Source organism: Eptesicus fuscus, chromosome 15, assembly GCF_027574615.1.
Source record: "Eptesicus fuscus isolate TK198812 chromosome 15, DD_ASM_mEF_20220401, whole genome shotgun sequence".
Lineage (NCBI taxonomy): Eukaryota > Metazoa > Chordata > Mammalia > Chiroptera > Vespertilionidae > Eptesicus > Eptesicus fuscus.
In genome coordinates, this window is record NC_072487.1 from 30274443 (window position 1) to 30418621 (window position 144179).

Genomic DNA, 144179 nt, shown 5'->3' on the forward strand with positions numbered 1-144179 from the left:
TAAATACTTAAAAATGTTTATAAAGTATTTCTTCTCTACAACTAAAAACTGAAACATGAAAAACGTTTTAAAAAGAAAATCTAGTTAACATCCTTGTTTTTAAAAACAAACAAGATGGCCCTTGCTGGTTTGGCTCAGTGAATAGAGCATCGTCCTACAGACTGAAGCATCCCATTCCAGTCAGGGGCACATGCCAGGGACTACGGACTTGATCCGCAGTAGGGTGCATGCAGGAGGCAGCCAATCAATGATTCTCTTTCATTGATGTTTCCATCTCTCTCTCCCTCTCCCTTCCTCTCTGAAATCAATAGAAAATAATAATAATAAAATAAATAAAAACAAACAAAATGTTTTAGACCTTTAAAATTCTACCTTTCAGAACTTAAGTTTTTAATACAAAAATCTGAAATCAAGCACATCATCATACTTTTGACTTGAAAAGTAGCAAAAACGAAGATCTTTAATTGCACTGTATTTACAGATCTTTAAGAGTCTTTACAAATTAAATAAAAATTATATTCAACTTTCATCAAAATATCTACTAGAAATCTTTTAAAATTTTAAATGATTTTTTCATTCGGTAACCACGAAAATATTTTAAAGATCATGTAAAAAGAATTTCTCCTCTTTCCTTCCTTCCAACCAAAAGAATCTCAAACTTTACATGTGAAACATTTTTTCTTAGAGAATTTTTACTTTAAAACTAGCTCCAAAAAATAATCAGAAAAATTATTAAAAGTCTAAGTTTAAAAAATAGCACATACCACTGAAACAAGAGTAAGAAATTATTTTCTTTTTAACCCAAATACTAAGTATTTTAAACTTTTTATAAATAACAATAAATGCCACCTCATATTATGTACGGTGTCTAAAATGGAGTAGCACTAAAACAAATGACGAAGACAACAAACAACCAATTATACTTCACTGAAAATATGTATACTCTCACTTTTCTTAGAGGAATATTATGAATTTTCCACTGGCATTCTGGAATAAAATAACAAGCATACCTTTTTTTTTTCTTTTTTTCTTTTTTTCTTTTTTTTACCAATTTCCTCTCATTTCTCCTTTGAATATAAGACTTTCTAAATTTTCTAAGAGAAAATTTCTTCTGTGACTACAAGAGATTTCTGAAATCCCTAAAATACAGTCTTTAAAAAAAATCCCTAGCCCACACTATGAATCTTAATAGGTGTATACATTTAAAAAACAATGTATCATATGGCTTACACTTAAATTTAATGCATAATGATAGGTCCCAAGGATTAAAGAATCATATTGGCAGCCAATAGCTCAAGGGATGACAATATTCCTGCATTCGTAATCTCAAAATTTTAAAAGAAAACTATTTACCAGTCTTAGAAAAATTTAGAGATCTATTTAAAAAAACACACAACATACTCATCACAAATAAATACAAAGGAGACAAATAAGAAAATAGATTGTGTTACAGCTTTGTAAACTTGTTTCATTTCAAAATGTATTCTTTATAGTCAAGGAAATTCCTATACAAATAAAACTAAACATTTGTTCCCTTTTCTTTGAAAAATATTTACAGTACATAGAATGATAAGCAAAAAGTGTACACCTGCTTATATTGCTGGCCAGTGATATAGATGAACAAGAACACAAAAGTGCTTATTCAATTATTTGAGCATCTTAATGTGTATAGTGAAGTTATTATAGATCAACTATGGAAAAATTAGAAAACACCATTAATGAACCAGCCCTTGTGTAAAAGATCACACAAGATGCCAAGGTATTATACATTCACTGTGGTAAAAACTGTACATATGTATCCTGTGCTTCTTTAACGTTGTAAAATTTATATTATAATTTTTTCATCTCTCAAAATTCTGAGTTAAAAAACATCTATTTTTTTTCTTTTGCCAAAGAAAAGTGATGTTAATTGCCTAATAAGTTCATGAAATTTTTTACAAAATTCTTTACTCAGAACTTTTCATTAATTTTTTTTACTGGTGTCCCCATAAAGAAAAACACACTATACTTTGAAAGTTTTGAGCAGATATTTCCACATCTTTGTGGCTAGCAACATGATATACATAACAATGATATATGTAGTAATAGTCCACAGCAATGTGAAATACAAAACTTTGTTCTCTAACTTTAGTTTGGTCTCAGAGTGAAGTTCATTTCGTTCATCCAGCTATGTTGTCCCTTATTTGATCAACGCGAAGAGCTAGGTGTCTGAAAGAGGGGCGTTGATTTACATTATTATTCCAGCATTCTGTCATGATCACATAGATCTGTAAAAGAGAAAATAAACCAGAATTACAATGAAAACAAAGTGCTATTTTTTAATTGGCAGAACACATGAATTCAGAACTCCCACTTAATTCTTTCATATAGATATCTGTGCCCAAATCCATAGTTATATGATTATGCTATTTATTTAAAAGCTCATTAATTAAATTTGATGAAGTGACATGAAGTCCTTGTTCTAAAAGAGCAAGAAATTGTATGATTACTGTGGATAAAAAATAAAATAAATAAATTTGTGACCTCATCTGGGCATCCATCTGGTCTTGGTAATCTTCCATTATTCTTCAAGAGTTCTATCAAATGAAACACAATCATCTGTCCTTGTTTGTCGTTGCCAATCATACGCATGAATTCCTGAAACATAAACCCACATTTCAGTGAGATTTTTTGGGTACATTTAATTTAAAGCAGAAATCTTTCTCAACTTCTTCCAATAAATGGGAACAATTCTGTATATGTATGCTTTCTTATATGCTTGAAACATTTTAAAAACAGACTATTTTGCCCGGTTGGTGTGACTCAGTGGTTGAGCATCAAACCCAGGAACCAAGAGGTTGCTGGTTTGATTCCTGGTCAGGGCACATGCCTGGGTTGCAGCTGTGGTCCCCAGTGGGGGCATGCAGGAGGCAACTGATTGATAATGTTCCTCTCTCATCGGTGTTTCTACCTCTCTATCCCTCTCCCTTCCTCTCTAAAAAAAAAAAAAAAAAAAAAAAAAAAAAAAAAAAAAATCAATGAAAAATATTTTAAAAAGTCAAACTATTTTAAAACTTCCTTTTCAGGAATACTTTACATAGGATTGTTATATGTGGAACCTCTATAATGCCATTTCTATAAATGTAATATACTCAACACAAATTCCCTGAGAAGGGCCCAAAACAAGTCAACTAAAACCATATTCACATTTTTTTTTGGTGGCTATTGTTATAACATGTCACATTACATTACATTTCAGCTAAAATAAAAAGGTGAATGTAAAAGAGGGCATAATAAAAAGAAAGTGCAGAATAAACGTTTAAGTAAAAGTACATGGAGAGAAAAATATGTTCAAGTGTTAAAAATTCATAATAATCTGACTTGTAAGCTAGGAAAATATTTACAACACATCCTTTATTGAAATATAGAGAGCTCTTATAAACTGGTAAGAAAAATTACCAAAATAAAAATGGGCAAAGCACATAAGGAGACAATGTACACACATATATACACCAAATACCCAATAAGTATGTGTTCAGTCACAGTAATAGGAGAAACGCAATTTCAGATCAAATAGATGCAACTTCTCTCCTACCAATTTGGCAAAGCTGCATAAAAACATAATAGTGGATACTGTCAAATGATGAAATGCACATACCCTGTGCACTGCTATTTAGAGTGTAATCTGATACAGCTTTTCTGGAAAGCATTTTGAAATACTCAGAACCTTTAAAAGAGTTCATATCCTTTCATTTATTATTAAACTTTTATTCTAAGGTGACAACCAGAGAGAAACAAATATTTATGTATAAGGATGTTCACTATGTTCATTGAGGTGTTACTTAAAAGACTGAAAACAGAAAATAATTGTTTAGAAATTATATCCTTATTATGAAATGCTATCCAAAAGTTAGAAGCCATATTTTCAGTAGTTACTAATATAGGAAAATATCCATGCTCTAATACTTAATTTAAAAAAAAAACAAGATAGCAAGCTGTATAGTATAACCTTTATTTTATAAAAAATTATTTTAATACAGTTTCACTTTTACATATAAAATTAAAAGAAGCCAGGAAGAAAACATACCACAGTACTAAAATAGTTACCTCTGAGTAGTTGAATTGGAGAGGATTTTTTTCATACTTTTCTATATTAAAGAAAATTCTACAATGATCAGGAAAAAATTATTTAAAAGGCTTACTTTAACTTTTGCAATAATTCCTAGAATGAATGAGTTTATTGGATGTATTAAGAATAATATTAAGAGAATATAGTAAATAGTACTCTATCCCTCTTTTTTTTTAATTCAAGTTAATTTAATGAGTAAGTTTAGGGTTATTTTGTTGGATGTTGTATTACAAATAAGCAAGAAAAGACTAGATAAGCTTTAAGCTTACTATTATTGTTTGGAAAAAGCTTTTCTCATATTAAAAAAAAAGTTGAAAATAAATAAAAACACACTGACCGCTGGTGGACTTTTACTCTTCTCAATATAGGTGAAAAGTTCATACAGAACCACTCCAAAGCTCCAAACATCTGAGGCCACAGAAAACTTGCTCTCTGTCAGTGATTCTGGAGCATACCTGTGAAATAGGAAAGCATTTAAAAGGCGGTTACTTGATGTGCCAACTCTTGTTTGTACCTGCAAACCAATTGGATTAAAAAAAAAAAAAAAGCCAGATGTATAGGAAAGAGTTACCACAGCAGGCTTGAGGCTGTCATCCTAAAAAAGGCCTGCTTGCCATGTTGACACTTGACTGGTACCCGGAACTTAGATTACAGGAGTGTTTCCACAATTCCCTAAATGATAAGAGTGGCTCACTGTGCCTAAAATGTTTCTGCCAACTACATGGTTTGTGCCAAAAGCCCATTTTCCCTCTAGGAGTCTGAACTGGTGGTACATACCAGGCAGAGGGTGCTCTCGGGTCCAGTCCCAATACAAACCTTGGACACTGTGTTGTCACAACTTATTGCTGGGAAAAGGAAGTGTGTCCCATATGACTTTACTGAGAGAGTACCCTTGGAAGATTGTGCTTGGTTTCCTCCAGTTTTGCCCCAGACTCCTTTTCCTTTGCTGATTTGCTCTGTGTTGTTCCCTGTATAGAATCATAGCTACAAGTATGGCTGTATGCTGAGTGCTACGAATCCTCCTAGTGAATATCAAACCTGTGAGTGGTCCAAACCTCCAAATACACAAAGATAACTCAAAACTAAAAAAAAAAACAAAAAAACTTTTTTGCCTCTATAGGAAACACCAGGGTTAATTGCAAAGTACCATAGAGAGAAAAAGTTGCTTCTAAACTGGAGCAAGACTTGAAACTATCCTATATAATAAAAGGCTAATATGCAAATTGTCCCTCTGGGCGGGAGTTTGACCGACCAGGAATTAGATGTGTACTGACCACCAGGGGACAGTGTGGAACATGGCGGGCATTGGTGACGTGGTGCTGGCTGTGGCGGCAGTGGTGGTGCTGCCAGCCCCGATGGGCCCTGATGAGAGTGGGACTGTGGCGGGATGATGGAGCAGTTAAGTGGGCTGCACCAGACCAAGGTGGGTGTGAAGGGAGGCCCCGGCCAGCACCTGCTAGGGACCCTCTCCATGCACAAATTTCATGCACTGGGCCTCTAGTTAACATATAAAAGAAAGAAGCTGCTCATCTCAAGGAAGTGATTTTTGTGAAGGAGCACAGAAAACAGAAAGTCCAGGAAGAAATGGTGCTACTATCTACTCAAGTATTAACACTAACCAAAGAGAATTTGGGCTAATGGACTGTGAATATCCTGGTTACATTGCTAAGTTTATCCCTGACAGAGATCTGTTTAAGATTGATGAGGATTATCCCAAGAAAACAGAAACACCAATCAGAAAGGATATATGCACCCCTATGTTCACAGCAGCACAATTTACCATAGCTAAGATTTGGAAACAGCCTAAATGCCCATCAGCAGATGTGTGGATTAGAAAACTGTGGTACATCTACACAATGGAATACTACGCTACTGCAAAAAAGGAATTCTTACCGTTTGCAACAGCATGGACGGAACTGGAGAGCATTATGCTAAGTGACATAAGCCAGTCAGTGAAAGATAAATACCACATGATCTCACTCATTTGTGGAATATAAAGAACATTATAAACTATTGAACAAAAATAGATAGAGGCAAAGAAGCATCGAACAGACTGTCAAATTACAGCGGGAAGGCAGGGGAGGGTTGGGGGAGTAAGAGATCAACCGAAGGACTTGTGTGCATGCATATAAGCAAATCAATAGACACAAGACACTGGGGGGGGGGGTGCGGTGGTGAGGGCAAGTGCCAGGGGGTAGGGAGACTGGGAGGAGGTCAATGGAGGGTGGGGGGTGGGGGTGGGAGGGAAGAGACATATGTACTACTAATTGTAATACCTTAAACAATAAAATTTTAAAAAAAGATTAAAAATATGAATTACAAAAATTTAATCTCTCCTTAAAAATATACTCACTTCCACAAATCCTTCTCTGACTACTCAAGGTTTTCATGACTCAATGCTACTGAATTTCTATACTTGTAGTCTATGCCACACAGTTAACCATGCAATGCTATTTTCATTTTATATTTAGTTTTTTAAAACACATTACATCTTTAGTTATATTTTTAAATAAATGTTAGCTTTAGCCCACAAATGGAACATAACATCCCTACTCCCCCAACCATTGTAAAATATTCTCATCCTTTGATTTTCCTGAAAGCACTCCTGTAATCACCTCCTCACTCCTCCCTCCCCCAATCTCTAAGGCTGTTTCTCTCTCCCATCACTAATGTAAGAATAAATACAAATCAAAAAGAAAAAATATAATTTTCCTTGTTGAAAATGAGGAAAATGACTCTTCCCCCTCTTTTCTTAAAGCATTTACTTTAGAAAACTTACCACTGTAAATTCTTTCTCTCTTTCAAATGTATGTAAATATTTTTTAAAGCTTTTGCTCAAAAGCCTCTTGCCAGCTTTATGCTATGTTTTTCTCCAGAACCTGGGAACCATCTCTTTGTAATATAATCATCAAGGAAGTTAGCACCACTACTTCTCAGTTTTTTTTAAGACGGTAGGAACCTGACTTCAGCAGGTGCCTCCTTCCAAGTTACAAAATTATCTCTTGTCATAAGTAATGACTTTATTTTTCCTTTGATAAAGCCAATTAGCTAACACATGGTGACTTCAATTACCCAGAGAATTTAGGATGAACCACGTGTGACCAATGTGATGTTAACTCCTCTCACTTGAGGACTAGTTACTGGTTTATCATGAGAAAACGTATGTAATGGGTTGAATTTGCTTGGCCATAAGAAAGAATAAGATTTCTTTCTCTCTTTGTAATCTATAAGCAGATTACTTTTGATGCGCAATACCTTCTGGAGTAATGCTTATTCAGTAATAAAACTGTTTTCTTTCTATCTTCTCCCTGCTCACCTTAATACAATGTAGCCTCACCTTAATACAATGTACCCTCTATACCAGTTCTCCAACCATTTGGTCAAAGGCCCCTATACACTCTTAAAAATTACTGAAAAAAAATTACTATAAAAAGAATGCTTCTGTGAGAAGAGTAGCATTGTTTTACATTTTTAAAGTTTCTTTACTGTTTAGTTTAATAGAGAGTATAAGAGTATAACCTATGGAAAATTCCACTATCTACTCATGAAAAAAGGAGAATGGAAAAGGCAAATAACATCTTAGTATTAGTATTAAAATAAGTTTTGTTAACAGACTCCCTAGAGGTCCCCATATTTTGAGAACTGATGTTCTGCACCAAAAGTAGAGGTGGAGGGGGGAAAAAAAGTAAATTCAAATTCCTAAAATATGACTCCCACAATGTTACTCCCTGGATAAAGCCTCTAAATCTTTCACCTACACAATGTTTACTAAATAAAGGCTGAACTCATTAACATGTTGTACAGTGCTCAATATCATTCTAGCCCCAATTGCTCCCTGTTTGCTCTGCAATTATGCCACTCACTTACAAGCCCTGATCCTCTTGCTCTTGTCCTCCTCTTACGATAAACTTAAAAAAAATTAACTAATACTTTCTTTTCTTTCTATTAAAGTATAGTGACATATAATATTATATGAGTTTCAGATGTACAACATAGTTATTCAACATTTACATATGTTATGAGGTGATCACAGTGATAAATCTAGTAACCATCGTTCTCCATACAAAGTTATGATACCCCTAACTATCTTCCTTGTGCTGTACATTATACCCCTGTGACTTCATTTATAACTGAAAGCTTGTACTGCTTATTCCCTTTTACCATTTTCATCCAACTCCCTAGGACACCTCCAACACCTCTAGGGTATCATGCTAAGTGAAATAAGTCAGACAGAAAAGGACAAATACCCTATGATTTCACTTGATATAATATGTGGAATCTAAAAAACCTTGACCTTGAACAAGCTATTTACCCTGTCTAGAATTCAGTTCCTTCATGCTTAAAATGAGAAAATAATACATATTCTCCAGGGATTCTTAGGAGGATTAAATGAGATAATCCATGACATGCATTTAAGCCCAATGTAAATACATGAGAAATTTTTGCTACTATTATCCTATATAATAAAAGGCTAATATGCAAATTGTCCCCTTGACTTGGAGTTCAACCGGGAGTTTGACCAGGGGGCAGGGCCAGCCTGCCAACTGCCCCCCAGCCGGCCCCGCCTCCAATCGCCTCCTCCACCCCAATCAGGGCGGGCCAGCTGGACCCCACCCATGCATGTATTCATGCACCAGGCCTCTAGTAAATATATAAATGACAAACTATTAATAATGGTAAAAATAAAGTTTGAAGTTTATGCTCTAAAATTTCATTTTACTGTACTAAAATATACTCACCAGAATATAGGACTTTCACCAGGTTCTTTCACTTTGTAGTATTCTTTGTCTTGTGGCAAGACTTTTGTTAACCCAAAATCTCCAATTTTAACTCTGTTTTCATTCTCTACCAATATATTCCTTGTTGCCAGATCCCTGTGGATATACCTTTTTGTACCAAGATATTCCATACCCTATGGATAAAAATAACATTTTTTCTTTCAGCCAGTTTTGTAAACATAAACAATTTCAGTGGTCTTGCCTGTTTATACTCCCTTAATTATCTAAGATAAACTAGAGAATTTCTTAACAATTACCTAAACATGTTCACTTCATCTACAACAAATAGCCAGAATATTAGGTACCTTGCATATTTGTGATGTATATTGCAAAAGTTTCTTATGATCTATTCGTTCTTTATGCTTTTGGAGATAGTCTCGTAAACTTCCATATGGTAAATATTCCATAATTAATCTTAGATTACGCCGGCCTTTTAAAACACAAATGGGAACATAATGTAAACTTTGCCATATTTTACTGGTGAAATATTAAAAAACAACCATACATAAATGACTTAAAGATATATAAAATCTGAGTCTAAGATGAAAGAATTTGATTGTAAATTAAAGGTGAAATAGTAAAGAACACAGGCTTTTTGAATCAAAATAGTTGTTTTAGTCTTCTGTAACCCTGTATGCAAATCAAAATAAGCTGAGAAAACTTCCTTTCTCCTCATTTTGTACTGAACAAAAAGCATCTAATTTAAATATTATATTTTTAAAGAAAATATGAGCAAAGACAATTTCTTTCTTTGAAAATGATATTCCCTTAATAAGCATAAGCAAGGGTGATAACAACCATTTTCAGTGAAGAGGATGATTAACCGACTAGCCAGAGACTTCCTGTAGTTACAGTTCACCATCACCAAGCAGTCTTCAGTCTTCTCTCTCTGGGCACTGTTATATTATAAGTCCACATGTTGAGACAGGGTGCTTCTATTACCCAGGATGCCAACAACATAGCTTAAGTTCAAAATAGGTTTCGATGGGCAACATACCAGCACTGTAGCACACTCCCTTGTACTTTACAATGTTGTCATGCTGCAGGGATTTAAGGATTTCAATTTCCCTTTCAAAGTCTCTGAGGTGCTCTTCAGTACTGTGCTGGAGCTTTTTCACAGCCACCACCTCCCCAGTGTTGTCTTGTAGAGGGTCATACCGGCACATCTCGACACTCCCAAAATTACCCTGAACAATACAGCACATTAGGATAGACATCTCAAGTTTTCCACACAAACACTAACAAATTCTAATTACATGAGCAATTCCAACAGCCAGAATTAACACACATCCCTAAGCATAGATTGGGTAACTTTCAGGACAAAAAAGAAAATAGTAATTCCACAAGTGGGTAGTAAATATATATAATTTCTTCAAAAGGAATTAAAAGCTGAAATATAAACAACTTCCAAAAAGCTTTTAGACACAAATCCTGAATATTAATTATTAAGATAATCCAAGGGACATGCTATCTATCACTAACTTCCAGGAAGAACTTAGCTTTTTCACAATACACCCTTTGGTATCACTGACTGTCAGTGAGCTGGATGGAGTAATGGCCTATTATGGACTGAATGTGTATGTCTCCCCAAAATTCATAAGATAAAGCCCTAACCCCCCAATGAATGTATTTGGAGACTGGGCCTGTGAAGAGACGATAAAGGATAAATAGGGTCATAAGGGTGAGGCCTTAATCTGATAGAGCTGGTGCCTTTATAAGAAGAAGAGCCCTGACCAGTGTGGCTCAGTGCTTAGAGTGTCGGCCCAAGCACCAAAGGGGAGAGGGTTCAATTCCTGGTCAACGCCACGTACCTGGGTTGCAGGTTCGATCCCCAGCCCCAATGAGGGCACGTACGGGAGGCAACCAGTCGATGTATCTCTCACATCGATGTTTGTCTCTCTTTCTCCTCCTCCCTCATTCCTTTTCACTCTCTCTAAAAATCAATGGAAAAAATCTCAGGTGAGGATTAACCAAAAAAAGAAGAGGAAGAGACACTAAAGCTCTCTGTCAACAAGGTGGCCAAATGAGTACCAGTAAGAGAGCCTCACCAGCAACCAAACCCTGTCAGAACCTTGATTTCAGACTTTCCAGCCTCTGGAACTATCAGAAATAAATATTTGATGGTAAAGCCACTAAGTCTATGGTATTTTATTATGTCAGCCTGAGCAGATTAGTACATAGTCTGTATTATTTGCTCAAGAAAGTAAATTTTTAGCCTATGGGGATGTTCCCACTTCTTTTTTTTTTTTTAGGGTGAGTCATTAAAGAAACCTCATCTCTTTTTATTTAAGATTTATTATCTATACAGAGTTGATATATAACATTTACAATTAAATTTTGGGTATTAATCAAAGTAATATATTTTGGATATTATTGCATTCTTAAAGAACAGAACAACATAGTGTTGAGCTAAAGTTTCGAATCGACTATTTTCAGTTATATTTTTGAAGTCAATTTTTAAAAAAAACTTTGACCACATATAAGCTCAAAGTTAAATCTCTAATTACACAGGCCACACAGCAGTGATGAAATGTCACTACTGAGATTAGGTTATAAAAAGACCATGGTTTCCACATTGGGTGTCTGCCCTCAGCTGCCATGTTGTGAGAGGCCTTGTAAGTGAACACAGTCCAGTCAACATCTAGACTCTGAACAATCAGATTATTTCTTCCTCCGATGACTAAAAAAGGAAGTGAGTAGAAAGGCTTAATTTAGCCCTGGTTGGTGTGGCTCAGTTGGTTGGAGCATCCTGTACATCAAAAGGTTACAGGTCCAATTCCCAGTCAGCACACATACCTAGGTTGCACGTTCATTGTTATGGTGCGTATGAGAGGTAACCAATAGATGTTTGTCTCTCACATCAATATTTCTCTCTCTCTCTCTTCCTTTCTCTAAAATCAATAAACATATCCTCAGTTGAGGATTTAAAAGAAGAAGAAAGGCTTAATTGTCCCTTTCTCTATTTAATAAATAAAACACCCTCTACCAAGAAACAGTCCCATGGCCAAATCAATTGGGGAAATGTTACCTAATTTTTGAAGATGTTCAATGCATATTACATATTAAAGATTCTGAAAAGTTCTTTTTAAAGACAGTTGTTTAACACAGCACTTCTCCAACATCTGACAACTAAATTTTTTCTACAAATACTCCTTAAAAGTTTTATGAAATGTGAACTTTAGAGAATCTTTAAAGCCTTTTATTCCTAAATAAAATGTTCTATGGTTATAATCTAACTATTTAAAAAACTTCTTTCATCTTACCTTGCCAAGTTGCTGCAGAAATTTCAAGTGTCTCTCTTCAAACTGAGTAGGGTCTCGGTCTTCAAAAGCACCAGAAAACCCTAGGGCACCTATCCTCATATTTGGTAACATGTCATTCTCTGTTAATAATTCATAATCTGCAGAAATAAAGAATATTATACCATAAGCTGGCAAATAAATTCTTTGGGTTAATATATATTCAAGCTGACCAAAATAATTAGAATGAGTTAGAAATACTAAACACAGGTTAATGTTAATAGTTTAGATTATATTAATGGAGCCTTTACTTATTACCCACAATCTGACAGGCTTTCAAGAAAGATTTTTACAAATGATAATTACTTTATAAAATAGGCAGTTTTTATATTTGTAAAGAATATATTCTGATCTTGTTGTGATATTAGTGAGTAATACTAGAAAAGGAAATACCTGTAGGTCAGACACATGCATATTTAGCTACATATTTTAAAGGAGTGGACAAAATCAAATCTACTCCATGTTTAGAAAATGAATTATAAAATGTATGAAAACTAGTTTTTAAAAACAAATAATGGTTTTTTAAAAACTCAATTAAGACAAACTTTTATAATATACTACTCATCAAGTGGCAGACTAAAACTGGGTAAGTGAAGGAGAAAAAGCCTTTTTTTTAAATGTAAAAATTGCTCAATTAAGGAGTCTAGAATGTGTCTAAAGTAGGAAAGTCATATGGCCATATGAGATTCTAAAAGACATCAAAGAACTTATTTGGGAGGGTTACAAAATTAGTAAAGATTTGTTAAATACAACCAAAATAGAAAGACAGCTGGAGAATCATTAAGATTGTTCCATCAATACATACCTGGAGTAAACAAACTATTAAGATCTCGTATGATGGCTCTGAAAGAAGGTCTAAAATCTGGTTCATAATCCATACAATTATTAATAAGATTTGCTAATTCTGTCCACTTTGGTGCAGGAAGCTGGTGTCTATCTTCATAAAACTGTAGCTTCTATAATTAAAGAACCACACGTTGAGAATTGTGTAATACCTTATCAACCCCTTCTTTTTAACATTAGATGGGCTAAAAAATATAAAATCATGTGAAAGAGAATCATCAAGGATCACAAAATTAATCCAACCCCACAGTCTATATAAACTTACTCTTTGAGAATCCAAAGCACTCAGAGGCTTATCTCCTCCACTGCAGATTTCCCACAAAGTGGTACCAAAACTCCATTTGTCTGTTGCCAAGTTTAAGTTTTTAGGATTTTCAATACATTCAGGTGGTACCCATGGTATTCTCTCCTGAAGAACTTTTAAGTGATAGGAACATAATATGGTTAAATAGTTCTCACAAGTAAGTAATTCTTTTATATGCAAATAATTTTCAAACTGATTTGAATAATCATCTAATTTAAGATTTCATTTTTAACAAAGACAACACTGAGATCCATAAAGACTAAATAATTTGCCCCAAATCACACAATTTGTTATTAGCACTAAGAGAATTAGAATCCTGTACAATAAATCCTGGATCAACTAAACTTTTTTCCATTAAATCACCAATTTTAAGCCCATGTGCCGCAAGAATTTTTAAAACATGTAATACCTGACTACTTAGTCAGGGACAATGACCTCTTTTCCTTAAACTGTCAAATAAAAAATTACAACAGCCAACACAACAACAGACATCCAGTGTGAATGCATCAAAGTTATACTTTTTTTTTGTAAGATCAGCAAAAAAATATATATTTTTTGGTGTGCCACAGAATTTTAGTAATTAGTTTGTGTGCCATAAGACAAAAAAGGTTGAAAATTGATGCATTGTCATAGTGTCTCTCTACACATTCCTATTAATTTTGCCTTCAAAAAAACATTTTTCCCATACAATTTATCTTAAAATTGTCTCTTGATATTTTTTGTGTTTTTTTACAATGTTTAAGTAGTAAAGGTAAAGTGAGCATCATTCTAATCTGTTTTAAATAGCAGTGGTAGTTCTATTTTGTGGATGAAAAAATAAGGAGCAATAGGCAGATGAATGACTAAATTTTACGAAGATATACAGGTACAGAATCAATATATGTGGGTTCTGTTCAGATCATGAAATATCCTCAAAAAACAGTATTCAGAAAAGAGCACTTTAACTTCACCTTCTGGTATTCTGGGGTAGATAGATAGATAGATAGATAGATAGATAGATAGATAGATATAAAAATGAAGGATAATCTGTTGCCTTTTTTGGTATATTCAAAGAGTACATGTGCCTTCCTCCTTCACCATATGAACACATTTTCTCTTTCTTCACCTCCCATTCCAGAGGGTAAAATTTCACTGAGTACCAGGTCTAAGATTCTATAACATTTTCTGCCTTATAATCGTTCTTCACTGTTAGATAAGCCATCAAGTTTAAGTACTATTGGTTCAGGATACCATAAATCAATGCACAAAAGTTGGTCAACTTTGATTCTAAATTTAGAACATTCAATTGGAGAAATTAGGTAAGATAATGAAATACAGTTACATTATTTGGACCAAAATAACTCCTCTCAACTATTAGACTGAAATTTCCATTTTAACTAAATGTGTTAAGTAGGTTACAAACATAAAAGAAAGGTTTTTTGGTGTGTGTGTGTGAGAGAGAGTTTTTAAAAAAGCTTTTAAAAGTCAGGATTAGCTGAATTAAACTAAATAAGAACTCAAACTACATAAACATATCTTCTCAAATTTTTATTTAGTGTCTAAGGAAAGAAAAATTTAGAAAATTTACTTGTGGCTCAAAGAATGATAGAACATTTCACTTCAAAAATGGATAAAATCTGCACTTCCATACATAATTAGGAATTAAAACTGGTGTTTAAAAATTGTGTATAAAATAGTAAAGGAAACAAACGTCATTTGACAAAGGTATGAGAAGTACACATCTAAAGCACATCCCAGTATTTAGAGGAATGCAGTAGATGACAAAGGAAGGACTTATTAATTAATACCAAAGAGACAGAGGGTAAAACTGGCTAAGTACTCTAAAAAATGCCAATTTAGATACATTGCACAACATCAAAATAAACTCCAGTTCAAAGAGCAGAACATGTAAACAAAAAACAAAATATTTAGAAAACACATTTAGGTAAATATTTGACCTGTGGATTGGAAAGAATTTTCAAAGTATAAAATCAATGGAAGAAATTATAAAAAACTATCAATAAAATTTCATATTTAAACAATTTTAAGGTTAAAAAATTAAAAGGTAAATCAGGATTGTAAAGAATTCAACCAAAATGAGAAAGGTTAACCAAATTGTTTCATGAAGAATACACACAGATCAAAAAAAGTTCACTAAGACCCACAGAGAAAAATGAACAAAAGATGTGAAGAAACAGTGCAGTAAAAAACAAATACATGCCCACTGGTGTGGCTAAGTGGTTGAGCAATGACCTATGAACCAAGAGGTCATGGTTTGATTCCCAGTCAGAGTATATGATTGGGTTGCAGGCTCGAACCCCACTGTGGGGTGTGCAGAAGGCAGCCGATCAATAGTTCTCTCTCATCATTGATGTTTCTATCTCTCTCTCCCTCTGCCTCCATTCTGAAATAAATAAAAATATATTTTAAAAATTAAAATAAATGAAACGATTAGAAATATACAATAAATTTATGAAAAATTCTTTAGTGTCATGAATACTCACAGAACAACAAAGCAAAACAATGAGGTGTGATTTTAATATATTAAGTTAAGAGCTCTCCAATGCTTGAAAGCCCTCTGAGGTCACTGAGTACCACTTTTTCAGAGAGCTCCCTGATGACTTGTATTGAGAGCCTTAAAAATGTTCCCATCCCTTGATCCAATAATTGCACTGTAGTGATCTACTCTAAGGAAATATTCAGAAATATAGCTAAGATTTTCACATATTATCATAGTCTCTAAATAAATAAATGTAAAAATAAATAAATAAAAATGAATAAAATCTGACCTTTCATACATAATTAGGGATTAACACTTTTTAAAAATTATCTTTATCAGCCCTAGTCGGTTTGGCTCAGTGGATAGAGCAGTGGCCCAAGGACTGAAGGGTCACAGGTTTGATTCCAGTCAAGGGTACATATTTAGGTTGCAGGCTCAATCCCTGGCCCAGTTGGGGCACATTCGGGAGGCAACCAATCAATGTGTCTCTCTCACATTGATGTTTATCTCTGTCTCCCTCCTTTCCACTCTCTCTAAAAGTTAACGGAAAAATATCCTGGGTGAGGATTAACAACAACAACAAAATAATTATCTTTATCTGATGTATCATTCACAAATACATTCTTCCATATAGTGAACACCCTTTTCATTTTGTTGATTATTTCTTTTGCTGTGCAAAAGCTTTTTATTTTTATATAGTCCCATTTGTTTATTTTCTCTTTTGTTTCCCTTGCCCTAGAACAGTGGTCGGCAAACTCATTAGTCAACAGAGCGGCAAACCGAGGCTCGAGAGCCGCATGTGGCTTGTGGGCCGCAGTTTGCCGACCACTGCCCTAGGAGATGTATCAGCAAACATATTGCTAGGAGGGATGTGTGAAATTTTGCTGCCTGTGGGTTTCTTCTAGGATTTTTATGGTCTCACAACTTAAAGTCTTTTATCCATTTTGAGTTAACTATTTTTTAAAAAAATATTTTTATTGATTTCAGAGAGGAAGTGAGAGGGAGAGAGAGTAGAAACATCAATGATGAGAATCATTGATCAGTTGCCTCCTGCACGCCCCCTACTGGGGATCAAGCCCACAACCCAGGCATGTGCCCTTGACCAGAATTGAACCTGGGACCCTTTAGTCCGAAGGTCGATGCTCTATCCACTGAACCAAACAGGCTAGGGCTTGAGTTTATTCTTGTGTATGGTGTAAGCTGGTGGTGTAGTTTCATTTTTTTTGCATGTACCTGTCCAATTTTCTCAATACCATTTATTGAAGAGACTGTCTTGACTCCATTGTATGCTCTTGCTTCCTTTGTCAAATATTAAAAGTAATGACTTGGGTTGATTTGTGGGGGTCTCTGTTGTGTTCCATTGATCTATAGGCCTGTTCTAGTGCCAGTACCAGGCAGTTTTGAGAACAGTGGCTTTGTAGTATAACTTGATATCTGGTACTGTGATCCCTCCAACTTTGTTCTTCTTTCTGAAGATGGCTGTGGTTATTCAGGGTCTTTTTGGCTCCACATAAATTTTTGGAGTATTTTTTCTAGATCTGTGTAATATGCTATTGGTATTTTAAAAGAGATTGCATTAAATCTATAAATTGATTTGGGTAGTATGGACATTTTATACCTGGAGAGTATTAAGCTAAGCAAAATAAGTAAGTCAGAGAAAGACAAGTATCACATAATCTCACTCATATGTGGAATCTAAAGAACAAAATAAAATGATGAATAAAATAGATCCAGAGGTATAGAAGTATATAACAGACTGTCGAATCACAAAGGGAAGGCAGGGGTGGGGTTGGGTGAGGGCTAGAAGGGATCAGTGGGGGGAAAAGGGGAAAATCTGTAATACTTTCAACAATAAAGTATTTTTTAAAATGTTATCTTATAGTCCTGTGAACCCTGAGAAAGAAGATGCCTACTAAGAAGGGCTCCCTGATAGCTAACTGGGCTCAAATTTAAAAACAAAAACAACAACAACAAAAACCCAGGGCCTAGCAGCCATTTCTGTACAAGGGCCTCTCATGCAAACTGCACTTTAGAAAGAAGTCTACACTATACTACTAGCCTCTGCACTGAACTGCTTGCTGCGATGTGTTTCTGCCATTTGAGTTAGTCCTTATAAAGGAGTTCCTAAAATCGTATTTCAACCAACAAGACTAAAATTTTCCCCATCCAACTGGAGCTGTGCAGCTGCAACCAATCAGAGGGCTCTATTCTGACCAATAAGGAAGTATTAAGGACAGTGCTTTTTGGACCAATCAAACTGTGTAGATTTGGAGTATTCATTTGCATCAGGACAGACCAATCAAGGACCAGGATCTGGAACTTCTGTCTATATAAGCCAGCTCCCCTCTGGCTCTAGAAGGCACTTTCTATTTCCTCCAAATACTGAGAACTGCATTTCCCTGGCTTCTCAGCAGAGACCATACAGCAGACCAGTGCAGGCCAGAGCAGACTGGCACAGAACAGAGCTGACCGAAGCACGGCACAGCAGACTAGCACAGTGCCAAGCAGACTGGCACAGAGCAGAGCTGGCTAGCCAGAGAGGGGCCTGGCCCCAGAGTTGCCTCACAGCCTGCTGTATTCACAGCAGTGCTATATCACAATTAAGCAGTTTCACACTAATAAAATTTCCTTTTTCACCATACCCCAAATGGGGATTCCTGCTGGCATTGAATTAGCACTAAAACCGAGTAACATGCTTATAAGGACAAATGGACAGAGACTTTAATATAGATTGCTAAAAGTGGTAGATACATTTTATTATTAATCAAGGACATGCTAATAAAATGGTTTAAGAAAAATTAACATGTTGTTTACGCAACCCTCCAAATAAAGCTTAATAAAATTATAAAATATATAATCCCTATAGAACTTACTGTCCTTTGGCAAAACTGTAACACTAATGCCAGGATCACTAAGCTTGATGAAAGGAGGATTTCCTGTCTTCCTGTCTTCTTCTCTAATAAGTAGAATGTTTTTGGCACACACATTCCCATGAATAAGGTTTTTTTCTTCCTATTAGAGTAAAATATAAATACATTCAAATACCAATCCACAAATATATGAACATTTAATATGTCTTAAGCACCAAATGGATTTTAAAAAAATAAGACTATTAATTAATAAACATTAATTTGGAGGTATGCTTTGAGATAATAAAAGGAAATTTTATGACAACACTGTGCTTCCTGTTTTACATTTTAAATGACACAATAATCTATGCCCAGAATAAAAGAAATACATTAAAACTACCCAATGCCACTTCACTTTCTAAAGTTGAGATTTTAAGTAGTACCTATTTTTAGGCAGTAGCTGAGAGAAATACTCTTTATTTTCAGCAGCAGAATATAGGTGTGCTCTGAGGGGTCTAATCCCTAGCTGGCCCTCTGGTATTCTGCTTCTCCAGAAATATTGCTTTCTTATTGGACATAATTTCTAAATGCCCACAAACATTACAACAAGGTATATTCTAAGGAGTTTTCTGCTATTCAGAGTTAGCACATTTCTGCATAATTTTTTGTTAAATTCTTTAAACACAAGTGACATAAGCCTTAGATTGTGTGTCATCAATTCTAAGAGAATGGTGAAATGACAGAACTATTTACATTAAAAGTGACTTTACATAAACAAATATATGCCTAAAATAATACCTTTCATAAAACAAACAGATTATTTTAAATAACTCAGCATCCATTTACAGATTTATTTCTACATTGCTTCACTAAATAAAATAAATTCCTGATGAAGAATATACTACCCTGGCTGGGTGGCTCAGTTGGTTGGAGCGTTATCCCATACACCAAAAGGTTGCAGGTTTGAGCCTCAGTTAGGCATGTATGGGAGGCAGCCAATCAATGTTTTTTCTTACATCGATGTTTTTCTCTCTTCCTCTCTCTCTCTAAAACCAATAAAATATATCCTTGGGTGATGGGTTTTTTTAAAGAATATACTAATTACTTACTAGAAAATGCATGGCCCATGCCAATTGTTTAGCCACTTCAAGTTTCCATAATATATTTATAGAATTTTTATTCTTTTTCAAATATGTATCTAGTGATCCAAATTTCACAAACTCCTGAACCAGAATATCTGCATTAAAATATAATAATGATAAGGCTCAAGTACACATACAATACAAAATATATATAATTTGAAACTTGTATAAATATATTATAGTTACCTGTGGGTATTATAGGAAAAGAGATTAAACTACATACAATTCACTAATTTAAAAAGCTAATCAGCTACATAGCATTCAGAGGGGGGGGGATTTAGTTTATTCACAACAGCAAGAGGTAGGAATCTAAATTTTTTATATGTAAAATATTATACATAATATGCATTACACATAGTAATAAATAATACACAGTAAAATATATTATATGTACATAATACATGCATTATATATGCACATAAACATTTTTATAATTATATACATTTTACACACTCCCACACATATAAAATATTACTTCAGCACACCTCTATGTGTCATCACTGAATTATGGCTGCTTTTTAAAAACAAATAAAAATGTCTCACATTATTAATTTTTCTTCCACGAAACTATTTAGACACTCAAAACTTCCTGAATTCTTCTTCCACACACAAAAATTAATAATAATGTCTATTCTATTGGAAGTATAAAGGATCATTTGAGTTTGAACTGCATCCATTCTTTAATTTATGCTGTAAAAAAATTGTTTTGCATTGCTTTATGTTTAAAACTATTTTTTAAAAATACTATTAAGATATATTTTTCCAGACAAGCAAGTATTTGCTCTTAAAAAAAGTGCTAACTGCCATTATGAAACAGTAAAAATTACCAAACCTGTTAGTATTGACTTAGTTCCTAAAGCCAAGACAGTTTCTACATAAACGCAGGTTATTTAATAATTAACTGGGTTTAGAGATTATTTACATTCTACTAGTAATAATTTGTAATAGAGTAAGCTTAAGTTCTTGATTTCAAATTTGAACTTATTGATATTTTGTTTTTATCAAGCATAGTGTTGTTTTCAAAATTAAATAATGGAAAATTAAGATACAAAATAAAACCCACAAAAATTCAAGTAAAAAAATTGTTAACATGGCATAATGATATATATTTTTGAAGAAATTCTCATAGACTTCACATTGTTATCCATGTTAGCTCATGGCCCGGTAAGTTATTAAGTGGCTAAACTTCATACATGCCTATATTTCATATATTTGCTTTAAAAAGCATACTGTAGATCTAATCTCAAATTGTAATGCTGCTTGATTTAATATTAAAATGACTTAGTTTTCATTTGGTATGTAATAACTGTTATTGACAAAAGTTGCCTTTGGACCTTGCTGAGTAACAGAAACAAATTAAAGTTTTGCTGCCCATAGTTAATTTGGAGAACAATCCACATACCAATATTTAAAAATTGACCAGTGTTATCCCAATAAATTTAATTTTAGAAAAATGACTACAGGTAAACTTGTCAGGGAAAATATCCAGAAAAAGATCTAGTAGCTGCAATGTTGCAATGAACAAGAGCTTAATAAACCTTTTCTTTGTGACATTTAAGACTTATTATTTTTCATAGATACCACATATTATCATATGTCCCCTTATTTTATGTTATATAAGAAAAAAAACCATTAAGTTGACATGCCATCGATTATATCACAGCTTCTTAATTTTAGATTTTTTTTTAAATGAGAAGAGTACATCACAGAAACAATGAACTAAATATAAAAGCAAGTGTAAAAATTGGAATTATATGCTCTAAGTATATTCTCCCCAAGTGAAAAATTATGAGAAACTTCAATAAATAAGAGAGATAAATACAGAACCAATCTAGTTGGTGGTAAGTGGGTAGAATTCTCCACTACTGCACTTAGATTTATAGTCATTTTATTAACTCCTCTGAAATACCCGAGGAACTTCCAGAAAACAGATTTGAAAGCTATTGCCTTTGAAAATATTATCAATTTTCAAATATATGAAGCAATGTTATATGAGTGTGGATGCCTATCTAATCCACATTACTAATCAAAAATGGGAATTACATAAAAAGTTTCTGAATGTAAACCTTGTGACTTTTTATGAACAGTCTAAATTTAGACATAGAATATATCTAATATCAACATCTAATCATTTCGGTCAGTTTCATTCAAAATCAGTCTAGGCCTGGCCAGTGTGGCTCAGTTGGTTGGGCATCGTGCTGTACACTGAAAGGTTGCCGGTTCAATTCCCAGTCAGGGTTCATGCCCAAGTGTCAGGCTCGATCCCCAGCAGGGCATGTGCAGGAGGTAGCTGATCGATGTTGCGCTCTCACATCGATGTTTCTCCCTCTCTCTCCCTTAACCTCTCTCTAAAAATCAATGAACTATTTTTTAAAAATTGATCTATAATTTATATGCTTTATCTTTATAATTCCAAATAAATGGTACATAAATGTCCAGTTACTCCATTATTATGTTAAATCAGCCATAATCTACAGGGGTGGGCAAAACTAGGAATACAGTTGTTCATATGGAAAAATAATACAATAATTAACAAATAATATACAAGGAAGAATAAACTTCATTTAGAGAACTCACAACTGTAAACCTACTTTTGCCAACCATGTATATTATGGTAAAAGATTAGTAAACATTGTTTATTACAATACTCTACTGTTTAACATAAGCCAAATTAACACTTTTCTGCATTTTAATTCCATTCATTAGTTTCCTTTTTTAGAAGGCCTAATTGAACAGTTCTACAATGTTTTGGTTTCAATAATATTTACTATTTAACTATGGTTTATACTGATACATAACTATTATCCTGAAAATGAATTTTCTATATAAAAAAAAATGGATGTACTAAGAAAGGCATAACATTAACATAAAGAAACAAAGATTTACTTACTCTCCTCTCCACAGACACATACTCCATAATTTAAAACCAGATGCTTGTGAGAAAGCTGGCTCATCATGCTTGCTGCTTCAAAGAAAGACTAAGGGGGAAAAAACCACACAAAAAAATGCAAAATAATTATTGTTTGTGCCTATAAGCATTCACAGTTCAGAAAGATATTCTTTGGCGTAGAGAAATGCACTTTCTCCTCTTCTCTGCAGAACTACATACATAAGGCTACCAAGTGCTTTGGTCCCCTTATATGGTCTTGCAATGCCATCAATCTTAATACTAGAGTTCACCCTGAAGAAACCCCTCAATACGGCTGGAATAGAAGATAGCAATGAAAAAGAGCAATAGTGACACAAGACAGCATGAATGATGGAAGATAAACAGGCCTAGACTAATGACACCTAGAGTAGAAGACAGAGGTTCAAACAGAAGTAGACACCAGAGATAGTGATATGAGATCGAAGTAAATGGATGGGAGCTTCAAATAATACTTAGTAAGGAATTGGAGAGTACACCTAGAACTAATATAATGTATGGCAACTGTAATTGCAAATTTAAAATGATTTAAATTTAAAATAAAAAAATTATCTCTGCATATAAAATATCATGACAATTATGTTGAGAGGTTGGCATGGTATGAACATCACTCTAACTCAACTAAACTTGGACTAGAACTTCTGGCTATTGCTGTTGAGAATCACATTCACCAACACTGCGGTGTTCTGGATTAGAACAACTCCTTGACTTACATGTTTCACATCCTCTTCTTACTAACATCCTTTAAGATATTTTAAGCATCACAAATGTTTGGTGATGTCTTGCTATGCTAAGAACTCAGGCAAATGGCAGATGAGTTTCTGTGGGCTTGTAACTCTGTAATCCGTATTTCAACTAGAATGTTTCTTAGTACAAACTTTTCTTAAAAATTGATTTTTAGATGGAGAAGAAAAGAGAGAAAGAAACATCAATATGAGAGCAAAGCTTCAATCAGTCTCCTGCACACCTTCCACTGGGGATCAAGCCCGCAAAAGTGGTATGTGCCCCAACCAGGAACCAAACCAGCAACCCTTCGGTGCACAGGACAATGTCCAACCAACTGAGCCACACGGACCAAAGCTAAACTCTCTCTCATTTTATTTTTAAGTAGATTAAATTATGAAAGAAATCTGTGGAACCCAAAAAGCTCTGGGAACCAAGTCTGAAAACCACTGCCTTAGTATATACAGAGATGTAATAATACCCTTAACACAATGCCAAAAGTAATTAGTTTTAAAATCTATACTAATAAAAGGATAATATGCTAATTAGAGCAGATGTCTTCTGGACAAAGCCACAGTAGCTGCCCGAGGCTCAGGCAAGCCATGGATGGCGGCTACCACCGCCAGGGCTGGCCCGAGGCTCAGGCAGGCCTCGGATGGCAGCAGCTGCTGCGAGGGCCCAAGCCTCAGGCAACGAGGGGCAGGCCAAGGCTCAGGCAGCTGTGACGCCCCGCAGTGGCAGCAGCAGAGGTGTGATGGAGGTGTCACCTTCCCCTGATTAGCTGGTTGCCTCCTGCAGAGGGAGGCCAGACTGCGACTTAGGGAGCAGGCCTAAGCCGTCAGTAGGACATCCCCTGAGGGCTCCTGGACTGTGAAAGGGGCTGAGAGACTCCACCTCCCCAGTGCACAAATTTTCATGTATTGGGCCTCTAATGTTATTATAAAAATCCTATATAATAAAACCCTAATAAGCAAATCAACCAAAAGGCAAATGACTGGTCGCTCTGATGCACACTGACCACCAGGGGGCAGATGCTCAACGCAGGAGCTGCCCCCTGGTGGTTAGTGCACTCCCACAGGGGAATCGCTGCTCAGCCAGAAGCTGGGCTCATAGCTGGTGAGCGCAGCGGTGGGGTGCCAGGAGCCTCTCCCACCTCTGCAGCATCACTAAGGAGCCCTCGGGGGATGTCCAACTGCTGGGAAGTGGCCTAACCCGGCAGTCGGACATCCTCCGAGGGGTCCCAGACTGCGAGAGGGCGCAGGCCAGGCTGAGGAACCTCCTCCCACCCCTACAGTGCACGAATGTCATGCACCGGGCCTCTAGTATTCTATAATTTTCTATAGCCACACTAGAAGGCATCCTCAGAAAGGTCCTTGATATAAAAGTTACAAGCATGATGTGTTGTGTGCATATTAAGACCACATCTTTAAATATCATAAACTATATAAACTACATAAAGAGCATACACACCTCTGAATAGTTTCTATGTGCTTTATCCAGAACTTTTAAAAGAACTTCTGTTTCATGCAGTTGACCATAATCTCCTACTTCTCTTCTTACACCTTTAAAAATTTTTGTAAAAGTGCCTTGGCCAAGACTTTCATTCTTTAAAAGAAAGAAAAGAAAGAAAAAAATGAGTAAAGATGGATAAAGATGTGAAAATTAGGGAATATGTTCAATGACAAAGAGTAAAAAAAAAAAAAAAAAAATCCATGAGCAAATATCTCCCAGATTTAAGACTCTGAATTATTATATTCTGCTTCCTTATACAGTAATAGAAAACAAAACAAAACAAAGGATTAATGAGTAAAGTGTATTTTGGTTCCATCTGTTCTTAAACCCGCTGGATTGGCTATAATTATCACCTATATTTACCTACATTTATTTACATGTGAAATTTTGTTGTTATTGTTGCCTTTCCTAATAGTGCAGTAGAATGGCAGTACAGTATGGTCTGTAGAGGCAGCATATCTGACTTTGTTCCATATTACCTACCACCTTCTAGTTGTTTGCCTCTGAACAGGCAATTTAATCTCTCTCTGTTGCAGCTGTATTTTCCTCATTGGAGGAATAGGAGTAACTATTTTTCCATAGATTGTTATGAGCAATAAGTGAATAAATACATGAAAGCACTTAATATAGTCTATGACACATAGTAAATGCTCAATAATTAGCTATTATTAGTATTTCTTATTCATCCTTCCAGAGTAATTGTTGAAACCCTGAACTCTGAAGCAGGGGTGCCTATGTTCAAACTGAAAGTCTACTATTATTAGTTTTATTACATTAGGTTACCTGGTGACTCTCTGCTTCCCATTATTACCTGAGGATGCATATCTTCACAATTCTTGATAATTATATCTACTGTCTCTTTATGGAATGTGGACATCAGTTGATCATTTTCTTACTCATTCTGCTCAACATGAAAAATTTTCAGATATATTTTCCAATTCACTAATTATCTTTTCAACTAAAGGTAATCTGCTTATTAACCTGTTCATTTTGTATCACTATCAATGAGTGTGATTTTTCATTTCTATATTTTTCTTCTCTAAATATTTTTGTTCTTTTTAAAAAGTGTCTTTCCCCCCATGTTTCCATTGCCTTTTATATCTTTAAAAATTAATTTTATAACCTCTTTCTAAAAGAGATTTATTGGTCTTCTTACTCTTGATTACTCTTGGGCTATTTCCCGTTTAATTTTTTCAATTAAAAGCTCATGCTTGGCCCTAGCCAGTTTGGCCCAGTGCATAGGGTCCTGGGTTTGATTCCAGTGGGGGATGAGGGGCACATACCTCGGTTACAGGCTCCCCCGCTGCCTGTGCTCTGGTCAGGATGCATGCAGGAGGCAACCAAACGATGTGTTTCTCTCTCATGGATATTTCTGCCTTTCCCTCTCTTTTCCACTCTCTCCAAAAATCAATGAAAAAATATCCTCGGGGAGGATTTAAAAAAAAAAAAAAAAAAAAAAAAAAAGCTCATGATTGGAGTTATTTCAGCAGTAGACTTCTGAGTGAGCAAGGTTAAGAATATGTTCTTCCAAAAAGATTTTGTTTCTGCTTCGGCCAAGCACTACAAGGTATTACTAGGGGAGTATCATTTTTTATATTCATTTATTAGCCTAGATCAGGCAGGTGGTATAAAGAAACCCAAACTCAAAAGTCTAAGATTACAAATTCTCAGGAGAGACATTTTTTCCTAAGAGCCCACCTAAAACAACACTTCTCTTCCCCTTTTGCTAGTGAGTGAATTTTTCACAATCCACATATTGTTTTACTGAGAATGTATTTATTTGAAGGTCCTAGCTTTTTTCAGACATGGCCCCATTTTTAACTCTTGCTCTTCTTTAGGCCTTAAGACTTGGCCCTACTTTTAGATCTTAATCTCCTTGATTAGTGAGACTAATCCCAACCTCCATCATTCTATAGCCAAACCATCAGATCTTAAGTACTACTTTATTTTCAGTTTCTTTTTAATCCCTTAAATTTCCCTTACTTTCTCTACAATTTGAGAATTAAGATATAGGTCTTTTGTAGAAGAAGATTTTTAATTTAAGATTTATAAAAAAAATTTGAAAATCCTGTAAAAAATACAATTCCCTTCTTAAAATATTTTTATTAATTTCTCACTCAAGTTTGGTATTACACTTTCACAAGAAATAAAAATATTTAAAGTGCAAAAAAATTTTAATATAGGTTATAATAAAATACTTCCAAATGTCACATGAATATAAGTGGGAAACATTTGTTATTTTAAAAGGACAAGAAAGACCATAATCAGCATCAAATGACTTACAAATATTAAATCTTCATTTCTGATTTTGTGAAACACCATTTGGTTCACATTATTATGTCTCTGTAATGTTGGTGAGGTTGGTACATCAGAAACACTATTTGTTCTAAAGACTAGAAGGTTTGATTTATCTGTAAAAGAAATAATGAAAAACATATATAATCAAAACATGCTGAGGACATAAAGTTCTCCGAAGGGGTAAAATAAAATGTGTTCTAAATATAAGAAATTCTTCATAACTTTGACTGTTCGTTTTTTTTCCATAGAAAATTACTTTAGCAGTTTATTCACTGAACTTTAATGTACCTTAACCAGTTATTTCAAATATTCAAAATTATTCACTTCCATAACTAATATAAATTTTCAGGAATTTTAATAATTTTTAATAATCATTATTTCACGAGATTTCCAATCTTACTATTTTTATTTTAAAAGTATAACAAATTAGAGACACAACCAAGATGGCAGCATAGGTAAACACCTGAACTTGCTGCCGGGCACAACCCCATCAAAACTACAACTAAAAGACAAAATGGATATCATCCAGAACCATGGGAAGGCTGGCTGAGTGGAAATTCTACAACTAGAAGGAAAGAGAAAAGTGCATTGAGTCCGGTAGGAGGTGTGGAGCAAACAGCAATGGCTGACCATCAGCCCTGCCTTGAAGAGGCCCTCGGGTCTTTGTGTCCTGCAGCACCATACAGGAACAATGGTCGCTGCAAGCACCTGTAAAAAATACAATTATAAGTGTCCACCTCAGGGGTGCAGAAGTGAAGTGTGGAGGTACGGAGGCATGCACCAAAGGGGCTGGCAACTGGGTACGCTGTTGTCTTTTTCAATCAGGAGGGAGATACAAGCTCCCGACTGCTCTGAATTCCAGTTCCCGGTGAGACTTTGGGGACCCAGACTCATACGGAGAGAAACTGGACTGTCTGGCATCAGGCCAGAACATGAGGGCGGCTTTCTCTCAGAGGTGCTTGCAGTGACCATTGTTCCTGTATGGTGCTGCAGGACAAAGAGACCCGAGGGCCTCTTCAGGGCAGGGCTGATGGTCAGCCATTGCTGTTTGCTGCGCCCTGGTGATTCCCTGATACCCCACCCCAGCCAATTTACAACCCCACCCAAGCTGTACACAGAGGCTTTTGCATATGAATGGCCTGGCCTTTTGCAATCTAAAACCTAACAAACTGCAGCTGGGTCAGAGAGCCCCAGAGCTTCCAAAAAAAGGGCCAAGACTGGACAGCAGCTTGCATTGCTTCACAGCTGGGCCTCATCTGGGCACCTCCAAACCCCAAACAAAGAGAAGGAATCTGCAGATCTCTTTGTAGCTCCTGCTGGGTGGCCTCAGGCAGTGGCTGACTCTTCACCTCTTTGGAGATCCAAGAGCCAGTGTATCCAGTGGTCAGAGTGAGACCATCCAGATTACAACGCTACACATCCATTAAGAGACACACTCAGGGGGCAGACTCAGTGAGTGCCAAAGACCCACTGAAGCAAGTCTTGCCCCATAAGGGTGTCTCCAGCACAGAAGTTCTCCCATTGTAGACACAGCTGATCCTCACAGCCAATTGGCCTGGAGGTCAATTCCTCCCAGTGATACCAACAGCAATCAAGGCTTAACTACAGCAAGACTGTGTACACAGCCCACAAAGGGCTGCACCAAGAGTGTCCACCTCAGGTAATTAGGGAGGCTGAGCCACTGGGCCCTATAGGACACCTAGCACACAAAGCTATGCTATCAACACAGGGAAGCAGCCAAAATGCAGAGACAAAGAAACAGGTCACAAATGAAAGAAATGGAGGAAAGCAAATGACTGGATATAGAGTTCAAAACCACGGTTATAAGGTTACTCAAGAATCTTCTAGAAACCTCTGAGAAATTTAGTGAGACCCTCAAGGATATGAAAAAGGACCACTCAGAAATTAAGCATACACTGACTGAAATAAAGAATAATATACAGAGATCCAACAGCAGACTAAAGGATCCCAAGAATCAAGTCAAAGATTTGAAATATGAAGAATCAAAAAACACCCAACTGGAAAAGCAAAAAGAAAAAGGAATCCAAAAATATGAAGATAGTGTAAGGAGCCTCTGGGACAACTTCAAGTGTACCAACATCCAAATTATATGGGTGCCAGAAGAAGAGAGAGAGCAAGATACTGAAAAGCTATTTGAAGAAATAATGACAGAAAACTTCCCCTACCTGGTGAAAGAAATAGACTTACAAGTTCAGGAAGTGCACAGAACCCCAAACAAAAGGAATCCAAAGAGGACCACACCAAGACACATCATAATTAAAATGCCAAGGGCAAAAGACAAAGAGAGAATATTAAAAGCAGCAAGAGAAAAACAGTTAGTTACCTACAAGGGAGCACCCATATGATTGTCAGCTGATTTCTCAACAGAAACTATGCAGGCCAGAAGGGTGTGGCAAGAAATATTCAAAGTGATGAATAGCAAGAACCTACAACCAAGATTACTCTACCCAGCAAAGCTATCATTCAGAATTGAAGGTCAGATAAAGAGCTTCACAGATAAGAAAAAGCTAAAGGAGTTCATCACCACCAAACCAGTATTATATGAAATGCTGAAGGGTATTCTTTAAGAAGAGGAAGAAAAAGAAAAAGGTAAAGATAAAAATTATGAACAACAAAGTGACAAAAAATACATATCTATCAACAAGTGAACCTAAAAATCAAGTGAATAAAAAATCTGATGAACAGAATAAACTGGTGAATATAATAGAATCAGGGGCATAGAAAGGGAGTGGACTGACAATTCTTGAGGGGGAGTGGGTGTGGGGGGTGCGGGAAGAGACTGGACAAAAATCATACACCTAGAGTCCGGAACCAAGATGGCGGCATAGTTAAACAACTAATCTGCTGCCTCACACAACAATTTCAAAAACACAACTAAAAGACAAAAACGTCTACCACCCAGAACCACGGGAAAGCTGGCTGAGTGGAAGATTTACAGCTGAGAAGAGAAAGGAGCACAATCGCTGAAAAGCTGAGGTACGGAGGCACGCGAATCGGGCCGGCGGGCGGCTGGGTGCGCGGCTTTTCTTCAACCCGCAGGGAGACAAGCTCCCGATCACTCTGAAATCCAGTTTCTGGGGACACTCGGGGACCCAGACGCCTACGGGGAGAAGCTGGACTCTCGGCCATCGGGTCGGAAAGTGAGAGTGACTTTTTTGCAGAGGTGCGCCCAGCAATCATTGTTTACTGCGCTGGAGCGCGGGGCACAGGGACTTGGAAACGTGGAAAGGCAGAGACGGCTGACAGCAGCCATTGCCGTTGGCCACGCCCCAGCCTAGTGACGCCCTGAGACCCCGCCCTGCCCTGAGGCCCCGCCCTGAGGCCCCGCCCTGAGGCCCCGCCCTGAGGCCCCGCCCCGCACATCCTACAAACCCGCCCAGGCTCCACACAGCGGCTTTTGCATATAAATGGCCTGTTCTGTGGCAGCTTAACCAACTACAGCTCCAGACTGCTCCAAAACCGCCCAAGCAAAGGAGGAGAAAACTAGCCCTTGCTGTAGCTCCTGCTGGGGAACACACAGTACACAAGGGTACACCAAGAGTGTCCACCTCAAGTAACTGGGAGGCTGACCCGTTGAACCAATAGGACACCTAGTACACAAAACTACCCTACCAACCCAGGGAAGCAGAGAATATGAGAAGGCAAGGAAACAGATCACAAACCAAAGAAATGGAGGAGAATAAGCGACTGGACATAGAGTTCAAAACCACGGTTATAAGGTTTTTCAAGAATTTCATGGAAAAGGCCGATAAATTCAATGAGACCCTTGAGGATATGAAAAAGGACCAACTAGAAATTAAACATACACTGACTGAGATAAAAAATATTATACAGAGACCCAAAAGCAGACTAGAGGATTGCAAGAATCAACTCAAAGATTTGGAATACAAAGAGGCCAAGGACACTCCTCCAGAGAAGCATGAAGTGAAGAGAATTCAGAAAGTTGAAGATAGTGTAAGAAGTCTCTGGGACAACTTCAAGCGAACCAATATCAGAATTATGGGGGTACCAGAAGAAGAGAGAGAGCAAGATGCTGAAAACCTATTTGAAGAAATAATGAACGAAAACTTTCCCCACCTGATGAAAGAAATAGACTTACGAGTCCAGGAAGCGCACAGAACCCCAAACAAAAGGGATCCAAAGAGGACCACACCAAGACACATCATAATTAAAATGCCAAGAGCAAAAGACAAAGAGAGAATCTTACGAGCAGCAAGAGAAAAACAGTTAGTTACCTACAAGGGAGCTCCCATACGATTATCAGCTAATTTCTCAACAGAAACCATGCAGGCCAGACGGGAGTGGCAAGAAATATTCAAAGTGATGAATAGCAGGAACCTACAACCAAGACTACTCTACCCAGCAAAGTTATCATTCAGAATTGAAGGGCAGATAAAGAGCTTCACAGATAAGAAAAAGCTAAAGGAGTTCATCACCACCAAACCAGCATTATATGAAATGCTGAAAGGTATTCTTTAAAAAGAGGAAAAAGAAGAAGAAAGATAAAAATTATGAACAACAAATACATATATATCAACAAGTGAATCTAAAAGTCAAGTGAATTAAAAACCTGAGGAACAGAATAAACTGGTGAACTTAATAGAATCAGAGGCATAGAATGGGAGTGGATTGATAATTCTCAGGGGGAAAGGGGTGTCTGTGTGGGGAGTATGGGAAGAGACTGGACAAAAATCATACACCTATGGATAAGGACAGTGCTGGGGGAGGTAAGGGAAGAGGGGGGGTAGGAACTGGGTGGTGGGGAGATATGTGGGGAAAAAGGAGAAACAATTGTAATCTGAACAATAAAGATTCATTAAATTAAAAAAAAAATCATACACCTAAGGACGAGGACAGTGGGGAGGGGTAAAGGCAGGGGGTGGGGTGGGAACCGGGTGGAGGAGAGCTATGGGGGGAAAAAGAGGAACAACTGTAATAATCTGAACAATAAAGATTTATTTAAAAAATACATATATAAGAAATTAAAATTCTAAGAGTATGAAAGCATTTACTTAGAACCACATATGAGAATTTGGTAGTGAGGTCTTTCACTTCAATTAATAAATGATTGATTTATACCGAGCATTATTATTTTTAATATCATTTTAGAATTATAGAACTTCATGTCACTTCTAGAAAACCTAAACCAAACTGAACAATCCTACTTGAGGATATATTTATAAAGAATAAGAAAAAATTAATCTGTTTATGGAGCTGCTTCTTTCATCTTTCTTTTAAATCAATATACTAAAGATATCACTCAATATATACACAAGTCATGACCCATATTTTTAAAATAACTAGAAAATTATTTTACCTTTTGGCTTTGGAGGACAGCATTTTGTAAACTGGAAAATTATATTGTCTGAACGAACAGTTTCCATCTGGTAGCAATTCAAAAGATCTTTAAGATTATTGAAGTTCTTCTTAGTCCCACTGAGGTTGAATTCTCCATTCTCACTTTTTGTAATCAAACAGTGCTTATATTCAATGACATTATCACGCTATATAAGTTTAATTATAAAGAGAGGGAGGGAAAATCAAAATGGACATCATAGTGATTACTGTTACAAAGTGTATTTCACAAAAATAACCAACAAAATATTTAAACATTTGAATCATGAATCCTAGAATGGTACCAGTGTAGGGTAATAGAGGTGCTTGATTCTTCAAAAAGAACTATATTGTATAGGCCAGTGGTCAGCAAACCGCAGCTTGTGAGCCACATGCGGCTCTTTGGCCCCTTGAGTGTGGCTCTTCCACAAAATACCACGTGCAGGCGCGCACATACAGTGCGATTGAAACTTTGTGGCCCATGCGCAGAAGTCGGTTTCGGCTCTCAAAAGAAATTGCAATCGTTGTACTGTTAATATTTGGCTCTTTTGACTAATGATTTTGCCGACCACTGGTCTAGGCTAAAGAAATGACTTAGAGTTTATTTTTTAAAAAGCAATGATAATTAACAATAATAATACCATCCTTAACAGTTTTCCATCACTTATAAGATAAAGTCTATAACCAATTTAGTGTATAAGGTGTTCCTTGAGCAGGATTCTGCCTCCATCTCCAATCTCAACTTCTGCCAATTACAAAATACAGCCTATGTTCTAGCTATATTGTGACTCAAAAAATTCCAAGCAAGTGCCATGCTATTTCATGATAACTGTACATGCTCTCTCTCTACCTATGAATGTACATGTTTTCTTTCTGAGCAATGGACTTTTATTCATTCCTAAAACTTAGTTCCTAAATACCACTTCCTGTGAGGTCCTCCATATAACTCTCACCACATTCCACAAGCAAAGGTCATTACCCATTCCACTGTGCCACTACTGTATTTGTATAATTGTCTCCAATATGGGAATGTTAATATTTTTCAGTTTTTCAATGTCTGTCCTATGTGCTTGTTCATTACAAGCTTGTTCATTCATCTATTTTTTGAGCGGCTTCTTAATAAGCATATCAACCTATTTAGGACCATTTGTATAAACTCAACTAAATACTTCAAGGTCAATCTCAAATCCTTCCTACTCCAAAAGATATTTCTTCACTGTATTTTCTGTTATTGTCTATGCCTATCCTATATAATAAAGAGCTAATATGCTTATTAGACCAGACAGAACGACCGTCCGGACATCCTTCCGGACGACCGCCTGGACAACTGTCCAGATGACCTTCCAGAAGAAGCCGGGGCTGTGAGGGCCAGCAGAGGCTGTGAGGGCCTGTGAGGGGCAGCCGAGGCTGCGAGGGCTGGCCGAGGCTGCGAGGGGCTGTGAGGGCCGAGCCGCTTGCACGAATTTCGTGCATCAGGTCTCTAGTACTGAATAATTACAATGCTCAATTTAGTAAATTTTTTGTATTCTTTTTTCCCAAAAGAAAACTTCTTCAAACAGGGCTATGTAACATACACTTCCTAATACATAACAATATATTCATTTTGATTTGGTAATTGAATATAAAGAGCTATTATAATTACAGTGAGAAAATATTGAGAAATTAGGATAGAGCATTTTACAATGCTAAAGTTATACAGTAACCTACCTTCTGTTTTTATGGACAATAAATCCACTCTGCATATGCTAAATATAAGATAACTGTATTTTATAAAACTTAAAATAACTGAATAATAAAATCCTTACTGTCTACATTTTTAAAAAACAAGATAAATTTTGGAAGCTAATATAAAGTTTTTCAAGATTTATACCATGAAACTGCCTTATAAGTGATACTCTTTTTAGATAATTTTGGATTGTAAACAATCTTAGATGACATCCAAATAATCTGCATTAAGAGTGAGGTTTCATTGGTTAGAGCATCGTCCTGATATGCCAAGGTTGCAAGTTCAATGATGCATATATAAGTGGAACAACAAGTTGATGTTTCTCTCTTTTTAAAATCAATCAATAATTAAATAATTTTAAAATGTTTTTTAAAAATGAGGTTTCATTGTAGTTTTATGCTTAAAACATACATTGTAGATTGTTATTCTTAAAAGAGGTTAGCCCTGGCTGGGTGGCTCAGTTGACTGAAGCATTTTATATCAAACGGTTGCGGGTTTAATTCCCAGTCAGGGCACATAACTAGGTTGCAGGTTCAATCCCTGGTGGGGCGCGTAAGGGAGGCAATCAATCAATGTTTCTCTCTCTCATTGATGTTTCTCTCTCTCTCTCTCTCTCTATCAATGTTTCTCTCTCTCATTGATGTTTCTGTCTCTCTCTCTCTCTCTCTCTCTCTCTCTCAAATCAATAAAAAAATATCCTCAAGTAAGGATTTTTTTAAAAAGGAAAAAACCCCACCACTAGTTAAAAGTTCAACAATGTTTGTTTCTTTGTTATTACCTTATTTCACTCAAATATTATAACCACTACTAGTAAAAGGAAAGTTTACTTCTGATTTATTGTGTTCTATATGTTTTGGTAAAGATTTGCATTTTTCTGAAAAAAGAGACTTTAAGAGAATTGATGCAATATGACACTCAAACACCAAAAAATAAATTCTACATTAAAAGACAGAAGGACATTATAAATCATTTTATATTTTTATATTAATCCTAGGAATTCTAATTTATTATACATGCAGGATCCCTGAGGTAAATTAAATATTATTATGCTAGCTATATCCAGAGCTATAATTCAGAGTATTAAAAAGGAAATACATATGGTACCTAAACATGAAGGGGAAATTATAGAGACTAAATAAAGATGTTACTGTTAATGAATGTGATATACTAACCTCAACAGCAAAAGTCAAAAAATATTTATTAAACTCCTTAGGACTGCATCGAAGTACATAAAGTCCAGTCTGATTACCTGCTTTCTTCAGTTTACTTATGGCAAAATCCATTCTAAAGGTAAAGAAGTAATGTGAATGATAACAGCAAGATGTCATCTAAAAGATCAAAAGTAAAATCTAAAACTCAAAATTTTTAGAAGTCTCTTCTACTTTATAAGTTTATCAATAATCTTGTAAGGAAAAATTAAGTTCAAACCAATTCAAGGGACAATTATATTGCTTTAAAAACAAATCAATGGCATTAGAGGACACACAAAATCACAAAGAACAATTCATTCATTTGAATTTTCTGCCTTCTGATTGCAAATTTAGTATTTTAAAAACAATACCCTCATAAAACTTCATTTATGCAAACAATATATCATAAACACTTATGTCTCTTCTACCATAGCAATTTCTAATATAAAAATTTATATGTATTATTATATTTAATATAATCCAAAGTCTAGTAGAAGACCCATTGCAAGTAACAAAGACTACTGATTTTTAAAATCTGCTATATGTTTTACTGAAGCTGCATGTCTTGAAAGAAAAGTCCAAGTGTAATCTACATGAAAGCATGAATCATCTATCACTATCTAGTAACACACGTAGGCAAATCTCTCTCTCTCTTACTCTCTCAAAATCAATGGGAAAATATCCACAGGTGAAGATTAACAACAACAACAAAAATTTACTTTTAAACTGTTTTACTTACGAAATTGGGCCATGACAGTTGCTTTGTAAATTTTCAAGCACCACTGGAGATGCTACTTCTTTACAGAGGTAATGGTGTGCATCTGCAGTTAATCTATAATATCCATCAATTAATGACACAAAAGACAAAGCCTCCTTTAATGAACTAAGTTCAATTTCCTAAGCAGAGAAAAGAAAAGAAGTATCATTTAAAAAGTCAACTGCATGCTACATATTGAAAATTCTCTTTGCCCCATGTTGTTAGATTAATTCTTCTAAATTTTTTTCCACATTGCACAAATGTCTTTTATGGTCCAATTTGAATTATAAATTATTCTGTCTAATATTTAAGACCCTCTTGAATATGGGCTTATCATGCCTTTCCAGTTATAGTTCACTCTACATCCATAATTTTACTATATTTTCCCCATTAGAAAAATGCAAGTTATCTCAATTAGAAATCTATCTAGTCCAATATAAAAGTTTGTATTATTTAGAAATAATGATTTATTTTTACATATCAAATATACACTGCTAAGTTAAAGTACTTATGCTATAAGCGAAAATGTATATAGTATAAACTAAAATCCAACCTAATAAAAGGGTAATATGCAAATAACCATCACTCCGCTACGCCCACGATTGGTCCGGCGGGAGGCTGGGGGGCGGGAGTCGGGGTGGCCTATCCAGCCGTTGAGAGGCGCGGGGGGTGGGACTTGCAAGTCCCGCCCCCTGCGCCTCTCAACGGCCGGATCGGCCGCCGCTGAGGGGGGACCGATGGGGCCGAGGGGGGACCAATGGGGCCGGTGGGAGGCGCGGTGGGAGCGGCGGCGCCCAGTCCCACCCCTCAGCGTTCGTGGGTCGGAGCGGCAGCGGCGCCCGGGTCCCTCCTATCACTGAGGGACCTGGGCGGTGGTGGCGCCCCAATCGCGGATGGCGGCATGGGGCCCGGCAGCTCCTGCCCCATGCTGCCGCTGCCACCGCCGCTGCTGGTGTCCAAGCCCCCACCCTGAAAGAAGGCGGAAGGAAAACTGGTGCCAGTAGCCAGGTGAAGGAAGGTCTATTGCATGATTCTTCATGCAAAGGGCCTCTAGTCTTATATAATCTAGTAGGGAGTAGGTGCACACTATTAATCATATTTTTATCTAAGAACAGGAAAGCTTGCTGACTGAGTTACAAGTTAATTATAATTTTGGTAATATAAACCTGAACTGGCCAGAGAGGTACATACAGATACTTAAGTTAAATAAACAAATAACACTAATATGACATTTAAGCCAGAAAGTTAAATATCTGAGTTGAAAAGAAGACAGAGCCAGATAAATAAGACATTTAAGAGCAGAGTATAAAAGAGTGTATTTCTTTTTTATAGAGGAGGGGCATGTAATAGAAACAGAATCATAGTTGTTTAGTAACTACTCACCATAAAAAAAAAAAAAAAAAAGGATTTTCTTACAGACCCTGGGAAACTGAAGAACGTGTTACAAGAAGAACAGGCCTGGGAGATAAGGCATCCCAGAGCCCAGATCAAGGATAGAACCTATCTGAAGGGAGGCAGCATTCAGGGCTAATCTTTACAAGGAGAAGGAAAGAGGGCAGTTCCTGGGAACTCACTAACTGAAGATTTTCCCCACCCACTAATCCTACAGAAGAGTTTGTTTGAAATGAAATGCCAGAGAGCAGGATATTCAGGATGACCTGCTGCTTTCTCAATACTGCTGGCATTATTAGGATAAACACTCATATATGATTCAATCTTGTCTCTGCTTAATTTGGCTCAAGTAGTGACATTTAGTGTCTAGTTACATTTCATTTTAATTAAAATAAGTGGGATTTTTGAAGATATTTAATAAAAGAGAAAGGGTTAAATTTTTTGAATCAATCATGTTTTACAGCTTGGGCAGGGCTGACATTTTGCTATATAAATTCTTGGTATTATTGTTTTGATTTCTTTCTCTCCTTTAATTAGGCAATATGACTGGTATTATTCATGGATCTATTGGTAAAAAGAAAAAAGATGATAATCAGGAATAAGAACTACAACAGGGCCCTAGCAGTTTGGCTCAGTGGATAGAGCATTAGTTTGCAGACCAAAGGGGCCCGGGTTCGATTCTGGTCAAGGGCACGTACCTCGGTTGCAGGTACCTCGGTTGCAGGCTCCTCCCCAGCCCCAGCCCTAGTCAGGGCTCATGCAGGAGGCAACCAATTGATGAGTTTCTCTCACAGCAATGTTTCTCTCTGTCTTCCCCTCTCATTTCCACTCTCCCTAAAAATCAATGGAAAAATATCCTCGGGTGAGGATTAACAAAACAAACAAACAAACAAAAGAACCACAGGGAATTAGTGCAACCCAGAGTGGGAAGAAAAAGTAGCTAATGCTTTACTAATCATAAAAATGAGTGAAAAACACATTAATGTACAAGAAACTATGGGAAGATAGTTTCGGTAGTGATACAAAAAGCTAGATGTAATAAAAAAGCTGACTAAACTGATATTTAGAGCTATATTTAAAACTATAATAAAATTTTTACAAGATACCTTGGATATTAAAAATAAATACTTCTAAAAACTGTATAACATAACCATTATTTAGTTATAAAGCAAACTTACCAGATTTTTACCATCTTGCTTATGGATAGTTACAATTCTGCTTTCATTTGAGCCTTCTTGGCTTGCCTGCTTAATACTGACATCAATAATATCGGGAAAGTCACAATATAACTGTAAATCCTATAATTAAGAGTATTTGAAATTAAAAACAGAATCTATGGAGCCATTTTAAAATAAGACTTAAGAATGTTATAACATTCATTAACAAATTCTTTAAGATAAAAAAGTATTGATAGCAATAGGTAAGTATTAAATGGGATTCTCTCCCCCAATATTCACCCTAGACTACACTGTATCTTGCTCTTAAAAATGAGAGCATCAAAGGGTGCCAGGAATCTTAAGTGTGCTCTAGTACTCTTCAATCCAATCAATAGTAATAGCAACAATTGCCAGAAAATTAAAAGTTTACCACAGAATGAAGACTAGAATATTTTTAAATCTCTAATAATAATCTAAGAACAGATACAAACAAATTTAAAACTTATAATACAATCCTAAAACATACTAAATTATCATACATCATCATAAAATTAATTAAAATTAATCTTTTCTAGGATATTAAATTTTGATTATGCCTCCTATATCAGTAATAGTAAAAGAAAAAATATTTTAAAACAATAGTAAAAGAAATAAAGATGCAAAACTACCTTAAAAATAACTTTATGCCATTTCTGAAACTATAAGAATACCATTACTAATTATTTTGTTATAAAGAATTAAATAAAAAACATTTAAGAGCAATCAGAAATGATCTATAGATATAACCTCTACACTTACACTTCTATCAATGGGAGAAGAAAAGTACAAGGCCATGTTTCAAATGACTAAAATTACTTTACTTCTATTGCCATTCTACTTAAATTAACAAAGAATGAGAACATATCATTAAGAATTACCTGTTCTGTCAGTGTTTCACTTTCTTTACGTTTCCCTCTTGACCACTGAATTCCACCGTTTCCAGTTATTATAATGGTTGCAAAAACCTCCTCACCTGAAGGACCTCTTCCAGGTTCTTTTACTTCAAATTGCTCTGTGTAGAAGGCAGACTGAAGAGCTTCCAGATTTATAAGATACTTAAGTTTCAAGTTTCTGGCAGTGGCTTTGCAATGGCTGAATTGCTCAATAAATCTGCGAAATCGGTACCTTATTCGCTTTCTTGTCAAAATATGATAGTCTTGGATCTTTGCTCGAATACATTTTGGTAAGAATGTCTTATAGCTAGGCATAAAGAACACACACAGTGAAACAAAACATTTGTAATATAAATCTAAAACAAAAGTAAAAGAGAACTTACCACCTTTTTCCATGGTAAGTGCTACAAGAACACAAGTGGAGAAAGGTGACATAGTTACCACTGAAAAGAAGTAAGAAATGGTGGACCTTGAAAATGACTTCAGGTTTTCTCACTGTGCAGAATATAGTCAATAATGTATAGTTTGGTAAACATTATTTTTATAGGCCAGCTTTAATAACTCCTAATAATTCTTTTGCAATCAAACAATTTCATTTGGACTCTTTTGTACTTCCTTCTCTATGTAAAATATCCTAAAGAAAGCAGGTAACTTATTTCCCTCCTGCTCAAATATCTGACAAATAATTAACATTTTATTTCTGCAAAAACAACTATATTAAATTTCCATGCCTTTCACATATGCTAATCCTTCTTCTCATCACTCAGCCCCTAAAAGGTTAGCTCTCACTCATTGTACAAGACTCAGCTCAAGCATCATCAAATCCAGGAAACCTTCAGAACCTCTAGATGCAGCCTGATTTGTCTGATAGTATTCGGTACACTGCTCCATAACGTCATTTATCACACTATACTGTACTTGAGTATCCACAGCTGGTGATGGAGTGGCTTATGCTAACAGCTTATTATTACACTATAGCAGTGAGCTTGGTGTGTCAAACTTCGCCAAAAAACTGAGCATAACTCGGGTAGTGTGTCACTTTGAGGAAAAAAACATTATTTCGCAAATGTTTCATCCTCAGGAGCAGCAAATGTTTTATCCTTGGCATGCGGCCGCCTCATCAGAAATGGCTACGCGTGTCAGTGCTGACATGCATGTCATAGGTTCACCATCACTGCACTATAGGAATTATTTTGAGCTGACTTTTAAACAGCCATCATTAAAATTTAAGTTATAAAAACTTACAACTGAATAAATTAAAATATAGATAAATAGAGGCCCAGTGCACAAAATTTGTGCACGGAGGGGTGAGGTCCCCTAAGCCCAGCCTGCACCCTCTCCAATCCAGGACTTCTCGGGGGATGTCCAACTGCCGGTTTAGGCCCGATCTCTGGGATCTGGCCTAAACCGGCAGTCAGACATCCCTCTCACAATCTGGGACTGCTGGCTTCTAACTGCTCACCTGCCTGCCTGTCTGATCGCCCCTAACTGCCCCCACTGCCAGCCTGATCACCCCTAACCGCCTCTGCCTGCCAGCCTGATCGCCCCTAACTGCCCCTCCCCCCCCCGCCGACCTGGTCGCCCCCAACTGCTCTCCCCTGCCAGCCTGGTGGCTCCAAACTGCCCACCCCTGCTGGGTCATCCCCAACTGCCCCGCCTGCTGGCCTGGTCACCCCATGCAGCCTGCTGTTCAGTCATTTGGTCGTCCCTCACTAATCCCCTTGCCAGCCTGGTCACCCCATGCAGCCTGCTGCTCAGTCGTTTGGTCATCCCTCACTAACCCCCCTGCTGGCCTTGTTGCCCCACACAGCCTGCTGTTTGGTCGTTACTGTTACTGTGACAGTGTCCCGGACAATTTGCACATTCCTCTATTATGAGTATAGATAAGTACTCAAAACATATTACTTCCTAATTATTTTACATTTAAATTTTTATTTTATATTTTAGTACTATCTATGCTTTTGAGGTTATGAATGTCTATCATATATGAGTGGTGAAAAGGGTTTGCTACTGCTCATCTCTTTCCAATTCAGTGGTGTCAAGTTGATAGCTTGAGATTGGCCATGAAGGGAGTATCCATGGATATCAGCAAAAATTACAAGCCAGACCTTCCCTGCCACCTCTCTGAGAACAGGTTGTTAAACATTTACCAGTTTACCACTTCTTACTCCCTATTCCCCCTGATTCCTCCTCCTCCCCGCCTCCCACACACACACACTTTCTCCACGGTAAGTCCCTGGAGGAACTCCCTGTTTTGTAAACAGCCAGCGCTGCTGGAGAAAGTCATTTGACAGGATATATGTGCTGCATTGTAAATTGATAATCACCTATTTTAAATAGGTTTTCATCACTTCCATCACTTTTATGACATTTCTCTGTTCAACTAATTTCCCAAGTCCCACAACCATGCCAAACCTTCTCCAATTTCTTCAAACCTCCTCCTTCAAACCTCAGCTACATCCCTCCTCACTTTCAGCTGATGACTTCATCTCTTTCTTTAAAAAAAAAAAATAATTTTTTTAAAGCATCTCTAAGCAGAGTTCTCTCAATATCCTGCTGGCAGCCTATATACATCTGCACTCAGTCTCTCCTCCTTTCCACCTACTACAATGAATGAGGTAGGTATAAACCTGCTAGTTAAAGCCATTTCTTTAACATGTATTCCCTATATCCTGTCTTCCTCTAATTTTTTCAGCAGCATCCAACACTGTTAATCATGCTCTCCTTGAAATTTTTTCCCCTTAGCTTTCCTGATTTTATTACCATCTCTTTGGCTGTTCCTTTTTAATCTTCTTTAAAGGAACATTCCCTTTTGCCTAGTGCAGTGATGGGTAACCTTTTGAGCTTGGTGTGTCAAACTTCGCCAGAAAACTGAGCATAACTCGGGTAGTGTGTCACTTTGAGGAAAAAACATTATTTTGCAAATGTTTCATCCTCAGGAGCAGCAAATGTTTCATCCTTGGCATGCGGCCGCCTCAGCAGCCACGTGTCATCAGAAATGGCTACGCATGTCAGTGCTGACACGCATGTCATAGGTTCGCCATCACTGGCCTAGTGATTAAATGTTGACATTCCTCAAGACTTAATTATGGGCCCTCTTCTTATTTTTACACATTGTCTTCCTTCTAGATACTCTATATGCAAATCATTTGATATTTCCATCTAAATATCTAAACTCCAGACTCTTATCTTCCACAATCAAGTCAATCTACCCATTTAATTTGGATAGCCCCAAAGCTCCTCAAACAATGTGTCAAAGCAAACTCATGAGTCTCCCTAAAGTCCTCCCAAGATCCTCCTACAACATTCTTTTTTTTTTAAATATATTTTATTGATATTTTACAGAGAAGGGAGAGGGATAGAGAGCTAGAAACATCGATGAGAGAGAAACATCCATCAGCTGCCTCCTGCACACCCCCTACTGGGGATGTGCCCGCAACCAAGGTACATGCCCTTGACCGGAATTGAACCCGGGACCTTTCAGTCCGCAGGCCGACGCTCTATCCACTGAGCCAAACCGGTTTCGGCCTTACAACATTCTCTATTTGAGTAAACAGCACTACAATTCAGCTACTTCTACAAGTCCCAGGAATCACCCTTTATACTACCTTCTCCCTCAACCCCCATTATTCAATCCATCACTACAGTCCCTGGGCTTTATCTTTTACATATTTCTCTTATTTGCCCATTTTTCTTATTACTAAACCATTCAACTGCATCTCCTGGAGGAACTACAGCAATGACCTTACTTTGTTTGACTCTCATTTCCATTTACACTTATGCCCCTCTGTTTTCTACACTGGAGTCATGGAGAGCTTTTAACACCACAAATCGAATAATGTCACCATTGCTTAATAACCTTGCATGGTTTCTTAGTGTTCTTAACCTTAACCACATGACTCTAAGGTTCTACATGGTCAAACTCCTGCCCCATCTCTTACTAACTCTGAGCTCTGCCTGACTCTCTTCAGTCTTCCTATGCTCCCTTCTGCTACGAGGCCTTTTCCATCACTCACTTCTTTCCATCCATTAAATTCCACTCATTTGTCAGACCTTAAAAGTCATATTCTGTTCCTTTCATAGCAACTACATATATGTAAGTAAAGAAATATATAAAATTTTAAAAAGTTTATACAGCAGATAGGAGAGCCTCAGTAAGTTTAGAAAACACTGAAAAAAAGATTTAAAATACAATCAGAATGCAAATTCCAATGCCTACTTTATATATTTTTGTAAAAAAAAAAGTTACCAAGAGCCTTATTAAATGTGGAATACGATTTACATAAACATCAATGACTACTTGATTCAATAAGACTTTGAAAAACTAATTTGAAGATGAAAAAGAGGAGTTTAAGATAACATCATACAGCAAGGCTTTCCACTTTGATTCCTAGAATTAAGGATCAGACATATATACCTTTTGGGAATACCACAGGAGTATGTGGTTTTTGAATATGATGAATACACTTCATGTCATGCTATTAGAACCAGATTTGTCAGAAACACTAAAATATTCCAAGAGACACAAATTGTTATCTCTTAGAGCATAAAAACATTTTTTCTGATACTTCTCTTATATTGAGTTTTTTAAAGAATCCTAAAATTAAGGCTCTGAAATAAAGCTGTGCCTTAGGAACTATATTTTATACTATAAATGAAATCTTCATCTTACTGTTAAAGTTGAAGTAGGCCACTGGAAATTCTAGTATTTGCTTATTTAGAAAGCAAGTCTTAATGATATGAGGTATGTAGCTTCTTGCTATGTAAGTGTTCTTGGCCCTGACCTAGTGTTTGCAAATTCAACAGACTCCCTTTTAAACTCCCTCCATTCTCGAGTTCTCTTCTTCCTACCCTTTAGCAAATGTAAGATTTTAAAGAGCAGGTGAAGAATGAAAACAGAAAAATCTTATTTATTTCCTTCACTTTCTATACTCCAACACCTAAGCCAAAATACCCAATTAGGGATTGACATACAAAAAATTAAGTATCGCCCAGCCGGTGTGGCTCAGTGATTGAGTGTGAACCCATGAACCATGAAGTCATCTGCATGTGCATCTTGATCCCAGGTCAAGGCACATGCCCAGGTTTGCAGGCTCAATCTCCAATAGGAGACATGTGGGAGGCAGCCAATCAATGATTCTCTCTCGTCATTGATATTTCTATCTCTCCCTCGCCCTTCCTCTCTGAAAACAATAAAAAAATAAAAATTAAGTATCACCCTGGCCAGTGTGCTTGTGGTTAGAGTGTTGGCCTGTGCACCAAAAGGTGGAGAGTTTGTTTCCCCATCAAGGGCACATACCTGGGTTGCAGGTTCGATCCCCAGCCGGGTCAGGGCATGTGCGGGAGGGAACCAATCGATGTGTCTCTCTCACATCAATGTTTCTCTCTCTCCTCTCTCTTCTCGTTCTCTCTTCCTCTCCCTCCCCCCTTCCTTCCACTCTCTCTGAAAATCAATGGAAAAAATATCATTGGGTGAGGATTAACAATAACAAACAATTAAGTATCTAACACATACAGATGCACAAACACATGCAGGTGCATATGCACACAGAGGCATGTGCTGACAGATACAGACATACCTAATGCACAGGCACAGATACAAAGAGGTGCACCTTACATGGATTTTTTTTTTTAAGTCTGGGAGAGGATATGTATTTAGTTATACTAATCAGAGTTCCATACTCTACTGGATATTTTTGGGAACAAAGCAGCTTACTTATTTAACTAGAGGCCCAATGCACGAAATTCGTGCAAATGCCTTGGCCCTGGCCCTCGCCTGCCGCGGCCGGGGCCTCTGCCACCTCTGCCTCAGCCCCGCCCACTGCGGCTTTGTTCGGAAGGAAGGACATCTGGTCTAATTAGCATATTACCCTTTTATTATAGACTAGAGGCCTGGTGCACAAAATTCGTGCACAGGGAGGGTTGTCCCTCAGCCCAGCCTGCACCCTCTCCATTCTGGGACCCCTCGAGGGATGTTCAACTGCCCGTTTACAGGGATCGGGCCATGTTGGTGTGGCCAGCCTGGGTGAGGGATTGAGGGCTGTTTGCAGGCTGGCCACACCCCCTTCAGGGTGGTGATCCCCACTGGGGTGCCTGGCCAGCCTGGGTGAGGGCTGATGGCTGTTTGCAGGCTGGCCAAGCCCCCCAGCGGGGACCCTCACCCCAAGGGGGTGTGGCCAGCCTGGGTAAGGGGCTGTTTTTCTTTTTTTTTTTTTCCAGCGCCTCCTTGAGCAGAGGCCAGGGCCGGCTGGAAGCAGCTATCTGGGATTTATTTACCTTCTATAATTGAAACTTTGTAGCCTTGAGCAGAGGCCAGGGCCAGCCAGGGCGGGCAGGAAGCTTGGCTTCCTCCATTGCCAGGGGCAACCCAAGCCTCCTGCTCGCTCCAGCTCCGTGGCGGCCGCCATCTTAGTTGGGTTAATTTGCATACTCGCTCCTGATTGGCTGGTGGGTATAGCGGAGTGATGGTTATTTTGCATGTTTCTCTTTTATTAGTGTAAATTCTGCCCCAAACTAATAATTCATCTGTTTTCCCATTAATCCTGAATATTTTAAAACTGAGCAGAGTCTTTATTTCTCAAAAATAAGCACTAAATGAGAATTCAGGAACTATCAGTGAGTTATATTAACAAGGCAAGCAAGGCAGGCATGTTTTTAACTTCAGGACAGGAATAAATTATTCATCAAAAATTAAAATATCATGGTACAACAGACAAAAGAAAAAACTGAAAAGTTATACTACTTCAAAATTTAAATTCTGGTGCTACAAATGATATTTTTAAGAAAGTGAAAAACAATACACAGAATGGGAGAAATATATGATAACTTATATATGATAACTTATATGTGTAGATATGATAACTTATATGTGTAGACTTGTATCCAAATATATAGACTCCTTACAAGTCAATAATAAAAAATACTGAATTGTACATTTTAAGTGTGTGAATTTTATGGTATGTGAAATATATATCAATAAAACTTTTTTAAAATATCATGAAATTTTATAATGAATGTTTGATATCTGTATAATTTTAAAAGAAAAGTTATGCAGAATTTGCAGATGCATTTATATCCTGATTAAGAAAAACCACAGAAATACAATTACTAAACCTTCACTGAGTTTAGGACACTAGACTAAATAATATAGGGAGAAGAAGAGAGAGAATGATTCCTGACCTCAAGAAACCACAGGATGATGCCAAGACTTCGGGCAATATCATGGTTTCCAAAGCAGAAGTGTTCCAACATAGCATAAGCCTAGAAAAGACTTCGTATTTATAAAATTCAAAGTTTCTCTGTTCTTCAACTGTGCTCCCTTCAATTCCTTCAGTTTCCATCAATGGTATGTAAAATACTCCTCCCCTGACTCTGTTCTCCTATGGTCTGGCATATAGCAGGTATTCAATAAATGCTGTTAATGAGTGAATGAACGAACAAATGAATGAGGCCTTAGTGAAAACAGAAATGTTTGTTTTTCCTTTGGGCTTTGGAATCTTCTAGATTCCTCAGCGAGTTCCTGAAATCATACCCTATAGCCCCTAGCCTTAAGTTAAGGCTTAATGAACATCTGAAAGCAAGAAAGGAACACTTAAAACCAAAGAGGGAAACAGGAAATTGATATGCTGCAAACTGCGTATGAACTGTTTTGAAGACACTCAGGAAAGAAGTGACTTAAGTCAATCATTGAGAAAAGTGTTTCAAAGAATAAAGGGAGTTTTAACCAGATTCATGGCATCTTCAAACTTTTACTCTGGTAAATATGTAATAGGTAAGACATATTATTTCGTATTCAGACTTTAAAAAACCCCAAAGCAATCTTATATACTATACACCCATATTCCTGTGTATCTTTAAAAAGAGTGGAAGTTTTCCAGCCATAAAAGCTGGGTTGCAGGAGTAGTGTTTCAAAAATTGTATTTGGTAATACTTTCAACAATAAAAAATTATTTAAAAATAAAAATAAATGTTAAAAAATTATATTTGGCATGATTGTCAAAATTAAATGTGCAGAAGAATAATTTGAAGAGTGTGGAGTATGCTTTACTTGTGTAAGATTCTGCTGAATCACTTATAAGATGAATAAGGTCTGAGGATCTAATGTACAACATAGTGATTATAATTAACAACACTATATAGGTATGTAAAATTTGTTAAGGAGTTTCCCCCCCTCCTAAAAAAAAAAAAAAACCTCAAAAAAGATAAATATGTGAGGTGGTGGATGTATTAATAAACTTCATAGGGGATCCTTTCACAATGTATATCAAATCATGATGATGTACACTTTAAATATTGTGGATGAAAGAGGCCACATGCTAACCTGATAAACTCAGAGAAGGCCTGCATGGAGGTCTTGCAATCTCAGAGACCTAAAGTGACCACAAAGGATGGCCTGAAATTAAACTTTAACTAAAAGCAGTTATGGAGGGTAGTTACGTCATAGGCCAGTATCTTCACTGACAAGGTCAATCTTTACCTTAACTGAGCCTATATGTCTTTTTGCACCTATGATAACATATCCTTGAAATGTCTGGGTAACTTGTAACTTCCCTTTTTCCCTTGGGTCATAACCAATGTACCAGGGCACGAGGACAGATAAGTACGTATCTATCATTTCACTTTTTATCCAATCCCAGAGGTTCCACCCCAACCCCACATCCCCGCTTTGCTTTCTCCCACTTCTCTAATCTATCATGTAACCCACCTGCATCCCCTCTTTTGTTTGATTGCAATGTATAAAAATCGATGAAAAACCCACCATTCCCTGGAGCATTATCCCAATCTGCTGAGATACTGCTTCCTGGCAATTGTCGACAGTTTGGCTCAAATACACTTACAAAAATTCTTTACAGGTTTGAATGTTTTTACATTAACTATATCTTACAATTTTGTATGTCAATTATACTTCAATAAAATTGATTTTTTTCAATCTCATGGAGCACTTATAAAAATTCATATTTGTAGACTTCACCTCAGATTTACTGAATCCAAATTGTTGGGTTAGAGCCCAAGAATCTTCCATTTTAGCAGGAACCTCAGATGATAGTAATTCAAGTAAAATATGGACCCTATTAGAGATACTCTGATTCAGAATTATTTATACAGAAAATATGAGGATCTGCTGGTAGAAATTATGACTCCAGGTGCTCTTTTCAGTCCTCCGACCTTACCTAGCCTTTTTAGAATAAATAAATCAAATAATAAATAGGTATCGAACACCTATGATATTTTCTATAGTATACCAACTCTTTCAATAATTTATTTGATAAATAAGTACTACTCAGATGCAATGTACAATATGAGGACTACAGTTTATGCTGCTGTATGGTATACATGAATGTTGTTAAGACAGTACATCCTAAGAGTTCTCATCACAAGGGAAAAAATATTTTTTTCTTTCTCTTTTTTCTATCTATATGAAATGATTGATGTTATAACTGAATTCATAGTAGTAATCATGTCATGATATATGTAAGTCATTATGCTGTATACCTTAAACTTATACAGTGTTTATGTCAATCCTATCTAATAAAAGAGTAATATGCAAATTGACCATCACTCCAACACACAAGATGGCAGTCTCCATGTGGTCAAAGATGGTTGCCCCCATGTGGACACAAGATGGCTGCCACAAGATGGCCAGCAGGGGAGGGCAATTGTGGGTGATCAGGCCAGCAGGGGAGGGCAGTTGGAAGGGACCAGGTCTGCAAGGGAGGGCAGTTGGGGGCGATCAGGCCTGCAGGGGAGGGCAGTTAGAGGTGACTGGGCAGCAGGGGAGGGCAGTTGGGGGCAACCAGGCCTGCAGGGGAGAGCAGTTAGGGGCGACCAGGCTGGCAGGGGAGGGCAATTAAGGGTGACCAGGTCGGCAGGGGAGGGCAGTTAGGGGCAATTGGGCCGGCAGGAGAGCAGTTAGACGTCAATCAGGCTGGCAAGGAAGTGGTTAGGGGGTGATCAGGCTGGTAGGCATAAGCGGTTAGGGGCAATCAGACAGGCAGGCAGGTGAGCAGTTGGGAGCCAGCAGTCCTGGATTGTGAGAGGGATCCCAGATTGGAGAGGGTGCAGGCTGGACTGAGGGACACACACACACACCGTGCACGAATTTTGTGCACCAGGCCTCTATTATTCAATAAAACTGGAAGAAAGTGTGTGTTGTGCAGAAGAAGGAAAACTTACCCATACAACTTTTAATCATAAATTAAAAAGTATGGGAAGTTCACTAAATACAAATAAATCATATAAAAAGTCCAACAGTTCCATTTATGTATATGGATTTACTTAAGGAAATTACCTGATAGAGCTATAGATGTCCAGTGGGGTTTGATCATTTTCTTTGGCTATTCTCATCATATCTAACACTGCCATCCCAAGACACTCTTCCTGTGTTTCATGAGTCACAGGTACTTTTATCCATCCATGCAAAAAATCATGCCGCCACTAAAGGAAAATATATTTAGAAGGAAATATTTCATAAGTTTCAATATTACATTTTAATCTATTATCATATTTTAAACAATAATGTAATTTCCAGAACACATATATTTAAAATAATACCAACTCTTTTGATTTTCAACCATTTTGCCTTAAAATTTTAATAAGTTATTTTGCAAATGGAAACTGATTAAAATTGGTTCACAACTAGAGAGTATATATATCAATCTATTTCACTGCTCTTATCTTAAAATTATATCTTCTACATCAAAACTACCTAAACCAAAATACATATTAATTAAATATGTACTGAGTTCCAAATATGTTCAAAGTATTATACTTAGGGCCCTAGCCGGATAGCTCAGTTGGTTAGAGCATCGTCCCAATGAGCCAATGTTTCAGGTTTGATCCCGTTAGGGCACATACAAGAAGCAACCAATGAATGCATAAATAAGTGGAACAAATTGATGTTTCTTTGTCCCTCTCTCTATATATATATATCCTCAGGTGAGGATTTTTTATTTTTAAAGGAGCTATCAAACTGATGGCTAGGTGAATTTTTTTTTTAAATAGCTTGCTTTTTCTCCCATATACAATATAGGACCAGTGGATAATAAATTTTGTTCATGAAGATATCCTGTTTAACTCATGCCCAAAAGAAAACAAATATATGGAAAATAAGTAACATTAGTGCTAAGAACGTAATCAACCAAATACCCATTAGAGAAAAGCTACAAATAGAGTCTCAAATGCCAAATCAATTTATTTTAAACTAGCTTGCTTTCAATATCACAGAATGTATCAATAAATTTTCATTTCATTTAAACCAGGCGTCCTCAAACTACGGCCCGCAGGCCACATGCGGGTGTTTTTGCCGTTTTGTTTTTTCACTTCAAAATAAGATATGTGCAGTGTGCATAGGAATTTGTTCATAGTTTTTTTTAAACTATAGTCCGACCCTCCAACTGTCTGAGGGACAGTGAACTGGCCTCCTGTTTAAAAAGTTTGAGGACCCCCGATTTAAACTGTAGAAAAGTAATTTTTATATGGGCAGCTGAACAAATAATTTTTATCTGCATTCAGCCATAACGTTTCTAGATCAAACTATAACCACGGACATAAACAACAGTGTGCTGAAGGCTTGGACTGGGGCAGAGACTGAGTGGAGGGGGGCAAAGGAGGGGAAAATAAGGGCATCTGTAATACTGTCAAACAATAAAAAATATATTTTTTTAAAAATCTGAGATATCCTAGTATTAAAGAGAAAAGTAACTGAATTAATAGTTTAGGAAAAGTTGCCTTACTAATGGGATTTAACTAGCATGCCACCAAAATAAATCAGGTTTATAGAATAGATGAAATAATAAAATCATAAAAGCAGCAGAAAGTCATTATATCAGAATATTATTCTCAAAAGCCTCTCTCTCTCTCTTAATGGTTACTGAAACAAAGGAAGCTGAATAAAAGTTGGTTAGTAATCAAGTGATTTTTAATGAATGCTAAGACCATTAAGTGAAGAAAGGACAGTCTTTTCAACAAATGGTCCTAAAAAGAACTGGATATTCACATGCAAAAATGAAGTTGGACCCTTATTTTACACCATATATAAAAATTTACCCAAATGGACAAAAGACCTACATGTAAGAGCCAAAATAAAAAAAAACAACATAAAACTCTTATAAGGAAATTTAGGGAAAGATACAGATGAAATTCAGGAGCTCAGAAACACACAGCTGATCATTCTACTTCTAAAAGATTATGGCAGGTTGACTCACATCCTCATGTGGTTCCTTAATTAGAGTACCTGGCAGATGCTGAAAAGCTAAATGAAATCTGGGTGTTTGACCTCCTGTCTTCACATTTGGGCGATTAGGAAGCATGCTGGCTTTTTTGGGTGTGTATTTGTATAAAGAATAAGGGCCTCCTACATAAATCTTCCGTATAAAATAGATCAGGAAAGCCAAGATCTGCCCACCAGTACCACACAAATTTTAGTCTGGAATAGCTTTCAATACATTTGAAAAGACCATGTACTTACATTGAGCTACCATGGTGGAACTTATTACAGCTACTCAACTTGATGAGTTAGTAATAAAGACTTGGTTTGTTAGAAATGCTCTCAACAATGTCGATGTCGCAGGAATGAGACAAACACTTAAAACTGGGTCAGCAAAGCAAATTTACTCCTGCACAAAAGGGTGCTGTTACCAGCTGGAAATCATGGGCGAAGCACACCAATGGGAAGTCCGTTGGGGTTTTATTTCCTGACGCAGGTCTGCCCTGCCTTTCACTCTGACTTGATTGGTCAGGGCTCAGAGCTCAGGTTCCCATTATTGCATGATTGGCTAATTCAGAGGAAAGGGAGGGATAAGATGGAGCCTAAGATGGCAGCCCCCTGAGAGTCTGTAGGTCATATCAAAATGGGGGAACCTAAGATGGCAGCGAGCTCCTTTCTTTGACAGAAAAGATCGCTGGTTCATTCATTTAAGAACCAGCGCATCAAAATGGGAAAGCAGATGCCACAAACTCAGCCAAGTCTGGCATTGTAACACTGAACCAAATCATTTCATTGATGAAGAAGGAGATCCTTTATCAGTAACTTCTACAAACACTCGTCCCATGAATCCCAACATTGCAAATGCCTATGATCATCAACCACCTAAGGCTTCTGGTATTGTGCAACCTGGAGGGGCTGGTGCCACTGTGGAATACATCATGGGATTCTCAGCCTCATGATCTCCAACAGATATGTTGGGTTCTCTGATCCTCCTTGGGCCTCCAATCCCTATGACATGGATCAGTTTATACAACTACTAGAGGCCCGGTGCACGAAATTCATGTGTGTGTGTGTGGGAGTTGTCCCTCAGCCCGGCCTGCACCCTCTCCAATCTGGGACATCCCTCTCACAATCCGGGACTGCTGGCTCCTAACCACTCGCCTGCCTGCCTGCCAGCCTGATCACCCCCTAACCACTTCTGCCTGCCAGCCTGATCACCCCCTAACCACTCCCCTGCCAGCCTGATTTATGCCTAACTGCTCCCCTGCCGGTCTGATCTCCCCCAACTGCCCTCCCTTGCCAACCCAATAGCCCCCAACTGCCCTCCCCTGCTGGCCTGGTCGCCCCCAACTGCCCTCCCCTGCTGGCCTGGTCACCCACAACTGCCCTCCCCTGCTTGCCTGATCGCCCACAACTGCCCTCTCCTGCCAACCATTTTGTGGTGGCCATCTTGTGGTGGCTGTCTTGTGACAACGTGAGGGTGGCCATCTTGTGGTGGCCATCTTGTGATGACATTGGACGAGGGCATGATGCCACCTAGGCTTTAATTATATAGGATATGCCTTTCCTGGGGATGATCGCCCCAGCAACCTAGATCAGCCTCTTCCCCTAGTGTCCTGGTTGAGGGGGTAAGGCTAGGACTGATCTTCAGTGTGATGGCTAACACACTCACAACTCTTGAGAAAGGTCTGTAACCCAAATCTTATCAAATTGAGAGATATTTCCAAATACTTTTAATGGGTCAACTCCAATCTTAACAGACCAGTTATTTATCTCTTTCTATATGAAAAAATCCCTCTACCTTTCATCATGGCATGAAATTTCTGTTCTCTACGTCTCCTGAGCCAAATTTCAGTATCAAGGTCAGTTATTGTTGCCCTTAGAGGAAGTGGAAGCCAGCTAGTTTTCCTTGGGTCCCAGCCGGTCTCAGTTGAGTTTAGAACCATGAAAGCACTCCAACTAAAGTCAATAACATATTAATAATAAAAAAATGTAGGAGAAAAGTGCATGATATTGGAACAGGCAATTACTTCTCAAATATGACACCAAAAGCAGATAACCAAAGAAAAAAATAAATTAGACCACATAAAAATTAAAAACTTTTGCATATCACAGGGCACAATCAACATAGTGAAAAGTAAACCTATAGATTGGGAGAAAATATCTGCAACATATATTTATTAAGTGGTAAATGTCTTGAATGTGTAAAGAACCCTTATAACTCAACAAAAACAAACAAACACCTGATTTTAAAATGGGCAAAGGATTTGAATACTAGTTTACCTAAAGAAGATATACAAATGGCCAACAAGCTTATGAAAAAACGTTCAACGTCACTAATCATTAGGGAAATGCAAATCAAAACTATGAGATATCACTTCACACCTACCAGAATAACTATTATAAAAAAAAATAGAAGGTAAGTGTTGGCAAGGATGTGGATAAATTGAAATGCTTTGTGCACTGATACTAGGAATATAAAATGATGCAGCTGCTATGGAAACCAGTATAGCAGTTCTTCAAAAAAATTTTTAAAAAACCAATTACCATTTAATTTAATTAATTTCACTTCTGGATACATATTCAAAAAAATTAAAAGCAGGGTCTCAGATATTTGTATGTCCATGTTCACTGCAGCACTATTCACAACAGCCAAAAGGAGGAAGCAACTCAAGTCAACAGATGCACGGATAAACAAAATGTGATACGATGTATAATGGAATAGTCAGCCTTAACCCTTTGTACGCCATAAGCATCTATAGACGCAATTAAATTCAAAATATCATGGCATGTGGGGATGGTTTCTGTTTTGGATGTGTGGCAGTTAACTGGTTAAAAAGGAAGGAAATTCTGACACACGCTACAACATGAATGAACCTTGAAGATATGCTAAGAGCAATAAGCCAGTCATAAAAGAGCTAATCTACACTAATAAAAAAGAAAGATGCAAATTGACCATACTTTCATGATGCCCACCAGCCAATCAGGAGTAAGTATGCAAATTAACCCAACAAAGACGGAGGGTTAATTTGCATATGCAGGCGCTGAGTGGCCAAGGGTGGAGCGGGATGCTTGCATAGTCGCCATGGCGACAATGCAGGCGTTTCACACCGCCCCAGCCACTCCGGGCCTCTGGGCAGCGTGGGAAGGCGGAGAGGCGGCTCCGGGCCAGAGCACAGACAGAAAGGCGGCTCCGGGCCAGGAGCGAAGGCGGAAAGGCAGCTCCGGCCGGAGCAAAGGTGGTGCCGGCAGCCAGGGGAAGGAAGGCCCATTCTTGCACAAATCTTCGTGCATCACACATCTAGTACTATATAACTGTAATTATATGAGGTACCCTGAATAGGCAAATTCATAAAGACATTAAGTACACAGGTGGCTGTCGGGGGCCAGAGGAGAGGGGTATGGGAACTTATTCTTTAATGGGGAATAATAAGAACATATCTTTACCCAAAAGTACAAATATCTTTTCTTTCTTTAGTTTCTACTCCTCAGTCTTCTAGCACATAAAAACAAAAGTTATTTAATGATAAAACATTTTAATTACAGTTTAAATCAAGGTAATAGAGAAAAAAAAGCATTGTTCAAATACACTACAAAAAATTAACATAATAGTATTAATAAAAAAATAACTAGGAAAAAACTTCTCAGACTCAGTATCAGCCAGTCAACCTCCCATGAGAAACTACACAAACTATTATAGCTCAACTTTTTTTTTAAAAATATATTTTATTGATTTTTTACAGAGAGGAAGGGAGAGGGATAGAGACTTAGAAACATGATGAGAGAGAAACATCGACCAGCTGCCTCCTGCACACCCCCTACTGGGGATGTGCCCGCAACCAAGGTACATGCCCTTGACTGGAATCGAACCTGGGACCCTTCAGTCCATAGGCTGACACTCTATCCACCGAGTCAAACTGGTTTCAGCTATAGCTCAACTTTTTATGCAGTTACCAAGTTTCTTTACATTTCACTCCCCACTATTTAAGTCTGAATTTGTTCAGAAATTAAAAAACAAACTTCTCTAAAGATATTTTATTGTCCTATGTTCCAGCCACTTATGTTTGCATGAGTCATGTTATAAAACTCAGTCTAAACTTTATGAAATGCTTAAAATAACTTAAAGCATGAAAAAAAGAAGGATGTTCAAAATGGCCAATTCAAGGAATCTCTATAAAATAAATTCTATTGTCCATAACCATAAATCATAGGATTAAAAATTAGTAATAAAGACTTCACTTTGGAACCAAGATGGCAGCAAACTTAAACAACTAAACTGCTGCCTCACACAACAATTTCAAAACTACAACTAAAAGACAAAACGTCTAGCACCCAGAATAAGGCTGTACACACAGTCCACAAAGGGGTACACCAAGAGTGTCCACCTCAGGTAACTGGGAGGCTGACCCGTTGAACCAATAGGACACCTGGTACACAAAGCTACCAACTCAGGGAAGCAGCGAAAATGAGGAGGCAAGGAAACAGATCACAAACGAAACAAATGGAGGAGAACAAACGAATGGACATAGAGTTCAAAACCATGGTTATAAGGTTTTTCAAGAATTTCATGGAAAAGGCCGATAAATTTAATGAGACCCTCGAGGATATGAAAAAGGACCAACTAGAAATTAAACATGCACTGACTGAAATAAAAAATATTATACAGAGACCCAACAGCAGACTAGAGGAACGCAAGAATCAACTCAAAGATTTGGAATACAAAGAGGCAAAGGACACTCCTCCAGAGAAGCAAGAAGAGAAGAGAATTCAGAACGTTGAAGATAGTGTAAGAAGCCTCTGGGACAACTTCAAGCGTACCAACATCAGAATTATGGGGGTGCCAGAAGAAGAGAGCAGGACGCTGAAAACCTATTTGAAGAAATAATGACCGAAAACTTCCCCCACTTGGTGAAAGAAATAGACTTACAAGTCCAGGAATCACACAGAACCCCAAACAAAAGGAATCCAAAGAGGACCACACCAAGACACATCATAATTAAAATGCCAAGGGCAAAAGACAAAGAGAGAATCTTACAAGCAGCAAGAGAAAAACAGTTAGTTACCTACAAGGGAGCACCCATACGATTATCAGCTGATTTCTTAACAGAAACTATGCAGACCAGATGGGAGTGGCAAGAAATATTCAAAGTGATGAATAGCAAGAAACTACAACCAAGACTACTCTACCCAGCAAAGTTATCATTTAGAATTGAAGGGCAGATAAAGAGCTTCACAGATAAGAAAAAGCTAAAGGAGTTCAACACCACCAAACCAGTATTTTATGAAATGCTGAGAGTTATTCTTTAAAAAGAAGAAAAAAGTAAAGATAAAAATTATGAACAACAAATACATATATATCAACAAGTGAATCTAAAAATCAAGTGAATTAAAAATCTGAGAAACAGAATAAACTGGTGAACATAATAGAATCAGAGGCATAGAATGGGAGTGGATTGATAATTCTCAGGGGGAAAGGGGTGTCTGTGTGGGGGGTACAGGAAGAGACTGGACAAAAATCATACACCTATGGATAAGGACAGTGGGGGGAGGTAAGGGCAGAGGGGAGGTGGGAACCGGGTGGTGGGGAGATATTGGGGGGGGGGGGGAATGAGAAACAATTGTAATAATCTGAACAATAAAGATTTATTAAATTTTAAAAAAAAAACTTTATTTTGTTACCTAGCTGTACCTGCTATGCAAAACGGAACATCCATTTTCCCATATATGAAGATTTTCCTGACTAAGAGGTATTTATCATTTAACACATGAAAAGCAGATAATATATCATACCTGAGCAAAAAGGTAAGACATAACAAAGTCATCAAGAAGAGGAGCTTCAGCACCTCGAGAAATTCCATGCCGGTAAGTTCTGTTGCTGCCGCTACAATACCAGTAAGGAAAATAAAATCTACAAGACAGTTGAAACACTCTGTCAGCTTCCAAATAAATCAAATATAAACATACTGCATACATATAACCACTTCCAGCATAATGAAAGGTATTATCCCATCATCAGAAAACACAGCTAATAATGTTAAATACAAGTTGAGAGCAAAAAAAAATCTAGATAAGACTATAATAAAAATATAGGTAGAAAATACAAGAAACCTAAGTGTAAAATCAATATACTGCCTTCTTCCATGCATGGACTGTAGAAATAATAATAGGAAACAGAGAAATGTAGAAATATGCTTATAATATCACCTCCAAATAATGACATTTTGCTTCTTTGTTCTCATTAAACTTTTATTTCCTGTCTTATTGGTTAAGAACGCCATTAAAATCCTGTACAAAAGCAGTAACTGTGGCTATCTTTTTCCTAATTTTAAAGAGACTGCTTTGCCCTGACCGGTTTGGCTCAGTGGATAGGCCTGCGGACTGAAGGGTCCCAGGTTCAATTCCAGTCAAGGGCATGTACCTTGGTGGCGGACACATCCCCGGTAGGGAGGAAGCGGGGGGGTGAAGGAGGCAACTGATTGATGTTTCTCTCTCATCGATGTTTCTAACTCTCTCTCCCTCTCTCTTACTCTCTGTAAAAAATCAATAAAATATATATATTTTTTAAATAGAGACTGCTTCTAATACACATTTTATCATTTAAGAATATTATTTGATACATGATTTTTATAGATACCCTTTATCATGGTAAGGACGTCTCTCTTGAGTCTTAGTTAATTAAGGATTCCTTCACCTTTCTTTTTCAAGTTATGAAAGAGTCTATGTTCTTTTTTACTGCAACACTGACTCTATGCATTGAATGAATCTATTTCATAAGTAAGAGCCACAGATCACACTTAACTTTTTAAGATTTTTTATTGATCTTCAGAGAGAGGATGGAAGAAGGAGAGAGAGAAACATCAATGTCTGAGCAAAACATCAATGGGCTACCTCCTTGCATGCCCCTTACCAGGGATCAAACCCGCAACATAGGCATGTGCCCTGACTGGGGAATCTAACCAGCAACCTTTCTGTGCATGGGACAAGGCCCAACCAACTGAGTGACACCTACCAGGGTCAAACTTCTTTGTTTTGTCCTTTTGAGTAGAAAAGTACCTCTGTATTTCACTAATTTTACCATAAATTATTAAATAAACTAAAGGCCCAGTGCGTGCACTTGGGGGTGGTCGGGGGTCCCTCAGCCAGTCCGGGAGCCTTCGGGCGATGTCCGACTGATGGCTTAGGCCTGCTCCCTGTGCTAAACCAGCAGTTGGACATCTTTAGCTCTGCCGCGGAGGCAGGAAAGGCTCCTGCCACCGCTGTTGCACTCGCCAGCCGTGAGTCCAGCCTAAGTGGCGCTCACCCTGTGGGAGCGCACTGACCAACAGGGGGCAGATCCTGTGTTGAGCATCTGCCCCCTGGTGATCAGTGCACATCATAGCGACTGGTCATTCCACTGTTTGGTAGATTTGCATATTAGCCTTTTATTACACAGGATTAATTTTATTATTTGAGACTGTAATAAATACTGGCAAAATCTTCTCTTCAGTTAAAAAAGTTATTAAAAAGAAGAGATTACATTTTATTGCACAAAACATCTAATTTCCTGGGAAACTAGCAATATTCTAGACATTTAGGATTTTGCTAGTAAAGTCATGCTCACCTTTTAAAAATACTATATAATAAAGAGGTAATATACAAATTGACTGTCACTCTAACACACAAGATGGCCGCCCCCATGTGGTCAAAGATGGCCAGCAGAGGAGGGCAGTTGGGGGGGACCAGGCCTGAGGGGAGGGCAGTTGTGGGCGATCAGGCCAGCAGGGGAAGGCAGTTAGGGGTGACCAGGCCTGCAGGGGAGGAGAGTTGGGAGGGACCAGGCCTGAAAGAGAGGTTAGTTGGAGGCAACCAGGCCTGCCGGGGAGGGCAGTGAGGGGTGACCAGGCCGGCAGGGGAGGGCAGTTAGGGGCAATCTGGCCGGCAGGGGAGCAGTTAGGCATCGATCAGGCTAGCAGGGGAGTGGTTAGGGGATGATCAGGCGGGCAGGGAGAAGCAGTTAGGGGCAATCAGGCAGGCAGGCAGGCGAGTGGTTGGGAGCCAGCAGTCCTTGATTGTAAGAGGGATGTCCGACTGCCTGTTTAGTCCCGATCCTAGTGGGCCTAAACAGGCAGTCGGACATCTCTTGAGGGGTCCCAGATTGCAGAGGGTGCAGGCTGCGCTGAGGGGCACACACACACATACACACACACCCCCGGTGTGCATGAATTTCGTGCACCAGGCCTCTAGTCCTATATAATAAAAGGCTAATATGCAAATTGACTGAACAGCAGAACGACTGTTTGCTATGACACGCACTGACCACCAGGGGGCAGACACTCAATGCAGCAGCTGCCCCCTGGTGGTCAGTGCACTCCTACAGGGGGGAGCGTCACTCAGCCAGAAGCCGGGTTCACGGCTGGCCAGTGCAGTAGCAGTGGCAGGAGCCTCTCCCGCCTCTGTGGCAGTGCTAAGGATGTCTGACTGATGGGCTCCCGAACTGCAAGAGGGTGCACACCAGGCTGAGGAACCCCCCACCACCCCACCCCAGTGCATGAATCTCATGCACCAGGCCTCTAGTGTAATTATAATCATAAGTGGTAAAGTAGCATCTCACCAGAACAGCTTTATTCTCAGAGCATTCTAGTTAAAGAACATGTATGGACTATTCCTCTAATGGAGAAATAGTCTTACAAGAAGAAAATTAAATGCTAATTAGCTGTAGTCTCTGATATTAGATACCTTACAATTTTAAAAATGTTCAATAATTTCATCCACTTTGTTCTTTTGCCATTAAAGTGAATCACTTTACTGAAGAACATACCTTATTCTGTAGAGTACATTGTGCCTAGTTGACTCATCTATATGGAAGACATGGTTGGGTGGATACCAGATCCTTTCTGTTTCACTCATTAAAGCAAACATACTATGATACACAGGTGTGATTCCTAAGAAAGAAGCAGAAAAAGAAATGAGTACAGATAGTTAAAAGTACATTTATATAACATGTATAATTTATAGTGGGTCTAAAGTAACAATTCAAAATCAGCACAAAATGCAGTAGCAGTTGAAATCTTTTAGTTCAACACGAACTATAACTGAATTCTTAATTTAATATCATTTTGCCCTATATTTAAAACATGACTGCTGGGACTTTTCCAAACAATTTTTTTTAATTATTCAATTTTTTTAGATGTCTCTACAGATAAATGGATTTAAATCGGTGTGTTTAAATTTATAATAAGGATATCATATCAAGTAATTAATATTTAGAAGTCACTGGATACTTTTAAAAGAACAGTGAAACAGCCTTATTTTTAAATATCAAATTTTATACAATACTAGTAATTAAATTCTCTGCCCTATTTAAATTTAGAAAAAATTTTAATTGTCAACTTAAAATGCAGGACTATGCAATTTATTTTCAAAGATATTTTAGGATATACATGGACAAAAAGTTGAAGGCCACTAAACTTTATAAAAGCATATAAAATATCTAAGCCACACAATTAATGCTTTTCATTTCCCAGCACATATAGAACATTCACACATACATACACACATATTCATACCAATCATGTGGAGACTAAAAATAAGTCTCCCAAAATGCCAGAGAACAGTCATACACAGCATGTTCTCTAATCATGCTTGACTTAATTCAGAAATTAATACTTAAAATTTTTTATTCTATATACTTGAAAACATAAGCCTCAAAAAACAAGAGAATTTTTATTTGAGTGACATTTTCATTCTTTTTCCATTATAGGCAAAAATGACATCAACTTGACACACTGACATCAAAATTTTTAAATTTATAGTTAAATTATTAAAACAACTGTCTAGCCCTGACCGGTTTGGCTCAGTGGATAGAGCGTCAGCCTGCGGACTGAAGGGTCCCAGGTTCGATTCCAGTCAGGGGCATATACCTTGGTTGCGGGCACATCCCCAGTAGGAGGTGTGCAGGAGGCAGCTGATCAATGTTTCTCTCACATCGATATTTCTAACTCTCTATCCCTCTCCCTTACTCTGTGAAAAATCAATAAAATAAAAAAACAACAACTGTCTACTCATAGATATGTAATAATTTCAGTAAGTTACATATAAAAAGCTTATTCAGTAAAAACTCTGAAACTGTATCCTTGCATTCATCCTTGTATTTACAAATACTTTTTTTTTTAATCCTCATCTGAGAATATTTTTCCATTGATTTTTAGAGAGAGTGGAAGAGAAAGGGAAAGATGGAGAGAAATATCACTGTGAGAGAAACACATTGATTGGTTGCCTCCTGCACATGCCCAGATCAGGGCCCAAGCCAGGAAGGAGCCTGCAACCAAGGTATGTGCCCTTGACCAAAATTGAACCTAGGACCCTTCAGTCCGCAGGCCAACATTCTACCCACTCATAGACACTACAAATACTTCTAAATATCTCACAGGTCACAGAAATTAAAGAACATTTATAATAAATGATCACTAATACCATGTGTTAAAAATTATAAAATATAACTATGATACTCAAGAGGGAAAATTATAGCTCTAATATGATTACATTAGAAAATAACAGATTTGGCCGAAACCGGTTTGGCTCAGTGGATAGAGCGTCCGTCTGCGGACTGAAGGGTCCCAGGTTCGATTCCAGTCAAGGGCATGTACATTGGTTGTGGGCATATCCCCGGTGGGGGGTGTGCAGGAGGCAGCTGGTCAATGTTTCTCTCTCATTGATGTTTCTAGCTCTCTATCCCTCTCCCTTCCTCTCTGTAAAAATATCAATAAAATATATTTTTTAAAAAAGAAAGAAAATAACAGATTAATCTGAATTATCTAAGTCAAGTCAGCAAACAACAGAATAACCCAAAGACAGCTGAAAGAAGGACATGACACAATAGGAGTTAATAGGGATAAAAATTTAATAAAGAGAATTAATAAGATAAAAACTGATTATTTGCAATGACTAATTAAATAAACAAACCTTTGTCAACTCTAATCAAAAAAGAAAGAAGGAACAGATAAACACTAAGAATTTTTTTAAATACTAGTGACCCGGTGCACAAAATTCGTGCACATTAAACTTTTGCACTCGGATGTCGAGTGTGACTCAACACGGTTAGCATCGGTAGCAGCTCTTTTTATACTCTTTGAATGTGTCAATAATTTGAAATATAAAAAAATCCAAATAAATAAGTTTGTATGAAAAAAAAACTCGTTTTTTATTCTATTGCCGCGCTTTGTAAAATCTGGGGTATTTAAAAAATTAAATCCTGAGTAGAATAAAGGAATCAAGAAAAAAGCAAGCGAGTGCAAAGGATTAAAAGGGGATTAATTAGAGGAAATAATTTAATATTGCTATTTGCCCTTTCTCTATAATACAAGTGTCAGAGATGAAAGAAAATTAGTAAAATGTATATGAAAACCTTCTTCCTGTCAGAGTCTGGGTCTCACCATGGGACCCAGAGAGTCAAGTCCCCGCCCACCCACATGCACCTCAAAATCGTGAGACCCAGACCATGCCGCGCCCCCCCCCCCAATTGGGCTAGATCCAGACCCTGCCAGTCCCACCCTTGTCAAGCACTGCTGGGCAGGGGGCATAGCCTCAGGTCCCCTGGCCTGGTGCCAGGATGGTGGGCGTGGCCTGAGATCCCCCAGCCCAGACTGGGGCAGGGGGCATGCCTTGAGGTCCTCCATCAAGCCCCGCCAGGTGGGGGGCACGACCTGAGATCCCCTGTCAAGCCCTGCTGGGTGGGGGGCATGGCCTGAGGTCCCCCGTCAAGCCCCGCCAGGCAGGGAGGCACAGCCTCAGGTCCCCCGGCCCAGCACTGGGAGGGGGGGCACAGCCTTAGGTCCCCCATCAAGCCCCACTCGCAGGAGGGAACGGCCTGAGTTCCCCTGTCAAGCCCAGCCAGGCGGGGGGGAGGGAGGGGCGCAGCCTCAGGTCTCCTGGCCCAGTGCTGGGGCAGGGGGCGTGGCCTGACATCCCCTGTCAAGCCCCAAGGGGGAAGGGGAGGGTGTAGCCTCAGGTCCCTACTGATGGCTCGTTAAGGCTCCTTAAGGGAACTTGGCCTCAGCTGTGGGTGCAGCCATCTTTGGGACAGAGTGATGGTCAATTTGCATATTACTCTTTTATTAGATAGGATAAGTTCTGAAGACAAAAAGGGAGTGCTAGAATAAATTATGCCAATAAACTTGAAAATGTATACAAATTAAGTTTAGAAATATATAACTTTAAAAATGGATTTCAAAAGAACTATAATCATTAAAGAAACAATCTCCCACTTTAAAAAAAATAGAGAAGAAAGAAGGAAGAAGGAAAAAGAAATAAAGAAGAATCAGAAAGAAGAAAGGAAAGCCTCCTTAAGGCCCAGAGGAAATTTATATATGTTCAACCAAACATGAAAGACAATTCTAATCTTAATTACAGAGAATTTAAAAAGAGAACAGAAAAAATGGCACATATTGTGGATTTAGTTTGACTATTATACCAAAACCAAAAAGAGACATCATAAAAGAATAATCTCACTTACCAAAATAGATACTAACAATCCTAAACTAAATATTAGCAAACCAAATCCAACAATGTTTTTAAAAATATATATAGATATATTATTGATTTTTTACAGAGAGAGGAAGGGAGAGGGATAGAGTTAGAAACATCGATGAGAGAGAAACATCAATCAGCTGCCTCCTGCACACCCCCTACTGGGGATGTGCCCGCAACCAAGGTACACGCTCCTGACCGGAATCGAACCTGGGACACCCTTGCGTCCGCAGGCCAACGCACTGAGCCTAATCGGTCAGGACAACAACGTGTGTTTTTTTTTATTAATGAAGTTCATTCACCCTAAGATTGCAAAAATGACTAAATTAGAAAACTCCATTCATATAATTTATCACAATAACATACTAGGAAAAAATCTGCAGTAAAATGGCAAAATCATAGATTTGAAAAGTTGGATAGTGAGTACACTGGTATGTATTATATTTTTATACAAAGTATTAACTTAAAATATTGTATAATAAAGAAATAAAAATTAAAAAGGCAAAATAAAAAAGTGAAAAAATGGAAATAAGTTATTCACAGTAAAGCAAATTTACAAGACTAATAAAATGAGAAGGGATGGTAATACCTAATACCTAGTATTGAAGAAATGCAAATTAAAATTATGTGACATCAATTTATACCCATTCAACTAGCAAAAATAGTAACAGAAATAACATCTGTTGCTGATTAATGGTGAAAAGGGTACTGTTATATAACTGCTAGAAATGTAAACTGGTAGAGTTTTTGAGAAAGCAATATTGGTATAAATTTGAAAAATCAGTATCAGTAAAAAAATTATTAAAACCTTCAAATCCATCAATCTCTTCTGTGTATTCCTAAAAGTGCAGTAGATTAATAAGAAAATGTAAATTCAAGAGCAGAAGAAAAAATTAGGGTAGTCAAGTCCATGCCATGGACTGTTATAAAATTAAATAAAAGAATGAGCTAATGCAAAAGTAGTTGGCTTAGATTTTTCACAATGTATTTATTCATAAGAAAAGCAAAAAGCACACAAGAAAATATAATATGATTCCATTTTATAAAATAATAGCTTCAGAATCCTAATGACTGTTTATGGGAGAAAATGAGATAGTGTGTCCATTATGTGATTATATGATCATGGAGAAAAGTATAAAAGGATTAATAATTATGATTATGAATGGAACTAAGAAAATGAAAGTTAACAGGATGGAACTAAGAAAAAAGGAAGGTAAGAGTACAGTGGACAAGGAACTTTCCCAAAGAATTTATTAAATAAAAACAGTGTGCCCTCGTGTCACAAAGAAAAGGTGAAAGGGGAGAAAAAAGACTTATCCATAGCAAAGTAAGGGTTCACCATGTAAGTCATCTTGAAACTAGAGAATAATGACTTGTAATTTTCTAAATTTTAAGATAACAATAAGTAGATAACAAATAGTTATTTCATCTGAATATTATTTTGGTCCACACAAATTCTGAATTGAAAAAATATTTTAAACTTGAACTTTCAAATAACATATAATCAAGTAGTTAGCATCATAATCCCATGTCTCTGTACATTGCACATACTTCTTTTATCTAAAAGGTAAAATATTTCACATAAATCAGCGTTCCAAGTACATATAAGACACAGTGGGAGAGGACATGCCCATGAAGGGGCCATAAAAGACCAGCTATAAGATTATCTTGGAAAGAGAAAATACTGGGAAGACAACCTTAACAAAGAGCTAGCATTTGGTTTAAATATAATCATACTAGAGGCCTGTGCCCTCTGGCAGTCCAGGAGTCCTCGGGGGATGTCCGACTGATGGCTAAGCCAGCTGTCCGACATCTTTAGCACTGCTGTGGAGGCAGGAGAGGCTCCTGCCACTGTCACTGCGCTTGCCAGCCTTGAGCCTGGCAGCTGAGCAGTGCTCCCCCTGTGGGAGTGCACTGTCCACCAGGGGCAGCTCCTGTGTTGAGCGTCTGCCCCCTGCTGGTAAGTGCACGTCATAGCGACTGGTCATTCCGCTGTTCGGTCGATTTGTATATTAGCCTTTTATTATATAGGATAAACAAAATTATATAGGGAACTATTATTCTTAGCATGTGTTGATAGGGGTATTTTTCAGAATGTAATGTAATGATTTTCAAACAATAGCTTAACTACACAAAGAAGGAAAAGTGAATTCACACTATGAGTCATCAGAATTTTTTAAATGATTAATAATGATTTCTGAACATATGAAAGACTCCTTTAATTAATTTTAAGTATCAAAATAGGAAAATGAATGTATCTATATAAACTGGTACAAAGGGGTCAGAAAAAAGGGAGTATACACCAAAATAAAATGGTTAGGTCAGCCCTGCGATAACAAAAGACAGTGCTTATAGTCATGTTTAGTCACAATGATACCTTATTTCAAAATGGCCATTTTATATTAATACTTATTTCATTTTGATTGGGTTGTTCTAGAAAGGAAATAAAGGTAATGACACTGTATTTGAGATAGACAATGTATTGAAATAATAGGACCTCAAAGAAATTTCTCTGTCATTTTTAAGTCCCTTTTCTTTCCCTATATACCAAGTCCAAATTCTTTTTATTTTTATTTATTAAAATCACTTCAATGTGTTTCTTCTTTTCCAAGCCATTACCAGATTTGTAACGTAGTTTCATATCATTCTAGAGCAAGAACAGTCATCATTCCACTAATATTAACAGAATTCCTATTCTATAATAAGCACAAGATGGGTATGGGAAATATAAAAATGAAAAATAGTGCCTAGCTTGAAGGATCTCACAGTGTAGTATATGGTACAGAGAAACCTTTGGAAAACTTTAATTCAAGAGAATAAGTATAGCCCTGACCGGTTTGGCTCAGTGGATAGAGCATCGGCCTGAGGACTGAAAGATCCCAGGTTCGATTCCAGTCAAGGGCATGTACCTGGGTTGTGGGCACATCCCCAGTAGGAGGTGTGCAGGAGGCAGTTGATCGATGTTTCTCTCTCATCGATGTTTCTATCTCTCTATCCCTCTCCCTTCCTCTCTGTAAAAAATCAATAAAATACATTTAAAAAAAAAGAGAGAGAATAAGTATAATGATAGTGAAGACCCAAGAAAACATAGAAGTACAGGGAAGAGGTGACAAAGATTCTCTTTTAAAAATTCTTTATTGTTGAAAGTATTACATATGTCTCCTTTTTCCCCCATTGACCTCTCCCAGCCCAACCCAACCTCCAGCATAGGTCTTCACCCCCCTACTGTCTATGTCCACTGATTATGCTTATATGCATGCATACATGTCCTTTGGTTGATCTCTTACCCTCTCCCTCCCATCCTACCCTACCTTCCCTCTGAGGTTTCATGGTCTGTTCAGTGTTTCTCTGTCTCTGGATCTATTTTTGTCCATCAGTTTATGTTGATCATTATATCCCATATATGAGTGAGATCATGTGATATTTATCTTTCTCCAACTGGCTTATTTCACTTAGCATAATGCTCTACAGGTCCATCCATGCTGTTGCAAATGGTAAGAGTTCCTTCTTTTTTACAGCAGCATACTATTACATTGTGTAAATGTACCATAGGTTTTTAATCCACTCATCTGCTGATGGGCACTAAGGCTGTTTCCAAATCTTAGCTATGGTGAATTGTGCTGCTATGAACTAGGGGGTGCATATATTCTTTCTGATTGGTGTTTCTGATTTCTTGGGATATATTCCTAGAAGTGGGATTACTGGGTCAAATGGGAGTTTCATTTTTAATTATTGAGGAAACGCCATACTGTTTTCCACAGTGGCTGCACCAGTCTGCATTCCCACCAGCAGTGCACAAGGGTTCCTTTTTCTCCACATCCTTGCCAGCACTTGTCAGTTTGTTGATTTGTTGATGATAGCCATTCTGACAGGTGTGAGGTGATACCTCACTGTTGTTTTAATTTGCATCTCTCAGATAATTAGTGGCTTTGAGCATGTTTTCATGCCTTTCTTGGCCTTCTGTATGTCCACTTTCAAAAAGTGTCTATTTAGATCCTTTGCCCATATTTTTTATTGAACTGTTTATCTTCCTTTTTATTAAGTTGCATGAGTTCCCTATACATTTTGGAGATTAAACCCTTATTGGATGTAACATTGGCAAATAAGTTCTCCCATGCAGTGGGCTTTCTTGTTGTTTTGTTGATGGTTTCTTTCTTGACTGGATCAAATTTTAGTCAGGCTCCTCTGAAACCATGGCCCAACAAGACCCATGTGTACTTCTTCACAGAATCCAATTTTAGCAAGAATCCTTGTTCCCTTTAGCAAGAATTCCCCATCTTGATATATCATCAAACTCCTTTTCCTTACTTGCCATCAGGTGGTATCTAATCATTCTAGCCTGCCTTGAGCAAGAATCCTATTAGTATGTAACCACTAACAGAATAATATAAAAACTGTAACAAAAAAATCTAATGGAGTGTTCGCTTCAGCAGCACATATACTAAAAAATCTAATGGAAGCTATAAGTTAAAAAAATTAAAAATAATTGATTGACTTTAAAATATTAAGAAAGAAGTAAAATAAAAATATATCTGTAATATCAACAATAAAAATATATTTTTAAAAAAGGAAAATAGAAAACAAAAACAAATGAAACAACGCAAATAGCAAGATAATAGATTTAAACACAATTATATTAGTAATTACATTACATTATATATAAATGCAAACAAGCCAATTAAAACACACAGCCTATGATTCTGGATTATAAAAAAGACTTTGTATTATTTAAATATTTTTTATTGAGTTTTCACAGAGAGAAAGGAAGAGGGATAGAGAGCTAGAAACATCGATGAGAGAGATACATTGACCAGCTGCCTCCTGCACACCCCCCACCAGGGGATGTGCCCGCAACCAATGTACATGCCCTTGACCGGAATCGAACCTGGGACCTTTCAGTCCGCAGGCTGATGCTCTATCCACTGAGCCAAACCGGTTTCAGCAACTTTGTATTATTTAAAAGATACAATTTAATTACAAGGATATATGTAAGTTGAAGCTAAAAAGAAGGAAAATGATATATCATGCAAACACAAAGTAAAAGAAACCTGGTAAAAACACTAAACTTTAAGAAAGAAGTATTAAAGTAAAAAGGAACACTTCATGGTGATCAGAGGGTCAATTCAACAGAAGGACAAAAAATATTAAATTTGTGTTCAACTAATAACAAGGCTTCAAAATATATGAAGCAAAAGTAGATGGAACCAGAATAGAAACAGACAAATTCAAAATCTATAAACATGGGAGAAGGCAAAAAAAATAAAAGGACACACACATTTTAAAATATTAACCACCTTAAACTTAGTTTACATGTAGAGAACACTATATAACCAACAAGTGTTTTCAAATGTATGTGAAACATTTAAAACTTGCCTGATAATCTGAATCATAAGACAGTCAACAAATTTCGAGGACTGAAATTATACAGAGTATAATATGGGAGTCCCAGAGGAAGATAAAATAGAGATCGGCACAAAAAAAGAATATTTAGAGAAACAATGGCCCAAACCTACCATTGTTTTTTTTTTTTATATTTTTTAAAAATATTTTTTATTGATTTTTTTTTTTTTAGAGGAAGGGAGAGGGATAAATAGAAACATCAATCAGCTGCCATCTGCACACCTGCTACTGGGGATAGAACCCGCAACCAAGATACATGCCCTTAACCTGAATCAAACCCTTGACCCTTCAGTTGAGGGCCGATGCTCTATCCACTGAGCAAAACCAGTCAGGGCAAAACCTGTCCAAATTTGATGAAACCCACAGATACACAATCCATGAAGATCAGTATGTTCCAAGATAGACAAACACAAAGTGTTATATTCCAAAACACATTAAAATCAAACTATCAAAAGCCAACAATAGAGAACCTTGAAAACAGCAAGAGAAGTGATTTGTTACATACAAGAAATTCTTGATTAGGAATCCTCAATAAGACTCAATGCCAATTTCTTATCAGAAACCATTCAGGTCATAAGGCAATAGAATGACATACTTAAAGCACTCAAAGAGAAAACTCTCAAACAAGAATTCTGTATCTGCAAAATTATCCTTCAAAAACGAAGAAGAAAGTAAAACATTCTCAGATAAACAAAAGCTGAAAGAGTTCACATCTAACAGATATTTCCTACAAGAAATAAGTCTAGGAGGAAATGATGAGATATTAGAGAGTAACTAAAAGTAATGATAAAGAACTGTGATGAAGGTTAACTACATAGGTAAATAAAAAGCCAATATTATTAGATTTTTATTATAATTCTTCTTTTTACCTAGATGATTTAAAAGACAAATGCATAAACCAGTAATTATAAATCTACACAATGCATAAAGATATAATTAGTAAAACAGTATCATAAAGGAGAAGGTACAGAGGTGTATATAAGCAAAGTTTTGCCTACTATTGAAGCTAAGGTGGTATTAATTCAAATTAGATTATTACAAATTTGAGACAAATTGTAATTCCTAGGCCTGGCAGAGTTTGGGCTCCCAAGGCTCTAGGAGCGCTGCCCCATGGATTTGGGTAACTCCATCCTTTGAAATCTAGGTGGACGCAGTCATGCCCCCTGGGCCTGCATTCTCAGCTGGTAGAAAGTTTACTCTACTAAAGTTTGCAGTATGCAACCTACAGAGGGTCAGCTGCTGCACTGAGGACTACCAGAGCTAAACCTGGGCAGAGCACCAGAGGAACCCTCAATATGAGGCAGCACCAGGAAGCAGGCAGGAGTCTCTAAGATTTGGCAGCTCTCCTTTGAAATTGTTCTGCCATCAGGCCCTTGCAAAAGAAGGGGCAGCCCGGGTGATTTCTAAATTGCCTTTAGTGTCATTCTTCTATTGTCTTAGTCCTGGTACCTGATGATATGGCTGATCCACACTAATTATCAAATAGTGTTTTCTTTAGACACCACTTTTTCATTTTTTACAAGATGGATTGGTTGAGAATTTTCCAAATCTTCAAGTTTTGCTTCCTTTTTGCTTAACAATTACATCTTTAAGTAGTTTCTCGAACATTTTACTATAAGCAGCAGTCAAGATTTGTCAACCACACTTTGAACAGTGTGCTTAGGTAAATATCCAATTTTATTGATCACAAAACTCTACCTTCCACAAAACAGTAAAATATAAACACAATTCAGGAAAGTTCTTTGGTACCTTACAACAAGGATCACTTTTCTTCCAGATTCCAGTAACATGTTGCTCATCTGATCTAAGACCTCATCAGAATGGCCTTTACCATCCATATTTCTACCACCATTCTATTCATGATTACTTTAAGTATTCTCTAAGAAGATTGAGGCTTTCTCTACAGCTCTCTTCTTTTCTTTCTGAGTCCTCACCAGACTGCACAATGACGCTTTTTCTAGCATGCACTCAAAACTCTTCCATTACCCATTATGCAATTTCAAAGCCATTTCCACTTTTTTAGGTATTTGTTACAACATCTTCCCCCCTCCTCCACTTCTCAGTACCAATTTTTGTCTTAATCCATTTGGAATGCTCTAACTAAAATACCATCGACTAGTTGGCTTATAAACAACAGACATTTCTCATCATTCTGGAGGCTGGAAAGTACAAAACCGAGACACTGGCAGATTCAGGTTCTAAAAAGGACCCACGCCTGGTTCACAGATGGTTCATCTTCTGATTCATCTTACTGTGTCCTCACATGGCTGAAGGGGCAAAGATGCTCTTTGGCCGAAACCAGTTTGGCTCAGTGGATAGAGCGTCAGCCTGCGGACTCAAGGGTCCCAGGTTCGATTCCGGTCAAGGGCATGTACCTTGGTTGCGGGCACATCCCCGGTAGGGGGTGTGCAAGAGGCAGCTGATCGATGTTTCTCTCTCATCGATGTTTCTAACTCTCTATTCCTCTCTCTTCCTCTCTGTAAAAAATCAGTAAAATATATATTTTTTTAAAAAAGATGCTCTTTGGAGTCTCTTTTAGGGTACTAATCCCACTGATGAAGGACCCCCCCCCCCCCGATGATCTAATCACTTCCCAAAGGTCCTACCTCCAAATACCATCACGCTGGAGGAATAGATTTCAACATAAATTTGAAGGGGAACACAAACATTCAGTCTATAGGACCAGACCAAGGCAGATTTGCCTTAAATTCTACTCTAGTGACGATCTCATGTTTTATGCATGTTCTACATGTGTGTTGTATTAGAGTAGCATAATTAAAGCAATCATCTATTAATAAACAGAAAAAATATTTTTAATAGTTACCACAGGCTTTAGAAGCAGCAACACAAATTTCTTCTGCAACATATTCCCCAGTTGAAAACTTCAGGTAATCTCCATCAGTTTTCCCAAGGGAATGATAAAGATACACCTGAAGGACTGGATCTATTTGTTTCACAGGATCAGTAATTCCAGGAATATCACCATTCTGATGCATAGGAGGTGTGCATGTTCCTTCCATTTCTGTCATTGTGAGGCAAGCCATTCCCATGCAGTCTTTTTCAGAACATTTGCCTGTACAAGAAAACAACACAGTTAATCAATGACTGTGAAAAACATCAAGATTATAAACTTCCTGTAGACAAGGACTATAAAATTGTAAAGCTTACAAATTAACTGAGGAAGCATAATATAAATATGTAACACAAAACAGAGAAAATCAGTTGCAGACCACAGAAGAGATCCCATGAGGCAACATTTCTTAACAAATGAATTACTCTGACAATTGCTTATTAATGTCTGAAGGGGAAAATAATATTTCAATATAGGATTCATTGATGATTTTTTATAAGAGGAGTTAATATTTGAAACTGATCTTGAACAATGGATTGGATTTAAATGGATGGAAGAGGAAAAACATTCCAAGAGAATAAAACTGTTGAAGAATAGAAAGATACAAAATATGTTCAGTAAGTTATTGGGCAGAAGTATAGAATTTGAGAAGTTATACCATTTAGGATAATTGATACTTATGGCAAAACTGCAGCTACATACCCAATCTGCATTTTTCCTTCTTCCTTGATACCGAAGCTCAATTTTGTTGAGGAGAGAAATGTATCAGAAAAACAAAACAATACACTGTACTTCCCCACAGGTGGATAACCACGTGAGCCAGTGTTAGCAAATAAGATTAAATGAAAGTTGTTGGATTGTACTTCCAGGACCACTCCTTAAAAGGAGGGTGACTCCTTTTGTTTTTTTCCCCTTCACTCTCTTCCTATCCGAATCTTGTGGTCAGTGCACATCATAGCTACCAGTTGAACGGTTGAATGGTCGAACAGTCGGACACTTAGTATATTAGGCTTTTATATATATAGACTAGAGGCCTGGTGCATGAAATTTATGCACGGCGGGGGGGGGGGTAGTGTCCCTCAGCCCAGCCTGCACCCTCTCCAATCTGGGACCCCTTGAGGGATGTCCGACTGACATCCCTCTCACAATCCAGGACTACTGGCTCCCAACTGTGCGCCTGCCTGCCTTCCTGACTGCCCCTAACCGCTTCTGCCTGCCAGCCTGATTGATGCCTAACTGCTCCCCTGGCAGCCTGTTTGCCCCTAACTGCCCTCCCCTGAAGGCCTGGCCACCCCTAACTGCCCTCCCCTGCAGGCCTGGTACCCCCCAACTACTCTCCCCTGCAGGCCTGGGTCCCCCCCAACTGCCCTTCCCTGCAGGCCCAGTCACCCCCAACTTCCCTCCTCTGCCGACCTGGTCACCCCTAACTGCCCTCCCCTGCAGGCTTGATTGCCCCCAATTGGCCTCCCTTGCAGGCCTGGTCCCTCCCAACTGCCCTCCCCTGCTAGCCTGATTGCCCACAACTGCCCTCCCTTGCAGGCCTGGTCCCTCCCAACTGCCCTCCCCTGCTGGCCATCTTGTGGTAGCCATCTTGTGTCCACATTGGGGCAGGATCTTTGACCACATGGGGGCAGTCATCTTGTGTGTTGGAGTGACGATCAATTTGCATATTACTCTTTTATATTAGATAGGATTAGATAGGATAGAGGCCTGATGCACAGATGGGGGCTGGGTGGTTTGCCCTGAAGGGTGTCCCGGATCAAGGTGGGGGTTCCCTTGGGGCGTGGGGCGGCCTGGGCAAGGGGCCTGTGGTGGTTTGCAGGCTGGCCACGCCCCACGGCGACCCAAGCGGAGGCCCTGGTATCTGGGATTTATTTATCTTCTACCATTGAAACTTCGTAGCCCGGAGCGAAGCCAAGCCTTCTGCTCGCTCCGTGGCGGCAGCCATTTCTGTTGGGATTTATTTATCTTCTATAATTGAAACTTTGTAGCCTTAAGTGGAGGCCTGGACTGGCCAGCGCAGGTGGAAAGCTTGGCTTCCTCCATCTCCGGGTGCAACTCAAGCCTCAAACCTGCTCTCTGTGGCCGCAGCCATCTTGGTTGGGTTTATTTGCATATTCGCTCCTGATTGGCTGATGGGCATGGCTTGTGGGTATAGCAGAAGTATGGTCAATTTGCATATTACTCTTTTATTATATAGGATTACACTCATATGTGGAATCTAAGTAACAAAATAAATTAATGAACAGAATGGACCCAGGGACATGGAAGCATGGAACAGAGTGCGGAATCTCAGAGGGAAGGCGGGGGGAGGGTGGGTGGGTGAGAAATAATCAACCAAAGACCTTAACTGCATAACCCATGGACAGAGACAATAGGGTGCTGAAGGCCTGGGGAAGGGAAAGAGGGAGAGGGGCAGGCTGAAGGGAGTCAATGGGGGGAAAAGTGGGACATATGTAATACTTTCATCAATAAAGAATTTTTTTAAAGATTTATTATTTTTTAAATATTACTGGATTCAACATGCTAGTAATTTGTTCAGCATTTTTTCATATATGTTAAACATATCCCCCCAGATACCTGTTAGCATCAAGCAAGCTTTTCTTGTCTTTATCTATTCTCAGGTGTACTTTAGGTGAATTGGTTTCTACCAGATATTTGGCTTCCTAAAGATATTTTCAAGAGTACATTTGACCTATTATATCTAATGCAATAACTCTCCAAACTATAATCAAACATCCAAGTAAGAGCACAGCCAAGAAAAGTTACATAACATGAATTGCACAAGGGCAGAGTCCAATTCAAGCTTCTTGTCAATGATAATAGGAATATCATGTCTAACAAATATCATCAGTGATAAAAACTTGGATCTACTTTTCAGCAACTACTGTTTTTTAAAAGGCCTCAGGCCTGGCAGGTAGCTCATTTGATTAGAACGTTGTCCCACTACACCAAGGTTGTGGTTCGATCTCCAGTCAGGGCACATACAAGAAATAACCAATGAATGTATAAATAAGTGGAACAACAAATTGATGTTTCTCTCTCACTAATCAATTTTTTAAAATCTTTTTAAAGATTTCATTTTAAAAAAAGGTCTTAGATTTTTCTTAATCAAATATAATTTTCCATGATAAAGACAAACATTGGCTGAGAACAAGAGTATTAGGGTACTATATTAATGTACCTGTCCTTTTGTATCTCTAACATTCATCAAAGGCTCAGCTAACACTTAAGGGATGGCAACTAAAAAGTAAACTACAGAAGGCATCAATTATTTTTTAGCCTCACCTACTTTTAAGTTATTGGGCAGTTAAAGAAGCTGGATTTACTATACACTTCATCTAAAATATAAAAGACCTTTTCCTAAAAACACATTTTCTGGTGTCAGCAATACTTCCTTTAGTTTTTATCTATATTATCCATTTCATTAAGTAGAATTTTTTTATTATATACTATTAAAAATTACTTCAGCTCAGCAGGATGACTCAGTTGATTAGAGCAGCATCCCGAACACCAAAAAGGTTGCTTAAGGGTTCAATTCCCAGTGAGGGCACATTGTGGGTTCAATCCCTGGTCAAGGAGTGTACAGGAAGGGACTAATCAATGTTTCTATTTTCTTTCTCTCTCTCTCTCTCTCTGGCACGTTGTGGGTTCAATCCCTGGTCAAGGGGTGTACAGGAAGGGACCAATCAATGTTTCTCTTTCACACCTCTCTCTCTCTCTCTCTCTCTCTCTCTCTCTCTCTCTCTCTCTCTTCTCTCTCTCGCCTCTCTCTCTCTCTCAGAAATCAATAAACATATCCTCAGGTAAGGGTTAAAAAATTATTTTAACTGAAATAAAAATTTAAAAAAAAATTATCCCATTGCCCAGCTGATGTGGCTCAGATGGTGGAGTGTCGACCTATGAACCGGGAGGTTACAGTTCAACTCCCAATCAGGAAACATGTCCAGACTGTGAGCTCAATCCTCAGTAGGGGGCATGCAGGAGGCAGCCTATCAATGATTCTTTCTCATCATTGTTTCTATCTCTCCCTCCCTCTCCCTTCCTCTTTGAAATTAATAAAAATACATTTTTTAAAATTATTTCATTAATTAGCCTCTGAGCTAACCTTAAAATGATTTTATTATACAGTTTATAAATATTTTTGTATTCATTTATAATATTTAGACTTTATTATAATTTGTTGGAATTTACCTATATTTTATGTGAATGCTGATTTCCATTATTTGATATTAGAGGCCCGGTGCATGAAATTCGTGCACAGGACGGGGTGTCCCTCAGCCCGGCCTGCACCCTCTCCAATCTGGGACCCCTTGGGAGATATCTGACTGCCAGTTTAGGGATCGGGCCTAAACCGGCAGTCGGACATCCCTCTCACAATCCGGGACTGCTGGCTCCTAACTGCTCGCCTGCCTAATTGCCCCTAAACTCTTCTGCCTGCCAGCCTGATGGCCCCCTAACCGCTCCTCCGCCAGCCTGATTGATACCTAACTGCTCCCCTGCCAGCCTGATCGCCCCCAACTGCCCTCCCCTGCTGGCCCAATTGCCCACAACTGCCCTCCCCTGCTGGCCATCTTGTGGTGGCCATCTTGTGATGACATCACTCAAGGGTGTCACACCACCTAGGCTTTTATTATATAGGATTATTCTTCGTAAAAAGTTAAAGTAGAAAAAAAATCACTTAAAACTTAAAATCAATGTTAAGAGAAAGGAGACTATTTTTGAAAGTATACTACAATAACCTGTGTCATAGAAATTTCCTGGTGATACAGTAAAATATACAATGCTGCTTTATGAATCTTTGACAAAACAAGGTAAAATGCCATTATACCATACATACTTATATTTTCCCCATGTCTTTACAGAAGTATTTTAGGAGTAATTTAACTATGACCTAGATAAAACACAGTGTACCATATTTGATAGTTTATGAGAAATATTAGAAATTAAAAATTTGTTCACGTCAAATTTTCTAGTCTAAATGCATTCCATCACTTTTCTGTCCACATATCATTATATCATCTGCCTTCATTTCAATTTACCTCTATTCATTTACTCATTCAACATTTTCCAAAAGAAAGATATAATCCTTTGCCTCAAAAGCTCTTCATCTGAAGGGAAGTAATGTGGACAATTTAAAAAATTTTTTTTATTGATTTTTTTTACAGAGAGGAAGGGAGAGGGACAGAGAGTTAGAAACATCGATCAGCTGCCTCCTGCACACCCCCCACTGGGGATGTGCCCACAACCAAGGTACATGCCCCTGACCGGAATCGAACCAGGGACCCCTCAGTCCGCAGGCCGACGCTCTATCCACTGAGCCAAACCGGTTTCGGCAATGTGGACAATTTTAAAACAGATTTCATAGTAATCAGGCAAAAAGAAGGTAGCTATATCATAGTCTTATAATGTTGTCCTTTATAAGGTATAAGATGAGAAGAGGATCAGAAACTAAATATCTGAGGTCACAACAAGTCTTTGAGGCTAGTAAGATTGCCAAAGATAGGCATACTAGTAGAGAGGAACGTAGCCGACTCTTGCAAAGTAATGGCCAGAGGAGTAGAAAAACTATGCGTATTCTTTTTGTAAAAAATCACTCTTCTATGTATACTTCAGATTAGTGTGCTTTTTTGTATGTATATTTAAATAAAAATAAGGTTTTATTTTTTAAATAAAGAAGAGAAGAGAGTTTTATGAGAAGAGTTATTAAGTACTACCAAGAGGTTAAATAAGATAGAAACAAAAGGAAATGAATCCACTGGATTTTTTTTTTTTAATGAGAATGTTCTCTTCTTCTTTCTCTCTTTTTTAAAAATATATTTTATTGATTTTTTTTTTAAAGCGAGGAAGGGAGAGGGATAGAGAGTTAGAAATATCGATGTGAGAGAAACACTGATCAGCTGCCTCCTGCACACTCCCCTACTGGGGATGTGCCCACAACTAAGGTACATGCCCTTCACTGGAATCGAACCTGGGACCCTTCAGTCCACAGGCCAACGCTCTATCCACTGAGCCAAACCAGTTAGGGCGAATCCACTGGATTTTAAAAGAAGACTACATATAGGAAAAGTATCTGAGAGGTAAGGATGGCTTTTCCTTTTTATTTTGTATCATTATTTTGAATTTTCTAATCTCATACATAGTTTACAACTTAGAATTTATACCCAGCAAAAGAAAAGCATTTTCAAACATTTGAAGATTCAAAGTTTACCCCAAAAGCAGCATTTAACAAGTTACTTTTCTGAGCTATAACATACCAAACCAAAGGAGTAAATAAAAAAGTATGACATCTGGTCCAAAAAAATAGATCCAATCCTGGAAAGCAGTAAAGTAAAGGCATATGATAACAGCTGAGCAGCAGGCCTCAGGCAGGAGCAGAGGGCCTCTGAAAGACTTGAGAAAAAAGTGGTGCTAGGCTGCTTGCTAAGATGGAGTGGAAAACAAAGCTAAACAAAACATAAACATCTACAGATGATATAGTAAAGGAAAGCAGTGACAGAAAAGAAAAAGGCAATTCCGATGGAAGAAAACTTGACAAGGGAGTGAAATAACAGTATAGATACTCCTTGGCTCTGTAACAAACAATCCGTATTATAATACTAGAGGCCCGGTGCACGAAATTCATGCACGGAGGGGGGTTGTCCCTCAGCCCAGCCTGTACACTCTCCAATATGGGACCCCTTGAGGGATGTCCTACTGCCCGTTTAGGCCCGATCCCAGATCCAGGACTGCTGGCTCCCAACTGCTTGCCTGCCTGCCTGCCTTCCTGATTGCCCCTAACCACTTCTGCCTGCCAGCCTGATCACCCCCTAACCACTCTGCTGCCAGCCTGTTTGCCCCCAACTTCCCTCCTCTGCCGGCCTGGTCACCCCTAACTGCCCTCTCCTGCAGGGTTGATCACCTCCAACTGCCCTCCCTCACAGGCCTGGTCCTTCTCAACTGCCCTCCCTTGCAGGCTGGGTGCCTCCCAACTGCCCTCTCCTGCTGGCCATCTGTGGTGGCCATCTTGTGTCCACATGGGGGCAGGATCTTTGACCATATGGGGGCAGCTATATTGTGTGTTGCAGTGATGATCAATCTGCATAGTACTCTTTTATTAGACAGGATAGAGGCCTGGTACAGGGGTGGGGGCCAGCTGGTTTGCCCTGAAGGGCGTCCCGGATGAGGTGGGGATTCCCTTGGGGTGTGGGGCGGCCTGAGCGAGGGGCCTGTGGTGGTTTGCTGGCCGGCCACGCCCCCTGGGCAACCCAAGCGGAGGCCCTGGTATCTGGAATTTATTTTCCTTCTACAATGGAAACTTTGTAGCCTGGAGCGGAGCCAAGCTTGGGGCTCCCTCCGAGGCTGGCAGCCATTTGTGTTGGGGTTATAATTGAAACTTTGTTGCCTTAAGCGGGTGAGCCCGGCCAGGGTGTGCTGAAAGCATTGCTTCCCCTGTTGCCGGCAGCAACCCTGGCCTGCTCTCTCAAGCTCCATCCTGCCGCCATTTGTTTGAATTTGTTTACTTTCTATAATTGAAACTTTATAGCTTGAGTGGAGGCTTAGGCCTGGTAAGGGCAGGCAGAAAGCTTTGCTTCCTCTGTTACCTAGGAAACCTTGCTCTCTGTGGCTGTAGCCATCTTGGTTTGGGTTAATTTGCATACTCGCTCTGATTGGATGGTGGGCGTGGCTTGTGGGTGTGTCGGAGGTATGGTCAATTTGCATATTTGTCTATTATTAGATAGGATAGGCAATGTTATTGTTTTTACAAATTAGTCACCTACAAAGCACTAAGGAATTAATTATGGTTTCTAAACAGAAAGGCAATCAGCTGAAGAAGTAGAAATAGTAAGATAGGACTACGTAAGAAAATGTTTTCTGAAAATATATGAACAGAGAAACACATTAAACTTTGCCATGAGGCTGTGAGCAGCAAAATCTAGATTGTGAGAAACTAACCAACCTGGTTAAAAAAGGAAAAAGAGAAGTAATGCAGGAAACAAACAGATTAATAGAGACTGTAAAGTTGCAATGTGTGGACCTTATTTGGATCCTGGTTTTAAAAAATTATAAAAAAGAAAAAGCATTTATGATATATCAAACAATTAGAAATTTGATTACTTGCTGAATATTTAAAGAGTTAAGGAATTGTGATTATCTTCTTATTAATAAAAGAGTTCTAATATTTTAGAGATACACACAGAACTATAATGAAAGAAATGATGTCTATGATGTGCTTTTCACAGTAGTGAAAACTAGGTGGCACAGTGATTAGAGTATTATACTATTATGTACATTTTTGCATGTTCAAAATTCTCCCTATAAAAAGGTTTTTTAAATGATTTTATTATATTTTATCTAGCACTTTCTAATAAGAGTGTTTTCAGGTTGTTCAAATGGAAAATATTAGGACCCCGGCCAGTATGGTTCAGTGGTTGAGTGTCAACCCAGGAACCAGGAGATCACGGTTCGATTCTGTCAGGGCACATGCGGGTTGCCAACTCCATCCGGAGTACGGGTGTGCAGGAGGCAGCCGATCAATGATTCACTCTCAGCATTGATGTTCCTATCGCTCCCTCTCCATTCCTCTCTCTGAAATCAATAAAAAACATATTTTTAATTAAAAATAATTTTTGAAAATTTAGTTAAGAGACATAAAGAAACGATTGTGAGGCTCCAGAATGCATCTAAGATGCAATCAATAAGTACAAACACTGAAAGCAATAATGGCTAAAAATTTTCCAAAACCAAATGAAGATATTATCAGGAGTTAAGTGGACTAAAATAAATTTCAAAAATCCACACCTAGATATATCTTAGGCAAACAACAGAACCTTTAGAACATCATATAGAAAGAAAAAAACTGAAGAGCTACCAAAGACAAGTGGGAGATTATTTACAAATGAATAAAAATTAAACTGGCATCTTCTCAGCAACAATCAATACTAGATGACAAGACAGTAATATCTTCAAATTGATTACAGAAAATAACCCAGGAAACAAGAATGGTGGGAGTGGGAGGGATGGCATTTTCAGACATTCAAAGCCATATGAAGACAAAATGTTAAACCACCCACAGACTCTTACTAAAAGAACTATTAATAGATACGGTTTTATGAGAGGAAAACAGAATTCAGACAGAGAGCATTTAATTAAACAGCAAGCACCAAAATTGATAAAGTATTGGTAAATGTTTTTTTAAATGGAAAAAAAATAACACCCTGTTAAAAAAGAAACACATGAAGTTGAAACTTTAAATTAGAATAAAGTAGAAGGGGTTTGATTCCTCCTTGCCTATTTAGTAGGACATTTACTAAATAACTTAGAACTTTGTTGTAAATGTTTATATTTAAACATATGTCAAAAATGCTAAAGGTAATCACTTTCAGTTGGTTAGTGTTGTTTTGATAGGCCAAGGTTGCAGGAGCACATACAAGAGTCAACCAATGAATGAATAAGTGGAACAACAAATTGATGTTTCTCTCTCCCACCTTCCTCACTCTCTAAAATCAATGAATAAAACTTTAAAAATAAAAAAATGTTAAAGGTAACCTTTAAAAGGAAAGATTTATAATCTATAAGAAGGGAGGAAACAATATCATGTCATCTGCGAATAATGACAGTTTTACTTCTTTTCCAATTTGGATGCCTTTTATTTCTTCTTGTATGATCACTATGGCTAGCACTTACAGTACTATGTCGAACAGGAGTGGTGAAAGTGGGCATGCCTATCTTGTTCCTATTCTTAAGGGAAATGGTTTTAGTTTTTGCCCATTGAGTATGATGTTGGCTGTAGGTTTGTCATATAAGGCTTTTATTATGTTGAGTATGATCCCTCTATTCCCACTTTGCTGAGAGTTTTTATCAGAAATGGGTGTTGGATTTCGTCAAATGCTTTTTCTGCATCAATTGATATGATTATGTGATTTTTGTCTCTCAATTTGTCTATGTGATGTATCACGTTTATTGATTTGCGGATATTGTACCAGCCTTGCATCCCCAGAATAAATCCCAGTTGGTCATGGTGTATGATATTTATAATGAAACTAGACCACCAACTTACACCATACACAACAATAGTCTCAAAATAGATAAAGGACTTAAACATAAGATGAGAAACCATAAAAATCTTAGAGGAATCCATAGGCAGCAAAATATCAGACATATGTCATAGCAATATCTTTATCCATACAGCTCCTAAGACAATGTAAACTAAGGAGAAAATAAACAAATGGAACTACATCAAAATGAAAAGCTTCTGCACAGCAAAAGAAACAATCAACAAAACAATAAGAACGCCCACTACAAGAGAGAACAAATTTGCCAATGTTATATCTGACAAGGGTTTAATCTCCAAAATTTATAAGGAACTCATAGAACTTAAAAAAGGAAGGTAAACAATCCAATCAAAAAATGGGCAAAGGACCTAAATAAACATTTTTCAAAAGAGGACATACAGAAGGCCAAGAGACATATGAAAACAAGCTCAAAGTCACTAATCATCTGAGCGATACAAATCAAAACAACAATGAGGTACCATCTCATACCTATCAGAATAGCTATCAACAAATCAACAAAGGACAAGTGCTGGCAAGGATGTGGAGAAAAAGGAACCCTCGTGCACTGCTGATGGGAATGCAAACTGGTGCAGCCACTGTGGAAAAAAAGTATGGCGTTTCCTCAACAATTAAAAATGGAACTCCCATTTGACCCAGTAATCCCACTTCTAGGAATATATCCCAAGAAATCAGAAACACCAATTAGAAAGGATATATGCACCCCTATGTTCATAGCAGCAGAATTTACAATAGCTAAGATTTGGAAACATCCTTAGTGCCTATCAGTAGATAAGTAGATTAGAAAACTGTGATAGTATGCTGCTGTAAAAAAGAAGGAACTCTTACCATTTGCAACAGCAAGGATGGACCTATAGAGCATTATGCTAAGTGAAATAAGCCAGTTGGAGAAAGATAAATATCACATGATCTCACTCATTTGTGGAATATAATGAACAACATAAATTGTTGAACAAAAATAGATCCAGAGACAGAGAAATACTGAATAGACCAGTGATGGCGAACCTATGACACGCGTGTCAGCACTGACACGCGTAGCCATTTCTGATGACACGCGGCCACTGAGGCGGCCACATGCCGAGAATGAAACATTTGCGAAATAATGTTTTTTCCTCAAAGTGACACACTACCCGAATTATGCTCAGTTTTTTGGCGAAGTTTGACACACCAAGCTCAAAAGGTTGCCCATCACTGGAATAGATCATGAAACCTCAGAGGGAAGGTAGGGTGGGTGGCGGGGGTAAGAGATCAACCAAAGGACTTGTATGCATGCATATTAAGACAAAATATTAACCAATGGACATGGACACTGGGTTGGTATGGGGCTTGTCCTGGAGGGTGGGAGTGGCCAGGAAAGGGTCAATGGGGGAAAAAGGAAACATATGTAATACTTTAAGCAATTTAAAAAAAAAAAAAAAGGAGGAAAAATAAAAGAAATGACAAACAAAAAAATAAGATAGTAAAAAAATTTTAAGTCCAAATGGCAATACCTACAATAAATATAAATAAGCCAATTAAGCCCACCTTATAAAAGACAAAAAACATCAAACTGAATCTTTTTTTTTTTTTTTGCCTCAAAAAGTGACATTTATTCAAAGGGGGGAAAAAAAAAAGAAAAAAATTGGCAAGATGTCCTCGCCCTTTCTCTCTGAAATCAATTAAAAAATATATTTCAAAGAGATAAAGACAGGGATTTTGGATGTTTTAAAACCAAAATTGTAGGAGTGGAGGTGCTATATACTTTCATCCCAAACTTAGAAGGTATGCTAAAGTAAAAGATCCTTTGAATCTGATTAAAACAATAATCTTTTATTGTTTATATAATAATGTCTGCTAATCTTTTGTTACTTGTGCATGCAGACTCTTTCTTCATCTAAAATACACCTACAAAAGCTGTAATAGGAGGAAACAAGATGGCGGCAAAGGTAAACAACTAAACTGCCGCCTCACACAACAATTTCAAAACAACAACTAAAAGACAAAACATCTACCACCCAGAACCACGGGAAAGCTGGCTGAGTGGAAGATTTACAACTAAGGAAAGAGAAAGGAGCACAAATGCTGAAAAGCTGTGGTACAGAGGAGCATGAATCGGGCTGGTAGTGGGAGAATGGGCGCGTGGCTTTTTTTCAACCCGAAGGGAGACAAGCTCCCAATCACTCTGAAATCCAGTTTCTGGGGAAACGCGGGGGACCCAGGCGCCTACGGAAAGAGGCTGGACTCTCGGCCATCGGGTCAGAAAATGAGAGTGACTTTTTTGCAGAGGTGTGCCCAGCAACCACTGTTTACTGGGCTGGAGCGTGGGACGCGGGGACTTGGAAACGCGGGAAGGCAGAGAAGGCTGACGGCAGCCATCACTGTTTGCCACACCCTACCCTAGTGATGCCCTGAGACCCTTCCCCACACATTCTACAAACCCACCCAGGCTCCACACAGCAGCTTTTGCATATAAATGGCTTGTTCTGTGGAAGCTTAACCAAATAAACTGCAACTCCAGTCAGACTGCTCCAAAACCACCAAAGCCCAAGCAAAGAGGAGAAAACTGTAATTCTTGCTGTAGCTCCTGCTGGGTGGCCTCAGACAGTAGCTGACTTGCACCCCATTGGAGATCCAGAAGTTAGTGTATCTAGTGGTCGGTGTGAGACGACACCAGATTTCAACCACTTTCATAAGGGACACATTCAAGAGGCAGACTCAGTGAGTACCAAAGCCCTACTGGAACAAGTCCTGCCCCATAAACATGTCTCCAGCACAGCAATTCTTCCATTATAGACACTGCGGGTCCTCACAGCCAATTGGCCTGAAGGTCAATTCCTCCCAGTGACACCAACAACAATCAAGACTTAACTAAAACAAGGCTGTACACACAGTCCACAAAGGGGTACACCAAGAGTGTCCACCTCAGGTAACTGGGAGGCTGACCCATTGAACTAACAGGACACCTAGTACACAAAGCTACCCTACCAACTCAGGGAAGCAGCAAAAATGAGGAGGCAAGGAAACAGATCACAAATGAAAGAAATGGAGGAGAACAAACGAATGGACATAGAGTTCAAAACCATGGTTATAAGGTTTTTCAAGAATTTCATGGAAAAGGCCGATAAATTTAATAAGACCCTCGAGGATATGAAAAAGGACCAACTAGAAATTAAACATACACTGACTGAAATAAAAAATATTATACAGAGACCCAACAGCAGACTAGAGGAACGCAAGAATCTACTCAAAGATTTGGAATACAAAGAGGCAAAGGACACTCCTCCAGAAAAGCAAGAAGAGAAGAGAATTCAGAACGTTGAAGATAGTGTAAGAAGTCTCTGGGACAACTTCAAGCGAACCAACATCAGAATTATGGGGGTACCAGAAGAAGAGAGAGAGCAAGATGCTGAAAACCTATTTGAAGAAATAATGAATGAAAACTTCCCCCACCTGATGAAAGAAATAGACTTACAAGTCCAGGAAGCGCACAGAACCCCAAACAAAAGGAATCCAAAGAGGACCACACCAAGACACATCATAATTAAAATGCCAAGGGCAAAAGACAAAGAGAGAATCTTACAAGCAGCAAGAGAAAAACCAGTTAGTTACCTACAAGGGAGCACCCATACGATTATCAGCTGATTTCTCAACAGAAACTATGCAGGCCAGACGGGAGTGGCAAGAAATATTCAAAGTGATGAATAGCAAGAAACTACAACCAAGACTACTCTACCCAGCAAAGTTATCATTCAGAATTGAAGGGCAGATAAAGAGCTTCACAGATAAGAAAAAGCTAAAGGAGTTCATCACCACCAAACCAGTATTATATGAAATGCTGAAAGGTATTCTTCAAAAAGAGGAAAAAGAAAAAAGTAAAGATAAAAATTATGAACAACAAATACGTATCTATCAACAAGTGAGTCTAAAAGTCAAGTGAATTAAAAATCTGAGGAACAGAATAAACTGGTGAACATAATAGAATCAGGGGCATAGAATCGGAGTGGATCGATAATTCTCAGGGGGAAAGGGGTGTCTGTGTGGGGGGTATGGGAAGAGACTGGACAAAAATCATACACCTATGGATAAGGACACCAGGAAGGAGGTAAGGGCAGAAGGGGGGGTAGGAACCGGGTGGAGGGGAGATATGGAGAGAAAAAAGGAGAAACAATTGTAATAATCTGAACAATAAAGATTTTTTAAATTAAAAAAAAAAAAGCTGTAATAGCACAAAAGAACCCCTTTTGGATTAATGAAGCGGAACAGTGACTGTCTGGAATAATATAAGAATCTTATTTATTACATAAAAACGTGTATCTCTTATAAACAAGACTAAAAGTAACTTATGCATTTAAAAACTATGTAGAAATCCTATTAAATTCTGTTTGAATGCATTTGATAGTCATTTAAAACCAAAATAGTATTGGTATACACATAGACAGATCAGTAGACCAAAACAGCATCTAAAAATAAATTCAAGAACATACAAGAATTTAATATAACAATATTTTGATACAGTAGGAAAACTATATTTGTTTACAAATGGCACTAACATAACTGACAATACAACTAGAAAAAACATGCTAAACCTATACTTAAGTAAAAAATAAAGTATATATAAATTAAATATTTAATGTAAACTATAAAAGAATTAAAATACTGAAAGAACCTTTGAGATGACTTTTATCTGGAATGGAAAAACTTTCTTATGCAAACTGAAAAAACACAAAATCCATATAATAAAAGTCACATAAATTGCCTGTCTGAGTCCTTATTTTCTTTGGCTAATAAAGTGATTTTTATTCCCACTTGAATTTCAATGCCTTAGGCAGAAAATGCACTGTCAGTTCCCCATGGTCTGCCCTTCTACTTACTATCTTACATAACAAGCCTCTTTATCTTTATACACACTAATGACACAAAAATCAATCAAGTCTTTTACCTGTAAAATAAAGAAAAAGATTATATTAAATTTTCCATATCTCTAGAGAAAAGGAATTATAAACAAAACCAAAAGACAGACTGACAGAAAATACTTGCATTTCATTTGTCAAACAAGGAGTATCACCAATATACAAAGAGCTCCACAAACTGATTAAAGACAATCTACTAGAAATATGACTAATTTATTACAACCTTCCACCAAAAATATATTTTGAGCACATATGAAATATTTAAAAAATTAACCATAAGAAAACATATGCTCAAAATTAAAGAAAGAAAATTGAAACTAAGCATAAGAAAATCTCAAAAATTACCTCAATTTAGAGTAACTGCTACTAGGAAACAATTTTTGCAATGAGTATATATGCCTTTATTTCATTTCTCTTTATATTTGTATTCTATTCTTTCAAAATGACAAAATAATTTCAAGTGTTTGTATACTCTTTAAAAATCATTTTTGTTAGCTCTTCTTAATGTTCTCTGACTCGTCTCCTTACATATTTGAAGTTGGACATTTTCAGTAATTTCTTTGGTTCTTTAAATACATCCACTTTAATTATTTATTTACCAAAAAATCTTTTGCATATGTACATCCTTCCAAACCTAACATCTAAGCAAAAAATAAAGGAAATAAAGACTGATAAACTTGACTACATAAAATTATAAGCATCATAATCAAGTTTTTTTTAATTGAGGAAAAACATATGCTACAAAGGTTTACTATATTTATATAAGTAACCCTTACAAATCAATGAGAAAATGAATAAAGAACATTAATAGGCATTTCATAAAAGAAATGCAAGTATTTCCTAATATGAAGACATGGTCAACACCATTAATAATGAAAGAAACATAAATAAAAATGAAATATTGTTTCTTCCTTATCACTGGCAAAAATTAAGATTGGCAATAGTGTTGGCAAGAATATTAAAAAAAGAATATCTAAGAATTGTTCCTTGTAAAGAGGACAAGAGCACTATAGTAGGATGTGTATCTAAGAATTCTCTGAAACAGTAATAACGAAAAATGACATTAAAGGGATCTGATAAATATAGCATGGTATACATAGTCAATAAAATAGCATGAAGACATTAAAAAATGAAATTCATGGCTTACATTATAATCTTAGCATAGCACAAAATGGACACCAAGTATTTACTGAGTAATTGATTACATTAATGGTTTATTTAATGAGTGATTGATTATACACTGACGGATTGCTTGAGTATGTAGGTGGGTGAGTGACTGATTGACCAACTGAGTGACCACTGAGTAAACAATTGACACACTGAGTGAGTGGCTTGAGTTACTGACTGATAAGCTGAATAAATGACTGAGTGAGTGATGACCCTACAGGATAGTCCTATTCGTTTAAGACTATATTTGGATTTGTCACTATACACAAACATCCAGAAAGGTTTAAAACTTGTTAAAGAAGTTATGTCAGTCACAAGAAGCACTTGCAATTCTTTTTGCCCTTTTTATCGATTAATGTAATTTTTAAATACCAATATAGAAATATTCCCTGACTCAGAAATCACAGTATAGTTTCACAACAGCCAATGTTGAAACAAAACAGAGTCTAAAAATTGACCCAACTATATTCATAATTTAAAACACTACTATTTCATAGCAGCAGAGAAAAGATGGATTATTCAACAAATAGTGTTAGAACAACTGGACAACTAGTTATGTCTTTCTTATAACAAACCTGCACCCACATAAAAGGTACATTTTCTATATGAGATAAAACGGTAGTTATATTGGTGAATTTATATTGCACCAATATAAATTCCAGATAAATCAAGAAGACATGGGAGAGTTTCAAAATAGAATTTCAGGGTTAAGCAGGGACATAAGTAGGATTTTTTTTAAGTAATAAAAAGAATGACTAACAAAAAGAATAGCATGAAAACAAAAAGGTATGCATGAGAAAAAAAATCACACTATCAACAGAGTCAAAAAGATAAAAAGATAACCTGGGGAAAATATTTACAATTCATTTCACAAACAAGAGCTATTTTTTTAGTCGAGAAAGAGCTTCTACAAATCAAAGTAAAAGGTCAACAATCAAGACAGAAAATGGGCCAGGATATGAGTGAATAGTTCCCAGAAAAGAAAAATTCAAAGCAAATTAAAATTATGAGATTCCATTTTTCACATCTCAAATTGACAAATATCAAACTTCCGAAAACAAGTGTAGAAAAGTATAAGCTGGCATTTCTATGAAGATCAATTTGGTAATATTTATTGAAATTAATAACATAAGTTTTGAATCAGTAATTCCTCTTCTATATAACCTAGTTATGGTCCTACACACGCAAATTTACATTACAGAGATATTCACTACTTTTTGAATTCTAAAACATTTAAAATGCCACCTGTTCAGAGTAGATAAAATTTTTGAGAGAATAAAAAGAAGAGACAAAAAGCTTTGCTTTAAAGGGAAGTAGAAAATGCAGGAGTAGCTTGAAGAAAATGTGTCAAGTAATGGTACTAAATTGGGAATTGGCAAACTAATGTTCACAGGTCAAATTCAGCCAGTTGCCTGTTTGTAAATAAAGCTTTTGAATCCTTTCATTTTTGTATTCTCCTTGGTGGCTTTTGCACCACAAAGGCAGTGTTGAGTAGTTGCAATAGGGACAATCTTGCCAACAAAGCCTAAAATATTGACTATCTGGTCCTTACTAGAAAAAATTTGCCAACCCTGGTTTATACATCAGTGATTTTCAGTCTGGTCCCCAAACCAACATCAACAGCATCACCTGGGAACTTGTTAGAAATGCAGATTCTCTGGCCCCACTCCAGACCAACTGAAACGGAAACTCAGCAATTTGTTTCAACCAGCCCTTTAGGTAATTCTGATAATAACCCCTGGGTTAGGGAACAGTTCTAGCATAGACAGGAAGAGATGAGGACCCATCTGATGTTTGTGTTCACAGATATAAAGGGCCATGAGGAGATTTAATGGAAGCCTAATAAGTCTCAAGGAGGCTATAAAAGAGGGCTTAAAGGAAAGTGAGGAAAATACTTTTGAAGGCTGAATTAAAGGAGATCCTTGTTATACAGTAGTGGAAAGTTTGGCAAAACTATCACCTACAATAATTTAGAAAATAAAATATATACAATTGACCCTTAAACAACACAGAAATTAACAGTGTTGATCCCTGTGTAGTCAAAAATCTGCATTTAAGTTTGGATTCCCCAAAATCTTAACTATTAATAGCCTACTGTTGTCCAGAAGCCTTACCAATAATATAATCGATTAACACATACTTTTATGTAAGTTTTATATACTTTACTAGAGGCCCGCTGCACAAAGAGATTCCTGCAATAGGCCTTCCTTCCCTTGGCTTCCAGCACCGGTTTTCCTCCAGAACCTGGGACCCAGGTCTTCGCTCCGGCCTGCTGCCTTTGCTGCAGACTCCAGCCAGAGTCTGCCATGCTCGTCTCTGCTGCGGGGCAGGAGTGCCACTCCTGTAGATCCCCTCGCCCCCCGCCCTCCCACTCATAGCAGGCATCCTGTCCCGCCCAGCCACCGCCACCTTTCTCCTTCTAATTTGCATATTCCCTCCTGATTGGCTGGTGGGCTTAGCAGAGTTATGGTTAATTTGCATGTTTCTCTTTTATTAGTGTAGATTCTTACAATAGTGTAAACTAGAAAAAAGAAAATGTTAAGGAAATCATAAAGAAAATACATTTACAGTTTACATCGTCTGATAGTTATTTACTATTCATTAAGTGGCAGTGGATCATCGTAAGTGGCAGTGAATCATCATCAAAATCTTCATCCTCATCTTCACATTGAGCAGGCTAGAGGAGAAAGAGGAAGCGCTGGTCTTGCTGTCACAGGGTGGCAGAGGCAGAATATGTGGAAAGGGAAGTGGAAAGGGAGACTGGAGAGGCAGGCACCCTCAATGTAACTTTACAGAAATACATCATAATCTGTCTGACTTTTTTGCTTTTTTCATTTCTCTAAAAATGTTTCTACATGGTACCAAAAATGTTTCTACATGGTACCAATTTTTCTTCTACCATTTGCTTTAGTTTCAGTGCCTGTATCATAGAAAGATCCATGTCATAAAAGAAGTCAAAAGCTGTCATGAATAATCAGAACCCTTCTGCCAGATTGTCTAATGTCAACTTATTTTCTGGCACTGCTTCTTCTACAGCTTCTTCTTCATCATATGGCACTGGTTCTGAAGCATTCATCTACATCAAGTCATCTTCTGTTAATTCCTCTGGTGTGGTGCACATTAGCTCTTTAATTTCTCCAAGATCCATATCTTAAAACCCATCACCCCCGCCCCCTTTTTGCCATATCCACAATTTCTTTCATAATTTTCTTCACTGGCTCTGTCATAAATCCTATGAATTCATGAATAACATCTGGACAGAGTTTTCTCCAGCAGGAATTTATTATTTCAGCTTGATGACTTTTACAGTTTTTTCTATAACAACGATGGCATCTTCAGTGATGTATAATCCTTCCAAACTTTCATGATGTTCTATCAGGGTTCTCTTCCATAGTGTCGACAATCCTTTCTATAATACTCATGTGTAATGAACCTTAAAAGTCCTTATGACCCCTTAATCTAGAGGCTAAATTACAAACAATGTGGTTGAGGGCAAACAGACCATTTCGATGCCTTTAGTGTTGAAATCATGAGGTTCTAGGTGACCAAGGGCATTGTCCAGTATCAAAAGAACTTTTGTCTATATTAAGGGGCACTTTTGTCTATATTAAAAACCTGTTCAGGCAGATATCCTTCTCCTCAATGATTTTCTTAATAACATCCAGAAATTCGTTTGCTGCTTCTTGTTTGGCAGAAGCTGTTTCTCCTATTATCTTGACATTTTTTACACCAAATATCTTTCTAAAATTATCAAAACCTTCCTTTGCTGGCATTAAATTCTCCAGCATTAGATTCTTTACCTTAATTTTGCTTTTAGTTTTCATATGATGATTTAACTTTTTTTGGAATTATATTACAGTCCATAGTTATGTCTTTCTTATAACAGGCCTGCATCCACATAAAAGGTACATTTTCTATATGAGATAAAACGGTAGTTAGCAAAAAGTACATGGTTTTCACACCTGCTGGCATAGCGTCAGTGATAGCTTCAAAAATGTTTTCTTTTTTTACAGTGATCCTTATGCTAGATTCATTTTTCTTGAAATGATGGGCAACTGTAGCTGCATACCTCCATCTGTGGTACATGTCAAGTCAGTCAACTTCTTCTGAGGAGCATTTCCAACATGGCACTTTGTATGGGTCCCCCAGTGTTATTCAAGGTTCACAGTATTGCAGTAAACAATGAAAAATAGGCAAGAACTGCAAGAGATCACTTTGCAATATGCAATTTACTGGAGAGATGAGCTGCTTACATGCAGATCATTAGTATCACAGCATTCTAAGCAGATACAACACTTGAGCTCACTGCAATAGCAACAGGAGGTAGTTATGAAATTATTATAGTAGTACAGGAAGTACTATAGTTAATTTTATGCAGTTATAATTTAATACTGTGTCTTTCTTTTACTTACATTTATCTCAGCAGCAAATGATGCCATGTATAGGCTGTGTTTGTGTGCCTAAGTTTTGATAAATTTTTTAAGTTTTTATAATAGATTTGTGTATATTTCATTGCTGTCATAAAATGATTAGACAGTATCTACATATATTTGTGCATTCATGACATACCTAACTTTTTCTTAATTTATTCAATATTTAAGCTACACAGTTCTTCTGCAAGTTTTTCAAATTATCACATATCTCCAAAAATTTGAAAAAATTTATTGAAAAAAATCTACCTATAAGTGGACCCACCTAGTTCAAATCAGTGTTGTTCAAGGGTCAACTGTACTTAATGAATGTTGAAGACGTGGCTGGCTTCTTCTAGCTGCCTTTATAATTAAGAGAGCAGAGAGATGAACTAAAAATGAGCTATTCACTTTTTGAATGGAATTTCAAGAAATGTAAAGGGCTCAGAACAGTCTTTTTAGCCAGCAAAGTGTTCTTGAAGAAAGGATCTCAGAGCAAAGAACAATCTAGACTGGGACTGTAAGATTCATTGCTAAAACCTCAGCAAGATCTAAGTCAGTACCTCATAGATTCTCTCAGACACAAAATGATCCAAGGATTATAGAATGCTATTTGACAGCAGCCTCACAGGGAGCCTAAAATATGAAAAAAGATTGCTGTAAGAGATTTGTGGGTATAGCTTTTGTCTGATGGAGTCAATTAATACACAGGCAATCCACAAAAATTTTAAAGGAGTTATATTAGCTTAGAATGAAAGGGACAGTAACTATATAAAATAAAAGGAGGCTTTGGACATGAGGCAAACTCAGAAGATTACTCAGTTGCAAACACAGATAAATTCTTCTAGGGGCAGTGATGGCGAACCTATGACACGTGTGTCAGCACTGACACACGTAGCCATTTCTGATGACACACGGCCGCAGCGGCCGCATGCCGAGGATGAAACATTTGCTGCTCCTGAGGATGAAACATTTGCAAAATAATGTTTTTTCCTCAAAGTGACACACTACCAGAGTTATGCTCAGTTTTTTGGTGAAGTTTGACACACCAAGCTCAAAAGGTTGCCCATCACTGTTCTAGGGGAAAAAAGTATTATTCAGAAGGTGAGTCCAAAGACCAAAAGAAGCAGCCATGGCCCACTAAGAACTAGGAAGCAGGGCTGAGCTCCAATCAAGAAACGGCCAACATGCACCCAGCCAGGTTTTAGAATTGCTATCGACTGCTGTGTGCCTCCCTTATCTCTCTTTTTGAACAAGAAAGTCTACTATGGTTAACAGGTGCTTTTCCAATCTCATATGGTAATTATGTGGGGACATATTACTTGTCTCTTCACAGACAAGTAAAGAGCAATCATTCTCAAGAAACCATACCAATCTGTATCTGGACCTGATTTGGATGATGACATACTAGATTTTGAGCTCATGTCAGGGATGTGAATTAGAGGTCTCTGAGGAGGAGGTTAGTGTATTTTGCATGTTTTGGGTGTGGAAGGGACGTAAAGTGTGGCAAAAGGGCAAACAATGGCAATAGTATTGTCCAGAGATGGCCATAGCAATATCTCCCATCCCACATGTTTTCTTCTACAATGTGACCTTGCCACCCCCTATTAATAAGTGGAGTCTAATCCGCAGACCCCTCCCTCCACCACCATGTTCACCAAAACACTAGCTTTTAAATCCTGACTCACCAAGAAAGTCAACTATCTTGAGGCCTCCACGTTGTAAGGAGGTCCAGGCCACGTGTACATGCTCTAGTTAAGAGCCCCAGATGAGATCTTAGTTAACTGCCAGCATCAGCTATCAGTCATAAGAGTGAAGATACCTTCAAATGATTCTAGTCCCCGACCTTCATATTACCCCAGCCAACAAGTCTTCCCAAATGAGGTCCTAGACACTGTGGAGTAGAAACAAGCCATCATTGGTGTGCCCTATCTGAATTACTGACCCATAATTTGTGAGTCTAACAAAATAGTTGTTTTACATTAGCAAGTTTTGAGATAGTTATGTCATGCAGCAATAGCAACCAGACTACATACTGATGGAAATGATCTAGTGGAGAGAAAAAATGAGGATACAAGAAAAAGAGGAAGAGGTAGAATGGCAAAGTCCTTGGATGCAAACAGAGATGGATTCCTCTACACAAGTAGATGGAGAAGCCTTAGATGTGGCACTGAGCAGTTCATTCACTGCAAAGGCGAAAAGGGAAGAGTATAGGTACAGACACAGACTGAGGAAGGGGGAATATTGATGGTAGACTGTTATTTAGAAATATAGAGGTAAACACCAGAAGACACTGTTATGAAATTTATATACATTTTACTATATGATTCCACCCTTTTAAAATAAAGTTTAAAAAAAAGATTTATTCCATTCTTCATTATCTAAATAAAGAAAATAGAAGACTCAATGATTACGGGTCTGGCTCAAAATCATACACCACACTGACAGCAGAATCTGTCCCTGATCCCGATTCCCAAATCATCACATTACCTTTCATATTACAAAAATATTACCTAGTGGCATTATATTTCATAGTCAGAATTTATTAAAATAAAATAATTTAATAAGCAATAATGAATAACTTATCCCAAAGGGCTGATATCAAAAAATAAGGCTGAAAGATGTCCTTGGGAAAATCAAAATAAGCATTCAAGCAAAACAAATAGCCCATGCCCTCCCTGGAGAAGAAACCTGGGTTCCCCAAGATATGTGATATGTGCTATGGCCATCTCTGGACAATACTATTGCCACTGTTTGCCCTTTTGCCACACTTCACGTCCCTTCCACACCGCCGCTGCCCCTGCCTCTACTTTTTGATCTATCCCCAGAGCTTTGCCTTGGGGTCAGCCGCTGCGGTCCTGTGGCTTGGCCCGCCCCGCGTGGCAGCGATATGGAGGAATTCGACTCCGAAGACATCTCCTCCTCAGAGGAGGATGAGGACTACGTGCCTTCGGGTAGAGAGTATAGTGAAGATGATGTAAATGAATTAGTGAAGGAAGATGAAGTGGATGGTGAAGAGCAAACACAGAAAACCAAAGGGAAAAAAGAAAGGCTCAGAGCATTCCTGCCAGGAAGAGAAAACAGGTGGCTTCTCATTAGAAGAAGAGGAAGAGGAGGGTGTCAGTGGGGAATCTGGAGGAAGCAGCAATGAAGAGGAAGACACAGCTGCAGAGCAAGAAGAAGGCACGAGGTCCGAGGATGCAAGGAAAAAGAAGGAGGATGAACTGTGGGCCAGCTTCCTCAATGATGTGGGACCAAAATCAAAAGTGCCCTCGAGTCCACAAGTTAAAAAAAGAGAAGAGACTGAAGAGACTAGTTCAAATAAACTGTTGGTCAAAGCAGAAGAGCTAGAGAAACCTAAAGAAACAGAAAAAGTTAAAATCACCAAGGTGTTTGATTTTTTTTTTAAATATATTTTATTGATTTTTTACAGAGAGGAAGGGAGAGGGATAGAGAGTTAGAAACGTCAATGAGAGAGAAACATCGACCAGCTGCCTCTTGCACATCCCCCACTGGGGACATGCCCGCAACCAATGTACATGCCCTTGACCAGAATCGAAGCTGGGACCTTTCAGTCCGCAGACCGACGCTCTACCCACTGAGCCAAACCGGTTTCGGCCAAGGTGTTTGATTTTGCTGGTGAAGAAGTCAGGGTGACTAAGGAAGTGGATGCTACATCAAAAGAGGCCAAATCCTTCTTCAAGCAAAATGAGAAAGAAAAACCGCAGACTAATGTCCCTTCAACTCTGGCGTCACTCCCTGCCGGGTCAGGATTAAAAAGATCAAGTGGAATGAGCAGCCTTTTGGGAAAAATTGGAGCCAAGAAGCAGAAGATGAGCACCCTAGAGAAGTCCAAATTGGACTGGGAGAGCTTCAAGGAGGAAGAGGGCATTGGTGAAGAACTAGCCATCCACAACTGAGGAAAGGAAGGGTACATTGAACGGAAAGCTTTTCTAGACCGAGTGGATCACAGGCAATTTGAAATTGAGCGAGATCTCAGGCTGAGCAAAATGAAACCCTGATGGTGTGGGGGGACATTGGTAGCGGCTTAATCCTGTTTACAATGTGAGCTTCTTGTGGGTCTGTGAAATGTCTCTAGTGTTTTTCCTCGACTGTTTCCCAGCAAGACCTTTATTTTCTACATTGAATTTCTGTCTTTTGTATCTTCATCTCACATGGTTTCATTCATTTTTACTTTTAAAAGGTTGTTCTTAAATAAAAATTAGTCCTATAAGAGGCTGGTGAAGTTGAAAAAAAAAACAAGCCAAAGGAAAATCGTTAGGGCAAGAAATGAAAAAGGATCCCAAGTCAAATTATAAAAAAGATTCCTTTATTAACTTTTGGTCGAGAATATATTTGTATATTTTCAGAAAACAACTCCAAGACCATGTGGATTCCTGCAACAGAGAGGAATTGACAGGACTGTTCCAGCCATGAAGACAGAAGAGAAACAGTCCGGAGATGGAAGACGCTGACGACGCCTTGCCATACTAGCAGTCAGCAGCTGTGTGTCGCTACAGGTTGCCCAGGACCAAACCAGAGAGGGTCAGACCTGCATTACCACCATTTGTCCACCATCCAGAAATGAAATATCACTGCTGACATGAACACATAAGGAACTGTTTGACATTGAAATTGGGACTCAAAAGAACTGTTGGCCCAGAAAGAAACTCACTACAGACTGATTCATTTGCCTCTCAGCATAACCATTATTGATTGATTGCCTCATTTTCGGTTCTTATAAGTGTATTTCTAGTATCACATGATCTCACTCATCTAGGGGAAATAATGAACAACATAAACTGATTAACAAAAACAGACCCAGAAACAGGGAAGCATCGATCAGACTGTTAAACCTCAGAGGGAAGGTAGGGGAGGGTGGGGGTAAGGGGGAGAGATCAACCAAAGGACTTGTATGCATTCATATAAGCCTAACCAGTGGTTACGGACAACAGGGGGGTGGGGGCATGCATGGGGAGGGGTTTGGGATGGGAATGGGGGGAATGAGGACAAATATGTGATACCTTAATCAATAAAGAAATTTAAAAAAAATAGCCCATGGACTATCCCAACCTAGTCCACCTCTGTTAGCTATAACACATGGGCTTCAAAAACAGATAATGCTTTCAGTCTCCAAAACTGAACACTTTCAATCATGCTAACTTCAGTTTTAAGTTATCAAAAATTTCTCTTCCTTTTATTTTTTAAAATTTTTTCTCCACCCAAGATATGCTTTTTATTGATTTTTTTTTATAAAGAGAGGGAGAGAGAGGAAGAAACAACATGAGAAAGAAACATTGATCAGTTGTCTCCCATTCATGCCCTTATTGGGGATCGAGATGCAACCCGGGCATGTGCCCTGACTGGAAATCAAACCCATCACCTTTCGTACAGATGACACTCCAACCAAGCCACACCAGCCAGGGTAAATTCCTCTTCCTTTTAGAAACTCATCCATTAGCATTTTATTCAGATTTTACCAGTACAATAGCACCCAAAGATCACTTTCGAACCTACTGGATCACTAAATGTCTAAAGATAATCACTGAATGTCTACTTACTCAAATAATATAAATGCAGGGCTAATGTCCACAAGGAATAGCAATACCTATGTAGTGTGAAATTGAAGGACACAGAAAAATGACAAACACTCTGTAGAAAATACCTCCCAATCTTTATTATGCCCAAAATTCTCATCATTAGTCCCAGTGATAAGAGCTTTGGATAGAAGTCTCCACTGTTCAGCCAACTGTCAAATCCAAAGATCATCTGTCATACTAGAAAGAACAAAATATTAATAGTAGTTATTTCTGCACTAGAGGCCCGGTGCACAAAATTCGTGCAAGAGGGGAGGTCCCTCAGCCCACCCTGCACCCTCTCCAATCTGGGACCCCTCGAGGGATGTCCGACTGCCGGTTTAGGATCGGGCCTATCAGGATCGGGCCTAAACGGGCAGTCAGACATCCCTCTCACAATTCAGGACTGCTGGCTCCCAACTGCTCGCCTGCCTGCCTTCCTGATCACCCCTAACCACTCCCCTGCCAGCCTGATTGATGCCTAACTGCTCCCCTGGCAGCCTGTTTGCCCCTAACTGCCCTCCCCTGTAGGCCTGGTCCCCCCCAACTGCTCTCCCCTGCAGGCCTGGGTCCCCCCCAACTGCCCTTCCCTGCAGGCCCGGTCGCCCCCAACTTCCCTCCTCTGCTAGCCTGGTCACCCCTAACTGCCCTCCCTTGCAGGCCTGGTCCCTCCCAACTGCTCTCCCCTGCTGGCCTGATCTCCCACAACTGCCCTCCCTTGCAGGCCTGGTCCCTCCCAACTGCCCTCCCCTGCTGGCCATCTTGTGGCGGCTATCTTGTGTCCACATGGGGGCAGCCATCTTTGACCACATGGGGACAGCCATCTTGTGTGTTGGAGTGATGGTCAATTTGCATATTACTCTTTTATTATATAGGAGGATAGAGGCCTGGTGCACAGGTGGGGGCCAGCTGGTTTGCCCTGAAGGGTGTCCCTGATCAGGGTGGGGGTTCCCTTGGGGTGTGGGGCCTATGGTGGTTTGCAGGCTGGCCATGCCCCCCCGGCGACCCAAGCAGAGGCCCTGGTATCTGGGATTTATTTATCTTCTATAATTGAAACTTTGTAGCCTTAAGCGGAGGCCAAGGCAGGCCAGGGTGTGCAGAAAGCTTGGCTTCCTCCATTGCTGGGGAAACCCAAGTCTCCTGCTCGCTCTGTGGCTGCAGCCATCTTGGTTGTGCTAATTTGCATACTTGCTCCTGATTGGCTGGTGGGTGTGGCTTGTGGGTGTGGTTGAGGTACAGTTAATTTGCGTATTACTCTTTTATTAGATAGGATGAGGAAACTATAAGCAATTTTCTTCTTTATTCTGCTTTTTTAGATTTCATACCAGGTAAAATACTAGCACACATTTTTAGGACCTTTTTTCAGTTCTGATTCTTCTCATTTGTTGCCAATAATCAACAATCAACATTTTTAATCATTTTCACCTTCTTAACCTACCTATCCCCTTACTTCTCATATTAACTGCTCCTCCTTTGTCTCCTTTGCCAGTTCTCTAATTACAGGCAATTCCCAAGGCTCAATTTTAGGTCTACTAATCCTCTCATTGGAGCCGCTCTTTACTCTGAGCACTACAATCCCAGCCTTAAATTTTTCTACCAAGTTCTACTTATATGTCCCACTGTCTGGCTATCTATTTTCACTTGACTATCCTACTGTCACCTCAAACTCAACATATACAAAATATAAACCCAGCTTATATCTGTATCTTCTCAACCATCTACTAATACTTTCACACCTATTTCTGTCGATACTGCCATTAATAAAATTGTAGTTATTTCTTTGTCACTAACTAGCTGAGTAATTTTGGACACACTTAAATCTCTCTGGGTCTCATATTACTAACGCACAAAATGTACATATTGTGGCCCAGATGTCTTAGAGTTGCAACATTTCATTTCCTCTGTTTCAGATCAAAATCTCAAAGTCATCTTTGATTACTCTTCTTCCTCCCTGCTTCCCCCAACCCCACCGCACATCTTCCTTTCCTATAAATCCATAATGAAATCTTGTGTGACATCTCTCCAGTCTTATCCCAACTAAGTGCAAATCCTCATTACTTTAGGCCTAGATTATTTTCCTACTCTATCACTTCTCACATATCACTTCAACACATACTATGCCTCGCATTGGAGCCTCTCTGATTTTCCTAAAATATTTCTTTTAGCAAGCTCTTTCTCAATCCAAAATTTTAAAAACTTCTTTGTTACCTGAAGAGCCAAATACATTCTTCTCATCCCAGCTCTTAAAGGCATCCATAATCTAATTCCAACTTACATTTTCAACCAGATTTCTTACTACTCTCCACACAAACCTTTTGCTCACTTGTGGCCTCAAATATCTGTAACTTTCATTACTTATCTCCCCAATTAGATTTTAAGTCCTTAGTGAAAGATACCTATTTAATATTTTTCTAAAAGTCTTTTGGACATAGCAATGTACCTTTCACATTTTAAGTATTAATAAATGTTTATTTGGTAACTGACTAAAGTTCCTTTTGAATACACAGCATTTACTGAATGCTCCCCATGTACTTAGCACTCTGTGTGTGCTTTTTAAAAAAATATATTTTTATTGGCCCTAGCCAGTTTGCTCAGTGGATAGAGCATCGGCCTGTGGACTGAAGGGACCCAGGTTCAATTCCGGTCAAGGGCACATGCCTGGGTTGCGGGCTTGGTCCCTAGTGGGGTAGTGCAGAAGGCAGCTGATCAATGATTCTCTCTCATCATTGTTGTTTCTACCTCTCTCTCCCGCAATAGGGATCGAGCCTGCAACCTGAGCATGTGCCCTGACCAGGAATTGAACCTGGGACCTCCTGGCTCATAGGTCAACGCTCAACTACTGAGCCACACTGATCGGGCTGTGAGTGTGTTGGTTTAATTCTAGGTATTGTTCATCAAAGCATACACTATCAATTTGAAAAAATATGATTAACTCTAGGGAAATAACTATCAAACAACCAAAGCATGGTATACAAGTAAACTATGCAAAAATAGAAACTATAGAAATACAGAGAAGGGTAAAAGCAATATTTAGTGAAACAGTTTCACAAATGAGATAGAATTTTAACTGGAAGTATAGTGATAATAATAGTAGTAATAATAGTAGTGGTAATAAATAATTATAACAATACCTAAAACTTAAGGTGTGCTTAATGTGCCAGGCACTGATCTTGAGGACTTTTCATATATTAACTCAATATTCACTACAAACCTAAGGAAAAAATACTACAATTCTCCTCATTTTTCAGATGAGGAGACTGAAGCCCTGCTCAATTATTCCACATCTAGTAAGCAGTGCAATAGGATACAGAACTGGGCATGGTGGGAAAAGTATGAAAAACAAGAATGAAAGTTAAAAGGTGGAAATAAGCACAGCTGCTATTAGAAAGTGTGAAAAGCAGCTTGGAAGTCAATAGCAGAGAATGTTTACAGAGGGTCCTTAGACAAAAGACTGAATAAATAGAGCAGGGAATAATGATAGAATATCTTGAAAGCCAGAAAAAGGAACTTAAATTTAATAGGTATAAAGTGGGAAGCTAGTGAAAATATGGGGCAAGAGAACATCAACAATAAGGCGTAATACAGTGATATTTTTATTTTTTGTTAATTCTCACCAGAGGATATTTTTTCCTTTTTTTTTAGAGAGAGAGAGAATGGAAGGAAGGGGGTGGGGAGGAGGGAGAGAGAGAGAGAGAGAGAGAGAGAGAGAGAGAGAGAGAGAGAGAGAAGAGAGAGAAACATCGATGTGAGAGAGACACATCAACTGGTTGCCACCTGCACACACCCGGACCAGGACTGGGGCTCGAGCCTGCAACTAAGTACATGCCCTTGACTGGAATTGAACCTGGCACCCTTCAGTCCAAAGTTTGACGCTCTAACCACTGAGGAACTGGCTAGAGCTAAAGTGACATTTTTATTAAAGATAACTAGAAGAAAGAGATGCTGGATTCTGAGGTTGCTATGACTTTCAATATTCTAGGCTGAGGAAATGAGTCCTGGGATTCAGGTGGTAAAGTGAGGGAAGCAGAGACAGAGGGACAAAAGAAATATGGACAGGAAATGTTGGATGGGTTAATATGAAAGAGACAGTTTTAAAATGATCCCTAATTTAAATCCTATATAACCAGAGAAGGACATTACAAAGGGATATAAAATAATGATTTTCATTTGAGGGATGCTGAGTATGAGGAGATGATCAAATATACTAGAAAACCAGTACTATGACTAGAATGACAAATGGGCAACAAGATTAGTTTTAAAATGAAAGAAATGAGCAGAAGCTATGAAGATACTGAATAGGAAAGGAACTATATATTAAGCCATGACCAGCTGGTAGTAGCCTTGTATCAACAATTATGTCAATAGTTTTGGTGGAGAGGGGATCCATTAGTGACCAACATTTTAAAAATGCAGTTTTTCCATTAACTAAACATTTTTTAAATCAGAAAAGCCAACCAAAAGATAAGGCAGAGGTTCTCAAACTTTCTCCATTTAGGGAGTCCTCAGTCTTAGTAATTTTTTCGTAGGAACCCTAGGCCAAAAGAAATGCTTAAGCAGGTAGGTAGGTTCAAACCATTTAAGTATTAATGTCCTTAAAACTTAGGGCTTGTTGGGCACTGTATACAAAACCTTGGAATTAAATCGGACATCACATTCTCCTTGCCTGTATCATTAATTTTCATGCAGTATTTGCTTTTTATCACAGCGACCTCTAAAAATACAGCTTTGCAAAGACTTGACATTGTAGAAAGGAATGTGTCAATTTAATGCTGAAACCATGAACTACCTCAAACAAACAGTTCAGGCCTGAGTTCACTGGTACTGTGGGGCACCTCACTCGGCGCACAATTTGGGAAACTGGGAGCACAGGGAAGGGGCCTAAAAAGAGACCAAAAAAAAAAATGCAACGTGGGAGGAGCGCAAGAAAGTTCTTAGCATAATTAACCACAAGAGGGCAGCACAATAGTTGGTAGGGACAGCACAATGTGGGAGGGGGTGTCAAGGAGATAAGTACAATCTTTCCATAAAAAGACTATAAAGTCCCTTAACCATTTAAAGACCCAAAAGTCCTTTTTGTCCTTATACTAAAGAGGAAGAAATATTGCTCACTGGCAGATCACCTTATGCAGAGTCATTCTGGCCTTCTCTGAGTCTCCTTGGCCTGCCCAGCCATGATAGCAGCCAAGACTTTTATAGTTACCAAGCAATGTACTATTTTGCATGCATAATCTTATTCAGTCTTCACAACAACCATAAGAAAAGTGAGGCTCAATGAGATTTTAAATAATACACCAGGATTCAACTCAGACCTGACTTCAAAGCCAAAGCTGTTTCCTATTCTGCCACAAAAGCCTCCCATCTTTCAGCAATTTAGCCAGGTGAAGGTAGAGAAAAGATATCAGTTCCCATCCCATACTTGAGACACCTGTCTCAAATCAAACAATGGTCCTTAAATATCACCCCATACTATTCCTTAAATGGCCTCTAAAAAAAAACAAAAAAACACCACTATAAACTCCAAACACAGGTCATTCAACTAGAGCAAAAACAAGTATTATATGCTTATATAGTGGAGCTTTCCTGTACAGGTGAATACATGTACTATTAAGGCAAGTGTTGGACACATCCAGTTTGCAGATATGTTTGTTATACACTAACACAAAAAGGTGAAGAGGGTGGGGAGAGCGAGACCAAAGGTTGATTATCCATCTTCAAATCTGCTGCGTGTGATATCAGAACATTTGCAGTAGCCCAACAACTCAGTAATACAAATCTATTATGAAACCAAAAGCAATCGTCACCTCTCTTATTCCCACTTCTTGTTTCCTTCTCCACATTTCTCCTTCCCACTATGCATGACACACCTTAGCTGCTTTATTCAGAAAAAAAAAAAAAAAAAAGAGTTTCTCCTGTCAGATTAATAACCACCGGAAAGCAAACTGGGTAAATTCAACCGACACAGCAAACTTAGGCAGATAAAACCATCCAGGAAGCATTCAATGTGGCAGCAGAAACCCCAGCAAGAACGGCTAACGTGTTCTCTCAATAGGTATCTCTTAGTACTAGAAAAGGTTCCTCTTTGAAAGATTAAGACTCTCTGGCTGCTGGAAGAGAAAAGAGTAACTGACAATGTGATGTGTTTTTTGTTTTGTTTTGTTTTCTGCAAAGCCACGTTATAGGTATAGTCAGCAGAGAAAGAAACAATGAATGCTTCTTAAAGGATCCCAGAACAACAATAAACACCCCCCAACATACCCTCCCAGACCAAAAAGTTCAGCCCTGCCATTTTCGGAGGAGTAAGAAGCCCCGAGTCCTGCCCCACGCTTCCCACCTTCCTGCGCTCGCACTCGCGGCTCGCGATCCCCCCACCTTTGCAGCAGCCAAGATCGCTTACCCACCTTCGCGGGAAGGGGAGGAAGGGCCTCTGGTGCTGCAGAAGGAAAACAGTTCACATCTTGTCCCCTTGCCTGTTTCTGAAACCTAAAAAAGAAGAAGAAGTTACTACCGCGGAAATCCAGGGGACATGCTCGTTCTTCTCTAGGCTGTTCGGATGTCTAGAAGATTTCAAAGAGGGTAAATCAAGGGTGGGCGGTGGGGAGCGGGCGCTCAGGGATGCAAACAGCAAAACACTCGGTCGTTTCCCCACCAAGAGGAAGATTTTTCCTTGCTGTCAAGTTTACTGCCACAAGCCGGGGAGGAAGCGGGGACCGGGTGGGAGGGGGGTGGAGAGACAAGGGCAATAACACCCACCCGCTGCACGGACCGGGCGACGAGGACGCGCCCCCAGACCCCGGGCTGCTCCTACCGGGCGCCTCCGGCCGGCCACGGTCTGCGAAGCCCCCGGAGCGGGCACGGGTTCGGGTCCGAGCGTCCGCCAGGCTGGGACCTCCGGATCCCTCCCGTGCGATTGCGGCTCCCACTCACATCCCTCGGCGGCGAGGACCCGGCCTCTCCCCGCGCCGGGGCACAAGCTCTTCTCCCGGACGCGCCGCAAGTCCGGGCCCCACAAACTGAGCGGTGGAGGCGGCGGCGCGAACTCCTGAGCGAGCGGTTCGCCTGCCCAGCGGTCAGCGCCCCGGGAGGCCGTTAGCTGCAGGCGCGGCTGCCCCCTTCGGCTCCTCGGCTCCTCGGCTCCTACTTCCTGCACCCACACCACTCAGCTTCGGCAGCCGGCAGCCGGGAAGCTCGTCACCGCCGTCGTCTCCACCCTCTCCCCGGCCACCCAGTGTCTTCAGAACCGCAGGCGACACTGGGATTCAGGGCCTTCGGTCAGGCAGCCGACTCGCCGCGGACTGAGGCCGGGCCGGAGCCGGGCGGGGGCGGGGGCGGGGGCGGGGGCGGGAGCGGGGCCTGGTGCGCGCGCCCGCACTGCGCGTGCGCCGCTCCCCGGGGGCCGCGCGTCTCGCGGTGCGCGCGCCGCGGGACCGACAGGGGCGAGCCTCGCGGGACCGTGGCCTCCCGTGGCGCGCGCGGAGATTCCCGGGAAGGCCCCTGGGCCTGAGCGGGCGGAGAGGCTGAGCTGGCGGTGGGGGGGCTCGCGGGGACGGCCCTCGCCAAGATAGGCGTGTGTGTGTGTGTGCCCGCCACCCGCAGTGGAGGCGGCTGAGAATGAGTCAGCCGGACCGGGAAGGCGCCCCCTGCGCGCAGCCCGGCACCGCGCAGACTTTCCCCGCCCGCGCACTGTTGCTTTTTTCTGCCTCAGCTTCCACGTTCCGGGTGCTGCAAACCCGTGCTTCCCAGGCTTGGCCTCTGGACCGAGGGAAAGTGGCGCCGGGGGGTTGGCGCAGCGTGCTCAGCCTGGCCGTTTCTCCCCAGTGCAATCCCGAGGGCCTGACTCCCAATTCCTCACCTCTGCTGGGAAGCAGTGCGGGTGGCAGGGTGCTCCCAGCTGCCTGCAGATTGACCACGAGGCCTGGGCGATTGAGGAGAAACAACTTCCACCCTCCCAAAGAGCTCCATTCATCCATTCAACAAATATTTACAGAGCACCTACTAGGTCCCCCCAGGATGCTATGTGAATACTACTTAACTGCATATTCCTTGCGTGCTGGAGCTAGTATTCTGATATAGTGACAAAAAAATGCCTTAAACGTATAATGTGCAAGTGTATAATTGCCACTAAATAATAATAATAATAATAATACTGCAAAGTGAAAGAGTAGAAAGTGAACAGTCTGTGTGCTATTTCAGTTAGGGTGGTCAGGAACGACCTTCCAGAGTTACTGACATTTCAGCAGACATCTGAGGCATGAGAATGGGCCAGTCCTGTGATTATCTTGGAAAAGCGTTTCAGGCAGAAGGGCTAGCAAAGAGTCAAAGACCCCCAGAAGGGAATGTGCTTGGCAAGCAAGGACCAGGAAAGAGGTCACTGTGACTGGAGGACAGTGAAGGAGGGGGCAGTGGTAAGAGGTGAGGCAAAGAAGTAGCCTTGAAGCAACTGTGTAGGCCCTTTTTCTGTCAAGTTGAAGGAATTGATGCATTTATAGCCCCTGTTTCTCCATACACAAATGATGCTGCCATTCAGGTTTAGCTTGTATTAAATGGTTTCTTTAAATAAACCTCACCACAGCAACTCCTGCATTTCTTCTTACATAAGACCCATTGTAAAAGGTCTTTGAGCAAATGATAGCAGGATAGAAAATGACTTGAATTCACACTGACTTCTTTAAAGTAAATAATGAACTAAGGTCCTGTTTTCTCATAAGAGAAAGAGATTATAGGGGAATTGCATTCCTATGGTGCAATATTGTGATTTATACAATATTTGGTGTTTATCATCCACAGCTCCGCAAACCCTTGGAATTTCCTGTGTTTAAAGTGATCAAGGAGGTATCTTTTGTTATATTAATAAGGTGACTTTTGGACCCCACCCAGGGGTTGGATCTGGTTGCCAAGAGAACCAAACAAATGATTAGAGGTAACTTTGAGTCCCATCTACCCCATTTTGGGATAAGGGAAAGGAGCTGGAAATTAAATTCAAGTGCCAGTGGTCAATGACTCAGTCTATCATGACTGTGTAATGAAGCCTCCATAAAAACCCAGGAAGACAGCTTTTCCTTTTTCAGAGAACTCTCATGCTGGAGAACTATATTACTTCTCATGCTGGAGTGCCGCCTTGTAGGGGCCCAAGCTCCACACCGGCAGGAGCTTCTTTGTTAAGGACCTTGCCCTAGGTGTCTCTTTATCTGGTTGTAGTCTTTAATATCCTTTTCTAATAAACCGATAATCCAGTCAGTAAAATGTTTCTCTGAGTTCTGTGAGCCATTCTAGCAAATTAATCAGCCCAAGGAGGGGGTTGTGGGGATCTCTGATATAGAGCCAGTCAGTCAGAAGTCTATGTAACAACTTGAACTTGAGATTAGCATTCTAAATTGGATGGGTCTTTGGAACCTCCAATCTATAGTCAGTTGATCAGAAGCACAGATAAGAGCCTGGGCTTGCTGTTGGCATCTAAACTACTACTTCAAAACTACAACTAAAAGACAAAACAGATATCATCCAGAACCACGGGAAGGTTGGCTGAGTGGAAATTCTACAACTAGAAGGAAAGAGAAAAGCACACTGAGACTGGGAGGAGGTGCAGAGGTGCGGAAGTGAAGTGCAGAGGTATAGAGGTGTGCGCAGAAAAAGGGCTGGCAACTGGATACACTGTTGTCTTTTTCAGTCGGGAGGGAGATACAAGCTCCCGACTGCTCTGAACTCCAGTTCCTGGCGAGACTCTGGGGACCCAGACTCATACGGAGAGAAAGTGGACTGTCTGGCATCAGGCCGGAACACGAGGGCAGCTTTCTCTCAGAGGTGCTTGCAGCGATCATTGTTCCTATATGGTGCTGTGGGACACAGAGACCCGAGGGGCTCTTCGGGGCAGGGCTGATGGTCAGTCATTGCTGTTTGCTCTGTCCTGGTGATTCCCTGAGACCCCACCCCACCCAATTTACAACCCCACCCAAGCTGTGCACAGAGGCTTTTGCATATGAATGACCTGGCCTTTTGCAATCTAAAACCAAACAAACTACAGCTGTGTCAGAGAGCCCCAGAGCTTCCAAAAGAAGGCCCAAGGCTGGACAGAAGCTTGCTGGGCCTCATCTGGGCACCTCCAAACCCCAAACAAAGAGAAGGAATCTGCAGATCTCTTTGTAGCTCCTGCTGAGTGGCCTCAGGCAGTGGCTGACTTTGCACCTCTTTGGAGATCCAAGAGCCAGTGTACCCAGTGGTCAGAGTGAGACCATCCAGATTACAACACTACACATCCATAAGAGACACACTCAGGGGGCAGTCTCAGTGAGCACCAAAGCCCCACTGAAGCAAGTCTTGCCCCATAAGGGTGTCTCCAGCACAGAAGTTCTCCCATTGTAGACACAACTGATCATCACAGGCCTGGAGGTCAATGCCTCCCAGTGATATCAACAGCAATCAAGTCTTATCTACAACAAGACTGTGCACACAGCCCACAAAGGGGTGCACCAAGAGTGTCCATCTCAGGTAACTGGGGAGGCCTAGCCACTGGGCCCTATAGGACACCTAGCACACAAAGCCACTCTATCAACACAGGGAAGCAGCCAAAATGCAAAGACAAAGAAACAGGTCACAAATGAAAAAAATGGAGGAAAGCAAATGACTGGATATAGAGTTCAAAACCACAGTTATAAGGTTACTCAAGAATCTTCTAGAAACCTCTGAGAAATTTAGTGAGACCCTCAAGGATATGAAAAAGGACCAATCAGAAATTAAGCATACACTGACTGAAATAAAGAATAATATACAGAGATCAAACAGCAGACTAGAGGACCCCAAGAATCAAGTCAAAAATTTGAAATACAAAGAAGCAAAAAACACCCACCAGAAAAGAAAAAAGAATCCAAAAATATGAAGATAGTGTAAGGAGCCTCTGGGACAACTTCAAGTATACCAATATCTGAATTATAGGGGTGCCAGAAGAAGAGAGAGAGCAAGATACTGAAAACCTATTTGAAGAAATAATGACTGAAAACTTCCCCCACCTGGTGAAAGAAATAGACTTACAAGTTCAGGAAGTGCACAGAACCCCAAACAAAAGGAATCCAAAGAGGACCACACCAAGATACATCATAATTAAAATGCCAAGGGCAAAAGACAAAAAGAAAATATTAAAAGCAGCAAGAGAAAAACAATTAGTTACCTACAAGGGAGTACCCATATGACTGTCAGCTGATTTTTCAACAGAAAGTATGCAGGCCAGAAGGGAGTGGCAAGAAATATTCAAAGTGAGGAATAGCAAGAACCTACAACCAAGATTACTCTACCCAGCAAAGCTATCATTCAGAATTGAAGGGCAGATAAAGAGCTTCACAGATAAGAAAAAGCTAAAGGAGTTCATCACCACCAAACCAGTATTATATGAAATGCTGAAAGGTATTCTTTAAGAAGAGGAAGAAGAAGAAAAAGGTAAATATAAAAATTATGAATAACAAAGTGACAACAAATACATATCTATCAACAAGTGAATCTAAAAATCAAGTGAATAAAAAATCTGATGAACACAATAAACTGGTGAATATAATAGAATCAGGGGCATAGAAAGGGAGTGGACTGACAATTCTCAGGGGGAAGAGGGAGTGGGGGGTGCGGGAAGAGACTGGAAAATAATCGTACAACCATGGATGAGGACAGTGGCGGGGGGTAAGGGCAGAGGGTGGGGTGGGAACCAGGTGGAGGGGAGCTATGGGGGTGGGGGGGAAGAGGAACAACTGTAATAATCTGAACAATAAAGATTTATTAATAAATAAATAAAGTGTGTGTTCTGGGGAGGATTGGTGGTGGGGGCGTGGGGGTGTAGGTCTGATCTCTTACCCTGTGGAATCTGATGCTCCCAATAGTGTCAGAATCAAGCTGAATTCTTGGACACCCAGCTGGTGTCTGAGCAAGAACTGTTTGTTGGTATGAGAGGAACCATGATAGAACTGGGTCTGGAAACGCTGTTCATATGGCTACTGTCTGTCTTACAAGCAAAATATGCTGCAGAGTCCCTTTTTTCATTTCTTTTTTTTTAATTCTTTTTTTAAATTTAATAAATCTTTATTGTTCAGATTATTACAATTGTTTCTCTCCCCCCCCCCATAGCTCCCCTCCACCTGGTTCCCACCCCACCCTCTGCCCTTACCTCCCCACCACTGTCCTCATCCATAGGTGTACGATTTTTGTCCAGTCTCTTCCCACACCCCCCATTACCTTTTCCCCCTGAGAATTGTCAGCCCACTTTCTTTCTATGCCCCTGATTCTATTATATTCACCAGTTTATTCTGTTCATCAGATTTTTAATTCACTTGATTTTTAGATTCACTTGTTGATAGATATGTATTTGTTGTCACTTCGTTGTTCATAATTTTTATCTTTACCTTTTTCTTCTTCTTCCTCTTCTTAAAGAATACCTTTCAGCATTTCATATAATATTGGTTTGGTGGTGATGAACTCCTTTAGCTTTTTCTTATCTGTGAAGCTCTTTATCTGCCCTTCAATTCTAAATGATAGCTTTGCTGGGTAGAGTAATCTTGGTTGTAGGTTCTTGCTATTCCTCACTTTGAATATTTCTTGCCACTCCCTTCTGGCCTGCATACTTTCTGTTGAGAAATCAGCTGACAGTCGTATGGGTCCTCCCTTGTAGGTGATTAACTGTTTTTCTCTTGCTGCTTTCAATATTGTCTCCTTGTCTTTTGCTCTTGGCATTTTAATTATGATATGTCTTGGTGTGGTCCTCTTTGGATTCCTTTTGTTTGGGGTTCTGTGCACTTCCTGAACTTGTAAGTCTATTTCTTTCACCAGGTGGGGGAAGTTTTCAGTCATTATTTCTTCAAATACGTTTTCAGTATCTTGCTCTCTCTCTTCTTCTGGCACCCCCATTATTCTGATGTTGGTACACTTGAAGTTGTCCCAGAGACTTCTTACACTATCTTCATATTTTTGGATTCTTTTTTCTTTTCTGGTGGGTGTTTTTTGCTTCTTTGTATTCAAAATCTTTGACTTGATTCTTGAGTTCCTCTAGTCTGCTATTGGATCTCTGTATAATATTTTTTTATTTCAGTCAGTGTATGTTTAATTTCTAGTTGGTCCTTTTTCATATCCTCGAGGGTCTCGCTAAATTTATCGTCCTTTTCTAGGAAATTCTTGAAAAACCTTATAACCATGGTTTTGAACTCTATATCTAGTCGTTTGCTTTCCTCCATTTCTTTCATTTGTGATCTGTTTCTTTGTCTCTGCATTTTCACTGCTTCCCTGAGTTGGTAGGGTAGCTTTGTGTGCTAGGTGTCCTATAGGGCCCAGTTACTCGGCCTCCCCAGTTACTTGAGGTGGACACTCTTGGTGCACCCCTTTGTGGACTGTGTGTACAGCCTTGTTGTAGTTAAGTCTTGATTGCTGTTGATATCACTGGGAGGAATTGACCTCCAGGCCAATTGGCTGTGAGGATCAGCTGTGTCTATGCCGGGAGAACTTTTGTGCTGGAGACACCCTTATGAGACAAGATTTGCAAAATTGCAAAAGCCTCTGTGCTCAGCTTGGTTGGGGCAGAGTCTCAGGGCTGAGTAGACAGTCTTGGCTTCCAGTCAGCCCTGCCCTATGAGGCCCCTGGGTCTCAGTGTCCCTTGGTAATCACTGCAAGCACCTCTGAGAGAAAGCCGCCCTTGAGTTTCTCCCTCTGCCAGACAGTCCAGTTTCTCCCCCAATGAATCTGGATTCCCAGATTCTTGCCCAGAACTGGAGTTTAGCGCAGTGGGGAGCTTCCGTTTCCCACCTGCTAGAGAAAGCCAGTGGCACACTCAGCAGTTAGTCCTCTCTTCGCACACTCGCACGCGTGCCTCCAGACCTCTGCCTTTCACAGCTCCCCTGAGTTTCCACCTGACAGTCCAGATTCCTCCCATATAAGCCTGGGTTCCCAGGGTCTCTCCTGGAACTGGGGTTCAGTGCAGTCGGAACTGGGGTCAGTGTAGTCAGGAGTTTTTGTCTCCTTCCCGCTAGAGAAAGCCAGCCAGGCACTCAGATGCCCACACACGTGTCTCCATACCTCAGCCTTTTGCAGCTCCTCTGATTCTCCATGTGCTTTCCTCTTTCCTTCTAGTTGTAGAATTTCCACTCAGCCAGCTTTCCTGTGGTTCTGGATGATGTTCGTTTTGTTTTTTAGTTGTAGTTTTGAAATTGTAGTGCGAGGCAGCAGTTTAGGTGTTTACCTATGCCGCCGTCTTGGTTTCTGTCCCCATTTTTCATTTCTTAAAAAAAAGGAAATGTAAGTTGTCAGTCAAACAGCAGAGCTAAAATCTGTTTAGAATATTAAGGCTGAAATTATAAGCAGCAACCACCATGAGAGTTCTCTTTTCCTGCAAACAATAACTGTTACTGTAGTAGAAACTAGAACACAGGCCCACACAAAAGAAGATAAAGTGCTGAATGTAGCTTTAATGTCAGGGTCAAAATGAAAAGTATCTGAGATATGGAAATAGGAACATTCTCTTTTCTGAAGAAAAAAAAGTCTGTTTTAGAACTCTGAAACAGTGCAGATACATTCATTGTAGATAAGTGATGTTTCTGTATTTTGCAATGATGTATTTATTCAACCAAGCATGGTATCTGTTACTGTCCACTGTCTGTTTGCAAGAAAAAGTCATTTGGCACTAGTGAATATGTATTAAGGGTTTCTTATGGGGAAATGGATTATTTCTTATATTAGAGATTTGGATATGGAAGACATGTGGACAAGGAAAATATATATTCATAGGCTTATCCAACTGAGAGATCAATATTCCTATGCAGAGCAATGAAATTACTTGCTTAGTGTTTGTCATTCAGAGAATGAAAGTCTCTCTTCTCACTAAAATATTAGGACTTTAAGCTAATACTGCCCTAGAATATTTAGCTCTTTTCATTTGTAGAGAATTTTTAGCTCTTTATGTGATCCCTAGTAGCTAGAAATCTTCTCCCAGGGCAAACATTTTAGAAAGTTTGCCCTATCCTATATAATAAAACCCTAATATGCAAATTGACCTAACAGCAGAATGGTCACTATGATGTGCACTGACCACCAGAGGGCAGACACTCAACGCAGGAGCTGCCCCCTGGCGGTCAGTGCACTCTCAGAGGGGGAGAACCACTCAGCCAGAAGCAGGGCTCACAGCTGGCGAGCGCAGCAGTGGTGGCGGGAGCCTCTCCTGCCTCTGTGGCAGCGCTAAGGACCCCTCGGGGAATGTCCAACTGCCAACTTAGGCCTGCGGACATCCCCCGAGGGGTTTCAGACTATGAGAGGGTGCAGGCCAGGCTGAGGGACCCGCCCCCCCTCCAGTGCACGAGTGTTGCACACTGGGCCTCTAGTTCTTTGATAAAGACAAAAGAGTATACAAAAAAAATTGACCAAGTCTTTCACAACCTTCTTTTACACAATATGGAGAAACAGGAAATGTGGGTTGAATGATAACACATTTAGATTAAAAACTGATTGTATGGCTCATTTCTAAAAATAAAAATTAGCAGGTAATTAATTGTCAACTATGGGGAAGTATGTAGTGTATGCAGCAAAATTCTGTCCTTCCACTGCAGTGGAACCTGATTCTTGGCTGCCACTCCCAAACCCATGCCTGCCAAAGTGGCTCAGTTGGTTGGAGTGTCATCCCATACACCAAAAAGGTACAGGTTCGATTCCTAATCAGGACACGTGCCTAGATTTCGGGTGTTCAATCCCTAGCCAGAGTGTATACAGGAAGCAAGAAATCCATGTTTCCCTCTCACATCGATGTTTCTCTCTCTCTGTCTCTTTCTTTCTCTCCATCTCATCTCTATCTCTATTTCTATCCTCCCTTCCCTTCTCTTTAAAATTAATAAACATATCCTCAGGTGATTTAAACACACACACACACACACACACACACACACACACACACACAAATAACCTGTGATCATATGTGTGTGTCAGAACCTTGGCTTCTATCTCTTTTGAAAGTTCTTAGGTAGATTTAGCCTAAGTGCCCATCAGCAGATGAATGGATTTAAAAAACTGTGGTACATCTTACCATTTGCAACAACATGGATGGGCCTGGAGAGCATTATGCTAAGTGAAATAAGCCAGTTGGAGAAAGATAAATATCACATGATCTCACTCATTTGCAGAATATAATGAACAACGTAAACTGATGAACAAAAATAGAGCCAGAGGGGAAAACAATATTTTAGAACATAATATAAATAATCCTGTCATTTGCAGATTTTTAATATCTCCTACAACTTTTGTGATATTATACTATGTTAGTACAGTTTGGGTAATACTATTATATTTAAAATACTTTTTCTTGAAATATTAATGTTTATTGCATGTAAATGGATAATTATTTTGTATCTACAATCTGGTAACAGATTTATTTTGTATATTGTGAAAAAGAAAAACAAATTTTTTTAAAAAGCAAGTTCATAGGTAGTTTTGATAAAAAGCCAAGGTTGAAAATCCAGGGCAAAGAATTCAAGAACTTAAGCTTGAGCCGAAACCGGTTTGGCTCAGTGGATAGAGTGTCGGCCTGCGGACTGAAAGGTCCCAGGTTCGATTCCAGTCAAGGGCATGTACCTTGGTTGCGGGTACATCCCCAGTAGGGTAGGGGGTGTGCAGGAGGCAGCTGATCGATGTTTCTCTCTCATCGATGTTTCTAACTATCACTCTCCCTTCCTCCCTGTAAAAAATCAATAAAAATATATTAAAAAAAAAAAAAAAAAAGAACTTAAGCTTGAGAGTCTGGCCCACCCAGGTTTGAATCACAGCTTTCACTAAGGAAGTCATTTAGATTTCCTAAAGTTCCATTTCCTCACAAGTATAATGGGATAATACTATCTTCCTTGAAGAGTTTTTTGAAGATTAGATGAAAAAGTATTTTTAAACTTTTAGCATAGCTAAATATGCCTGTTATGGTTGTTGTAGGAACAATTTACAGATATCACCAAGCTGGGAGGTATAAGAAATATGTTGAATTTTCTTTATAATCTTGAAGGATTTGTCACAATTTATTGCATTACACATAACTGTGTGGGCTGGCATGATTCTAGGGCTGAGTTGTAATAGAGATAAATGCCAATACCTCCATTTGGATTTAAAAAAATAAAGCTTTGCCTTTAAGTGATGAAATAATAAAAACAATATTAAGAGGATCATAAATGTGAGAGCAAAAAAGATATAGGAGAGTCCATGAAAGGGGAAACAGGCCCAAGCAAAGGGCTGGGGTAGGTTCTGTGGTTAGTTTCTTTCCAAGATAGGGAAGATGTACTTTTCGGAAGGCAGAAAGGAAGTAGCTATGAAGAGGCTGATTTATCCCAGGTCTAGTAATATAAGGCAAAGGTAGGACTATGAATCAGGGAGACAGACAAGCAAGCAATGTTTTTTACTTTGAATCATCCAGATATTTTAGGAATATTCATGTCAAAGTTTGGTTGAAAATAAAGTTGTTTCTTCACTATACTTGTCTGCTATACTCCTATAGCAGCCAGGGACACTTGGTCTCATACATGTGTTAAACACACACACACACACACACACACACACACACACACACACACCAGTTTGGTTGAATATGGCAACAAATTTTCCAAAACCTCCTCAGCACTCCAGACTAACTGTGTCTCTGTATCAATCCTCTCATCCTTCCTTATAGTCCCCAAGAAAAATGTGTTCCTGGCAAACAGGTCTCTCTTTCCCTTGAGATAACCAGATAAGTTTAACTTTGTGCATGAAAAGCCAAACATTGTCCCCCCTACGTAAGCCAGGAATTAATAACCTCCCTTAGGTGAGGATAATTACATTATGCAAAATGTTGATTATAATTATGTTCTATTTTACAAAAATAGTTAACTGAAACAGAGGTAAAGTTAACAATTCACTAAAAATATTTTTCTTTGTAAAAGGATTCAGTGGGGCAGGGGCAGGCTGGAGGGGGGTTAATGGGGGGTGGGAAGGGACATATGTAATACTCTCAACAATAAAGATATATTTTAAAAAATAAAATAAATAAAAGGATTCATACCAAGATTCACTCTTAAATATAGAAATTCCCCTGGCATAATTGTTAGTTACGGAGCATTAATTCCTGAGTCCTTATTTAGATTAAGGATTGTGCCCTCTTTCTCTGAGAACTGTCCTCTTCACCCAGAGTAGCCAGCGTCTAGCCCTACATTATTATTTGTGCCCCAGCCCCCACACCCTTGATTGCACCAACAGTTGTCACCTGACTAAGCCAATCAGGGTCTCCCTCCAGGGGAAGTTGGAACTGGGATTTCAAGACAGTTGTACAGACTTTTGTTCACTTAAAATAAAGTTACCATGCTCTAAAGTTAACCACTGTGAGGTTGTCATCTTTAACAAGTATATGGAGTTGCACAGAAAGCTGTTTTGCTGTGGGAGAAAAGAATGACAGAAGAGAGAAAAAGAGAAAGCACCAGGAATAGTCCTCATAGCTTTTTAGTTTCCTCTTCCTTATAAGGCCCAAAGAAACTTCCTGTATTTGGTATCTTGAAAATACTTCCTTATGAAAGTATTTCTCCTTTTTTACTTAAGCTGGGTCTAGCAGTGTTCAGAGTACTTGCAGTAAAATAACCCGTAGAAAGACAGCTAATATTGTACACTGGTAGAAAGAAAGGAAAAAAATACTCTCTCAGATTACAACAGGGAAAATGTATGCCTTTTAAAAAGGCATTTTACCCACAAACTTTGAAAGTCTATCTTCAATCATAAAGCCAAGCATAACTATGTATTTGTCACAATCGAAGATATTACACAAACCCATAGGTTAGCAGAAAATAAGCTATCTTTGAGCATGATGGATACTTCCTACAGGGAAATTTCCCTCACCCTCCTCAACCATCACCCCCCTCACCACTGTTCAGTTTTCTTACTCACTTCACTCTACTTCCTCTGTAACTTAATTTTGTGGATCTTCTGGGCTGTAGCTACAGTAATTGCTTGGTAACTCCACCCTAGCTATACTATTGACCAAAGCAAAATCCAATTTGATATTAAAGCCTCATAAAAAAGCATAAATCATTTAAATACTGTGTATTTCAGTTTTACCTATGAAATACACAACTGGACCAGAAAATGCTGTAAGAAACAGTTCTCAATTTTTTACTTCTATTCCTACCTGGCTATATGCCGGAAGCCAATTCCAGCATGTCATAATTGCAAGAGTTTCATCGAAAGGTTGATGGAACTTGGGGACTCAACAAGGGTTGAGTCACATATGTTATCACCTGTTGGGAATGGCTAAAGGCATTTCCCCAAACCTGAAAAGGATGCATTAAATTGATTGTTTACTGCCAGACAGCTCAGGGCATTAATTTACATGTTATTGCCTCCTGTTGGCCAAACACCTGAACAGCCGAAGGCAATTTCCCAATCTGACAATGGACTCTGTCTGAAATCCTACCCTTTGAAGTGTATATCTCCAGCTTGCCTTAGTACAAATTGTGTTAATAAAAAGCAAGGGATCCTGAGACAAGGAGAACTTGGTTTTTTTAGCCAGGTTCCTCTGCATCCCCCAATATGCCTTTCAAAATTATGTTTTGTCTCTGAACTCTTATTTAATCTATGCACAGCCCTTTCTCCAGATTCCTGAACCCTTCTAGATGCTGGATCAAGACTACCAGCATTAATGATGCCCTATGTCCGGCATTAGCTACATACCCCCAATGTCTATAATTTCTCCTTCATTAGGCCTTTTTTCCCTTCTCCTTGTCTTTCCCCTTGATGCCTTTTTTCTCCTAAGGTTTTGAGGCTGTACCTTTTTATCCTCTTACAAGTGAGTAAAACAGGAACCAATGAATAAGAGAAGAGGTCTAGAAAACATTTATAGGCAAAAGAGATTGGTTTTCTTCCTAGTGTTTCAAATATTTTTTAATATATTTTTATTGATTTCAGAGAGGAAGGGAGAGAGAGAGAGAGATAGAAACATCAATGATGAGAATCATTGATTGGCTGCTTCCTGCATGCCCCACACTGTGGATCAAACCCACAACCCAGGCATGTGCCCTAACTGGGAATTGAACTATGACCTACTGGTTTATAAGTTGATGTTCAACCACTGAGCCACACCAGCCAGGCTCAAATAATTTTCTTCAACTTGCCTGACCTTCAACTTTTTTTCATCTGTAATACATAACCCCAAAGGATGGGTTTACAAGATTGTGAATGTGAAAGTGCTTTGGTAAAACATTAGGCACACTGCAAGTCAGATATCTTATAATTAGTGTCATAGAAGTTAAATAAAGTGGAGACTTCCTAGAATGGGAGAAAGTAGTGTCAGATGCTACAGACTTTCAGAAGAAAATTTATTTTACCTCAGTTCATTTGGTTTGTGATTTAAGAAATTAAGTCAAGCCCTAACTGGTTTGGCTCATTGCATAGAGTGTCAGCCTGCAGACTGAAGGGGCCCAGGTTCAATTCCGGTCAAGGGCATGTACCTTGGTTGCAGGCACATTCCCAGTAGGGGGTGTGCAGGAGGCAGCTGATCAATGTTTCTCTCTCATGGATGTTTCTAACTCTCTATCCCTCTCCCTTCCTCTCTGTGAAAAATCAATAAAACATATTTAAAAGAAATTAAGTCAAAAGAGTGAATCAGTTTTCTAATTACTTAGAGTATTTGGGGAAATACCTAAAGTATTACCTGTAGTTTTACCTATAGTATTTCCCAAAATATGGGGCATATGTCCCTGGTAGTACAAGAGGTAATTTTGGATTTGACACAGTAAGTAGAACTAAATGACATAGTGAGAAAGTCATTCTTCTGTTTCTCTTAATCCTTCTGATTTATATTAAGGGAGAAAGTCTCAGTTGAAGCAAGTAAGTCTGTAACATCTAATATAGCTATCTTCTTTTTCAATAAACTCAGGTTGTCAACATTATCTATCTAGAATTTAACAACATTATATTAACTTTTAAGATTACTATTGCCCTGACTGGTGTGGCTCAGTTGGTTGAGTGTTGTCCCATGCACCAAGAGGTCTCCAGTTCAATTCCTGGTCAGGGCACTTGCCTGGGTTTCAGGCTCGATTTCCATAACCTCAGTAGGGGGTGTATAGGAAGCAGCAGATCGATGTTTCTCTCTCATCAATGTTTCTATCTCCCTTCCCCTCTCTCTAAAATCAATAAAAGCATATTAAAAAAATAAGATTACCACCTACAATACCTTATAGGTTTGGCAGGGGAAACTAATTTCCAGTTACAGTAATGATATGAAGTTTCCTTTTAAAATAAGTTATTTTAGCTTGGCCAGTATGGCTCAATGGTTAAGCGTCAACATGTGAATCAGGAGGTCATGGTTCAGTTCTTTGTCAGGGAACATGCCCAGGTTGTGAGCTTGATCCCCACTAGGGGGCTTGTAGGAGGCAGCCAATCAATGACTCTCTCTCATCATTGGTGTTTCTATCTCTCCCTCTCCCTTTCTCTCTGAAATCAATATATTTAAAATAAGTTATTTTAAGAGGCTGTACCTCTTTATCTCTACATCATGAAACTTGGGCAAAAGGAAAACCAGTGTTTTCCTCCTAACGAAGGAGGAAACAGCATTTTAGGGTGATCTTACTTTATCGCCATTTCCGACCTCTTTGTTGTCTTCTATACTTAAAATCCATACATTTGTTTACCTGAAATTTGCTTTTTTTGTTGTTGTTGTTAATCCTCACAAAAGGACATTTTTTCCATTGATTTTTAGATAGTGGGAGAGAGAGAAACATTGATGTGAGAGAGACACATCGATTGGTTGTCTCCTGCACAGACCCTGATCAGGCCAGGGATGGAACTTGCAACCCAGGTATGTACCCTTGACTGGGAATTGAACCCGAGAATCTTTGGTGTGGGGGGGGGACCAACACTCTAACCACTGAGCAACACCAACAAGGCTGAACTTTGCTTTTTTTTTTTAAAAAAAGACACCTATATCATTCTGGGATACTGTTGAGATTACTGTAACTGAATGACTATGAAGTACTTTAAAGCCCACTGACTCAAAGTATTACCCAACATTCATATATTTTAATTAACTATTATGAATAACTGATTAGACTTCAACCCATCTATTCTGGGTTGAATTGTGCCCTCCCCTGAAAAATATATATATGTTTAAGTCCTAACCACCTGTGAAGACCTTACTTGGAAATGGGGTTTTTGCTGATATAATCAATTTAAGATTAGGTCATTGGGGTGTGCCCTATTCCAATATGATTGGTATCCTTATAAGAAGAGGAGAAAGACATACTCAGGGATAAAACAGCCATGTGAAACAGAGGCAGAGATTGGAGTGATGTTATCTACAACAAAGGAACACTTGGGGCTACCAGAAGGTGGAAGAGGCAAGGAAGGAATCTCCCCTCAGGCTCCAGGGGGAGCATGGCCCTGCTAACTGTGATGCTGTTGATTCCCAGAACATTTCCTGTAAATAGTAAAAGAGCTGAATTGGCATCTAAGTGGAGAGCACACTCAGATGAGCTGTGTGAACAAAATGGATACTTATATACTTTTTCTCTGTTACCACTTTGTCACTTACCACATCCTGGAGATCTTTTACTTCAATAAATATCACTGCCCCTCATTTTTTTTAAACTTTTATACAGTGTCCAATAAAATAGGTCACTCATAATTTATGATTCATACATCTAGCCTCCAGAACTGCCAGGCAATAACTTTTTGTTGTATTAAGCCACCCAGTCTGTGATACTTTGTTATGGCAGTCTAGGAAATGACATGAAGTTTCCTTTTAAAATAAGTTATTTTAGCTTGGCTGGTATGGCTCAGTGATTAAGCATCGACCTGTGAATCAGGAGGTCATAGTTCAATTCCTTGTCAGGGCACATGCCCAGGTTGTGGAATCTCCCTGATACTCTTTTCCTAACTCTCTTGATTTCCCAGAAGTAACCACTGATACACTACCCTACATTCCTCAAATTGAAACCAAGAAAGCCTTGAGAATAACTTTCTCTTTTCTTATCCTATTGAACAGTGATATAATCATTCATTTAAAGGGGAAAAAATACTGTTTCTTTGCTTTCTCCTTTTGTGTAATGGTCCTTTGTTTATTTGAGTTTTTTGGATTTTTGTTTATTTTTCACTGTTACCTTCATCTCTTACCGATTAAGCATAAAACAACATAATAGTAGTCCTAAGGCAAATTCCCTGGGTGACATACTCTAATGCTACAAGAATTTTAGTATTGTGTGCTTTCCACTCAGGTGCCAATTCAGCTCTTTTACTATTTACAGGAAATGTTCTGGGAATCAACAGCATCACAAGTAACAAAGTTTTTAATAAGAATGATGACTTTGGAAATTTTTAAAAATAACTACTACTTATTAGAATATACATGTTTTAAGGCTTGTGAAAGCTTACTCTTATATATTTAGCATCTATTATCCTTATTAAAGGGTTGTTAAGTATATTTGTTGATAAAGCTACTTTTTTTTTCTTTTTTCCATCTTACAAGTAAACAATAAATACCAACTATGGAAAGTCCAAATAATATAGAATATAAAGTGTACAAGGTGGAAGTTCTCCTTGATCCTCTTTTCCTAACCCTCTTGACTTCCCAGAAGTAACCACTGATAACTTTCTAGTGTGTAACTTTTCTAACTTTTTCCTGAGCATTTTTCTATATATTTCTTATAGATGTAGTTTTGAGCTGTGTGAACAAAATGGATAATTATATACTTTTCCTGTTACCACTTTGTCACCTTAACACATCTGGAGATTTTTTTACTTCAATATAAATCACTGCCTCTCTCTTTTTTTCTTTAATTCTTATACAGTGTCCAATAAAATAGATGATTCATAATTTATTAAACAATTCCCCCATTTCTGAACATTTAGGGTTATAATTTTCACAATTAAAAACAGTGCTAATTATGAACATCACTATGCATACATTTCATGGGATGCAGAAATATTTACCAGGATAGACACTTAGACTCTCTGGGCCAAAGGAAATATATATTTAAAATTTGTTGGCTATTGCCAAATTGATTTCCAAAAATCTCATAATAGTATATCAATGCCCATTTCTGTATATGTAATCTCACTAACTCTGGACATTATGAATCTTTAATTTTAGGTGATTTTAATTCCAAATCACATTCTTTCTAGTAGTTCAACAAATACTTATCAAAAACATTATGTGACAGGTATTGTGCAAGTATTAGACACTCATGGAGTGTGATACAGTCACTATGATACCTATCCTTGCCTTTATTTGTCTTTAATGCATTTTAAAATAGACATAACAATATATGATTATAAAATTCACTAATCATCTTGATCAAGGAAGTAATTATTCAGTCATATTCAAATATTCTTTTGAAATTGGCTTCACTTTACCATTTTTCTTATGAGAGAAAATAATTCCTTTGGGAAAATAATGGTGAAATGCAAAGAGCAGAGATTTTTACTAGCTGGGGGACCTTTCTGACCTTCTGTTTCCTAGCTCCAGTCGGGGCTGTTTGTGGAGAATAATGGGGGTGTTCACCTTTTAGAACTAATTTTAGGTTATAAAGAGATAATGAAAGAAAACACTCAAATTCCTAATAATAATAATAATGACAGGTAACCTTGTAACACATACAACACACCCCAATCATTCTTCAGGGGCTATGTATTAAATCATCTGAACCTCACAACAACTCTGAGATGGTTACTTCCAATATCTTCATTTCAAAAGGAAGAATCTGAGGCACAAGAGAACTTTTCCAGGGTTTTCCAGAAATCCTGCCTCCTCAGGACGGAACCCCAGGGGACGTGGCTTCATGCCTAACTCTCCCACCAGCCCCACTCTACTATCTCCCTTATAGGCAATCAAGCAATAAATATTATTTCCTTTATTATTCTTGTGTTATGGTAGAGTCTACCAAATACAGATCCCTATCTACAAAATGTTAAATATGGTGATAGAAGATGACTCATTAAATTCTTAAGTTTATATTAACATATAAAAAATCAGGTGATATTATTTGTGTATAACAAAGGCTTCCCCCCAGGAGGAGCCTTGTTTGCTGGAACAGCTCCCAAATGTTCCTAAATTGTAAAGCAGTGGTTCTCAAAATTCGGTCCCCAGACCAGAAGTAACAGCACTACCTACAAACTTGTTAGAAATGTAACTTACTGAGCTCCAAATCAGACCTCCTGTATCAAACTCTGAAGGTGAGGCCCAGCCACTTGTGTTTTAAACAAGACTTCCAAATCGTTTTGATGCATGCTAAAGTTTAAGAACCACTGTTGCAGAGAATCCACATAATGGGGGAAGTGAAAGGAAAAGAAATAAACCAAAGAGCGTAGGTTGGCTTGCCTAATAAACGGTGATACACAGAAGGAGGGGCGCTGGGGGGAAGGGGGCACGCAAGAGGGGATAAAAGTCATGTAAGGTCCTAATATAGAACCTGACTTAAGGGATGAACAAAAAAAGAGATCTTTATTTCAAGTTGCTGCCGTTATGTGGAGGGAAATAAGAGATGAATGCAAAAGAGAAATTTAGAACGTTTTGCTTTATGTTATAAATTGGGCCACTTTCATGCCTTTAAAAAACAAAACCTCAAATTTTCTCTTCAATTACTCTTGGCTATTAAATTTGTTTTTATTTGAAAGCATAGATACCATATAGGAGCCCCTAGACATCACATACAATGAATTTAAGTCAGATAGCATTGAGTACATTAAACACAAATTCTAAAATCCCAGAATGTTAATGCTGAAGATGATTGATTAGATACCATCATCAAGTCTACATAGTACCATGGCCTATAAGTTACAGAGGTTGCAAAGATGACACAGTTCAAGCAACGTACCTATTTCTTGTCTGGAAGGGTAAGTATAGGAAGAGTCTATTGCGTAAAAACCCACAGACACTCTTTTAGACAGTGAAGGCAGGAAACATATCTGTTTCACTCTCCACTGCATATCCAGTACCAATCAGAGTTTGACACATAGTAGGTGCTAAACACATGTTGTATACGTGACTTAATGAATAAGAACGTGATGACGGTTCGTGACCAGATCCCCCGTACTAATAATATGGCTAAGCTACCAGGAAACAGGTTACCACTTAACTCATTGGGCAGAGAGGCCTAGATATGGAGGTAACGCACCTGAAGGGAAGAATCTGCGTTGCAGAAATTTAGCCTGGAGAACATGATAAGTATCAGAAGGTGTGTGAGCGATAACTCAGTTCAGCACAGAATGGTTTTGTTCAAGATTTCCCTCCAGCCCAGCCATCCAGCCCCTGTGTCAGAATTAGGAGGGGAATGGAGAGAAAGGGCTGTTATTAAGAGCATGTCAGATAAAATACGTATATATCCAGGGCCTCAGTAGGAAACAGAGAGCTCCAGTCAGGGCTACTTGTGGTTTGGTGACAGAGTGCAACCAGGGAGGTACCCCCACTGGAAGGCCTTGGTCTGAAGTTGGAGAAGTCAGAGTTGCTGCTTCAGGAACGCTGAAGTGGATCATTACAAGAGATACACACAACAGCAACCACAGTCACGGCCAGGAATTATAGGGCAGTGACCTTCCCTGGGTTCTCTCCCCATCCACATGGCTTGCTCCATCACCTCCTGCAGGTGTGATACAATTGAAATTTCAATGTCACACCAGTCCCCTGTTTTGTTTTTCTCTATAGCACTTATTATCATTTCACGTATAACATATTTCATTTATTTATTTGTCTGTCTTCCCCTAAGTAGAAGGTGATTTCCGTGTCTGTTATATTCATACTGTATACCTACCACCTAGGACAGAGCCAGGTATGGGGTAGAAGCCAATAAATATCTATTGAATGAATGAACTTTTCATTATTGCCCTTATATGAATTCTCGGTTCCACGGTACATTTTATTAGGTAAGTGTTAATCTCTATCTTACAGACAAGAAATGAAATTTAGCCAAGTTAACTGGCCCAAAATAATATAACCACTAAGTATTAAAGTTGCTATTTGAAGCTATCTCTGCCTCCCCACAAAGGATGTTCTCTTAAAGTAGATGTCATTTGAGCTTAAAAAAAAAAAAGGGGGTTGTATGAGGACTATTTTGTAACTTACACTGTTTCTTTTAAAAATTTACATTCTGTTCTGTAGCTATAATCTCTACCTTTACTTCATTCTTAGTTCTACAACAAGAGATTCAACATTCACCAGTCATTTTGCCATAGTTTTTCTGTTTATCTATGAGGTTCATCCTTCAGTAGTTTCTTCAAAAAGGTTCAGGAGCTCTGGCTGGTGTTGCTAAGTAGTTAGAGCATCAGCTTGCACACTGAAGGGTTCAATTCCCAGTCAATGGCACATACTTGGGTTGCAGGTTCCATCCCCAGTCAGGGCACAAACAAGAATCAACCACTGAATGCATAAGTAAGTGGAACAACATATTAATGTGTCTCTCTCTCCCTTCCTCTCTCTCTAAAAATCAATAAATTAAAAAAGAAAGAAATACATGGAAACTGAGCTGATTTATTAAGTTTTCATTAGTCTATATGTAAAAATGGGATATTTTTCACACATGGAAATAATACTACTTACTCTGCAAGTCAGTAGGTATTGCTTTTGATGATTTGAATTAATTAATTTACATATTGTCTTCTGTGATAGTTTAGATCATTGTTCTCAAATCTCCCTCTGCCATGTGAACATCTGATGGGAGATATTTCCCCCATTGCACTGACATTGGGTACAATCATGTATGTGACTTGCTTTGGCCTACTGAATAAAGGCAGTAAGTGGTCTGGCTTGGTCTCTTGCGCTGTTGACCCACCAGAAAAAAAGTATGCCTCAAGTAGCTAATGTGATTGTGAGACATGATCCCAGGGAGGTACCCTGCTAGAAGACCTTGGTCTGAAGTTGTAGAAGTCAGAGTTGCTGCCTAGCTAACCTGCAACAGAAGCACAGTAATCCTAGCTCATTACAAACCAGAGTTTGGGGCTGGTGGTTACTCAGATTTAAGTTATAAATAGCTGACTAATATATGCCATATTTTTGTGTGTTGAGTGGCACACATGCGTGAACACTGACTGGCAGAGTCATACCCTTAAATTAACTCTCGGTCCCACAGTCTGCAATGACCAAGGGCTTTGGAGACTCAAATAATCAATAGTCAATGTTTCTTAAAACTATTAATGGGGCCAGACAAATTGGAAACACTAGATAGTCTTCCATAATAAAGATGGAGAATAAAAATGGAGTAAAGAAATCAAGCAAAATGTGTAAAAATTCTAAAGTTTCCGTAAGAACCCAGTGGAAATAGCAAGAGTGGGAAAAAGATTTATATCTAACCAAGAAATCTGCCCTTCCTCTCCACTGGCCAAAGACTCATATAGCCCAGCTCTGAATTCTTCTCTGGGTGTCAGAGGGCCAGGAGAGTTTCACTCTCCCAGCATCTCTAACCTTTTCCTCCCTTTCATTTGCAACCAAGCACAGTAGTACTTTTTACTCCCAGAGCACAGGCTACAGTGAGCAGACCAAGCAGGCGGGGGGCAAGGTAGGGGCAATCAGTCCGGCAGTGGGGTAAGTTGGGGGTGATCAGGCAGGCAGGCAGAGGGGTTAGGGGCGATCAGGCAGGCAGGCAGGTAGGCGAGTGGTTAGGATCACCCCTGTGGGATCGGGCCTAAACTGGCAGTCAGACATCCCCTGAGGGGTCCCAGATTGGAGAGGGTGCAGGCTGGGCTGAGGACCCCCCTCCGTGCATGAATTTTGTGCACCGGGCCTCTAGTATAGTCAATAATATTGTAAGAACTATGTATAGTGCCAGGTGGGTACTGGAAATATCGTGGGAACACTTTGTAAGTATTTGACTGTCTAACCACTATGCTGTATACCTGAAACGAATACAAAATACTATTTAATGTAAACTGTAATTGAAAAATAAAATAAAATAAATAAAAATGAAATGGAACATTTTTCCAAGTTGGCTAACTAGTTGTTCTCCTCTTCTCATAATCTGTTTTTTATTATACCACAAAAATACAAAAACAAAACAGTAGCTTTCAAGCAATGTCTATCAATAAGACAGCATACTTATAGGGGTTTTCAAATGTAAATTACTCTATGGATTTGTACATAAAGCTATTCTCACAAAATGAATCTCTAAGTTGAGAGAATTTTCTTTTTTCTCTTTTAAACAAAGTAGAGTCAAAATCTTTCTGAAAAAAATAATTGATAAGGCCTGGATGGTGTTGCTCAGTGGTTGAGCATCAACCTATGAACCAGGAGGTCATAGTTCAATTCCCAGTCAGGGCACATGTCAGGGTTGCAGGCTCCATACCCAGTAGAGGATGTCCAGGAGGCAGCCTATCAATGATTCTCTCTCATGGTTGATGTTTCTCTCTCCCTCTCCCTCTCTGAAATCAATAAAAAATATATTTAAAAATAATAATAATCAATTGAACATTTTACCAGAATTTACCTTGATCTAAAAGCACTGAGTTTACTGAGGGATCTAATCAACTTAGCAAATTAGCCAAAAACAACAGTACATGACAGACCAAATTCCATTTAAATAAATACCACACAGCCGAAACCGGTTTGGCTCAGTGGATAGAGCGACGGCCTGCAGACTCAAGGGTCCCAGGTTCGATTCTGGTCAAGGGAATGTACATTGGTTGCGGGCACATCCCCAGTGGGGGGTGTGCAGGAGGCAGCTGGTCGATGTTTCTCTCTCATTGATGTTTCTAGCTCTCTATTCCTCTCCCTTCCTCTCTGTAAAAAATCAATAAAAATATATTAAAAATAAATAAGTAAATAAATAAATAAATACCACACAGACTGAGCAATTCCAGAGGACAGAAGTAGGACCAAAGAGGGGAAGTTGAGGAATACAAAATTTTGCTAATAATTGGTAGGACTTTCTAACAATTATCTTAAGCCCAAAATGGATATGGACTGGCTGGTAAAGAAGCAAGTTTCTTATCGCTTTGCTTCAGCGATCAGACCGGCAGGGGAGAGCAGTTAGGGGTGAGATTAGGCCGGCACGGAAGGGCAGTTAGGGGCGACTACAATCCACAGATTTTGTAAAGTAATGCTTTTGTGTTCACTCATATTTATATGTTTTACTAGAGGCCCAGTGTACTTTGGGTAATGAATGGATGTAGGGGAGGCCTGGTGGTGAGTAGGATGGATGGACTCTAAAGTCCCTTCCAAATCTATTTTCCCTAGCAAAGTCTTGTGGGCCTGGACCACTTGATCCTAGGAATACTGGACTGATTTGTATAAGAAAGAAAGAGGAAGAACCTGTCTTTCTTTTCTTAAGGGTGGGGCTAACCCTAGCCAGAATTTTGAAATCTTCAGATTTATCTTTGACATCTTCCCACTTCCCTTTTTGTACTCTTGTTTACCTCAGCTGCCCTATATTCCCATGAGGCACCTAGTCTCCAAACAGGACCACTCTACTGCATCACTTCTCTCTTAAACCATTTCAAATGCCCCATTCTTTCAATACAGATAACGTTAGTTAGGTGTAAGGAAGAAAGCAATCTGTTTAAACCATTTCACTCTCAAATGCAAATGACTGGCCCTGGCCAGGGTGGCTAAGTTGGTTGGATTGTCATCCCAGACACTGAAAGGCTGTGGAGCTCAATTCCCTATCAGGACACCTACCAGGTTTCAGGTTCAATCCTGGGACAGGGTGCATACAGAAGGCAACCAATCCATGTTTCTCTCTCTCTCTCTCTCTCTCTCTCTCTCTTCTCTCTCTCTCTCTCTCTCTCTCTCTTCCTCCCTCCCTTTTTCCCTCCCTCCCTCTCTCTCTTTCTAAATCAATAGACACGTATCCTCGGGTAAGGTTTTAAAAAAACAGTGTGAATGACTAATAGTCCCATGACCTTTCCAGACAGGTATGAGTTTGCAAAACAAGATGTCTCTAAAACCAATGGCAACTGACATGTTGTAAATTAAACTCCAATTTAATAGCCCTTCTAGAGTTCAAATCAAGTTCCATTACATACTGTCTGGTGAACTGAGGGAACTACTAACCCACCCTTTGCTTCAAAACTCTCATCTATAAATGAGGAAGACATATTATTAAACCAAAAAAATGTATATAACCTGCCTAGCTTATTGCTTGACACAGAGATCTTCGTAAATGTTAGTTATTACTCTCCCTTCTGCAGTCCTCCATGCAGAGGCACAATCATGGATTCCCTGCTCTTTTTCTTTCTCCTCTTCAACATCCATAACCCATATCCCTTGGGCTGTGAGGTGAGTATCTGAGTCAAAGTCTGGGAAGCTGAGAGTTCTATATAAAAGGAGGACTTCCTCAAGTTCAGCTGACTTTACTATCCTTTTCTATTGCATATTTTCTGCCATAATCCTATATAATAAAAGAGTAATATGCAAATTAACCATCACTCCGCTACACCCACAAGCCATGCCTACCAGCCAATCAGGAGCGGGTATGCAAATTAACTCAACCAAGATGGCTATGGCCATGGAGAGAGTAGGAGGGTTGAGTTTCCACGGCAATGGAGGAAGCCAAGCTTCCAGCACACCTTGGCCGGCCCAGGCCTCCACTTAAGGCTACAAAGTTTCAATTATAGAAGATAAATAAATCCCAACAAAAATGGCGGCAGCCACGAAGCTGGAGAGAGCAGGAGGCTTGAGTTGCTCCCAGTGATGGAGGAAGCCAAGCTCCCACAGCCCTGGCCTGCCTTGGTCTCCACTCAAGGCTACAAAGTTTCAATTATAGAAGATAAATAAATCCCAGATACCAGAGCCTCCACTTGGGTAGCCGGGGGGTGTGGCCAGCCTGCAAACCACCACAGGCCCCTTGCCTAGGCCGCCCCACGCCCCAAGGGAGCCCCCACCCTGATCAGGGACACCCTTCAGGGCAAACCAGCTGGCCCCCACCCGTGCACCAGGCCTCTATCCTATCTAATAAAAGAGTAATATGCAAATTGACTATCACTCCAACACACAAGATGGCTGCCCCCGTGTGGACACAAGATGGCCACCACAAGATGGCCAGCAGGGAGGGTAGTGGGGAGGGACCAGGTCTGCAAGGGAGGGTAGTTGTGGGAGATCAGGCCAGCAGGGGAGGGTAGTTGGGAGGGACCAGGCCTGCAAGGGAGGGCAGTTGGGGGCAATCAAGCCTGCAGGGGAGAGCAGTTAGGGGTAACCAGGCCAGCAGAGGAGGGAAGTTGGGGGCGACTGGGCCTGCAGGGAAGGGCAGTTGGGGGGGACCCAGGCCTGCAGGGGAGAGCAGTTGGTGGGGACCAGGCCTGCAGGGGAAGGCAGTTAGGGGCAAACAGGCTAGCAGGGGAGCAGTTAGGCATCAATCAGGCTGGCAGGGGAGTGGTTAGGGGGTGATCAGGCTGGCAGGCAGAAGTGGTTAGGGGCAATCAGGAAGACAGGCAGGCGAGCAGTTGGGAGCCAGCAGTCCTGGATTGTGAGAGGGATGTCTGACTGCCCGTTTAGGCCCAATCCCGGTAGGGGTCGAGGGGTCCCAGATTGGAAAGGGTGCAGGCTGGGCTGAGGGACACACACCTCCATGCACGAATTTCGTGCACCGGGCCTCTAGTATTTTTTATATTTTCCCTTTTCTTTATGTTCATTTTGTTATTCTTGTTTGATTCTTGGACTGGGCTGTTAAATTTTTATTTGAAAGTTTGCTTAATTTATTTTCAGTATTCCTTATTTTCTAATACATATATTTAAGGCTATAGGTTTCCTTCTAAGCAGCATGTTGATTACAATCCACAGATTTTATAAAGTAATGCTTTTGTGTCCACTCATCTTTATATGTTTTATAATTCCCATTTGCTTTTCTCCTTAACCCACAATATTTAGTAATGTGCTTTTAATTTTTAAAATGTATGATTTTATTTGGAATTGTTATTGACTTGTGATTCATAAATAGTCTTGCTGTCTCTATATTCTCATGATAAAAATGCAGCATATTAGGCATTAGAAGACCAGCATGCAGCCATTTGGTGGTTCCTTCTCCACTCTTTATGTCCTCTCTCTCTATTTATAATCTCCATAGATGATGCTAACTCTCCAAAGTTTATATTATATGCAGGTGAGCTACCAATGAAAAGATGTTTTGTTAAATATGTTTTAAAAATAAATAATAGTATATGTAGTGCTTTCTGTAAACAATAGCAATAGGTATCCATTTAAATGATATTTTGCAAAAACAAACCAACTGTGTTCTGTTAATATGGTGAAAACTGATGGAACCTGTAATTAAAACAAAAGTATACTAAACAAGAAAAATAAAAATCATTTGTTGTATGTGTGTAATGCAATATCTTTCCAGATGTAAGGCATTATCTTCACACGTGAAGCTAAAATTTGGCAATGTTTTAGTGGCTTAAGCCAAGGAAGGTTAGTTATATAACTATTGTTATATATATATATATATCCACATTTGGGAGTTCTCTACTGGTTGTAATATTGCCTTATCATAATGAGATAGCAGAGCTGACACCCTCCAAAACTGAGCTAGCTGTTTACTTATTTAATAATTTCTCTATTCCTCACAGGTACTAGAGACCAAGTTAGAAGCTGTATAAATGTTAAAATTAAGAGACTATAATTCTCTTACATTTGGGTCTTATAGGGGACCAAATTCCCTGGTTTCCCCAAGACTACAGATCCCCCAAGATATGGAATTTTCAGTGCTAAAAAGGGGAAAGTCTTTAACAAACCAAGTCAGTTGGTCACCTTACTTATTTGCCAACAATAAGTCACAGCATTATCCAGGACTGATCTTGCAAGCAGGCAGACTAAACTAACTCATTGACCTTGTATGATTTAAGGGCTACCACAATGGCCATTTTGTCCCCCAAATCACCCAGACTTCAATAGAACTATCCACTTTCCCAACCTGCAGTTTCCACCATTCTAGTCATTCCTGAAGTTATTTTTCTTGTCAACTAGAATTAGATATCAAAGACCTAGGTATTATCTTTAGAAGCCTTGTTACAAAGCACGAAGCTGGAAAGGAAGCCCCTTTTAGTCCAGGCTCCATTACATCTCACAGCCTTTGTTATTTTTTTAAAATCCTCACCCTTTTTCCATTGCTTTTTAGAGAGAATGGAAGAGAGAGGGAATGACAGAGAGAATTATTGATGTGAGAGAAACACATTGATTGGTTGCCTCCTGCACAAGCCCGACCAGGACAGGGGCCAAGGAGGAGCCTGCAACTGAGGTACATGCTCTTGACTGAAATCAAAGTTTATAGCCACACATTTCCTCCCAAATTGACCCCCTCTGCCAATTCTGTGAAACTCAGTTTTCACGAAACTGAGTTTTGAACTCAATATATCTTCTTTGCTATTAAAAAATAAAAAACCCACAAAACAAAACCTTGTCCTAGCCACTTTGGCTCAGTGGATAGAGCATTGGCCTGTGGACTGAGGGGTCCCAGGTTCGATTCCAGTCAAGGGCATATGCCCAGGTTACAGGCTTGATCCCAAGTGTGGGGCATGCAGGAAGTAGCCAATCAATGATTCTCTCTCCCTTTCTCTTCCTCTATAAAATCAATAAAAAAAAATATTAAAACACACAAAGTGGAAAGAAAATATCCTATATAATAAAAGGCTAATATGCAAATTGACCAAACAGCTCAACAACCAGTTGCTATGATGCCCACTGACCACCAGGGGGCAGACACTCAATGCAGGAGCTGCCCTCTGGTGGTCAGTGCTCCCACATGGGGAGCGCCGCTCAGCCAGAGCCCGGCTTACGGCTGGCGAGGGCTCCCGGACTGCAAGAGGGCGCAGGCCGAGCTGAGGGACTCCCCCCCTCCCCCGCCTCCCGTTGAGTGCACGAATTTCGTGCACTGGGCCTCTAGTATAAATATATAATTGTATAATATATATAAAATTGAATTTAATAGTGCAAATAACTTATGTAATTCTAAGAGTATTACAAACTCAATTAAAAATTTCCTTACTGGAAAAATGATTCAAAAACCCAAGTAAGATCCCTGGTCAGGTAACTCAGTAGATTATAGAGTTGGCCATATGCTAAAGTTTCAGGTTTGATCTCTGGTCAGGGAACATGCAAGAATAAACAAAGAATGAATAAATAAGTAGAACAGCAAATCGATGTCTCTCTCTCTCAAATCAATAAATTAAAATATATATATTAAAAATAATAAATTAATTAAAAACCCAAGTAAAAGGAAAGACCCCTGCTTTTGTGGGTGATGGGTTTGACTTTTTTTTAAAGTTAGTTGGCTTTTATCTCTTTCTGTTTCATTTCCCAGAAATAAAAACTGTTCCCATTCCATTATTTCCACTTTCCAAAATATATTACACATAATTCAGCAATTTTCAACATTTTTCATTTCATGGCACACATAAACTAATTACTAAAATTCTGTAGCACACACAAAAATATATTTTTTGCCAATCTGACCAAAAAATAGATATAATTTTGATTCATTTACACAAGATGGCTATTGTTGTGTTGGCTGTTGTCTCTCTCTCTCTCTCTCTCTCTCTCTCTCTTTTTTTTTTTTTTTTTTTGGCAATCTAAGGGAAAAGAAGTCAGTGTCCCTGACTAAACGGTCAGGTATTGCATGTTTTAAAAATTCTTGCGGCACACGGTGAAAATCGCTGCACTAACTAAATAATCTTCCATGTTCTGACTCACAATGAAAACTTCCAACCCACATTCCATCTTCTGACATTTATATATCAGAGATTTAACTAATTTAACTTAGGGGGTCTACATTTGCTCCAACTTATTTCAACAGCACAACTTGGCACCTTCTTCAGGAAGGGCTATAAATTTTCAAGAAGATTAATATATCTTACATTACCCACGTCCATGTTATTATTAACCAAGACCAAGGCTCGTCCAAGTTCAGCAATGAAACGGAATTCTTGGGTAGTGAAAAGAATCACTCAAGGAAGTTGTGGGCCCTTCCCTAAATCTCTTGGTCAGACACTTTCCTGGTGTGTTTACTTAGACTAAGTCAACTCTAGGTACAAGGAGATGAACTGAGTGGCAAAGAGGAATCACACCTCAGGTAAAGATAATAGGGGGTCTCTAAGGTCCCTTCCAAGTCTAAGAGTCTATAAAATTACTCTGGGATATCTGAGGTTCTTTACTTGATGAGCCTTCCCTTATGCCAGGTGAACTATGGACTCTGAGTTGTGTCTTCTTCTACTGGCTTTCCTATAAGGAAACTACTGACAGACCCAACTCTTAGACCTGGACTTCCTGCTACTGCTGCCACCTCAACAACAGAAATCAAACAGAAAATTAACAAACATTCAGTGAGCACATACACAATCTGCTAAACTAGTTCTGGGGTGATTTTTCAATAATTGGCAATAAGACATAAACAATGAAAAATTTAAAACACCATGAAAGTAAAAAAAAAAAAAAAGAATAACAATGAAGAGCATTTGAGATTTTGCTTCCTAGCATATGCCATAGTTTGGCTCAAATAAATTTTTATAAAATAAAAAAAAATAAACAATGCAAAGATGTCACCAGGGAGTCTTGTACAGTGAAATGGAGGTGAATAGATATTTTTGGATTCTAGTACTGTTTACTATCTACATGACCCCAAAGTAAGTTTTTCAATATCACTAATCCTTCACTACATCAGTAAAAGAGGTCATGAATAGCACTTTCCTTATATGTAAAACTGCTGTGTGGATCAAGGGAGGTGACTATGTAAAAATTATTAACAGGCACAGAGGAAGTGTTTGGGCTTGAGTCTGCCATTTGCCCCTCCATAGACTCTCTGCTTCTCTCCACCCTCCCTGTCACTGGGAGGCTGGCCTGGATTTGATCACCTGAGAGCCCCTCCAGGAGAACAGAGGGAGGAAGGAGAGTTAAGGTGAGGTATATATTCTCCAGTTCCCTACCTGGAGGGTCACTGCTGAGGTTCCTTGACAGGTGGCCACAAGGCCTGTGAGTGGCCCTTGTCTCCACAGCCTGTGGGCTTTAATTATACGGATACTGCAAAATGCATACTATAATGCAAATAAATTCTTCCACCTTCAGAAGATAGGTGGAGTGACTCAGTCACAGACCATTTCCTTCTTCTCAGGCCTTTTCATAACATTCCTAAGGAATAGCTTTCACTTTGAAGAATCTCCTGTCACTAGGGTTGCCCAATTTAGAAAAAAACAAAAACAAAAAACAATGAATATGTTTTTAGTGTATGTCACAACATTGAAGTTGCTTATCTGAAGTTTATTCATTGTTTATCTGAAATTCAAATCTAGCTGGGCATCCTGTGTTTTATTTTGTCAGTAGTTTCCTTATAGGAAAGCCAGTAGAAGAAGACACAACTCAGATATAGAAATAAAAGACACAACTCAGATAAGACACAACTCACATATCTGTCATGGGAAGATTTGCACCCTTTCGTTCATTCTTTTCTTTTTTTTCTTAATTAATGGGAGTTTTATTGTAAAATGTCTTCTTTTTTTCTATACACATTTTCAGAAAAGGTTCATAGGAAATAAAAAAAAAGAAATAGCCAAAACCACTGGCAAAAACTATTGATTGCCACCAATACTCATTCTCCCTTTTAGAGCTCAACTTCCTTTCCTCTTTTTTTTTTTATTATTATTGAATTTATTGGGGTTACATTGGCTAATAAAATTATGTAGGTTTCAAGTTTACAATTCTATAATATATCATCTATATATTGTATTGGGTGTTCACCACCCAAAGTCTGGTCTCCTTCCCTCATCATTTATCCCCCATTTACCCTCTTTTTTCTCCCCTCCCCCCATCTTACTCTTTGGTAATCACCATACTGTTCTGTGTCTATGAGGGTTTTTTTTGCTCATCTATTTCACCCAGCACCCCAGCATCCCTCCCCTCTGATAACTGTCAGCCTGTTCTCTGTATCTATGAGGCATATTTATAAGCTATGGAGCCAGTTCTAAGGCAGTGAGTACCGCTGCACATTAGCTGCACATTAGAATTATCTGGGGAGTTTAAAATGCCCGATGTCAGGACCACATCTCAGATCTACTCAGTCAGAATCTCTGGAAGTGCCCATCATATGCAGCCAAGCTTGAGAACAGTGCTCCAAGGCAATTTGCTTCCCAAACTTTAACATGCATACAAATAACCTGGGCATCTCGTTAAAATGTAGATTCTGACTGGTAGGTCTGTGGTGAATGGAGTCCCAGCGGTTCTAACAAGCTCCCAGGAGATATTCAAGTTGCTGGTCTGTGGATCACATTTTGAATAGAAAAGCCCTAAGGCTCCTCTTGGCCAGATGTGTATCTATTCTCTTAAGGAAAAAACAAAATTCCATTGGCACCTAAAAAGTGACTTAACAACCCTCAAGTTTAGGAAGGTCTTCGTATGCAACCACATTTTCATTACCCATATTTTTTCAGTCTATTGAAACATTCTCCCATGACCTTCCCCCAAAGGCCCAATTTTATCATCAGCCACCTTAAACTAGTGAATATTTCTGATCATTTCTGCTCTTGGCTGATTTTTCATGTTCCTATAAATCCAAGAATGGGTCCAGAAATATCCATTTAATGAGCTAAAGTTACTTCCACATCTTGGATGTAATACATCTACACTAATAAAAGAGAAATGTGTAAATTGACCATACCTCTGTGATGCCCACCAGCCAATCAGAAATGTGTAAATTGACCGTACCTCCGTGATGCCCTGCAAATTAGCAGGGCAAAGATGGAGGTGGCCCCACCCCCCAGCCGCTCCAGGCTTGGAGCGGCAGGGCGGGGCAGAATGCCTACTATGAAAGGGGAGTGCGGGGGGCGGAGGGAGCTACAGGAGCAGCGCTTCAGCTGGAGCAAAGCCTGCAGACTCTGGCCGGAGTCAGCAAAGCCTTCGAAGACTCTGGCTGGAGTGAAGACTCCGGCTGGAGCGAAGGCAGAAGGCAGCAGCCAGAGCTAAGGCCTGGGTCCCGGGTGCCAGAGGAAAACCAGTGCCGGCAGCCAGGTGAAGGAAGGCCTATTGCACGAATCTTCGTGCAACGGGCCTCTAGTAAAATATAACTGTCAACATTTTGGTGAGACTTTGTGCCTGATAACTTAGGAATGAATCATGCAATATCTTGACAGCTTTGCCACTAATGTCAAAACTATTCCCTTTCTCAATATTAAGCAGTAATAAAGTTGAAAAAGTACATTTAAGACTCCCAAGAATTTCAAAGTGATGCAAAAATTATTTATAAACAAAATTATTTCATCACACAATTTTGTTGACAGAGAAGATGCAAAAATTTTAGAGTCCAAAGGGTCTTACAGAAAATGCACGAGGTCTCCAGTAATGATTCTGATTAGGAATTTAAGTATCAGTAGCCAGAGGTTTAAAAAACTCTTTGGTGAGGTATTTAAAAGAGGTTGGTAAATGGGTGTTACTTCAAAAGACAGTTCACTTTTAGCACCAGTTTATCAAATTATATATAAACCAGGAGAATAGAGGAGCAATTTCAGAGCTTCACTCTAAATTAATTTTTGCCTGAGGCTGGTACATATCATGCTGAGTTTAACTGGCACAGCCCATCTGGAAAATAGTAAATCCAAGAGCCACAAAAAGTTCATAAACCTACAATGTACAGCACTGACGAATAAAAGCAATGCACGTGTAAAGATGGAATAAAATCTAAAAACATTGACAGGAGGAAGAGAAGAAAATCAAACCAATTGAACACAAATTTGTGATAATAAATACTCAAAATGTGTGGCGAGGATGCGGAGAAAAAGGAACCCTCGTGCACTGCTGGTGGGAATGCAGACTGGTGCAGCCACTGTGGAGAACAGTATTAAGTTTCCTCAAAAAACTGAAAATGGAACTCCCATTTGACCCAGTGATCCCACTCCTGGGAATATATCCTAAGAAACTGGAAACATCAATCAGAAAGGATATATGCACCACTATGTTCATAACAGCACAATTTACAATAGCTAAGATTTGGAAACAGCCTAGGTGCCCATCAGCAGATGACTGGATCAGAAAACTGTGGTACATCTACACAATGGAATACTATGCTGCCATAAAAAAGAAGGAATTCTCATCATTTGCAGCAACCTGGATGGAATTGGAGAACATTATGCTAAGTGAAATAAGCCAGTCAATGAAAGAATAATACCACATGATCTCACTCATTTATGGATAGTAAAGAACATTATAAACTGATGAACAAAAAGATAGATACAGAGACAGTAAAGCATCAAACAGACTTTCAAATTACAGGGGGAAAGTTAGGGAGAGGTGGGGGAGATAAGAAATCAAATGAAGAACTTGTATGCATGCATATAAGCATAAACAATGGACGCAAAACTCTGGGGGGTGAGGGCATGTATGGGTGTGGGGTGGGGGGGGTAATGGTAAGATACGTACACATATAATACCTCAATAAAAAAATGTCAAAATGTGGCTAATTTAAGCAAACTCCTGATTTAAGAGTTCGATTATTATATCTGATAATACCAATTTTATAGCCAAAAGCATTGAGAGGCAAGCATTTAGAGCAATAAATAAGGACATTATATTAATAGAAGCCATAATTAATAATGCAAAAACCAATAGTCCTCAATTTACGTTCCAAATATAGCAATCTATAATAATAAAAGTGTGATATGCTAATTAGATCAGACATCCTTTTGGGCGACCTTCCAGAGGAAGCCGGGGCTGCGAGGGAAGTCTGGGTCCCAGGTGCCTGCTGGAGGCCAGAGGGAAGCCAGTGCTGGCAACCAGGGGAAGGAAGACCTACTCTTGCACGAATTTCGCGCACCAGTCCTTTAGTAAGTATATAAAATAAAAATAGATATAAAGTAAAAATGTAACCATGATCAAGAGATTTTAATCCTCTTCTTTCAGAACAGTACCTGTCAATCATTAAAACAGAACATTGATAAGGCTACTACAGATCTGAGTAATTTATTATGTTGCTCAATGCCTCTTAGATAAAGATCTGCATGGCAAATTCCTCTCAGAGCTCATAGCTAAGACAGAATGTCCTGTCCTGATGGACAGATACTCTTTTTTTTTTAGCTGATAAAAGTTTAGATCTATTTCAGAAGATATAAAAATACAAAATTCATATAGCTCCTATTTTGTTGCAGCTACTAGAAAGTACAGGGCCAAACTTGGCTCTTGAAAAAATGTCACTTTCTTTAGCCACAACTTTTTAATATAATAATTTTCTCCCTTTCTGCTTGGATTTCTGCCATTTAATCTGTATTACTTAGTGTATCTATATGTTTATTTTAAGCTACCTCAAATCCTGTTTTGAATGTAGATCATGAGAAGTAAGTTGATACAAATTCAGATCTGAACACAGTATCTAATGAAATAAAATGGATTATAACAAACCTGTTGGAAATCCCTGGCCATCTTCAGAATAGGCTCTTTTAAGACTGGACAGGCCCTGGCCAGTTTGGCTCAGTGGATAGAGCGTCAGCCTGCAGACTGAAGGGTCCTAGGTTCAATTCCGGCCAAGGGCACACGCCTGGGTTGTGGGCTCGATCCCCAGTAGGGGGCGTGCGGGAGGCAGCCGATCAATGATTCTCTCTTATCACTGATGTTTCTATCTCTCTATCCCTCTCCCTTCCTCTCTAAAATCAATAAAAATATATTTTTTAAAAAAGACTGGACAGGACTAAGCAGGCCTCCTGGAGCCAAGGCTTTTAAAAGACTCTTTATCATTTGCATAAACCAGCATTAAAATGCTCAGCCCAATCCTAGTTCAGATGTGAGATCCTTTGGCTGACCCCGTCATACCATCTGCACTGCCCTGGTTTGCACCTGTGTGCCTGAGGTGGTCCCGCTCCTTCCTGTTCCTGGCTTGCTGTCTCCATTTTGGACTCCCTAGCACTGATCCTTTTCCAACATTTACTGGCATCCCTACTAAGAACCATTCTCACCTAGTGAATCCAACAAGCTGGCTAACTCCTCCAACAGCCAACTCTGCCAACTCTGGCAATGCCCAGATCCAATCAAGCCTGCCTAGGTCTTGGCACCGTGGGGGACACCATGAAAGTCACACAAGAATCAAAGGAATTCAAGACACAGGCTTCCTTTCTAAGTGTCTCTTTCAATACAATGTGGATCACAGAATGAAAGATAACCAAAATAGCACTTAGTAACTATTTTATTTAATATGTATTTTTATTGATTTCAGAGAGGAAGGGAGAGGGAGAGAAAGACAGAAAACTCAATGATGAGAAAGAATCACTGATAGGCTACCTCCTGCATGTCTCCCACTGGGGATGGAGCCTAGAACCCGGGCAAGTACCCTGACTGGGAATCAAACCATGACCTTCTGGTTCATAGGTCGTTGCTCACTGAGCAATACCAGCCAGGTTATTTTTAATTCTATATATTGGTGCTATAAACTTAAGAAAATAAAGATATGGAAATGTTAATAATGTCTCAAAATGTGTGCAAAGAAAAAAATTATAAACTATCTCAGCACCCTCAAATCTCTCCTCAGTTAAAAGCTCAACTTTCCACATTTCTTTTATATATCTCATTTACTCGCTCATCAAATAGTTATTGGGCATCTACTGTGTGTCAGGTCTGGGCTGGGCAATGGAAATAAGAGTGAGAGGGAAAAAATAAAAAAGAAGGAAGGAGAGAAAAAAAGAGCTTATTTTTTAGTGTGTGGGGGGGGAGGGGGTGCAGTTCTACTTAGAGTAAGTACAAGATGTTGGGGAAGCACAGATGAGAGTCCCCTAATTGCAGGAATGGGATGAATAAGGGAGACCTGGAGAATAAGTAAGGGCAGGGCAGGAGTGGAAGCTGCTGTGGGAATGATTGCAAGTAGAGATGAGAGGAGTGGACAGGAGCAAGAGTTAAAAATGAGGCAAAATGGATGGGATTCCGTGACTGAACAGTAAGATGAGGAAGGGGAAGAGGCATGGATAACATGCAGCATCTAGTTTTGGCAGAAAGGTGGTGTCACCCACTGTGACAGGCAGCATAGGAGGAGCAAAACTGTAGAGAATATGATGAATGAGGTTAGGTGTGTTTCTCAGCGGTAGAAGAGAAAAAGGGGGTGAAGAAAAAGGGAGAGAAAAAGAAAAGGAGAGGGCAAGGGGAGAAAAGAGGGTAGAGGGGTTGAAGATTGATGATCCCAGGATTACTGACATCTCTACTGACCACAGATGCTGGAGGGGAAGATGAAGAAGACTCTAAACATACACTTGCCCTTTCTTACTAGCTGCGTATTGACACCCTTATACCTAGAGACCTGGACCACATGGTGTGTGTGCTGGAAGGATTCCATCTGCCCAGGCTAGAAGCAAGATGAGTGGCTTGGAGAAAAAAATTGGCAAATCAACTTCTTGGCCCAATCCCCTGGGGCCCTCAACTCATGGAAAGGAGGAATCCAACAGGAAGAACTGAAAAGGGGGGATTCTCTGGAAGCCCTAGAATTGTGGCCCAGAGGCTTCTATTTCTCTGGTTCACGTTTGGTCTTCTAAAGGCAGGTAATGGCTGCACTTCTTCCCAAGTGGAGGGCTCGGGCCCTCTCAGTGTAGCAGCATGTGTACCCAATGGCCAAGAGACAAGCCAAAGTAGATCAGTGAGCCACAAAGAGGCTGAAGAAGCAAACAGATGCCAACTCAAGGAAAACTGTTGGACTTTACAGAGCAGGAATTTTACAGGCGAGAGAATCAACACTTATCCTGACTCCAAGCATGGGAAAGGACTTTCTTCACCTTTGATTTGAACTTGATCCAATACATTTGATTCTTGGAGTAAAACTAGCTGGAGTATTAGTAGAAATGCTCAGATCTTAGAAATGTTGACAAGTCCCAAAAGTAGAAAGACCAATCATATTTCTACTAACCTACTAAGAGCTGCTCTAAGTAATTAGAAGTATGGAAAACCTACAACCTAATTCAGAGTGACCAACCAGAGTCCCACTGTGGTTCCAGGAGAGATGATGGGGTGTTTTTAAGAGGAAAAGGATCCCAGAGACCATCAGCTCAGCATGTTCTAAAACTACACACCACTGTCTGGAAGAGGATGTTGGCTGCTAGAGGTGGGATCCAGGCTCCTTTTGAAGAGAGATATGGCCCAGTGCAGAGCTCTGTAGTCTTGCAGAGCTCAGACGCAGAATTCACCTGTTAGCAAAACCTGAAAAGATTAACATTTTTAAAAAATAATTTTTTTAAAAAAAGTTTAGAAAGTAGCATCTACTATGGCCATAATTTCATAAAAGAAATGACTTTTACTCCAGAATAAAATCTTAAAGATAAAGGAAAAAAAAAAAAAGAGGAAAAGGAAAAGCAAAGATGCAGCTTTTCACCCAAACATAGAGACAAAGTGTAAATTCAAGGTAAATAGATTTTTTTTTCCAAATCTACACACAACCAAACACCTTCTGAAATATAGAGACAGTGAAAATATTAAAATTATTCTGTGAGTGCTAGAAGATTCCAATTGTGCAAATCCTTGATGAGTCAATGAGGATCCTTTCCTAGGAAATTTACAGAGCACTGTGTGAACTATCAGATCTTGTACAGGCATGTACATGCAGGAGAGTAAGGGTTGGACCTGTGTGCATACGGCCTCTCAGAGTGAAAAGCAAGTCACAGGTACACTGTGTCACAGGGAAAGCAGAGTAATGGCCTGCCAGGTTCTGACAAGTTTTTCTTCTTCTAGTTTTTTTCCTAGCACTTCTCTGTGTAGTTCACCCAACTCATAAAGTGAGTCTTTCAAGATGAGCTTCCAGAGAGATTCTTCAGGTCATCACTTTCCCAGACAATGTTTCCTTTACCGCCTTTTTCTAAGAAAATAATCTATTTCAAGGAAGCATAAAAAATAGCCCTCTTCCAAGGAACAATGGCTCTTCAAGACACCTGGGTAAGGGGCAGTGAGGGCCTTCAAAGTAAATCTGGACTCAGATTTAGAAAGAAGTCCTTCATTTTTGCAGAGATTCGTTTTCTCACCTAAATTTGTCTGCAGGAGCCTTCTAATTTGGGACCACTGGAGTTGTCCTTACAGTGGCCTTAGATGAATACTGTTGTTGTGAGTGAGAATAAATCTGACTGTAAGCTTCCCAGAAGTCAGTATAAAGAGGGAAGTTTGGTAAGAATTGTACTTAGCTGAAAGAACTGTGAAAATATCCGGAAGGAAAAAGAGGATTTCCTAGTGCTGAATCCTGAAAGTCCTTGCAGAGGAACATATACAGGAACACTGAGTGATTTGTTCGAGAATGTTTTCAACAACACTTGTTTTGCAAGTGCAAACGCTGCAATAAAATAGTTTTATTTTGTAGTGACCACTGATAAAAGGAGAAAGCACAGTATTAAAATTTAATTCAGTGAAGGAGATTCTGTTCAGAGTTGAGCTGAGTTGGTCCAAGTTAATATTCTTCCAGTAGGTGAACTTGACTCAAAGACAGAATCTAAAATTAGTAGAAGAGTGCACAGATAGGAT

General features: G+C 39.0%; 1 protein-coding gene and 1 pseudogene across 6 annotated transcripts; one reads left to right on the forward strand and one right to left on the reverse strand.

The window, feature by feature from the left end:
• Positions 1-1442: 1442 nt before the first annotated feature.
• JAK2 (Janus kinase 2) lies at positions 1443-106295 on the reverse strand. Of its 6 annotated transcripts, none has more exons than XM_054727593.1 (25): positions 105748-106295; positions 105218-105303; positions 72704-72952; positions 60773-60896; positions 57766-57883; positions 50059-50204; positions 39756-40077; positions 38860-38979; positions 36272-36429; positions 35515-35626; positions 32600-32786; positions 27247-27374; positions 24922-25056; positions 22693-22780; positions 19770-19897; positions 18685-18823; positions 13294-13445; positions 12991-13141; positions 12150-12286; positions 9884-10073; positions 9192-9316; positions 8848-9020; positions 4446-4563; positions 2524-2637; positions 1443-2267 (listed from the first exon to the last, which is right to left on the reverse strand). In XM_054727593.1, coding segments are annotated over exons 1-25 (3510 nt in total). In that variant the 5' UTR covers positions 105750-106295; the 3' UTR covers positions 1443-2159. The 6 variants fall into 6 exon arrangements, with proteins under 6 accessions (XP_054583568.1, XP_008143213.1, XP_054583569.1 ...); XM_008144991.3 differs by having other exon boundaries at positions 105222-105303; positions 105629-106292; XM_054727594.1 differs by having other exon boundaries at positions 105222-105303; positions 105574-106289.
• On the forward strand, positions 96052-97499 carry LOC103289212 (craniofacial development protein 1-like; annotated as a pseudogene).
• Positions 106296-144179: the final 37884 nt, after the last annotated feature.

What these genes read in the sequence shown, in the direction of transcription:
- JAK2 (XM_054727593.1), bottom strand. An exon ending in AACTGTCATGGCCCAATTTC is followed by an intron (nt 35,627 to 36,271) that starts GTAAGTAAAACA and finishes CTTTACCTTTAG; the next exon opens with AATGGATTTTGCCATAAGTA. An exon ending in ATACATCACAAATATGCAAG is followed by an intron (nt 9,021 to 9,191) that starts GTACCTAATATT and finishes TTTTATCCATAG; the next exon opens with GGTATGGAATATCTTGGTAC.